We start from the raw sequence: 106,342 nt of genomic DNA, 5'->3' as shown, positions 1-106,342 counted from the left end.
CCCTGGAGACTGGACTACATCCTCCATGCATAAAGTAAGCAAGAAGTGCTATTCAGCACTCCCATTTGCTGGCTGTTTACTGGAGCTGAGCTGCCCCAGTGAGTTGTCAGAGGGCTAACAGACTCTACAGTGATCCAGATCTATGGGTGGGTGTTTATAGCCCTTCCCCACCTTTTGGATAGACCCAATGATAAAATCCAGTCCATTACTGATTCTGGAATCCAACGAAGACCGGTGGAACTTTTGATGAAAGGACAAGTGTGGGGGGGGATTGTGGATTAAATTAACAGATGTGCAATAAAAAGCCATCTCCAGGAAGCTTTCATTCATTCATTGTCATATCTATTGAGCATTACTGTGTGCAGAGCACTGTACTAAGTGCTTGGAAAGTATAATTCAGCAATAAGGAGAGACAATCCCTGGAGATGCCATACATTCAGCCACTTCGTACAGTTATGCATTATGTTTTCACTTCTAGCTAAACACAACTGTGGAATTAGGGACTGTTCTTCCAAAAGTGTTGGTCTCTGTATACGATATGATGCAGTATCAAAAGAAACTATTTTGTGTGGGCATGAGTGGTTGGACACAGTGTGAGTGCTTAATGCAATTTTATCCTAAATGCAAGGTTTCTTAAGAACATGGTCCCCATGTAATAGGATAATTTTCTGTATTAATTTATTTGTTATTCAAATAATAGCAGCGTGGCCTAGTGGAAAGAATACAGGCCTGGAAGTCAGAGGACCTGGGTTCTAATCCCAGCTCAGCCACTTGCCTGTCTGGTGACCTCCTGCAGGTCACTTAACTTCTCTTTGCCTCAGTTACCTAATCTGCAGAAAGAGAATTAAATCCTCCTCCCTCCAATTTAGACTGTGAGCACCATGTGGAACAGGGACTGTGCCCAACCTGATTATCTTGCATCTACTCCAGTGTTTAATACAGTATCTGGCACATGGTAAATGCTTGACAAGTACCAAAAAAATAAATAATCAATAGCATTTAATTGAGCACCTGTTGTATGCAGAGCATGAAACCTTTGAGGGAGTCCAAAATAGTTTGAAGACACTGATTCCTGCCCTCAAGAAGTTTACCATCTAGTGAGGGGAGACAAACACAAAATAATCTGCAAGTAGGGAAGAAATAAAAAAATGAACATGTAGAGGAGTATATGTTCAGTAATATAGCAAGCCTGATGCCATATATAGCAACGCTATCCTTAGTTGTTCATACATAAGTAGCTGAGTGTGTAGTATGTAGTTGGCACAGAAAGGCTGAGATCGTAGTCTAAGCGATATGACCAGGGGAGAAGAAAAGTTAAAGGGGGGAGAGGGGTGTCGCAATCAATCAATCGAGAGCACTGAACTAAGCACTTGGGTGAGTATAATACAACAGAGTTGGTAGACATGTTCCCTTCCCACAATAAGGTCAAAGGGGGAGACATTAATATGAATATTAATATAAGTAAATTTTGGATATGTACATAAGTGCTGTGGGGCTGAGGGAGGGGTAAATGAAAGGAGCAAATCAGGGTGACGCAGAAGGGAGTGGGAGAAGCAGAAATGAGGGCTTTGTCAGAGAAGGCCTCTTGGAGGAGATGTGCCTTCAATAAGGCTTTGAAGGGGGAGAGTAATTGCCTGTCGGATGTGAAGAGGGAGAGTGTTCCAAGCCAGGGGCAGGATGTGGGCAAGAGGTCAATGGCGAGATAGTTGAGATTGAGGTATGGGTAAGTAGGATGGCATTAGAGAAGCAAAGTGTGCAGCGAGGAGAGCAGCGAGGTAGGACAGGGCAAGGTGGTTGAGTGCTTTAAAACCAATGGTATTCAGTTTCTGTTTGATGTGGAGGTGGATGGGCAATCACTGGAGCGTCTTGAGGAGAAGGGAAACGTGGACTGGATTTTTGTAGAAAAATGATCCGGGCAGCAGAGTGAAGTATGGACTGAAATGGGAAGAGATAGCAGGCAGGGAGGTCAACGAGGAGGCTGATGCAGGAGGACATGTGATTTTCAAAGGGCTCTGAGTATAGAGAGAACAGTGGTGTGACAGATTTAGTTAGGGAGATAGTTCCAGGCAGGGAGAAGGGTTTGAGCAAGGGATCAGAGTCAGGAGAGATGAAAATGAAGCGCAGCGAATGGTTGACTTGAGAGTACAAGCTGGGGTATAGTGGAAAAAAGAGTGGATAAGAGAGAAAGACCTGATGAAGTGCCTTAAAGTCAGAAGTTGCTGTTTCACGCAGAGAAAAATGGCAAAACATTGGAGGTTTTGAGGAGGGATCAATGATCTTGGCATTAGAGTGACGTAAGGACTGGGGCTCTTTCTCACTTTATCTTGCAGACTCCTTCTATCCTTCCACCCTCTGACTCTGGGAGTACATCAAGGCTCAGTTCTGGCTCTCCTTCTATTATCATCTACACCCACTCCTCGAAGAACTCACTTGCTCCCATGGCTTTGACTACCCTCCCTAGGCAGATGATTCCCAAAGCATGATTCCCTGACCTCTCTCTTTTTCTGCACTCTCACAGTTCCTTCTGCCTTCTGTACATCTCTACTTTGATGTCTCACAGACACCTCCAATATAACATATCCAAAACAGAACTCCTCATCTTCCCACCCAAATCCAGTCCTTCCCCAATGTCTCTCTCGTCACTGTAGCTAACACCCCCCCCCCCCCATCTCAGAAGCCCATAACCTTGGCATTCTCAATTCACTGCATCCAGCCCACATAATAATAATAATAATAATGATGGTATTTGTTAAGTGCTTACTAAGTGCCATGATTCAATCATATTCAATTCTACGTGCCATGATTCACTCATATTCAATCTCACCAAATCCTGTGAGTTCTATCTTCACAGCATGACCCAAATCCGCACTTTCCTCTCCATCCAAACTGCCGATGTAATCACTTATCATATCACACCTTGATTATTGCCTCATCCTCCTTGCAGACCTCCCAGCCTCCTCTCTCTCCCTACTCCAGTCCATACCTCACTCTGCTACCCAGATCATTTTTCTAAAAAATCACTCAGTCCATGTATCTCCACTCCTCAAGTGCCTGCAGGGGCTGTCCATCCACCCCCCCATCAAACAGAAACTCCTTGCCATTGACTTTAAAGCACTTCTTACTCCCTTCTATCTTACCTTGCTGTTTTCCAACTACAACCCAGCCCTCTCACTTCCCTCCTCTAGTGCTAACCTCAATCTCATCTTTCTTGCCTCCAAACCCTTACTCGCATCCTCATCTGGCTTGGAACTCCTTCCTCCACCATATATGATAGACCACCACTCTCCCCAACTCCAAAGCCTAATTAAAATCACATCTCCTCCAAGACGCCTTCCCCCACTAAGTCCTCATTTCCCCCTTCTGCAACATCTGTGCACTTGGATTTGTACCTTTAAGCACTGGATATTCACACCACCTTCAACCCCACAGCTCTTACATACTCATAATTTACATTAATATCTGTCTCCCCTTCTGGACAGTAAGCTCTTTGTGGGCAGGGAATATGTCTACCGACTCTGTTGTAGTGTACTCTCCCAAGAACTTAGCCCAATACTCGGAAAACAGCACTCAATATTGTTGATTGACTGACTGATTGATTGAGGGGGGAGAAACTAGACGCAGGGAGATTAATGAGGAGGTGATTGGAACAATAAAATTCCAGGACCAGATGGTGGACATCTGGATGGAGAAGAAGGGATAATCTTGGAAGTGTTGTGGAGGAAAACCCAGCAAGATATAGAGATACACTGAATACGGGGATTGAAAGAGAGGGGAAGTCAAGGATAAATCTTGTGGGCTTCAGGAATGGGAGGGATGGTAGTGGTGTTAACTGTGAAGGGAAAGTTAGGTGGAGAAGAGGATTGGGAGGAAAGATGAGGGGTTAATAGACATATTGAGCTTAAGCTGCTGGAGGGATTTATTGATTTATTCTCTGTTGCTTATTATTTCTATCTATTCTGTTTCTACCCTCCAGCCCCACAGCACTTGTGTATATAGCTGTAATTTATTTATTTATATTAATGTCTGTCTCCCCATCTAGACTTTAATTCAATTGTATTCATTCATTCAATCATATTTATTGAGCGCTTACTGTGTGCAGAGCACTGTACTAAGCGCTTGGGAAGTACAAGTTGGCAACGGATAGAAGCAACGTGGCTCAGTGGAAAGAGCACGGGCTTTGGAGTCAGAGGTCATGGGTTCAAATCCTGGCTCCACCAATTGTCAGCTGTGTGACTTTGTCACTTAACTTCTCTGGGCCTCAGTTACCTCATCTGTAAAATGGGGATTAAGACTGTGAGCCCCCCGTGGGACAACCTGATCACCTTGTAATCTCCCCAATGCTTAGAACAGTGCTTTGCACATAGCGCTTAATAAATGCCATCATTATTATTATTATATAGAGATGGTTCCTACCCAACAGCAGGCTCACAGTCTAGAAGGGGGAGACAGACAACAAAACAAAACATGTGGACAGGTGTCAAGTCATCAGAACAAATAGAATTAAAGCTAAATGCACATCCTTAACAAAATAAATAGAGTAGCAAATATGTACAAGTAAAATAAATATAGTACTGTGCTGTGCTGTGGGAGGGGAAGGAGGTAGGGCGGGGGAGTGGGGAGGAGGAGAGGAAAAAGGGGGCTCAGTCTGGGAAGGCCTCCTGGAGGAGGTGAGCTCTTAGTAGGGTTTTGGAGGGAGGAAGAGAGCTAGCTTGGCGGATGTGTGGAGGGAGGGCATTCCAGGCCAGGGGGAGGATGTGGGCCGGGGGTCGACGGCGGGACAGGCGAGAACGAGGCATGGTGAGGAGATTAGCGGCGGAGGAGCGGAGGGTGCGGGCTGGGCTGGAGAAGGAGAGAAGGGAGGTAAGGGAGGTGAGGTAGGAGGGGGCAAGTTGATGGCGAGCCTCGAAGCAGAGAGTGAGCACTAACGGTATGCAGAGCACTGTACTAACTACTTAGCACTGTACGAAGTGCTTACTCTGGGCAGGGAATGTATCTGTTACATTATTTTGTAGTACTCACCCAAGCACTCAGTAAGCACTCAAAAATATGATTATTGATTAATTAACTATGGTATATTTGACAATTATCATCTGCTAACTCCCCCATTAGATTATAAATTCCATTTGGCAGGGGTTGCTGCTTTTACTTAGTATAAAGAACACAGACCTGGGCATCAGAAGGACCTGGGCTCTAATCCTAACTCCACCACTTGCTTGCTGTGTGACCTTGGGCAAGTCACTTAGCTTCTCAGTGTCTCTGTTTCCTCTTCTTAAAAATGAGGATGAATTACCTGTTTGCCCTCCCCCTAAACAGTCAGTGCCATGGGAGTCAGGGACTAAATCTGACCTGATATACTTGATGATGACGATGATGATAATGGCATTTGTTAAGCACGTACTATGTGGAAAGCACTGTTCTAAGTGCTGGGGGGGAATACAAGGTGATCAGGTTGTCCCACGTGGGGCTCACAGTCTTAATCCCCATTTTACAGATGAGGTAACTGAGGCTCAGAGAAGTTAAGTGATTTACCCAAGGTCACCCAGCAGACATGTGGCAGAATCAGGATTAGAACCCATGACCTCTGACTCCCAAGCCCGTGCTCTTTCCACTGAGCCACACTGCTTCTCATCTTGTATCTTACCCTGCTTAGTATGGTGCTTGGCACAAATTAGCTGCTTCACAAACACCATTATTATTATTATTATTATTATTATTATTATTATTATTATTATTATTATTCTTACATCTGCCTGTTCTATTTGCATGAGTACAGTGCTTTGCACAAACTAGGAAGCTAGTTCAAGTGGCCTGCACACAGCAGACATTTGGTATAGCATTCCACATTCAGCAGATACTCAGTACATCATCATCATCAATCGTATTTATTGAGTGCTCAATTCAAAGCTCTGTGCATATTAGATACTCAGTAGAGCACTTGGCACAGAGTGGGAATACAGTGCAATCCTCTGCACACAGTAAACACAGAATATTACTCACTTCTCTGTGCCTCAGTTACCTCATCTATAAAATGGGGATTAAGACTGTAAGCCCCATAATCATAATTATGGTACTTGTTAAGTGCTTATTATGTACCAAGCACTGTTCTAAGCACTGAGTTAGATTCAAGTTAGGTTGGACACAATCCCTGTCCCACATAGGGCTCACACTCTTAATCCTGATTTTATCAATGAGGTAACTGAGGCCCAGAGAATTTAAGAGACTTGCCCAAGGTCACCCAGCAGACATGTGGCAAAGCCAGGATTAGAACCCATGACCGTCTGAGTCCCAGGCCCAGCCTCTATCCACTAAGCCATGCTGCTTCTCCAAGGGGAAGGGACTGTGTTCAATCTGATTACCTTGTATCTACCTCAGTGCTTAGAACAGTGCTTGGCACATAGTAAGTGCTTAACAGATACCTCAGTTATTATTATTATTGTTGTTATTATTATTACGGTGCTTGTTTTGTGCTCACTATGTGTCAAGCACCGTTATAGCACTGAGGTAGATACAAGTTAATTAGGTTGGACACAGTCCCTGTCCCACATGGCTTTCACAATTTAAGGAACTATACTCAGTTGCTTGGCTCTGTTCTCTGCACTCAGTGGTCATCCAGTACAGCACTCTGCTCTCAGTAGGCACTTAGTATAGTGCTCGCCATATAGCAAGCACCCAATACAGTGCTCTCTCTACAGTAAATGTCACTGATGGAGATGACCATGAGTCTAGGAAAAATGCGCACAGCTGAATCGTCATGGCTGACCTTGCCCGAGCAGCGGGCGCTAGTTTACCAAATAATAATAATAATAATAATGTTGGTATTTGTTAAGTGCTTACTATGTGCAAGGCACTGTTCTAAGCGCTGGGGTAGATACAAGGTAATCAGGTTGTCCCACGTGGGACTCACAGTCTTCATCCCCATTTTACGGATGAGGGAGCTGAGGCCCAGAGAAGTGACTTGCTCAAAGTCGCACAGCTGACAAGCGGCAGAGCTGGGATTCGAACCCACGACCTCTGACTCCAAAGCCCGGGCTCTTTCCACTGAGCCAGGCTGCTTCCAAAGGCAAGGACCGCTGGCCATCCAGCCTGCGGATTTTCCCAGGGCGGGTTTCCGGGATGCCGATGCGACGCTGAGCACACCCCTGTCCGAGAGCGCAGCCGGCTCATTAGGATTCCGCTGAACACCCGCCGCTGGCAGCAGGAAACATCTTTCCGCGCACTAGGTCTGCACTTCACAGCGTGTCCGGAACAGGGTCAAGGCAGACCTCATCCTTACCCTGACCCGGGCTCTCCTAAGCCCCTCATTTCTCCTTTAATCACTTCCTGTCACAACCAGTGCCATTTCCCTTCTCTTTATGGTCCTCCTCTTTCCAAATAGCAGGGCATTCAGCAGGCAGCCAGTCAACCCACAACCCGCTTAATGGCCGCTAGTCAGAGGAGACTCTTCCATTAGGTGAGTAGCCCCGAGAAGCCGAACAAGTCTACCTCATGAAAGACCTTCCTCATTTGCTTAATGCCTCAGTTGCTTTCCTGGCTGCTTTGTACGGGGACATGTCCCTCAGGGGCCCCCGTGAAGGGAATGTACATACAGGTGCTGGAAACTAAACCGGCCTCTTTCTAGCTGGGATTCGAGGGCCGGGACTTGAGGCCGGAATCCCCTCCTTGAAATTCACGGGCTTTTCATTTCTGGTCTGAGCCACCAATGAAACATTATCAGTCTTCCGTCTGACATCGCATGGCTCTGGGCCAAAGCGTGCAAATCGAGATCAAGATCTTGAAGCAGTGTGGCCTAGTGGAAAGAGCGTGGACTGGGTGTCTAATCCCAGGGAGACCTGGGTTCTAAATCCCAGCTCTGTCACTTGTCTGCTGTGTGACCTTGGACAAGTAACTTGGCTTCTTTGGTCCTCGGTTACCTCATCTGTAAAATGGGGGTTAAGACTGATAAGCCTCATGTGACGCAGGGACTGTGTCCAATCTGATTATTTTGTACCTACCCCAGCGCTTAATACAGCGCCTAGCACATAATATGCATTTAACAGATGCCATAAAAAAAAAATCAAAGGTGCACTTACCCAGCATAGCCCATGCTAATGAAATGTGACTATAAACATGGCTTTTTTTTAATGGTATTTGTTAAGCGCTTACTACGTTCCAGGCACTGGGATAGATACAAGCTCAACAGGTTAGATGAGTCCATACCCTACATAGGGCTCACAGTCTTCATCCCCATATTACAGATGAGGTAAATGAGGCACAGGGAAGTTATTTATACTAAAGTCTGTCTTCCCTCTGGACTGTGAGCTCGTTGTGTGCAGGGAATGTGTCTGTTTATTGTTGTATTGTACCCTTCCAAGCGCTTAATTTTCATACAGTTACGTGCTCAATAAATATGTATGAATTAATGAATAAATGAAAGTTGTCAGTCAATTGTACTCATTGTTAGTCATATTTAATGAGTGCTTACTGTGTGCAGAGCACTGTACTAAGCATGACTTACCCAAGGTCACACAGCAGACAGATGGTGGAGGAAGGATTAGAACCTCCTTTGTGCACTAGGCCACACCGCTTAACTCTGTTTCCTCAGGAAAGTCATCTCCGACCTCACCAGTAAAGCAACATCTTATAACCTCTCAGGAAAGTCGTCTTTGCTCTAGCATATGGAGCCCTTTCCCCCATGCTAGAATGTTGGACAAATTCCAACCCCATTAAATTATTTGCTCCTTGAGGACACAAACTGTGACTTTGTCCTCCATTCAATGTCCTCTGGTGCTTAGTACGGTGCTCTACATGGTAGATAAAGCATTTTGAGCAGAAGCAGCAGGATGTAGTGGATAGAGCACAGGCCTCGGAGTCAGAAGGTCATGGGTTCTAATCCCGACTCTGCAACTTGTCTGCTGTGTGATTTTGGGCAAGATACTTCACTTCTCTGTGTAATAATAATAATAATAATAATAATCATCATAATGGCCCGTCCCTTCTAGACTGTGAGCCGCTAGGTGGGTAGAGACCGTCTCTATATGTTGCCAACTTGTACTTCCCAAGCGCTTAGTAGAGTGCTCTGCACAGAGTAAGAGCTCAATAAATATGATTGATTGAATGAATGAATGAATGAATGATATTTGTTAAGCACTTACTATTTGTTACTATTTGTTACTTACCATTTGTTAAGCACTTACTTACTAGCAAGGCACTGTACTAACCACTGGGGTGGATACAAACAAATCGAGTTGGACACAGTCCCTGTCCCATGGTCTCACAGTCTCAATCCCCACTTTACAGATGAGGTAACTGAGGCACACTGAAGTGATTTGCCCAAGGTCACACAACAGATGGAGCCGGGATTAGAACCTATGACCTTCTGACTCCCGGCCCCGTGCTCCATCCACAATGACGTGTTGCTTCTCTAGTACAGTGACTGGCACATAGTAAGAGCTTAACAAATACCACAATTATTATTATTATTAATATTATTAGTATTGATATTGTTATTATTATTATTATTATTAGATGCTGCGGGGCTCAATGGAAAGAGCCAGGGCTTTGGAGTCAGAGGCCATGGGTTCAAATCCCACGCTGCCAATTGTCAGCTGTGTGACTTTGGGCAAGTCACTTCACTTCTCTGGGCCTCAGTTACCTCATCTGTAAAATGAGGATGAAGACTGTGAGCCCCCCATGGGACACCGTGATCACCTTGTAACCTCCCCAACACTTAGAACAATGCTTGCACATAGTAAGCGCTTAATAAATGTCATTATCATTTTTTTTATTATTATTATTATTAGATGCTCCATACAGTACCCTGAACACAGGAGGGATCCAGTACAGTGCTATACTCCCAGTAGGCCCTCAGTAGAGTGGCTGTCACTGGACCTGCAAATAGTGGTAAGTAGCATTAATTGCCTCTCTCAGGGTCACATCTGGAGAGTTTCCAGCACTCTACCAGTCTCGACTTTGGGAGGGAGAGTCAAGCAGAGGCCCTACTGAGAGCTCACCTCCTCCAGGAGGCCTTCCCAGACTGAGCCCCTTCCTTCCACTCCCCCTCGCCCCCCTCTCCATCCCCCCATCTTACCTCCTTCCCTTCCCCACAGCACCTGTATATATGTATATATGCTTGCACGTATTTATTACTCTATTTATTTATTTATTTTACTTGTACCTATCTATTCTATTTATTTTATTTTTTTGGTATGTTTGGTTTTGTTCTCTGTCTCCCCCTTTTAGACTGTGAGCCCACTGCTGGGTAGGGACTGTCTCTATATGTTGCCAACTTGTACTTCCCAAGCGCTTAGTACAGTGCTCTGCACACAGTAGGCGCTCAATAAATACGATTGATGATGATGATGATGATGAAGCAGAGGCCTGTCCATTCCATTCCTAGCTTGGGCAGTGGCTAGAGAGTGGAAGGCAATCTGCTACATGTCAAAACTCACATGTGCTGGGCAGCAGTGGTACGGGACAGAGTCGAGGGAGGAGACTCCAGTTCACTGTGTGGAAGGAGGCAGTGGTCACCATTTCCGTATTTTGAACAAGAAACCTCTATGGATCCACTACCAGAATGTTTGCAGTTGGAGGTGGGGTTCTGGCAGAGATTTGTCTATGGTGTCGCTATTGGTTGGAGACGACTTGACAGCATAAAACAAGACAAGCATTAATCGAGTGCCACTTTCATTCATTCATTCATTCATTCATTCATTCAATCAAATTTATTGAGCGCTTACTGTGTGCAGAGCACTGTACTAAGCACTTGAAAAGTACAATTCGGCAATAAAGAGAGACAATCCCTGCCCGCACCAGGCCTACAGTCTAGAAGGGGGGTGACAGACATCAAAACAAGTTAACAGGCACCAATATAAATAAATAGAATTATAGATATACACACATCAAAACAACTAAACCAGTAAGCGCTTAGTACAGTGCTCTGCACACAGTAAGCGCTCAATAAATACAATTGATTGAAGTAAACAGTCATCAATATAAATAAATAGAATTATAAATATATGTATATACATATACCCACACAAGTGCAGTGGGATGGGGAGAGAAGGGTAGAGCAAAGGGAGTGAGTCAGGGTGATGCAGATGGGGAGCTGAGGAAAAGGGGGCTTAGTCCGGGAAGGCCTCTTGGAGTAGGTGAGCTTTCAGTAGGACTTTGGAGTGGGGAAGAGTGTTTGGTGGATTTGAGGAGGGAGGGTGTTTCGGGCCAGAGGTAGGACGTGGGCCAGGGGTCGATGGCGGGACAGGCGAGAACGAGGCCCAGTGAGGAGGTTAGTGGCAAAGGAGCGGAGGGTGCGGGCTGGGCTGTAGGAGGAGAGAAGGGAGGTGAGGTAAGAAGGGGCGAGATGACGGAGAGATTTGAAGCCAATAATGAAGTGTGGCTCACTGTACTATTTGCTTGGGAAGTACTAATAACCAAGTGACATCTTTCCTGCCCACCAGGTGCTTATGTGCACATAGCAGGCAACAGGTTCTGAACACTCTACCCAATAAAAATTAAAAAAATGATGATATTTGTTAAGGGCTTACTATGTGCAAAGCACTGTTCTAAACACTTGGGGGGATACAAAAATCTCCAGTGGCTACCAATCAATCTGCACATCAGGCAGAAACTCCTCACCCTGGGCTTCAAGGCTGTCCATCACCTCGCCCCCTCCTACCTCACCTCCCTTCTCTCCTTCTCCAGCCCACCCCGCACCCTCCGCTCCTCCGCCGCTAATCTCCTCACCGTACCTCGTTCTCGCCTGTCCCGCCATCGACCCCCGGCCCACGTCATCCCCGGGCCTGGAATGCCCTCCCTCTGCCCATCTGCCAAGCTAGCTTTCTTCCTCCCTTCAAGGCCCTACTGAGAGCTCACCTCCTCCAAGAGGTCTTCCCAGACTGAGCCCCTTCCTTCCTCTCCCCCTCGTCCCCCCTCCATCCCTCTCATCTTACCTCCTTCCCTTCCCCACAGCACCTGTATATATGTATATACGTATGTACATATTTATTACTCTATTTATTTATTTATTTATTTTACTTGTACATATCTATTCTATTTATTTTATTTTGTTAGTATGTTTAGTTTTGTTCTCTGTCTCCCCCTTTTAGGCTGTGAGCCCACTGTTGGGTAGGGACTGTCTCTATATGTTGCCAACTTGTACTTCCCAAGCGCTTAGTCCAGTGCTCTGCCCACAGTAACCGCTTAATAAATACGATTGATTGATTGATTGATTGATTGATTGATACAAGGTGATTAGGTTGTCGCATGTGGCGCTCACAGTCTTAATCCCCATTTTGCAGATGAGGGAACTGAGGCACAGAGAAGCAAAGTCACACAGCTGAAAAGTGGCAGAGCCGGGAGCAAGTGGCAATACCCAGAACAGTGCTCTACATACAGTGGGAACCTGGAACAGTGTTTGGCACACAGTAAGTTCCCGGTAGAGCACTCTGCACACCGTCCGTGTATAGCAATCAACAATGATAAAAACAATAAAAATAATTTTGGTATTTGTTAAACTCTTACTACGTGCCAGGCACTGGAACTAAGTGCTGGAGTAGCTATAAGGTAATGAGGTTGGACACAGTCCCTGTCCCACACAGGGCTCCCTGTCTTAATCCCCATTTTACAGATGAGGTAACTGAGGCACAGAGAAGTGAAGTGATTTGCCCGAAGTCACACAGCAGGCAAGTGGCAGAGCCAGGATCAGAATCCCAGGCCCCTGCTTTGTCCACTAGGCCATGCTGCTTCTAAATATAGTAACCTTGCTGCAGCGTGGCTCAGTGGAAAGAGCATGGACTTTGGAGTCAGAGGTCATGGGTTCAAATTCTGGGTCCACCACTTGTCTGCTGTGTGACTTTGGGCAAGTCACTCCACTTCTCTGGGCCTCAGTTCCCTCATCTGTAAAAAGGGGATTAAGACTGCGAGCCCCCTGTGGGACAAACTGATCACCTTGTTACCTCCCCACTGCTTAGAATAGTGCTTTGCACATAGTAAGGGCTCAACAAATGTCATTATTAGAGAAGCAGTGGGGCTCAATGGAAAGAGCCTGGGCTTGGGAGTCAGAGGTCATGGGTTCAAATCCCGGCTCTGCCAATTGTCTGCTGTGTGACATTGGGCAAGTCACTTCACTTCTCTGGGCCTCAGTTACCTCATCTGTAAAATGGGGATTCAGACTGTGAGCCCCATGTGGGACAACCTGATCACCTTGTATCCTCCCCAGCGCTTAGAACAGTGCTTTGCACATAGTAAGCGCATAACAAATGCCATTATTATTATTATTATTATTATTATTATTCTCTGGACCTCAGTTCCCTCATCTGTAAAAAGGGGATTAAGGCTGCGAGCCCCCTGTGGGACAAACTGATCACCTTGTAACCTCCCCAGCGCTTAGAACAGTGCTTTGCCCATAGCAAGGGCTTAACAAATGTCATTATTAGAGAAGCAGTAGGACTCAGTGGAAAGAGCCTGGGCTTGGGAGTCAGAGGTCATGGGTTCTAATCCCAATTCTGCCACTTGTCAGCTGTGTGACTTTGGGCAAGTCACTTCACTTCTTTGTGCCTCAGTTCCCTCATCCGTAAAATGGGGATTAAGACTGTGAGCCCCACGTGGGACAACCTGATCACCTTGTATCCCGCCCCCCACCCAGCACTTAGAATAGTGATGAATAACCATTATTATTATTATTATTATTAAGAGGGGAAGTGTAGCAAGGTGATGCAATCATTGTCACTGGACATCTTGAAGCTGAAGAGGTGAATTGGGGCTCCAATTGAGTGGGGGTGGAAGGAGCCCTCAAGCGGCCTGTATCTTGGGGACTTAATGTTACTCTTGCATGCATGCATCTGTGCCTCAATTACCTCATCTGTACAGTGGGAATTAAAGACTGAGCCCCATGTGGCACAGGGACTGTGTCCAACCCGATTTCCTTGTATCTGCCCCAGCACTTGGTACAGTGCCTAGCATCTAGTAAGCACTTAGAAATACCATAAAAAAGTGTAAACACACACACACACACACACACACACACACACACACACACACACACACACACACACACACACACACACACAGAGCCTCATGGGATGGCAGGACCGAAAAAGACTCTTTGTGAGTGATCACACTTACCGACACATTTTCTTTCTAATAGAAATTGATTTGTCATAAAAATGGACTTTTCCTACTTTATATGAGACAATTGCTCCAAGTTTGCCAAACACAGAGCAGACCTAGTTTGAGAGCAGCCTGGTGCCCGCTCTGTTAGCTCTCGACCATTGGACGTATTTATCCCCTACCCCCCGTGGCCCGGACTGACCCGTCAATGCTAATGTGCTGCCCCAAAGGAATATCGTTTACTCTGGGGCCTGGGCGAGATAACATGTTTTCTTTCTCTATCACAGCAAACAAATGCTTCATTCTGCATTAATATGGAAACCCGGTGGGCAGACTTTTATTGGATTAAGGTGGACAAGTAGATGGTGATTTATAGGTGACGATAAAGGTTACTAAAGACAGTTTCTCTTTAGCTGCAGTGAAACAGCTGTATTAATAAAAACCTGAGCAGGGCTATTAAAATTAATTAAAGAAATAGTTATTGAATTGTAGTAAGTGCTCTCTCTCCCTTTCTCTTCCCTCCATGCACACCCCGCACCAACCAAACCCTCCACTCCTGGCCAGAGAAAACATTGTAATGGGGGCAGGTGTCACCTCTTCCAAACCTGCTTCCCTGGGTTGTACGCATGCCATTTACATGTTCATATGTCATTTGTATGTGCAGTTGGGCTTGCACGAACTCAGGGTTATGCAAACTTCTCTCCCTGAAGCATTATTAACCCACTAATGTCTGAGGAGCAAGCTCTTGGGAATTTTGGCAAAAACTTTGGCTTTTTCAACTCAGACCTCAAAGTCATCAGAGAGTGGGGAACCGCAGTGCAACGCTCGAATCAAATGTTGCCGTCTTATCTCTGTGGTGTTGGACTGCCCAATCTTCACAGGAATGGTCCTTCAACCATCTCCCTCTCATGGTTCCTCCCCTGGATCCATCACCTGATGCAGGTGACTCAGAGAGGAGTATTCTGAGTACCTATGGTGTGCAGGAGGCTGTACGAGGGGTCTACTGGACACCCACTGTGGGCAGATCACTCTTTCGGTTGCCATAAAACCGCATCATTAGTGGCGTAACAGAGTCCTGTATGCATCACGGCTCCTCTGAAGAAAAGAAGCTGGCTTCAGCCTCATACCAACGCAAGTAGAGAGTCCTGCAGGGTGGTCTCGTGGTAAGGGTTCTACTTCTGGGTCCACCACTTGCCTGCTGTGTGACCTTGGATAAGTCACTTAACTGTTTCGTACCTCAATTACCTCATCTGTAAAATGGGGAGTCAGTCAACCAGTCAATCTAAAATGGGGATTGCATCCTATTCCTTCCTACTTAGACTGTGAGCCCCATGAGGTAAAGGGATAGTGTCCAACCTAATTATCCTTATCTTAGAGAAGCAGCATGGCTCAGTGGAAAGAGCACAGGCTTTGGAGTCAGAGGTCATGGGTTCGAATCCCGGCTTCGCCACATGTCTGCTGTGTGACCTTGGAAACAGCGTGGCTCAGTGGAAAGAGCACGGGCTTTGGAGTCAGAGGTTATGCGTTCGAATCCTGACTCCGCCACATGTCTGCTGTGTGACCTTGGGCAAGTCACTTAACTTCTCTGAGCCTCAGTTCTCTCATCTGTAAAATGGGGATTAAGACTGTAAGCCCCACGTGGCACAACTTGATCACCTTGTGTCCCCCCCCCAGCACTTAGAACAGTGCTCTGCACATAGTAAGCACTTAACAAATGCCATCATAATTGTTATTATTATTATTATTACTCCAGCACTGAGTACAGTGCCTCACACATAATAAATACTTAACAAGTACTATTTTAAAAAAAGCATGGTTCTGGGAGTCAGAGGACCTGGGTTCTAATTCTAGTTCTACCACTTGCCTGCTGTGTCACCTTGGGCAAGTCATTTAACTTCTCTGGGTGGGCCTCATTTCCTTCATCTGCAAAATATGGATTCAATACTTTCCCTCTTAGACTGTGAGCCCTTGACAGAAACCATGATGAAAGAAAATCTACAATTATGGAAAATGTTGTTCTACTTAAACACTTACACAAGCTCTTCCTCAACTTATAGGATGCTGAGGAAATGTCATAGGATCTCAAAGATGCCTCCATCATCAAGAAGAAAAGTGGAAGATCAGATTATGGCAATTATCAAGATATATTCTCCATTGCTGGTCAGATCCTAGGTGGGATAATCCTGGATTGACTACTGAGGAATGTTATCAATTGAACATTCCTAGAATCATAATGAGGCTTCAGATCCCAGTGTGGAACAGCGGACATAATCTTTACAGCACGTCAGATTCGGGGAAAGTGTCAACAATGGTATCACATCTTCTATTCGCTTTTCATAGAACATACAAAAATATTTGACACCATCAATAGATCTGGTCTCTGGAAATTACTTAGCAAATTTGCTTCCCCTGAAAATTTCATTGAGATTCTGAAACTACTTCATGATGCCATGCCTGGATGGTTCAGAGCTAAGGTAATGATAATTATTATGGTATTTGTTAAGTGCTTCCTATATGCCAGGCACTGTATTAAGTGCTGGGATGGATACAAACAAATCAATCAATCAATCGCATTTATTGAGCGCTTACTGTGTGCAGAGCACTGTACTAAGCGCTTGGGAAGTACAAGATGGCAACATATAGAGACAGTCCCTACCCAACAGTGGGCTGTTGGACACATTTCCTGTCCCATGTGGGGCTCACAGCCTTGACCCCAATTTTGCAGATGAGGTAACTGAGGCACAGAGAAGTGCCTTGCCCAAGGTCACACAGCAGACATGTGGTAGAGCCGGGATTGGAACCCATGACCTTCTGACTCCCAGTACCCTCCTCTATCCACTATGCCTTGCCACTTCTCACGCCATGCTTCTCAAGCAACCAAAGACCTAGTTGCCAGTTTTGGAATACGTTCCCACTCCTCTGTGAAATTCTTCCAATTCCCCAAACTTTTAGCATCATCCTAGGTCCTAGAGATTGCTCTTCAAGATTGCTAAATGAAGACACACATACAGGTAAATGACTGTAACCCATTTTGCCAAATCACCTAGCAGTTATGGGCTAAACATATGTCTTAAGAAAATCGAGACACTATAATCTGCCCTCTCAGGGGAAGCTATAATGGCAACCCAGAGGTAAAAAGCATCACGAAATTCTGTTACCTGGACAGCACAGTGCCCAGTGATGTTATATTGTACTCTCCCATGCGCTTAGTACAGTGCTTTGTACACAGTAAGCGTTCAAAAAATACAATTGAATGAATGAATGCAGTGATAGACAAGGAAATAGAAAATTGAATTTAAAAAGCCGGTGTATTTTTTGGGAAGTTATCTGAGTTGGGTGGCAGTGTGGTATCAGGTTCTAGATCAAACTAAGATCCATGCAGTTGGAGTATTGTCCAACCTTCTCTATAACTATTCACTCATTCATTCATTCATTCGTTCATTTGTATTTATTGAGCACTTTCTGTGTGCAGAGCACTGTACTAAGTGCTTTGGAGAGTACAATACAACAATAAACAGACAATAATGAGCTTACAGTCAAAAGGCAGAGAGACCGATGTGAATACGAATAAATAAAATGACAGATATAGACATAAGTACTGTGGGGCTGGGATGGGGAAAGAGCGAAGAGAGCAAGCCAGGGTGATGCAGAAGGGAATGGGAAATGAGGAAAGGAGGAAATTAGTCTGGGAAGGCCTCTTGGAGGAGATGTGCCTCCAGTAAGGCTTTGAAGGGTGGGGAGAGTAATTAACTGTCGGATTTGAGGATGGAGGGCATTTCAGGCCAGAGGCAGGATGCGGCCAGGGTCAGCAGTGAGATAGGCGAGATGGAGGCACAGTGAGAAGGTTAGCACTAGAGGAGCGAAGCATGTGGGCTGGTTTGTAGGAGGAGAGAAGCGAGGTGAGGAAGTCTGGACTCCCTACAGATGCTAATAATATTAATGATGGTATTTATTAAGTGCTTACTATGTGTTAAGCAATGTTCTAAGCACTGGGGTAAATACAAGCGGCTTATGATTCCTGGAGCAGTTCCATCAGTGTCACTTATGGGTTACACTCAGCACTGAGTGGCAAAACAGGATTACAAACAAAGAAGCCCTAGAGCAAAGTCAGCCTCTTGGCGTTATACGCTCTTTACAGCACAACGGCTCTGGGTAGGACATTCATTCATTCATTCATTCAATCGTATTTATTGAGCACTTACTGTGTGCAGAGCACTGTATTAAGCACTTGGGAAGTACGAGTTGGCAACATACAGAAACGGTCCTTACCCAACAATGGTCTCACAGTCTAGAAGGGGGAGACAAACGACAAAACAAAACAATGTGGACAGGTGTCAAGTCGACAGAACAAATAGAATTAAAGCTAGATGCACATCATTAACAAAATAAATAGAATATTAAATATGTACAAGTAAAATAAATTGAGTAATAAATCTGTACAAACATATATACAGGTGTTGTGGGGAGGGGAAGGAGGTAGGGCGAGGGGGATGGGGAGGAGGAGTGGGAAAAGGGGGCTCAGTCTGGGAAGGCCTCCTGGAGGAGGTGAGCTCTCAGTAGGGCTTGAAGGGAGGAAGAGAGCTAGCTTGGCGGATGTGTGGAGGGAGGGCATTCCAGGCCAGGGGGAGGACGTGGGCCGGGGGTCCATGATGGGACAGGCAAGAATGAGGCACAGTGAGGAGGTTAGTGGCAGAGGAGTGGAGGGTGCGGGCTGGGCTGTAGAAGGAGAGAAGGGAGGTGAGGTAGGAGGGGGCGAGGTGATGGACAGCCCTGAAGCTACTGAGGAGTTTTTGCTTGATGCGTAGGTTGACTGGTAGCCACTGGAGATTTTTGAGGAGGGGAGTAATGTTACTCCCAGAGCGTTTCTGCACAAAGGTGATCCGGGCAGCAGCATGAAGTATAGACTGAAGTGGAATGGATGGCAGCAGTAAACCCAAGCAAAGGCTATATGGTGAGCTGAAAGTTGAGAAATTAAAAGCAAGGAAGATATGCGGAAGTCCTTTTAAGAATTCGGTAAAAGAAAGCTTCAGACACTACTGCATCCTCGTAGAAAACGGGCAATCGCTGGCTGCAGCTACACCAGCATAGGATACAACAATCAAGAAAGGATAACTAATAATTGTGGAATTTGTTACTATTATTATTATTAATAATAATAATACTTATAATATGAGTACTTATTAGACACTTGTCTTATGCTGTCAAGTCATCTCTGATCCATAGCAACGCCATGGATACATCTCTCCCAGAATGCCACGTTCTCCATCTGCAATCATTTTGGTAGTGTATCCACAGAGTTTTCTTGGTAAAAATATGGAAGTGGTTTACCATCGCCTCTTTCCATGCAGTCAACTTGATTCTCCACACTCAACTCTCTCCCATGCCGCTGCTGCCCAGCACAGCACAGCCTGCAACCTGGGTGTCATCCTCAACTCCTCTCTCTCGTTCACCCCTCACATCCAATCTGTCACCAAAACCTGCCGGTCTCACCTCCGCAACATCGCCAAGATCCACCCTTTCCTCTCCATCCAAACCACTACCCTGCTCATTCAATCTCTCATCCTATCCCGACTGGATTACTGCATCAGCCTCCTCTCTGATCTCCCATCCTCCTGTCTCTCCCCACTTCAGTCTATATTTCACTCTGCTGCCCGGATCATCTTTGTGCAGAAACGCTCTGGGCATGTCACTCCCCTCCTCAAAAATCTCCAGTGGCTACCGATCAATCTGCGCATCAGGCAAAAACTCCTCACCTTCGGCTTCAAGGCTGTCCATCACCTCGCCCCCTCCTATCTCACCTCCCTTCTCTCCTTCTCCAGCCCAGCCCGCACCCTCCGCTCCTCTGCTGCTAATCTCCTCACTGTGCCTTGTTCTTGCCTGTCCCGTCGTCGACCCCCGGCCCACGTCCCCCGCCGGCCTGGAATGCCCTCCCTCTGCACATCTGCCAAACTAGCTCTCTTCCTCCCTTCAAAGCCCTACTAAGAGCTCACCTCCTCCAGGAGGCCTTCCCAGACTGAGCCCCCTCCTTTCTCTCCCCCCCCCTCCCCCTCCCATCCCCTCGCCTTACCTCCTTCCCCTCCCCACAGCACCTGTATATATGTATATATGTTTGTACATATTTATTACTCTATTTATTTTACTTGTACGTATTTATTCTATTTATTTCATTTTGTTAATATGTTTTGTTTTGTTGTCTGTCTCCCCCTTCTAGACTGTGAGCCCGTTTTTGGGTAGGGACCATCTCTATATGTTGCCAACTTGTACTTCCCAAGTGCTTAGTACAGTGCTCTGCACACAGTAAGTGCTCAATAAATACGATTGAATGAATGAATGAATGAATGAACAGGGGAGTCTTGCCTTGCAGATTGCCTTCCACTCACTAGCTACTGGCCAAACTAGGAATGGAATGGATATGCCTCTGCTTGACATACCCAAGCATACTCTGCTGACTCTCCCTCCCATAGTTGAGACACTGTTCTGAGCATTGGGTTGCATACAAGTTCATCAGGTTGGACACAGTCCCTGTCCCACATGGGACACATATTCTTAAACCCTATTTTATAGATGAGGTGACTGAGGCCCAGAAAAGTGAAGTGTGTGTCCAAGGTCACACAGCAGACATGTGGCAGAACTGGGATTAGAACCCAGGTCCTTCTGACTCACAGGTCCGTGCTCTATCCACTAAGCCATGCTGCTTCTCTGTTAGGCAGGTACACTGTGCCAAGCACTGTACTAGAGTTGGGGAAGATACAAATTAATCAGGACAGACCCTGTCCCTGGTCCACATAGGACTCACAGACCAAGGGGTGGCTCTTACATAAGCAGGCAAAAGCAAAGACAGTGCCAGGCCCTTTGAACAACAAACATGTCAGCATGAGACGTGTTTCTCATCCTATTCCAACTGGATTAACTGCATCAGCCTCCTCTCTGATCTCCCATCCTCCTGTCTCTCCCCACTTCAGTCTATACTTCACGCCGCTGCCTGGATCATCTTTGTGCAGAAACATTCTGGGCATGTCACTCCCCTCCTCAAAACTCTCCAGTGGCTGCCTGTCAACCTATGAATCAAGCAAAAACTCCTCATTCTCAGCTTCAAGGTTCTCCATCACCTCGCCACCCGTTACCTCGCCTCCCTTCTCTCCTTCTCCAGTCCAGCCCGCACCCTCCGCTCCTCTGTCGTAACTTCCTCACTGTGCCTTGTTCTCGCCTGTCCTGCCATCGACCCCCGGCCCACATCCTTACCCTGGCCTGGAATGCCCTCCCTCCGCACATCCGCCAAACTAGCTCTCTTCTTCCCTTCAAAGCCCTACTGAGAGCTCACCTCCTCCAAGAGGCCTTCCCAGACTTATCTCCCTTTTCCCTCTCCTCTTCCCCATCCCCCCGCCCTACCTCCTTCCCCTCCCTACAGCACTTGTGTATATATATATATGTACAGATTTATTACTCTATATGTTTTACTTGTACATATTTACTATTCTATTTATTTTGTTAATGTTGTGCATGCAGCGTGGCTCAGTGGAAAGAGCCCGGGCTTTGGAATCAGAGGTCATGGGTTCAACTCCCAGCTCTGTCAATTGTCAGCTGTGTGACTTTGGGCAAATCACTTAACTTCTCTGTGCCTCAGTTCCCTCATCTGTAAAATGGGGATTAAGACTGTGAGCCCCATGTGGGACAACCTGATCACCTTGCATCTCCCCAGCACTTAGAACAGTGCTTTGCACATAGTAAGCGCTTAACAAGTACCATCATTATTATTGTTATTATATAGCTTTAATTCTATTTGTTCTGAAGACTTTGACACCTGTCTACATGTTTTGATTTGTTGTCTGTCTCCCCATTCTACAGTTGTAGAAGCCCGTTGTTGGGTAGGGACTGTCTCTATATGTTGCCGACTTGTACTTCCCAAGCACTTAGTACAGTGCTCTGCACACAGTAAGCACTCAATAAATATGATTGAGTGAATGAATGAATGAAACAGTCTTCATGTGTGCACAGTGCAGCTGGGACTCTGCATCCTGCATACACTTTTTTAGTCACATACACAAAGATAAGTGAATTTTTCCTTCTGTGGTGTCTTCAGGGGTGTACTGTTACGTGTAAATGCGCATGTAGTAGGTGCCTACTGGATGCAGGGCCCTCTATTGAGAGCCTCTGCCCACCTATTTGCTCATTGCACTCTGTGCCCCAGCAGTGGACAGGGACTGTTATGGACAAGACTGAACTCCTTGTCTTCCCTCCCAAACCCTGCCCTCTCTCTGATTTTCCCATCTCTGTTGACGGCACTACCATCCTTCCCGTTTCACAAGCCCGCAACCTTGGTGTCATCCTCGACTCCACTCTCTCGTTCACCCCTCACATCCAATCCGTCACCAAAACCTGCCGGTCTCAGCTCCGCAACATTGCCGAGATCCGCCCTTTCCTCTCCATCCACACCGCTACCCTTCTCGTTCAAGCTCTCATCCTATCCCCTCTGGACTACTGCATCAGCCTTCTCTCTGATCTCCCATCCTCGTGTCTTTCCCCACTTCAATCCATACTTCATGCTGCTGCCCGGATTGTCTTTGTCCAGAAATGCTCTGGGCATGTTACTCCCCTTCTCAAAAATCTCCAGTGGCTACCAATCAATCTGCGCATCAGGCAGAAACTCCTCACCCTGGGCTTCAAGGCTGTCCATCCCCTCGCCCCCTCCTACCTCACCTCCCTTCTCTCCTTCTCCAGCCCAGCCCGCACCCTCCGCTCCTCTGCCGCTAACCTCCTCACTGGGCCTCGTTTTCGCCTGTCCCGCTGTCAACTCCTGGCCGACATCCTTCCCCTGGCCTGGAATGCTCTCCCTCCATACATCCACCAAGCTAGCTCTCTTCCTCCCTTCAAAGCCCTACTGAGAGGTCACCTCCTCCAGGAGGCCTTCCCAGACTGAGCCCCTTCCTTCCTCTTCCCCTCGTTCCCCTCTCCATCCCCCGATCTTACCTCCTTCCCTTCCCCACAGCACCTGTGTATATGTATATATGTTTGTACATATTTATTACTCTATTTATTTATTTATTTTACTTGTACATATCTATTCTATTTATTTTATTTTGTTAGTATGTTTGGTTCTGTTCTCTGTCTCCCCCTTTTAGACTGTGAGCCAACTGTTGGGTAGGGACTGTCTCTATATGTAGCCAACTTGTACTTCCCAAGCGCTTAGTACAGTGCTCTGCACACAGTAAGTGCTCAATAAATATGATTGATGATGATGATGATGATGATGACAAGAATGTGTGAATGGGCTACACAAACCTCCAGCACAATATTCAATTCCCCTATGCAGGAATTTGGTCTTGAAGTTTTAAGACAGGCTCATCTGTCATTCCTGATGGAAGACTATCTTGATGTACAGAGGGCTGTACTGAACACCTGCTTTGTGCTGAGGACTGTACTAAGCACCTACCTACTGTGTGCAGAGCACTGGACTGAGCACCTACAAGGTGCAGTGCACTGTATCTGTCACTTGGGAAAGTACAATAAAGGGAAAAGAAACTATCCCTACTTTTGAGAAATTGAGTTTACAATCTATTGAGGGAAACAGTTAGAACCTTACTGTACACAGACACCGGGAACAAGAATACAAATCTGTATACAGTGTAACGGCAAAAACAAAAGTATGGCAAAAATGAAAACAAAACCCGCAACAAATATAGACGTGAATGAATTACATGAATATACCAATACATACATAAATGCAAAAGAGGGCTAATGCCATAACCTGACCAGGGAAGAAGTGGCATAGACTTGTAAGCTTGTGATGGGCAGGGATTGTGTCTATTATTATATTGTACGCTCCCAAGCATTTAGTACAGTGCTCTGCACACAGTAGGTGCTCAATAAATACAATTGAATGAATAAAGGAAGAAGGCTTTTGAAGATGTGGAGTGATTTGAAGGAGGAGAGAGATCCCTGCTGGGAGAAAGGCATATGTATTAGAAAGGAGTTGGGAGAGTTAAGAGTGAGGTAGATCTAGGAGGTTAGAGTGTAGCCAAAACTGAGAGCAATCAATCAATCAATCAATCAATCAATCAATCGTATTTATTGAGCACTTACTGTGTGCAGAGCACTGTACTAAGGGCTTGGGAAGTACAAGTCGGCAACACATAGAGACAGTCCCTACCCAACAGCGGGCTCACAGTCTAGAAGGGGGAGAGCAGAAAGACAGACAGTTGGAGGTGAACCTCGAAGCCAGTAGGCAGGAGTTTTGTTTAATTTACAGGGAAATGGAGAGAGGTGGAGGTTTTTGAGAGGATTCTTAGATGTTTTAAATGGTATTTTAGGATGATCTGGCAGCAGATTTTAAGATAGACTGACACTATCCCTTTCTCCTATTTTTCTGGGTGTTCCTTCTCAATCTCTTTAGCAGGTTCCTCATCTCCCTCCCACTCCCTAACTGTGGGAATCCCTCAGGGCTCAGTTCTGGGTTCCCTTCTAGTTTCCATCTACACTCACTCCCTTGGAGAACTCAGTCGCTTCCCTGGCTTCAACTACCACCTCTTTGCAGATGATTCCCAAATCTGTCTCTCCAGCCCTGATCTCTCTCCTTCTCTGCAGTCGCACACTTCCTCCTGCCTTCAGCACATGTCTACGTGGTTGTCCTGCCACCATGTGTGACAGTGTCAAAGGTAGCTGTGAGTTCAGGGAAGATTAGGATGAAGTAGAAGCCATTGGATATGGCAAGAAGGAGATCACTGGTGACGTTTGAGAGAGAGGTTTCTGTGGAGTGAAGGGGATGGAAGCCAGATTGGAGTAAATCAAGGAGAGAATTGGAGGAGAGGAATTTGAGACAGTGGATGTAGACAACTTGCTCAAGGAGTTTGGAAAGGAATGGAAGGAGGGAGATGGGGCGTTAACTGGAGGGAGCTGTAGGCTAGGGGAGACATGTGGATGTATAGTTCACTCTGCTCCACATATTATTTTTCTAAAAAATCATTTTGTGCATGTATCTTCACCCCGCAAAGTCTCCAGTGGTTGCCCATCCATCTCCCCAAAAAACAGAAGCCCCTTACCAAAGAATTTAAGGCACTCAATCAGCTCCCCACCTCCCCCTTGGCCTCTTTCCTCTCCCACTACAACCCAGCCCACACCCTTTACTCTTCTAATGCCAACCTACTTACTGTACCTTGACCTCATCTCTCTCACCCTTGACCCCTTACTCCCATCCTCACTATGGCCTGGAACTCCCTCCCACTTCATATCTGACAGACCACCACTCTCACCATCTTCAAAACTCTACTAAAATCACCTCTCCTCCAAGAACCTTTCCCTGATTAAGCTCCCATTTCTCCACCCTGTTTACCTTCCCTTTAGCCTTGTCTACGCATTTGGGTTTGTAGCCCTTACTCACTTGATAGTCACCCCACCCTTAGCACCATGGCACTTATATGCTCCTTCTACTCTACTGATTCCCCTATCTGCAATTTATTTTAATGTCTGCTCCATCTCTAGACCTTAAGCTCCTTGAGGACAGTAATCATGTCTACAAACTCTTTGTTCTGTTCTCTTCCAAGTTCATAGTTTGGTGCTCTGTACAGAGTAAGCACAGTAAATATTGTTGACTGATTGACTGAACAGAGGGGAGGCAGGAAACGAGGAGACCAGCATGACAGTGGATGCAGTCATCTTGGGGAATCTAGCCTCTTACTCCACTAAAAATTGTCATTTGAACTTTGGGCAGATTGTACTTGTGAGGGTGAGGGAACTGCAATGTCACAGGGTGTGGAAGAAGGGCATTTTCAACACTAGGCAATAATAATAATGGTAATTGTGGTATTTGTTAAGCGCTTATTATGTGCCAGGCACTGTATTAAGTGCTGGGGTGGATGCAAGCAAATCAGGTTGGACACAGTCCTTGTTGCACGTGGGGCTCCCAGTCTCAATCCCCATTTTACAGATGAGGTAATAATAATAATAATGGCATTTATTAAGCGCTTAGTATGTGAAAAGCACTGTTCTAAGCACTGGGGTGGTTACAAGGTGATCAGGTTGTCCCACGTAGGGCTCACAGTCTTAATCCCCATTTTACAGATGTGGTCACTGAGGCACAGAGAAGTTGAGTGACTTGCCCAAAGTCACATAGTGGACAATTGGCAGAGCTAGGATTTGAACCCATGACCTCTGACTCCAAAGCCCATGCTCTTTCCACTGAGCCATGCTGCTTTCATTCATTCAGTCATTTATTGAGTGCTTACTGTGTGCAGAACACTGTACTAAGCACTTGGAAAATACAATTCAGCAACAGGCAGAGACAATCCCTACCCAACAATGGGCTCAGGTATCTGAAGCACAGAGAAATGAAGTGACTTGCCCAAGGTCACACAGCAGACAAGTGGCAGAGTCAGGATTAGAACCCAAGACCTTCTGACTCCAAGGCCCTTGCTCTACCCAGTACATCACGCAACTCCAATTAATTAGCATTGTTTTGTATATTGTCCTTTGCCTTTAATATTTCTGTAAAAAAATATTCTTACTCCCTAAAAATGTTACCTACAAGTTTACCACAAAAGTTTCTTTAGCCCTTGAGCATTGCTGCCCTAGGCCAAACCTGCCCCTGCCCGTCACATACACTTCTCAGCGTGGCTCAGTGGACAGAGCACTGATTTGCGAGTCAGAGGTCATGGGTTCTAATCCCGGCTCCGCCACTTATCAGCTGTGTGACTTTGGGCAAGTCACTTAACTTCTCTGTGCCTCAGTTATCTAATCTGGAAAATGGGGGTGAAGACTGTGGGCCCCACGTGGGACAACCTGATTACCTTGTATCTCCCCCAGTGCTTAGAACAGTGCTTGACACATAGTAAGCGCTTAACAAATGCCACAATTATTATTATTATTATTATTATTATTATTTTATTATTATTATTATTCTCAGCTCTTTCACCTTCTTTTGGGCTGCTCTCTTTTCTTCCAGGTGGATCGTGTCTTCCACTGACCGTGCCCCGACCAGTGGTGGAGAAAGAGGTCCCTCCCCTGAGCCTGTAAATTGAGAGCAGGAATTCTCAACCCTTAGTACAGTGTGTGCTTAGTACAGTGCTCTGCACACAGTAAGTGCTCAATAAATATGAGGCTCTGAGCCCACGTAGGACAAGGAACTCTGTCCAACCTGATTTGTTTGTATCCTCCCCAGTGCTCAGTACAGTACCTGGCAAATAGTAAGCGCTTATTAGAGCCCAGGCTCGGGAGTCAGAGGTCGTGGCTTCTAATCCCAGTGCCACCACTCGTCAGCTGTGTGATTTTGGGCAAGTCACTTACCTTCTTTGTGCCTCAGTTCCCTCATCTGTAAAAGGGGGATTAATCAATCAATCAATCAATCAATCGTATTTATTGAGCGCTTACTGTGTGCGGAGCACTGTACTAAGCGCTTGGGAAGTACAAGTTGGCAACATATAGAGACGGTCCCTACCCAACAGTGGGCTCACAGCCGCCCCACGCGGGACAACTTTATCACCTTGTATCTCCCCCAGCGCTTAGAACAGTGCTTGGCTTCGTACGCGCTTAACAAATACCATTATTATTATTATTGTCGTGGATAGAGCACGGGCCTAGGAGTCAGCAGGTCATAGGTTCCAATCCCGGCTCTGCCGCTTGTCCGCTGTGTGGCCTTGGGCAAGTCACTTTACTTCTCTGTGCCTCAGTTCCCTCATCTGGAGAATAGGGATCAAGACTGTGAGCCTCACACGGGACCCAATGTGCTTGTCTCCACCCCAGCGCTCAGTACAGTGCTTGGCACCTGGAAAGGGCTTAACAAAGGCCCCAATTATTATTAGTATGGAGAGGGTGAGCATCCCCCCTCTGCCGACACCCTTTTGCTAGTTCGCCCCTCTTCCTCCTGGGGCTCGGCCCCTCCTCTCCGGCTCGCCCCCCGCCTTTGTGTGTCCGGTTAATCATTAATGGGCTGGCCAGACCTGCGGCAGCCGCTGCCCCCTCTCTCCCCTTCCCCATCCATAACCCGGTCCCTCCGGGGCGGGGTGGCCTTGGGAATGGGTGGGTAGGGGGGCGGGGCGGGCCCATTCCCACCAGCTCTCAGCTTCGGAGAGGAGACAGTCCGGGATAGGGAGCCGGGCAGAGACTGGCCCCCTCCAGCCCCCCACCCCCAATTCCCCAGCACCCCAAGACCTGACCGCCCCCTCCCAGCACCCCAGCATCTCTTTCCTTCCCTCCCCCCAGACCAGGACCCCCTCCCACCCCCTCCCCCGGCCCCTTGCAACTGCCACTCCCCTTGCGACCGTCCACTATGCCCTCCCCCTCGCCCCCCTGGGGGGGTGTCCGGCCCCTCCAGCCGGCCGGAGCCCCCCAAGGGCCCCCCAGCCTCTGAGCGCGATGGCAGGGGAGTCCAGCCTCCAGGAGCCTGGTTTGGAGGAGCTGCTGACCAGAGCATCGCCCCCGTACCCCGCGGGGCCGGAGCCGGGCATCCTTCGGGGCAGCGCCGGGCAAAGGGGCGGACAGGACCCGGGCCTGTCCCCCGGGGTCAAAGCTGGTGAGCGCCCACAGGGCCGGGGCCCAGAGGGGGCAAGGGCGGGGGGCATGAATCGAGGGGATCTAAGGAAAGAACCCGGGCTTGAGAGTCAGGGACCCCCGCTCCTCTACTTCTTACTATAATAATAATGATGATGATGGTTTTTGTTAAGCGCTTACTAGGTGTCAAGCACTGTTCTAAGCGCTGGAGGAGATACAAGGTCATCAGGTTGTCCCACAGTCTTCATCCTCATCTTCCAGATGGGGGAACGGAGGCACAGAGAAGTTAAATCGAAGGCACTCAGCTGACAGGCGGCAGAGGCGGGATTAGAACCCACATCCTCTGACTCCTAAACCCGGGCTCTTTCCACCGAGCCACGCTGCGTCTCTACGTGCCCAGGACTTGTCCTGTCCGCTTGTCTGCTGGGTGACCTGGGCAAAGTCACTTCGCTTCTCTGGGCCTCGGTTTCCTCATATAAAAAACGGGGAGCAAGACCGTGAGCCCCACGTGGGACAACTTGATTCCCTTCTATCTATCCCAGAGCTTAGTACAGTGCTTGGCACATAGTAAGCGCTTAACAAATGCCATTATTATTATTATTATTATTATACCTACCCCAGTGTTTAGAACAGTGCTTGGCACATAGTGCTGAACAAATACCATTATTATTATTATTATTATTATTATTGTTCTCTGTTTCTCCATGACTTCATCTGTCAAACGGGGTGGAAGACTGTGAGCCCCACGTGGGACAACCTGATGACCTTGTATCTACCACAGCGCTTAGAACAGTGCGTGGCACATAGCAAGCACTTAACTAATACAATTATTATTGCTATTATTATTCTCTGTGCCTCCGTGACCTCATCTGTCAAACGGGGGGGAAGACTGTGAGCCCCACGGGGGACAGCCTGATGACCTGGTATCTACCCCAGCGCTTAGAACAGTGCTGGGCACATAGTAATAAGGGAAGCAGCGTAGCTCAGTGGAAAGAGCCCGGTCGTGGGGTCTAATCCCTGCTCCGCCACTTGTCAGCTGTGTGACTTGGGGCAAGTCAAGTCACTTCTCTGGGCCTCAGTTCCCTCATCTGTAAAAATGGGGATGAAGACTGTGAGCCCCACGCGGGAGAACCTGATCATCTTGTATCTACCTCAGTGCTTAGAGCAGTGCTTGGCACATAGTAAGCGCTTAACAAATTCCGACATTATTATTATAAGCGTTTAACACTATCATTAATATTATTATTATTGTTATTATGGTCTGGGGAGAGTGGGGGGCTGGAGATCTGCGAGTTCGGGGGTCTGGAGAGGCCAAGCCCGGAGATGCCGGGACAGGACACGTCCCACGCCGATGCTCCCCGGACCCCCACCAGAGTGATCAGGACGGGTCGTCACTTGTCCCCCCAACCCCTCAACCCCACGGGTCGTCACTTGTCCCCCCAACCCCTCAACCCCTTGTCCCCGCGGCCAGAGATGCACCTTCTCAGCCCCGAAGCCCCGTCCTCGGGGGGAGAAGACGATACGGACAGTCGCGACGGGAAAGGCAAGTCACCGGACCCCTTGTCCCAGAGGAGGAGCGTCACCCAGCTGATGAAGGAGAAGAAGAAGCAAACGCAGCTCACCCTGCAATGGTAAGAGCCCCCCTCCCCCGACCCCGCTTCCTCCACTTTTCTGCTGTGTGACTTCGGGCAAGTCACTTCACTTCTCTGGGCCTCAGTTCCCTCGTCTGTAAAGTGGGGATGAAGACTGTGAGCCCTGCATGGGGCAACCTGATTACCTTGAGCCCACTGTTGGGTAGGGACTGTCTCTATATGTTGCCAACTTGTACTTCCCAAGAGCTTAGTACAGTGCTCTGCACAGAGTAAGCGCTCAATAAATACGATTGATGATGATTACCTTGCCTCTCCCCCGGCGCCTAGAACAGTGCTAGGCACATAGTAAACGCTTAACAAATACCATCGTTATTACTATTCTCTGTGCCTCAGTTACCTCATCCGTCAAATGAGGAGTGAGACTGTGAGCCCCACGTGGGACAACCTGATTGTCTTGTATCTTCCCCAGCGCCTAGAACAGTGCTAGGCACATAGTGAACGTTTAGCAAATACCATCGTTACTATTATTCTCTGTGCCTCAGTTACCTCATCCGTCAAATGAGGAGTGAGACTGTGAGCCCCACGTGGGACAACTTGATTGTCTTATATCTCCCCCAGCGCCTAGAACAGTGCTAGGCACATAGTGAACGTTTAGCAAATACCATCGTTATTATTATTTTCTGTGCCTCAGTTACCTCATCCGTCAAATGAGGAGTGAGACTGTGCGCTCCTTGTGAGACAGGGACTGTGTCCAACCCGATTACCTCGTAGATACCCTATTCATTCATTCATTCAATCGTATTGATTGAGCGCTTTACTGTGTGCAGAGCACTGTACTAAGCGCTTGGGAAGTACAAGTCGGCAACATATAGAGACGGTCCCTACCCAACAACGGGCTAACAGTCTAGAAGGGAGAGATACATCACTTGGCACATAGTAAGCACGTAACAAATACCATAATAGTATTAATAATAATAATAATAATAATTGTTGTGTGACATTGGGCAAGCCACTTCAATCGTCTCTGCCTCACATACCACCTCTGTCAAATGGGGATGAAGACTGTGAGCCCCACGTGAGACAACCTGATTACCTTGTCTCTACCGCAGCGCTTAGAACAGTCATCCTATCCCGACTGGATTACTGCATCAGCTTCCTCTCCGATCTCCCATCCTCCTGTCTCTCCCCACTTCAATCTATACTTCACGCTGCTGCCCGGATCATCTTTGTGCAGAAACGCTCTGGGCATGTTACTCCCCTCCTCAAAAATCTCCAGTGGCTACCAATCAACCTACGCATCAGGCAAAAACTCCTCACTCTCGACTTCAAGGCTGTCCATCCCCTCGCACCCTCCTACCTCACCTCCCTTCTTTCCTTCTCCAGCCCAGCCCTCACCCTCCGCTCCTCTGCCGCTAACCTCTTTACTGTGCCTCGTTCTCACCTGTCCCGCCGTCGACCCCCAGCCCACATCCTCCCCCTGGCCTGGAATGCCCTCCCTCTGCCCATCCGCCAAGCTAGCTCTCTCCCTCCCTTCAAAGCCCTACTGAGAGCTCACCTCCTCCAGGAGGCCTTCCCAGACTGAGCCCGCTCCTTCTCCTCTCCCTCCTCCCCTCCTCCTCCCCCCTCCTCCTCCTCGCCCAACCTCCTTCCCCTCCCCACAGCACCTGTATATATGTTTGTACATATTTATTACTCTATTTATTTTACATGTACATATTTACTGTTCTATTTATTTTATTTTGTTAATATGCGTAGTTTTGTTGTCTGTCTCCCCCTTCTAGACTGTGAGCCCGCTATTGGGTAGGGACCGTCTCTGTATGTTACCAACTTGTACTTCCCAAGCACTTAGTACTGTGCTCTGCACACAGTAAGCGCTCAATAAATACGATTGAATGAATGAATGAATGCTTGGCACATAGTAAGCGCTTAACAAATACCACCATCGTTATTATTGTTATTGTTAGTAAAGCCATGTCGGTCCCAGGCGAGCCCAGGTTTGTAGATAGTCCAGTTCAAGGCTCGACTTTCCCTCCGGTCAATTTCTTCTTTGGAGGTGCTGACCTCCCCACCCCATCAAGCGCTTAGTTCAGTGCTCTGCACACAGTAGGCGCTCAATAAATACGACTGAATGACTGGATGAATCCCCGGGGTCTCCGCTCCCGCTTCTGTCCGCAAACCCGGCTGACCCCCTTCGGGGTCGCAGGTTGGACCGCGAGGTCCGTTTTCGGCTGCAGAAACGATTCATTCATTCATTCATTCAATCGTATTTATTGAGCACTTACTGTGTGCAGAACACTGTACTAAGCGCTTGGGAAGTACAAGTCGGCAACATATAGAGACGGCCCCTACCCAACAGCGGGCTCACAGTTTAGAAGGGAGAGACAGACAACAAAACAAAACTTGTGGACAGGTGTCAAGTCGTCAGAACAAATAGAGTTAAAGCTAAATGCACATCATTAACAAAATAAGTAGAATAGTAAATATGTACAGTAAAATAGAGTAATAAATCTGTACAAACATATATGCAGGTGCTGTGGGGAGGGGAAGGAGGTAGGGCGGGGGGGGATGGGGAGGAGGAGAGGAAAAAGGGGGCTCAGTCTGGGAAGGCCTGCTGGAGGAGGTGAACTCTCAGTAGGGCTTGAAGGGAGGAAGAGAGCTAGCTTGGCGGGTGTGTGGAGGGAAGGACGTGGGCCGGGGGTCGACGGCGGGACAGGCGAGAAATGATGTGGGCGGTAGGGTGCGGGGAGCGTTTTGCGCAGGGTGCGGGTCCCGGGAAGGGAAGTGGGTGTCCGGGAAGGGGCCCGCTTTATTTATTCATTCATTCAGTCGTATTTATCATCACCATCATCAATCGTACTTATTGAGCGCTTACTGTGTGCAGAGCACTGTACTAATCGCTTGGGAAGTACAAGTTGGCAACATATAGAGACAGTCCCTACCCAACAGTGGGCTCACAGTCTAAAAGGGGGAGACAGAGAACAAAACCAAACATACTAACAAAATAAAATAAATAGAATAGATATGTACAAGTAAAATAAATAGAGTAACAAATATGTACAAACGTATACATATATACAGGTGCTGTGGGGAAGGGAAGGAGGTAAATGGGGGGGGGATGGAGAGGGGGACGAGGGGGAGAGGAAGGAAGGGAGGGGGAGAGGAAGGAAGGGTAATTATTGAGTAATAATTTATTACTAATTTATTTATTAGTAAAGCACTGTACTAAGCGCTTAAACAGAGGAGCAACCAGGGGAAACGATCGTCCGGGATAATAGCGCCTGGATAGATTATCCCTCAGTAATCCCAGGGACCGGCCTGGGTCACTTTGGGTCCACATCCCACAAATCCTCCGACGAAGAGTGGGAGGAGGGGTCCTCCCACCCCCTAGCCCCCGGAATAGAGCCTATTTTGGGTCCCCAGTAGCCCCGGGCCATAAATTCTGATAAATTCCCTCTCCAGGGGCGGGCGAATCGCAGACTCATTAAAGTAACCCGATTGCTAACGAGCTACCTCGCTAATAAAAAAAAGACCACGGGAAATCCGTTGCCGAATTGTACTTTCCAGGCGCCTAGTCCGGTGCTCTGCGCAGAGTAAGCACTCAATAAATACTATTGAATGAATGAAGTGGGAAGCAGCGTGGCTCAGTGGAAAGAGCCCGAGCTTGGGAGTCAGAGATCGTGGGTTCTAATCCCGCTTTTGCCACTTGTCTGCTGTGTGACCTTAGGCAAGTCACTTCACTTTTCTGTGCCTCAGTTACCTCATCTGTAAAATGGGGATTAAGACTGTGAGCCCCACGTGTGGCAACCTGATTACCGTGTATTTACCCCAGTGCTTAGAACAGTGCTTGGCACATAGTAAGCGCTTAACTATTATTATTATTATTATTATTATTATTATTATTATTGTTATTATCTCCTGTGCCCTGATTACCCGGGCTTGGACGGCCAGCTGGGAGCGGTCCTGCTTCCATCCGCATCTCCCTCCTTCCCCTTTCCTTCCCCTCCAGCAATCCCGACTCATCCTGGCTTGGCTGCTTCTACTGGGTCCAGAGACCCCCTCACCCAGCCCCCAGCCCCGAGAAATGGGGGTACATGGGGGGCGGGGGGAAGGCCTTTTTGTAGGCTCTGCACAATAAAGTCATCAATTGCGGGGAAAGCAATGAATTGTGTGGGCTTGCGATCCGTGTTTCTGGCCGTCCGAGGTTGGGAAGATGTTCCCGTTTAGGGGAGAGGACTGCCTCCGGTCCCTGGAGGACTCAACCTTTCCTTTCTAGTACGTGTTTCCTTCCTAGGAGGTGGACAGCCCGGTAACTGACTCCCACAGGCCCGGATCTGGGCCGGGGGAGTCAGGACGGGGGCTTTCTGGAGTGGGATCCTGGGTTCAGGAGATGCGGACAGGTGTGATTCCTCGACAACTTATTAACGGGGTGTCGAAGCCTCACAACCCCCATTCCTCCCCCACCCCAACACACACATATATACACACTCCAGGAGCTGGGAGCACTTCTGCTCTGTCCATCAGGGAGAGGGGTCGCGTGGCATGTCCACATGTCATTGGGTTTTGTCCACCCGGTTTGGGGGGGTCGCCACAGCTGAGACCCTCATTCTCTGAAGCACAGGAGAGCAGAGGGGTCTTCCCCCAAGGCCAAGCCCCAGCGGTGGAGCCACCTGGCCCTGGCCCTGGAGGGAGGGAGAGGGGGTCTCCCCTAAGCTGCTGGACATACATCAGGGGAAATGTCCGGCTCCTTGTAGGAGCACTGGCAGCCAGGTCAGAGGCTGAGCAGGGAGATTTGACCTGCCAGGGAAAGAGAGAATCATTTTTTTAAAATGGTATTAGTTTATTCTTTCATTCAATCGTATTTATTGAGCACTTACTGTGTGCAGGGCACTGTACTAAGCATTTGGGAAGTACAAGTTGGCAACATAAAGAGATGGTCCTTACCCAACAACGGGCTCACAGTCTAGATGGGGGAGACAGACAATCAATCAATCGTATTTATTGAGCGCTTACTGTGTGCAGAGCACTGTACTAAGCACTTGGGAAGCACAAGTTAGCAAGTGCAAGACAACAAAACAAAACAAAACATGTGGACAGGTGTCAAGTCATCAGAACAAATAGAATTAAAGCTAGATGCGCACCATTAACAAAATAAATAGAATAGTAAATATGTACAAGTAAAGTAAACAGAGTAATAAATCTGTACAAACATATATACAGGTGCTGTGGGGAGGGGAAGGAGGTAGGGCAGGGGGATGGGGAGGAGGAGAGGAAAAAGGGGGCTCAGTCTGGGAAGACCTCCTGGAGGAGGTAGGCTCTCAGTTTGAAGGGAGGAAGAGAGCTAGTTCAGCAGATGTGTGGAGGGAGGGCATTCCAGGCCAGGGGGAGGATGTGGGCCAGGGGTCGACGGCGGGACAGGAGAGAACAAGGTACAGTTAAGCGCCTACTATGTGTCAGGCACTGTACTAAGCCCTGGGATAGATACAAACTCATCAGGTTGGACACAGTCCCTGTCCCACATGGGGTTCACAGTCTTAATCCCCATTTTACAGATGAGGTATGTGGGTAACAGGCACAGAGAAGTTGCCATTTGCCCAAGGTCACACAGCAGACAAGTGGCAAAGCCAGGCTTAGAACCCAGGTCCTTCTGGATCCCAGACCCATGCTTTATCCACTATCCACTAGGCTACACTGCTTCTTGAGAAATTGCAGAAACATTAATTGTTGTTGATCAACAACACTAATCTGCCCAGTTGATCTATGGAAGGTAAAACCTCTCTGCTAACTCTCAACTCCATTCATTCATTCATTCAATGGCATTTATTGAGTGCTTACTGTGTACAGAGCACTGTATTGAGCACTTGGTAGAGTACAATACAGCAGAGTTGATAGACATGTTCCTTGTCTGCAAGGATCTTACAGTCTAAAAAATTAGTTTTTTACTTATTGAGCGTTTATTGAGTGTTTAGCACCAGAGTTGACATTTGAGAGGGTGCAATCAAAGCAGAAGACACATTCCCGGCTCTACCTTGGGCAAGTCACTTCACTTCTCAGTGACTCAGTGACCTCATCTGTAAAATGGGGATTGAGATTGTGAACCCCACATGGGACGGGTCTGTGTCCAACCTGATTTGCTTGTAGCCACCCCAGTGCTTAGTACAGTGCCTGGCACATAGTAAGTGCTTAACAAATACTATGATTATTATTATTACAGTGCTCTGCACATAGTAAGCACTCAGTAAATGTGATTGATGATGATTATTGTTATAGGAACTGATAGGTGGACACGTTATAGGGAGACAACGGGAGCAGGAGGAAAATTTTAGAGAAAGGGTATGGAAGAAAGAATGAATAAATAAATAATCCCGGGACTCAGTGCCTGACTCACAGCTGGGTAGGGCTCAAGGAGAAGGAGGGAGAGAGAGTGGAGAAAATCAATCAATCAATCAATCAATCATATTTATTGAGCACTTACTGTGTACAGAGCACTGTACTAAGCGCTTGGGAAGTACAAGTTGGCAACATATAGAGACAGTCCCTACCCAACAGTGGGCTCACAGTCTAGAAGGGAGAGACAGAGAACAAAACCAAACATATTAATAAAATAAAATAGAGTAGATATGTACAAGCAAAATAAATAAATAGAGTAATAAATATGTACAAACATATATACATATATACAGGTGCTGTGGGGAAGGGAAGGAGGTAAGATGGGGGGATGGAGAGGGGGACGAGGGGGAGAGGAAGGAAGGGGCTCAGTCTGGGAAGGCTTCCTGGAGGAGGTGAGCTCTCAGTAGGGCCTTGAAGGGAGGAAGAGAGCTAGCTTGGCAGATGGGCAGAGGGAGAGCATTCCAGGCCCGGGGGATGATGTGGGCCGGGGGTCGACGGCGGGGCAGGCGAGAAGGAGGCACGGTGAGGAGATTAGCGGCAGAGGAGTGGAGGGTGCAGGCTGGGCTGGAGAAGGAGAGAAGGGAGGTGAGGTAGGAGGGGGCGAGGTGATGGACAGCCTTGAAGCCCAGGGTGAGGAGTTTCTGCCTGATGCGCAGATTGATTGGTAGCCACTGGAGATTTTTGAGGAGATCTGGGATGGATTTCTAATTGTGCTCCCACCCGTCAGGCTGGAGGAGAACTACATCGTGTGTGAAGGCGTTTGCTTACCTCGCTGCATCCTCTACGCCCACTACCTGGATTTCTGCAGGAAGGAGCACCTGGAGCCAGCCTGCGCCGCTACCTTCGGCAAGGTGAGCCCCCTCAGTTCTGCTTCCCCCCGGCCCCAGCCCCTGGGGACCCAACCTGGAGAAGCCACATCAATCTGGCTGACCATGAAAGCCTGTCCTTTGGGGACCACTGAGGTTTAAGCACTTAGTACAGTGCTCTGAACAAAGTAAGCACTCAATAAATACGATTGATTGATTGATTGATGAGGCCTCGGCGGGGCTCCCCTTCACTCTGCCTAGGGCTATAGGTGCTGGCCCTGCCAGGCGGGCCGGCCCTGTTCCTCTGTCCTCCTGGGAATGGGATACATCAGAAAACACATCTTCAGCTCCTTCCCAACCTCATTGGGTGGCAAAGGATGAGGGGAGCTTTAGAAAATAAATCTATTTCTGTTTGAGCCCCATCTATTGTGGGGAGAATAACAGTATCAGTGGCTCAGTGGAAAGAACACGGGCTTTGGAGTCAGAGGTCATGCGTTCAAACCCTGGCCCTGCCAATTGTCCTCTGTGTGACTTTGGGCAAGTCACTTAACTTCTCTATGCCTCAGTTACCTCATCTGTAAAATGGGGACTAAGACTGTGAGCCCCCCGTGGGACAACCTGATCACTTGTAACCTCCCCAGCACTTAGAACAGTGCTTTGCACAGCGCTTAATAAATGCCATCATTATTATCAGCGCTTAATACAGTGCTTTGCACATAGTAAGCACTTAATAAATGTCATTATTATTATTATTATTAATACTAATAGCAGAAGCAGCGTGGCTCAGTGGGAAGAGCACGGACTTGGGAGTCAGAGGTCATGGGTTCTAATCCCGGCTCCACCATAGTAAGCGCTCAATAAATACGATTGATGATGATGATGATATGTCTGCTTTGTGACCTTGGACAAGGCACTTAACTTCTCTGAGCCTCATTTGCCTCATCTGTAAAATGGGGATTAAGACTGAGCCCCACGTGGGACAACGTGATCACCTTGTATCCCCCAGCGCTTAGAACAGTGCTTTGCACATAGTAAGTGCTTAACAAATGCCATTATGATTATTATTACTATTAATAATAATAATAATATTGCTAACACCCTGATATTTTTATTTTCCCAAAGGACTTTTCTCCCCCTCTAGACGGTAAGCTTGTTGTGGGTAGGGAATGTGTCTGTTTCTTGCTCTACTGTACTCTCACAAGTGCTTAGTACAGGTGCTCTGCACAGAGTAAACACTCAATAAATACAATTAAATGAATTAATAATGGTATTTGTTAAACACTTATTATGTATCAAGCACTTTTCTAAGCACTGGGGTAGATTCGAGTTTTATCAGGTTGGACATAGTCCCTGTCCCACATGGGGCTCACAGTCTGTATTGGAGCTCAGGAACTCCAAGGTCCTTTGGGAATTGGCCAGAGAGCTCACCTCCTCCAGGAGGCCTTCCCAGACAGAGACCCCCCTTTTTCCTCTCCTCCTCCTCCTCCTCCTCCCCCTCCTTCTCCCACGTTCTGCCCTATCCCCTTCCCCTCCCCACAGCACTTGTTTATATTTGTACATATTTATTCCTCTATTTTATTTGTACATATTTACTATATTTATTAATGATGCGTATATAGCTTTAATTCTATTTGTTCTGACGATTTTGACACCTGTCTACGTGTTTTGTTTTGTTGTCTGTCTCCCCCTTCTAGACTGTGAGCCCGTTGTTGTATAGGGACTGTCTCTATATGTTGCCAATTTGTACTTCCCAAGCACTTAGTACAGTGCTCTGCACACAGTGAGCGCTCAGTCAATACGATTGAATAAATGAATGACATGTAGAAGATAGCCACTGTGGGGTCTAGTGGAAGATGTTGGGGGTGGAGGAGCGTGGAGGCTGAGCTCTGCAGTTCAAAGGGGCCAGGGCTTGCCTGGGGTCTGCTGTCCTTGGCTGGTTCAAATAGAACAGCGGCGGTTGCCCGGACCGTGTTTGGAGTTTAAAGGTTTCACCAGCTTCAGGCCAGGCTGTGAGCCCTGGGAGCTCGTTGTGGGCAGGGAATTTGTCTGTTTATTGTTGTATCATACTCTCCCAAGCGCTTAGTACAGTGTTCTGCACACAGTAAGTTCTCATTAAATATGATCAAATGAATAACCGAATGAATAAATGAGTCCAGCGCACTATTCCCCAGCCTCCATTACTAGTGCTTCTTGCTGTAATGTCATTTTCACAGGCTAAAATCTCTTCCTACGTTTTGAGTTTGCTGCCCCAGACCTAAAGGAGACAAGTCTGTGTCCTGTCTAAATACTAACACGTGCCCTTCTCTTTAGACGATTCGCCAGAAGTTTCCCCTCCTGACCACGAGGCGTCTTGGGACAAGAGGCCACTCAAAGTAAGAGGACTACACCGACCCCTCGCCCCCACCTTCCCATTGCATGCTTACATTCAGGCTGATGCCATTGCCCATGGGGATGATAGGATGAGAAGGTTTTCGTGTCTGGGGGCTGGGGTGGGAACCTCAGGCTTCAGGCCTGGCTGTCTGGGGGGAACCAGAGGTGAGAATGGAATGGAAATGTGTTCCGTGTTGTTCTAGTTTGTGGGAATTCCTCCAAATCCACTGGTGTTGCTAATGTAGACGAGGAATGGGTCATATGCATTTGATTTCTGTAACTCCCACCATTGACTTGGGGGCCTACTGGGTGCAGAGCTATGAACTGGGTACCTACTGAGTACAGAGCATTAGGCTGAGTGCCTGCAGGGTACAGAGCACTATACTAAGTGTCACTGCCCTGGTCTCCTACTGGGTGCAAAACACTTTCCTAGGAGCCAAATGTATTTAGAGCTCAATATTAGGGACTTACTATGCACAGAGCACTGTGTTGCGTGCCTTCTGGGTGCAGTGTGCTGTATTGGGCACCTGAGAATGCAAAGTACTGAATTAAGAGCTTGGGGAACAGTCAGAAGGAGTAAAAGATACAGTCCCTGCGCTAAAGCCTTTTAGCTCTTTAAAACACTCAGTCATCACCTTGCCCCCTCCTACCTCACCTTGCTACTCTCCTACTACAACCCAGCCCGCATATTCTGTTCCTCTGGTGCTAACCTTCACACTGTACCTCAATCTCACCTCTCTCATCACCGATCTTCTGCCCAAATCAAATCTGACAGACAGTTACTCTCTTCCTCCCTTCAAAGCCTTATTGAAGGTATATCTTTTCCAAGAGAACTTCCCTGACTAAGCCCTCTTTCCCCCTTCTCCCTCTCCCCTCTGCATCACTCTGACTTGCTGTCTTTATTCATCCCCATATCCCAACTCCACAAGCATTTATATACATACCTGTAATGTATTTATTTCCGGTAATATCTTTCTCCCCCTCTATACTGTAAGCTCACTGTGGGCAGGGAATGTGTCTATTTATTGTTATAGTGTACTCTCCTAAGCTCTTATTCATTCATTCATTCAATCATATTTATTGAGTGCTTACTGTGTGCAGAGCACTGTACTAAGCGGTTGGGAAGTACAAGTTTGCAACATATAGAGACGGTCCCTACCCAACAGTGGGCTTACAGTCTAGAAGGGGAGTACAATGCTCTGCTCACAGTAAGCACTCAATAATTGTGATTGACTGACTGACTGACTAAAGGAGCTTACTGTGGGGCGAGAGGTACGCAAATTGAAGGATATATCATGGCTAAAAGAGCGTGAGAGTAGATATAAACAGTCAACACAGGTGGATGGTTAAATCAATGATAAATAAATAAATGGACAAGTACAATAAGAGGCCTGAGATGGCTGAGCGAGTGACATACCCAAGAAGGTGGGAAGATTAATTAGGGAAGACTTCCCGGAGGAGGTTTTTTGCAGGGGGAGAATTTGAATACTGTTATTACTACTATTACTACTACTACGAATGATAACAATAATAATATTAAGTGTTAAGTGTTACTATGTACCAAACCCTATTCTTAATGCTGGGATAGAAAGAAGATAATCAGGTCAGACACAGTCCCTGTCCCACATTGGGCTCCCTGTCTAAATAGGAACAAGAACAGTGTATAGATCTATAATTATATATATTTATAGTGATGCTACTGATGCCTGTTTACTTGTTTTGGTGTCTGTCTCCCCCTTTCTGGACTGTGAGCCCGTTGTAGGCAGGAACTGTATCTGTTGCCTAATTGTATTTCCCAAGTATTTAGTACAGTGCTCTGCACACAGTAAGAGCTCAATAAATATGATCGAATGAATGAATGAACAGATAGTGAATCCCCATTTTACAGATTACAAAACTGAGGCCCAGAGAAGTTAAGTAACTTGCCCAAGGTCACTTGGCAGGCAAGGGACAGAGCTGGGATTGGAGCCTAGGTTCTCTGATTCCCAGGCACTGATTAATGGCCCAGAGGAAGGGGGAAATTTCAGGCAAGGGGAAGGGCGGGAGCAAAGGGTTGTAGGTGAGTGATTCAAGGTTGAACTGTAAATTTAACTTGGAAGGAGTGAAGAGTGTGAGCAGGGTTTGAGAGGGAGCGGGGAGCTGAGAAGAAAGACTGACAGCAGGTGGAGAGCCTTCGAGTCAGTAACCAGGCAGTTCTGTTTCCAAAAGATCTTTTGATACTTGGAATTCTCCCCACCCTCAGCCTCAGCACCTCTATACATTCATTCATTCATACAATCATATTTATTGAGCACTTACTGTGTGCAGAGCACTGTACTAAGTGCTTGGGAAATGCAAGTTGGCAACGTATAGAGACGGTCCCTACCCAACAGTGGGCTCACAGTCTAGATGGGGGAGACAGACAACAAAACAAAAGATGTGGACAGGTGTCAAGTCATCAGAACAAATAGAATTAAAGCTAGATTCATATCATTAACAAAATAAATAGAATAGTAAATATGTACAAGTAAAATAGAGTAATAAATCTGTACAAACATATATACAGGTGCTGTGGGGTGGGGAAGGAGGTAGGGCAGGGGGGATGGAGAGGAGGAGAGGAAAAAGGGGGCTCAGTCTGGGAAGGCCTCTTATAGGAGGTGAGCTCTCAGTAGGATTTTGAGGGGAGAAAGAGAGCTAGCTTGGCGGATGTGTGGAGGGATTGCATTATAAATGATATATTATTAATTATTTATTTCTATTAGTGTCTCTCTCCCTCTCAAAACTGTAAGCTCACTGTGGGTAGGGAATGAGTCTACCAACTCTGTTACATTGTACTCTCCCAAATGCTTAGTACAGTACTCTGCACACAGTAACACTCAATAAATACCATTGTTTGATTGAAAATGTCTTTGGCTTGGGGGGCCCAGAAGGGAGCAAGTAGCGGAGTGTGAGTTGAGTAGGACAGGAGGAACAGACATAGATTTGATCTGGGATGGATGTTCCCAATGCTGCCCTTCCTGACTCCCCAGTTACTTCACCCGCACTTTGGGTGGAATTTTCCTTTCCGCTGCCTCGGTGGCAAGCCCGGAGTTTGACATTTCCCACAGTGGCACCACCCTCAAACACCTCGCGGAGGAGAGGTGGCCGGGACACCCACTACAGAGGCCAATGTCAGTGCCTCAACGGGGAAGGAGGTCCAGGAGAGGGGAGCACCTCATTCCCCCCCACACACCTTTTTTTTGGGTGGCATTGGTTAAGCACTTACTATGTGGCAGACACTGTACTAAGAACTGGGATAGATACAAGTTAATCAGATTGGACACAGTCTCTGTTCCGTAGGGTGCTCAGAGTCTCAATCTCCGTTTCATAGATGAGGTAACAGAGGCCCAGATAAGTTTAAGGGACTTGTCTGCTGTCATACAGCAGTCACGCAGCAGACAAGTGGTGGAACAGGGATTAGAAACCAAGCCTGGGCTCTTTTCACTAGGCCACGCTGCTTCTCAGCAAAACCCAGGCAAGGTTCTTTTTCCAGGTTTTTCCTGATTGGGTTGGGGCAGGGGCAAGGGGAAAGGGGAAGAGGAGAGGATCAGGAGGGAGTGGAAGAAGAGGGAAAGGAAGAGGAGGAAGCAGAGGAGGAAGAGGAGAAAGAGGAGGAAAAGGAGGAACCTGGTGATTGTCAGTTTTCAGGATAGGGTGACTCAGACTTTGTTAGGAGTTTAAATTTCAACAATAATCATAATTAGGGTGGAATTTGTTAAGTGCTTTATAATGTGTGCCAAACGTAGTACTAAGCCAAATTAATTAGGTTGTCTCTCTAGACTGTGAGCTCCTTGTGGGCAAGGAATGTGTCTCCCAACTCTGTTGTATTGTACTCTTCCAAACGCTTAGTACAGTGCTCCACACACAGTAAGCACTCAATAAATGCCGTCGACTGACTGACATAATCTCAGTCCCACATAATAATAATAATAATGATGGCATTTATTAAGCGCTTACTATGTGCAAAGCACTGTTCTAAGCACTGGGGAGGTTCCAAGGTAGTCAGGTTGTCCCACGGGGGGCTCACATTCTTCATCCCCATTTTACAGATGAGGTGACTGAGGCCCAGAGAAGTGAAGTGACTTGCCCAAAGTCACACAGCTGACAATTGGCGGAGCCAGGATTTGAAGCCATGACCTCTGACTCCAAAGCCCGGGCTCTGTCCACTGAGCCACGCTGCTTCACATGAGACTCACAATTGAAATAGAACAGATATTTTATCTCCGTTTCATAACAGATAAGGAAACTGAGGCCCAGGGAAGTGAAGTGACTTATCCAAGGTCACACAACAAGCAAGTGATAGAGCTGGGATTAGAACCCAGGTCTTGTGACTCTTAGGTCCTTACTCTTTCCACTAGGCCATATTGCTTGTGGCTAGAAGGAATGGAAAAGTGGGAAATGGGGAAAGGTTTATTAGGGGAAGATGGGTTAATAGGGGCTTTGGAAGACAGCTTGATCCTCCTGTGAGTAGCTTGTGAGATAGACTGCAACAGGGGGATTGCATAATAATAATGATAATGATAATAATAATAATAATAATAATAATAATAATAAAATGGTGGCATTTGTTAAGCTCTTACTCTGTGCCAGGCATTATTCTAAGCTCTGGGGTAAATACAAGATAAATCAGGCCGGACACAGTCCATGTCTCACAGAGGGCTCACAGTCTTAATCCCCACTTCAGAGATGAGGGAACTGCTGAGGCATAGAGAAGTGAAGTGACTTGTCCAAGGTCATACAGCAGACAAGTGGAGGAGCCAGAATTAGAACGTAGGTCCTTCTGATTCCCAGGCCTGTGCTGTATCCACTAGGCCACTCTGCTCTCCATAGAACATTCAGGATCCCTCAGGAACCCTCACTCTAACCCATCCCTCTAACCCATAAGCGCTTAGTACAGTGCTCTGCACATAGTAAGTGCTCAATAAATACGATTGATGATTGATGATCCCTTTCAAGGGGCTCTCTGACCATTGAGTGTCTCCTCATTTCCCTCAGCTCCTCACTGCTGCCCAGCACCCAGAGTGAGCCCAGAACTTGCTACTTTCAAAGAGGAGAGGTGGTTTAATGTACCCAGATGCAATTCCTGCTATTGATATTTTTGAGTGCTCATTGTTGGCAGAGCACTGTACTAGGTGCCTACTGTGTGCAGAGTTCTGTATTGAGTGCAGACCATTCATTCGTTCATTCATTCAATCGTATTTATTGAGCATTTACTGTGTGCAGAGCACTGTACTAAACGCTTGGGAAGTACAAGTTGGCAACGTATAGAGACGGTCCCTACCCAACAGTGGGCTCACAGTCTAAAGGGGGAGACAGAGAACAAAACAAAACATATTAACAAAATAAAATAAATAGAATAAATATGTACAAATAAAATAGAGTAATAAATACGTACAAACATATATACATATATATACAGGTGCTGTGGGGAGGGGAAGGAGGTGGGGGGGTTGGGGAGGAGGAGGAAGGAGAGAGGAAGGAGGGGGCTCACTGTACTGCAGTGTGGCCTAGTGGATACAGAATGGCTTGGATACAGCCTGGCTTCTAATCCTGGCTCCACCACTTATCTGTTGTGTGACCTTGGGCAAGCGGACTTCACTTCTCTGTGCCTCAGTTCCCTCATCTGAAATATGGGGATTATGACTGTGAACCCCATGCAGGACAGAGATTGCATCCAATCTGATCTCCTTGTAATAATAATTATGGCATTTGTTAAGCTCTTACTATGTGCCAAGCACTGTTCTAAGAGCTGGGGTAGATACAAAGTAATCAGGTTATCCCACGTGGGGCTCACAGTCTTAATCCCTATTTTACAGGTGAGGTAACTCAGGCACAGAGAAGTTAAGTGGTTTGCCCAAAGTCACACAGCAGGCAAGTGGCAGAATAGGGATTAGAGCCCAGTTCCTCTGACTCCCAAGTCTGTGCTCTTTCCACTAAGCCACGCTTGTATTCATGTCAGCACTTAGTACAGTGCCTTGCACATAGTAAGCAATTAACAAATGTCATAATAACAATATTGTAATTATTACTGGGGGCCCACTGTGTGCAGAACATACTGGATGCCTACTATGTGCAGTGCATTGTATTGGGTGCCGAGCACTTTACCAGGGGCCTATTGTGCATAGCAGACACAATATGTCTGCAGTGTGACCTTGGACAGGTCACTTAGCTTCTCTGTGCCTCAGCTACCTTACCTGCAAAATAATAATAATAATAATAATGGCATTTATTAAGTGCTTACTACATGCAAAGCACTGTTCTAAGCACTGGGGAGGTTACAAGGCGATCAGTTTGTCCCACGGGGGGCTCACAGTCTTAATCCCCATTTTGCAGATGAGGTAACTGAGGCACAGAGAAGTTAAGTGACTTGCCCAAAGTCACACAGCTGATAAGTGGCAGAGTGGGATTTGAACCCATGATCTCTGATTCCAAAGCCCGGGCTCTTTCCACTGAGCCACGCTGCTAGTCTGTGAGCCCCATGTAGGACTGTGTCCAACCTGGTGCCTTGGGAAATGCACTGATGCCCTGGGAAATCATCAGGTGGTTCAAGAAAGGGTGTTGAGGTTGACCTCCTGGAGCTTGTGAGTGAACATCCCAGGGACAGCCCCTGCAGCCTCTGGCCTGACAGCAGGGCTGATTCTTCACTTACAATTTCATTTCTCTGAGACTTTGATTGGCCTCGACTCAGCTTCCGGGCCCACTGCGGCAAGCTATTTCCTTATTTATTAGGAATGATTAAGGGTTGAGGGGAGTGGGCGGTTAATAAAACTGATAAGGCAGCTGGCCTTATCATCACATATTATTGCCAGTCCCTGAACAGCTTAATCCTGTCGTTTCGTTATCAGCCGGTGTCTATGTCAGCGTAAACTCAGCGCAGGCTGCTTCTGCCTGGGAAACGCTTGGTACGGGATAGAGATGAAAGTAAGAGTATAGTAGCGCTAATTTCTAAATTTACAGTGGATGGAAAAACACATTGCATGCACAGCTGTCCTTTGTAATTGAGGAAGATACACTGATGTGAAATTTTCCCCTGAGTTCCCGTGTGCCTGAAATAGCCAACGTGGGAGACCCAAAGTTCCAGTCACGCTAACCACAGAGAAGGACCGTCTTTTGTTGCGGATCATGTTTGACGCTTGTGGTGTCTGGTGCTGTTTTCTCTTTTGCCTCCTTGCCTCTTTCAAGCTCCTCCTTGAAAAGAGCCATTTCTTTCATAATAGCAGTATGCTGTGCTGGTCAATCTTTGACAACCAACTCCCAGTTTGCACCTGGGATGAAGCATTGTCTGCTGTTTACCATGTCTTTAAAGTGTTTTCCTCTGCCCTTCTTCCTTTCAGTTTCTCAATTTCAGCTCTCCATAGAGCAGTTGTTTGGGTATCCTGTTGTTGCTTTTCCAATTGATTGGTCAATCAATCTTTTATTGAGTGCCTACTATGAGCAGAGCACTGTGCTAAGTGCTTGGGAGAATATGATAGAACAGAATTAGCCGACACATTCCCGGCCCACGATGAGCTTATGTTCATTTTATTTGCCTCACCCAAGCACAGCAGTGTTGAGGTGAGTATAACTTCAAAGCTTGGAGACTGACTTCATTCCAGAACTTTATTGTTTGTGACATTCTTGATATCGAGTGTAGTCCCTAAATGCTGCTAATGTAACTTCTCATGTTGCGGAATGTAGTGCCTGTGTGGGATCTGGATCTCACTGCCATAGAGAAGATTTGAAACATCAAGGTTCATTAATTAGATCTTTAGTTGGATGGAGTCCGCTATCATGCTGCTATCACAGTCTGACAGTTTCTCAAAGGATGTGCTGATCTTCTTGACTCAGTTTTCTATTCCCTTGCCATCCTTGCATCATTGGTCAGTGTCCTGGGAAGGAAGCAAAATTCTGTGAGAGCATTTATTAATAACAATAATAATTATATTGATAATAATGATAATAATAAAGGTATTTAAGTGGTTAATATGTGCCAGGCAATGTACTAAGCACTGGGGTAGATGCAAGGTAATCAGGTTGGCCACAGTCCCTGTCCCATATGCAATTTACTGTCTAATCCCCATTTTTTAGAAGAGGTAACTGAAGCATGGAGAAGTTAAGTGATTTGCCCAAGTTCACACAGCGGATAAGTGAAATAACTGGGTTAAGAACCCAGGTCCTTCTGATTTCCAGGCCTGTGCTCTACCCACTAGGCCATGCTGTCTCTAATTTTAACTCAGAGTTGCCAATATATATTTTTGGTTATTTGCAACACCTCGCTTTTCTAAAGACATCTCGTCAGCCCATAATGCCTGACTGATTTGGTGGGACGATTTACAGTCATTCGTGTGTCTTCTTGGTCATGCATTTCTAGGATGCACATTTGTACATGGTCAACCGTGTATGACTGTTTCTAGGACTTCAAATGTTGCATAAAGTCACTTGAGTTGGAAAAGTGGCCCAGAGGTGTGGAGGTGTATTCTAGCACCTGCGTCTGGGACTCTTGTTGCATTATAATAATAACTGTGGTGTTTGTTAAGCACTTACTATATTCCAAGCACTGGGGTGGATTCATGAAAATCAGGTTGGACACAGTCCCTGTTCCACATGGGGCTCACAGTCTTAATCCCCGTTTTATAGATAAGGGAACTTAGGCACAGAGAAATGCTCTTTCCATCAGGCCACATTGCTTCTCTGCATCTTCAAGAGAAGATGCCTAGAATAAATTAAATAGGACCCATCCCACTCAGCATTCCTGCTTTACTCCACTGGGAATGGGGAATGGGTCAGATAGGCAACACCCAGCCAAGCATGCCATTGTGAAGAAGTCTCAAAACGTTATGAGTTTGTCAGGGCAGTCATATTTGCTTAGTAATTGTCAGGACCCAGATGTCCTAATCGTATTAAAGCCCGTTACCAGGGTCACATACACACATGCATAAACATACATTATTAGGCATAAATTCATAAATATAGTAAGTGCTATCAAGCCCCCACCACTCTGATTCATTTATGACTCATCTTTAAATAATTACTTTCGCATTTTATAATCCATTTTACTTGAGTGAGCTTCACTATTATAGTGCCCCACACAGGGCCCTATTTCAGTCTGGAGAGCTGCAAGCTAGGAGGACAGGATTGGCATTTACAGAACCATGACAGGAGAGGACAGGATGAAATGGAATTCTTGTCCCCCACATCCCACTCCATGACGATGAAAGGCAATCATTGGAGCTGGAGGGTAACAGATCTAAAAGGAACAGAAAGAAACACATATTCATCTTGCCAGGAGTAAGCAGGGGAATTTGTTCTCCCAGGCAGTTGGGCAACGAGAAAAACCAGTAGGACCCAGAGGGATTTGGCTAGATGATGATGATGATGGTATTTGTTAAGCGCTTACTATGTGTCAAGCACTGTTCTAAGCGCTGGAGTAGATATAAGGTCATCAGGTTGTCCCATGTGGGACCCACAGTCTTAATCCGCATTTGACAGATGAAGTAACTGAGGCACAGAGAAGTTAAGTGGCTTGTCCAAGGTCACACAGTGGACAAGTGTTGGAGCCAGGACTAGAACCCATGAGAGAAGTGGTCCACAGTGGGTCACAGAAGGGAAAGATAGAGACACACAAAACATACAGTTGATGATGAGTTGCTCTGCAGATGCAGCTCAGGGCTATGATCTGACAAGTCCAAATAAAATGGAAGTCAGAGGAAGCAGCGTGACCTAGTGGAAAGAGCACAGGCTTGGGAGTCAAACGACCTGAGTCCCAACACTTTTATGCTGTGTGACCTTGGAAAGTCACTTAACTTCTCTGTGCTTCAGTTGTCTCATCTGTAAAATGGGGATTAAGAATGTGAGCCCTTTGTGGGATAAGGATTTTGTCCAATCTGATTATCTTGTAACTGCCCCAGTGCTTAGTACAGTGCATGGCACATAGTAAGTGCATAATGAACATCACAATTATTATTACCAGGCTGCATAGAGAAAACCCTACACACAACTTAAGGTTTTCATTGGCTATACAAAACTTCGAGCAGTCACTGAATTCTGCTACCTAGGGTATGCACTGTCCTATGATACACAGAGGGATCAGAAGATAAATGACAGAATAAAAAAGGCAAACATCAATAAATCAACTATATTTATTGAGTGCTAACTGTGTGTAGTTGGGAGAGTACACTATGACAGAGTTGGTAGACACATTCCCTGCTAGCATGGCTTTTGGGAGACTGCAAAATGGAGTGGGGTGATGGAACCAAGTTGAAAGGCTGATATGGTGTCCAACCTCTTATATAGCTATGAGACCTGGCAGAAGATACATCCAGTGTCTGAAGTAGTTTCACTAACACCACCTTTTAAGCACTCTCAACATCAAACAACAGAATAAGATTACCAACAGTGTGGAGAAGTAGCATGGCTTAGTGGATAGAGCACAGACTTTGGAGTCAGGAGGGCATTGGGTTCTAATCCCGGCTCCAGCAATTGTCTGTTTTGTGACCTTAGGCAAGTCACTTCACATCTCTTTGCCTCAGTTCCCTCATCTGTAAAATGGGGGTTAAGACTGGGAGCCCTATGTGGGTCAGGGACTGTGCCCAACCCAATATCCTTGTATCTACCCCAGTGCTTAGACTACTCTCTGGTGCTCCTCCTTCTAGACTGTGAGCCCGCTGTTGAGTAGGGACCATCTCTATGTGTTGCCAACTTGTACTTCCCAAGCGCTTAGTACAGTGCTCTGCACACAATAAGTGCTCAATAAATACGACTGAATGAATGAAAGAATGAATGGCACATAGTAAGCACCTAACAAATACCATTATTATTATTATTATCTCTATGCCTCAGTTCCCTCACCTGTAAAATGGGGATAAAAGTGTGTGCCTCATGTGGGACAGGGACTGTTTTCAACCTGATTAACTTGTTTTGACCCCAGTGCTTAAAGCAATGCTTGGCACAAAGTAAGTGCTTAAGAAGAACCACAATAATAACAATAATAATAATAATTATTATACTGGAACGTGGTCAGCTCACCCACAATGAGGCAACGCTCATTCATTCATTCCTTCAGTCATTTATTAAGTGCTTACTGTGTGCAGAACAATGTACTAAGAGCTTGGGAAAGTGCAATACAGCAATAAAGAAGGACAATCCCTGCTCATAACAAGCTTACAGCCTGGAGGGCGGGGGAGGGTATTGGATTGGTTAGAGTCCCTGTCCCACATGGGGCTCACAGTCTTAAACCCCATTTTACTGATGAGGGAATTGAGGCAGCGAGAAATGAAGTGACTTGCCCAAGGCGGCACAGCAGAACCAGGATTAGAACCCATGACATTCTGTCTCCCAGGCCCATGCTCTATCTACTATATGACAGCACAAACTCCACTAGGCAGGACATGTGAGAGTAAAGGGGGCAGGAAGAAGCCCTAACAGCAAATGTACAATGAATTAAAATGAGGCACAAGAAAGTTAGGAAGGCAGAATCATAATGAAGCACAGTCTCAAAATTTGTGATATAGAAAGCAATCAATCATATTTATTGATCTTAATGCGTGCAGAGCACTGTACTAAATGCTTGGGAGAATAAACTCTAACAATATAACAGAGTTGGAAGACACGTTCCCTACCCACAATGACCTTATAGTCTAGAGGGGGAGTGAACTTTTGCCCTGCACACAATAGGTGCTCAATAAATGCTACTGAATTGATTTGGAATTAGATCAGCCACATCCATCACCTTTTATTTATTTTTTTTTTGCAAGGACACGGTATCAACTTAGAGTTTATTTCCTTGAGCTTTTCTGTGAGAGTTAGAATGATTAATTTCCACTGCGCTTTTCTGCTTGGAACCCTGTGGGTCAGCAGTGAATATGTGGCCAGCAGACACTCTCTTACCTTCCAAGTTCCCTCTCCTCGGGAGCTCAGCCTGACAGCCCCAGCTGACCGGATTCAGTGGATTCCACCTTTGAAGATGCCCATAGCCTGCTGGACTGGAAGAGTCCCACAGTGGATTAGAAACATAGTTGGATTCAATCAGTCATTGGTGTTTATTGAGCACTCACTGTGGGCAGAGCACTGTACTAAGGGCTTGGGAGAGTACAGTTTGAAAGAGTTGGAAAACACAATCCCCGCCCTCTGGAGCTTATGATCTAGTGGATTCCAGCTTGCAGTTCCCTTATTGCGTCCTCCAGCCTTTTAAAGGTATCTATCTCCCAAGTGTCCCGGGAGCAAGTGCAGGGGGGCTTAATCCTTAATCAGGGCTTAATCAGAGAAGCAGCGTGGCTCTGCGGAAAGAGCCCGGGCTTTGGAGTCAGAGGACATGGGTTCAAATCCCAGCTCTGCTACTTGTCAGCTGTGTGACTTTGGGCAAGTCACTTAACTTCTCTGTGCCTCAGTTACCTCATCTGTAAAATGGGGTTTAAGACTGTGAGCCCCATGTGGGACAACCTGATCACCTTGTAACCTCCCCAGCGCTTGGAACAGTGCTTTGTACATAGTAAGCGCTTAATAAATGCCATCATCATCATCCTTTCCTCTTTTCCCCTCCCTTCTGTATCACCCTGATTTGCTCCCTTTATTCATTCCCCCTCCCAGCCCCACAGCACTTATGTATATCTTTGTCATTTATTTATTTATATTAATATCTTTCATTTGAGGCAGAGATTGTATCTGTTTACTGTTGCATTGTACTCCCCAAGTGCTTAGTACGGTGCTCTGCATACAGTAAGCTCTCAATAAATACAACTGAATGAATGACCTGAATCCCAGCTCTCCAGGCAACCACTTCCAGCACCCAGAGTATGCGAGATTCCCATCGCATCATCTTTGTGTGTCAGTGGCTTCTGCCAAACCCACCACTGCAGTATCCGCTTCAAGAGCCCAGGCTCTTCCAACACCAAACGCGGTTTCTCACTCCCCTACCTGCTTCTCAGTCCTTAATATTGTCTCAAGTGACCCTAGCATCTCACGCTTGTGTTTCATCTTCACCCTCTAATTTGCTCTAAAACTTTCAGGCACAGAGCTGGGAGGCACTGGGCTGGACGGAGGGGACCACTTCTGTTGAATTCATTCATTTAGTTGTATTTATTGAGAGCTTACTGTTTGCAAAGCACTGTACTAAGTGCTTGGGAGAGTACAGTGTAGCCACAAACAGACACATTCCTGCCCACAATGAGCTCACAGTCTAGAGGGGGAGACAGACGTTAATATAAATAAATAAATTACAATTAATTCAATTAATTATAATTAATTAATTACAATAATAATTCATAATTGTGGTACCTATTAAGCACTTACTCTGTGCCAAGCACTGTTCTAGGCAATGGGGTCTGTCTTGCCTTATGCCATTGAGTCGTTTCTGACCCATAGCAGCACCGCAGACACATCTCTCTCAGAACACTACACTCTCCATCTGCACACTGCAAGAGAAGCAGCATGGCACAGTGGAAAGAACAAGGGCTTTGGAGTCAGAGGTCATGGGTTCAAATCCCAGCTCTGCCAATTGTCAGCTGTGTGACTTCGGGCAAGTCACTTAACCTCTCTGGGCCTCAGTTACCTCATCTGTAAAATGGGGATGAAGACTGTGAGCTCCCCGTGGGATAACCTGATCACCTTGCAACCTCGCCAGCACTTAGAACAGCGCTTTCCACATGGCAAGCGCTTAATAAATGCCATTAAAAATTCTGGTAGTGGATCCATAGAGTTTTCTTGGTGAAAATACAGAAGTGGTTACCATTGCCTCCTTCCGTGCAGTAAATTTGAGTCTCTCCCCTCGACTCTCTGCCATGCCATGGCTGCCCAGCATGGGTGAGTTTTGACTTGTAGCAGATTGCCTTCCACTTGCTAGGTACACATTAATCAGGTTGGACAGAGTCCCTCTTCCACATGGGGCTCACAGTCTGTCTTTGTTTCTCTGTAGACAGGAGCTTGCTTGCTGGCTGGCACCCACAGAGGAAGAATGAGTCACTACGGTTACCTTTTTTTATGGTGTTTGTAAAGTGCTTACTATGTGCCCAACACTGTAGTAAGTGCTGAGGAAGATACAAGATAATCGGGTTGGACACAGTCTATGTCCACACATGGGGCTCACAGTCTTAACCCCCATTTTACAGATGAGGTAGCTGAGGCACTGAGAAGTCAAGTGACTTGCCCAAGGTCACACAATACCCAAGTGGTAGAGTGGGGCTTAGGACCCAGGTCCTTTGACTCCCAAAGAGATGGTGGTGTTGGCAAAATGGAAAGGTCCCTTCTCCACCCCGTCCCTCCACCCTCTCAAAAGAAACAAAAACGAATCAGTTCTAAATTTACAGGCTGAAACACACTTTTTTCAGCAGGGGGAAAAAAATCACCTCAACTTTCAAACTTAGAACCAAATACGAAAGTTTGAAGCGCTGAGCTTGAAATTCTGGTAAGGCCTGAATTCCAACCAGTCAGGAGCAGGAACTCAGTGGTGGCACCCATCAATCTGCATTCATTCGTAGTTGAGGATCATAGCCCTAATTAAGGCCTGAATCCTAATCAATTTCATTTCTTCCCGGGGCACAATGATTCTAGACACCAGCCACTAGCAAGCTTTTAGCCGCTAGCAAATACTGATTTTGAATTTCATTCCTTTTTGCAACAGTATTTCTTGAACACTTACTGTGTGCAGAGCTCTGTACTGGGCATTTAGGAAATGCAGAGTGCTGGTATTGGGTACCTACTGTGCAGCAGAGCATTTGATTGGCACAGGAATGATGGATGAGTCTTGATCCTGAGACTTCAGGACCGAGAACCACCACAGAGGAACTGATTGTAGGGCTAACGGTTTGCACGGTGTCTCTTGCCTGCTGCCCGTGTTCCCGCCAGAGCACAGAGTACAGTGATGGGTAGCAGAGAAGAGTTTGTTGGCCAACTGGATAGAGCATGAGCCTAAGAGTCCGAAAGGCTTGAGTTCTAATCCCACATGTCTGCTGTATGACTTTGGGCAAATCACTTAACTCTTTTGGGCCTCAGTTGCCTCATCTATAAAGTGAGGATTAAGAGTGTGAGCCCCACGTGAGACAGGGACTTTGTCCAACCTGATTAACTTGTATCTACTCCAGTACTCCCCTCTCATGGCCGCACCTGGAGACCTTCTAGTACTCTACCAGTCTCGACTACGGGAGGGAGAGTCAAGCAGAGGCCTGTCCATTCCATTCCATTCCTAGCTTGGGCAGTGGCTAGCAAGCGGCTGGCAATCTGCAACAAGTCAAAACTCACCTGTGCTGGGCAGTAGCAGTGTGGGAGAGAGTCGAGGGTGGAGACTCAAATTGAATGCACGGGAGGAAGCAATGGTAGCCACTTCCGTATTTTTACCAAGAAAACTCTCTGGATACAATACCAGAACGATTGCCGATGGAGGTGGGGCGTTTTTGGAGAGAGGCGTCTGTGGCATCACTACGGACAGGAGATGGCTCGACGGCATGACAAGACAAGACCCTAGTACTTAGAACAGTGCCGGGCACAAAATAATTGTTTAACAAGTACCATTATTATCATTATTATTATTATTAGATGGACAGGGGTGCAGCGCATGGAAAAATATACAGGAAGGGTCTATGTGCAGGACCCATATAGAGCCAAAATAGCCATAACACAGTGTCAATGCTGTACTGTCACAGGAATGCCTGGAAGTCACTGAGGTCTTCGCTATCCATTTGGACCAGCTATTTTTCAGGATTCCTGCTGGGCCTGCCCACTTTTGCAGAATTTTTTGGGTTCCCCTTTGGTCAGTAAACTTCATCACTGATGGCATAGCTGTAAAAGTCAGATATGGGACTATAGTAATAATAATAATGATATTTGTTAAGCCTTACTATATGCCAGGCACTGTACTAAACGCTGGGGTGGATACAAGCAAGTCATGTTGGGCACATTCATTCATTCATTCAATCGTATTTATTGAGCGCTTACTGTGTGCAGAGCACTGTACTAAGCACTTGGGAAGTACAAGTTGGCAACATACAATAGTAATAATAATAATAATGGCATTTATTAAGCGCTTACTATGCGCAAAGCACTGTTCTAAGCGCTGGGGAGGTTACAAAGTGATCAGGTTGTCCCACGGGGGGCTCACAGTCTTCATCCCCATTTTACAGATGAGGGAACTGAGGCCCAGAGAAGTCAAGTGAGTTGCCCAAAGTCACACAGCTGACAATTGGCAGAGCTGGGGTTTGAACCCATGGCCTCTGACTCCAAAGCCCATGCTCTTTCCACTGAGCCACTCTGCTTCTCTAAACAGCATATATACCTATATATAATAATGATGGTATTTGTTAAGTGCTTACTATGTGCAAAGCACTGTTCTAAGCGCTGGGGGGGATACAAGGTGGTCAGCTGGTCCCACGTGGGGCTCAGTTCCTGTCCTGCATGAGACTCACAGTCTTAATCCCTTTTTGACACGTGAGGTAACTGAGGCATAAAGAAGTGAAATGACTTGCCTAAGGCCTCACTGCAGACAAGTGGCAGAGTTAGGATTAGAACTCATGACCTTCTGATTTCCAGGCCCGTGGTCTGTCCAGTATGCCACACTATTTCCCCAAAGCCCCGTTTCCTGGTTCATAAAACAGTATTATTTCCACAGGGCACCTACTATGTGCAGAGTCTGGTACTGTGGCTTACTAAACTCTGTATTAGGTGCTTGTGCCTGGTAAATACTTGTTGGCTACTGCTGGCACTGGGATGTGAGTTTACCCTCCAGCAGAAAAAATCGGTTCATTCTTCCACCTGGTTGTAGTGAGAGGAGTTGGTCCCTCAGATGTGCTTTTCATTTTGAGCAAGTGGGGAAATGATAACTGCATGTTTTTTAAGAGCTTACTATGTGCCAAGCACTGTACTATCCGCTGGGGTAGATGCAAAATAATCAGGTCCTACATAGGGCTCACAGTCTAAGTAGGAGGGAGAACAGGTATTTCTCCCATTGAATCCCCATTTTGCAGATGAGGGATCTGAGGCCCGGAGAAGTGAAGTGACTTGCCCAAGGTCACGCAGTAAACGAGTGGAAGAGCCGGGATTAGAATCCAGGTCCTTTGATTCCCAAGACCGTGATTCATTCATTCATTCAATTGTATTTGTTGAGCACTTACCACGTGCAGAGCACTGTACTAAGCGCTTGGGAAGTACAAGTTGGGAGCATATAGAGACAGTCCCTACCCAACAGTGGGCTCACAGTCTAGAAGGGGGAGACAGACTGCAAGACAAAACATGTAGACAGGTGTCAAAACCATTAGAATAAATAGAATTATAGCTATATGCACAGCATTAATAAAATGGAGTAGTAAATAATAACAATAATAATGATGGTATTTATTACATACTTACTATGTGCAAAGCACTGTTCTAAGTGCTGGGGAGGTTACAAGGTGATCAGATTGTCCCACGGGGGGCTCACAGTTTTAATCCCCATTTTACAGGTGAGGTAACGGAGGCCCAGAGAACTGAAGTGACTTGCCCAAGGTCACACAGCTGACAGTTGGAAGAGCCGGGATTTGTACCCATGACCTCTGACTCCAAAGCCCATGCTCTTTCCACTGAGCCACACTGCTTCTCTGTACAGTACAAATATGTATAAGTAAAATAGAGTAATAAATATGTACAAATATATACAAGTGCTGTGGGGAAGGGAAGGAGGTAGGGTGGGTGATTGGGAGGAGGCGAGGAAAAAGGGGGCTCAGTCTGGGAAGGCCTCCTGGAGGAGGTGAGCTCTCAGTAGGGCTTTGAAGGAAGGAAGAGAGCTAGCTTGGCAGATGTGTGGAGGGAGGGCATTCCAGGCCAGGGGAAGGATATGGGCCGGGGGTCGACTGCGGGACAGGTGAGAATGAGGCCCAGTGAGGAGGTTAGCGGTGGCAGAGGAGCGGAGGGCGCGGGCTGGGCTGGAGAAGGAGAGAAGGGAGGTGAGGTAGGAGGGGGCGAGGGGATGGACAGCCTTGAAGCCCAGGGTGAGGAGTTTTTGATTTATCCACTAGGCCATAAAAAGCGGTCTGGAATTTTATGGGGATGAGGTCTGGTGGGGGCTAATCGACTCTGCACCTACGAAGTGCTGAGCAGGTACTATTACAATTATTATTATTATTATTGTTATTATTAGTCACCCTCGTGCTTTCCCCTCCAGGAAATGGAGCCTTCAGACTGGTGCTGGCGAGAAAAGCCTTGCAAGCTCTGTTTGCTCAATCAGTTTGCCCAGTTTGCCAAGCCGAGCAGTCGGCCCACTGTAAGATTGTTGTCATCAGGGAGTGGGTCTGTTAATTGTTATATTGTACTCTCCCAAGCACTTAGTACAGTGATCTGCACACAGTAAGTGCTCAATAAATGCAACTGACTGATTGACTTCCCCGCCATCAACAAGAACCTAAAGTGAGGAGGCTTTGAGGGCCTCAGCCGGGGGCTCCACACAGGGAAACGACCCGAGTCGGGGCTCTGGGCCTGTTAATGTGATTCTCGGTTGGTTTCTTGGGGTTCCTAGTGCTCCCACGCCCTCCTCGAGTTTTTCTCTCTCTCTCCCTCCCTCTCTCTCTCTCCAGGTATCACTACTACGGGATCGGCATTAGGGAGAGCAGTGCCTACTATCACTCCGTCTACTCTGGGAAAGGCCTGACCAGGTCAGTTTTTCACTCCTTCCCTCTGCTTAAGACCTTCCGTTGCCAAAGAGTGGGGTCCAGGAACCGGGACCCTTGGCTCCTCTCAGCCCCCCCAGCATTCACGTCAGAGCTGAGTCCCCGCATCCAGGGTTGCGGGTGGGAGGCGGGGAGGGGTGAATGAGAGAAGACAAGAAAAGACAAGGGGCAGAGAGATAAAAGCATCCGTTTCAGAAGTTGCAAACATCCCAGGGTGAGATCAGGCCGTTGGCAGAGAAGTCCCTTTTCCACCCCCCGCCGGATCCCAAGTTTTCAGGTCTCAGCCATTCATTCAGTTGTATTTACTGAGCGTGTACTGTGTGCAGAGCACTGTACTAAGCACTTGGGAGAATACAACAATAAACAGACATATTCCTTGACCACAACAGGGGGTTTGAAGCCCTGCCGGGTTCCTGACCTGGTCCTGGCCTCAAGTGGGAGACAGGTCTATCTGACCTGAGGTCCAGAACCGGTCAGAAGTCCACAGTCCCGGTGTCACAGGAGAAGGGTTGGCTGCTATTTCTAGGGCCAGTTTGGGGCTTGTTCCCGCAGCGTGAGTCTGTGCCCGGGGGCTTCGAAACTGAGAGGGTGTAGTCTTCGCCCTGTGCTGGACATGCGCCTGGGACTAAAATGGGAGTTGGCCACCCACGTGCAAGATCCCAGTGCTGCACTGGTCCATTCATTCATTCAATCAATTGTATTTATTCAGAGCTTACTGTGTGCCGAGCACTGTGCTAAACACTTGGGAGAGTAAAATGTAACAATAAACCGACACGTTCCCTGCCCACACTGAGCTTATGGTCTGCAGGGAGGCCAGGCTGGACCGGCCTCGACTCTGCACCGCAGCTGCACCGGCCCCAGCCTGCATGGGCCGAGCTCGCCAGACCGTAGCCCCTTCCCTGAGCTGACCAGAAATTTTGGGTCCCACCAAGCTCCAGGGAGGGGAAGCCCAACAGGGAGGGAGAGAGGCAACAATCTCTCTGGAAGAAAGTTTTCCTTCCCCAGCCCACACCCTCCTCTCCAATGCTGGTGGACTATGCTCCCTGCCCAGGAGGGCATGGAAGGGGAAGGCAGGGGAGTAATGTAGCCAGTAGTCTGGTGAAGAAGCAGGCTATCATCTGGACATCACCATGGACAGTTCCCTGAACTTCTCTCGGCCTCCTTTGGCTTACAATAACAACAATAACGGCATTTGTTAAGCACTTACTATGTGCCGGGCACTGTTCTAAGCACTAGGTTGGATAAAGTCCCTGTCCTACACACAGAGCTCACTGTCTTAATCCCCATTTTACAGGTGAGGTCACTAAGGCACAGAGAAGGGAAGCGTCTTGCCCAAAGTCACACAGCAGACAAGTGACGGAGCCAGTATTAGAACTGTCATCTTCTGATTCCCAAGTTCATGCTCTTGCCACTAGGCCATCTTGTGTCCCATGCTTATGTGAATTGCTATTAATAATTATATTATTGTAATTAATAATAATATACATTAAGCGCTTACTATATGTGCCAAGCACTATATTAAACAGTGGGGTAGAAACAAGGAAATCAGATCCTGTATGGAGCTCATAGTCTTAAGTAAGAGGGAGAACAGGTATTGAAACCCCATTTTGCAGATGAGGGAAGTGAGGCACAGAGAAGTGAAGTGACTTGACCAAGGTGACACAGCAGGTTCATGGCAGAGTTGGGATTAGAATCTAGGTGTTCTGACTCTCGGGCCTATGTTTTTTCAACTAGGCCATATTGATACAACAGCAACACCTATAAACAGCACTGCACACTCTCTGTTTCCAGGGTGCTATAGTGGACCCTTGGGAATGAATAAAAGCCAAAGTTGCAGTCCTTGCTCTTGAAGAGCTTACACTGTAGCTAAGGAGATAGACACAAATGATCAAACAAACAAGATGAGTAAAATAGGTAGAAGGTTATATACAGATATTAAGTTAGCAATGAAATAGGAAAAGAATGAACAGACATAGGCTGAAAAAGGGGAGGGGGGTGAATCAGAGAAGGCTGCCTGGTGGACATGGGCTTTCAAGAGGCTGTGTAGGAGGGGAGGAAGGCGGATGTGATGGGGTTGAGAATTCCAGGCAGAGGAAGGGCAGACTTTCTCAAGTGCTTAGTACAGTGCTCTGCATACAGTAAGTGCTCAATAAATACAACTGAATGAATGACTCAACGGGGCGGTCCCTGCCTTGCTCCCCTCGAAACTAACCGGGACAAATTGCTTTCCCAGGTTCTCCGGGAGTAAGCTGAAGAATGAGGTAAGCAAAACAATTTAATTCTTTGTCTGTGGGCCAGCTCTGGGAAGCGGAGGGGTTTCTGTACCTCCGTGGCCCGACTAGGTGTCTCCCCGCTGGGATTTGGGAGCTCTTGGGGTTCACCGACTTGCATTCCCCCCGGAGCGGGTCATTCATTCGTTGGATCGTATTTACTGAACACTTATTCTGTGCAGAGCACTGTACTAAGCACTTGGGAGATACAATACAGTAATAAAGAGTGACAATCCCTGCCCACAATGAGCTCACAGGATGAACGCGGTGTTTTCCTTATCTGCGAGAGTAGGGGGGAGGTCTCCCCACCCGCTGCCTCAGGAAACCCAGGGGGTCTCCAGCTGGAGGGGCCGGCAGCGCCTCAAAGACCCCAAAACCCGCAGGGGGAAAGTGAATGACCACAGTAATACGATCACTCATCCTATCCCGCTTAGATTACTGCATCTACCTCCTTTCTGATCTCCCAACCTCCTGCCGCTCCCCAATCCAGTCCATATTTCACTCCACTGCCCAGATTATCTTTCTACAGAACGGTTCAGGGCATGTCACCCCCACCTCCTCAAAACTCTCCAGTGTTTGCCTATCCACCTTCGTATCAAACAAAAACTCCTCTCCATTGGCTTCAAAGCTCTCCAACACCTGCTCCCTCCTACCTCACCTCCCTTCTCTCCTTCTACATCCCAGACTGCCCACTTTGCTTCTCTGGTGCTAACCTTCTCACTGTGCCTCCATCACGCCTGTCTCACCACTGACCCCCAGCCCATGTCCTACCTCTGGCCTGGAACGCCCTCCCTTCTCAAATCTGACAGACGATTACTCTCCCCCACTTCAAAGCCTTACTGAAGGCCCATCTCTTCCAAGAGGCCTTCCCAGACTAAGCCCCACTTTTCCTCATCTCCCACTCCCTTCAACGTCACCCTGACTTGCTCCCTTTGCTCTTCCCCCCACTCCCTGCCCCACATCACACATATTTATATATATCTGTAATTTTATTTATTTATATAGATGTCTGTTTATTTGTACTGATGTCTGTCTCCACCCCCTAGACTGTGAACTTGCTGTGGGCAGGGATTATCTCTCTTTATTGCCATATTGTACTTTCCCAAGCACTTAGTATGGTGCTCTGCACACAGTAAGTGCTCAATAAATATGCTTGAATGAATGATTGGGAGGGAGGGGGAGAGAGAGAGAGAGGGGAAAGCTCACCTTGGTTCATTTGGGTATTTCTTTCTGTAGGGGGCAAGGAGGAGGGGGATTTATCTAAACAGTTAGCTGGCCATTAGGGACTGCACGGCTAATTAGGCAGGGAATATTGCTTCATTATCTCTGTGTTACAGAGTCATTAGATGCAGGTGGTCAGGCTGAGTGGCTCTGAAACGAAGCCACGAGGGGGGCAGGTTGGCCATTAGTGCGGTGAGATGGAGTAGACACTGTACCCCTTCCTCCCTCACCCCTAACTGGCTAATCCTTCTTCATTGATTCTTTCATTCTGAGCATAATGGCGATTTCTTGGGGTCCCCCTCAGAGAGCCCCGTTCCTCCATGAGACAGACTCTGTAGCCAAGCCAGACTGGGGGAAAAACTGGGAAAATATTGACCGAAAAGGCACGTGCGTCCATAGGGCAACTCAATGGAAAACACTTTCTTTCGCTGTGTCCCTTATCTCTGTTTGGCGATGCTGCCAGCAAGGCTGTTTAAATACTGTAGTCAGCCAGTGCCCACGCTCTAGGGCTTCAATGTAGCCAGAAACACCACCTGACTCACTCAGGCCCTCGCTGTGGGTGGAGAGGGGGTGAGGGAGAATGGCGACACAGGGCCCAGGCGTGCATGCCCCAAGAGAAGCAGCGAGCCTAGTGGATAGAGCACCAGCCTGGGAGTCAGAAGGACCTGAGTTCTAATTCTGGCTCTGCCACTTGTCTGCTGGATGATTTCAGGCAAGTCACTTCATTTCTCTGGGCCTCAGTTGCCTCATCGATAAAATGGGGATTAAGAGTGTAAGCCTCATGTGGGATGCGGACTGTGTCCAACCTAACATGTATCTACCCCAGTGCTTAATATAGTGCCTGGCATTTAGTAAGTGCTTAACAAATACCAATCAATCAATCAGTCAATCAATCGTATTTATTGCACGCTTACTGTGTGCAGAGCACTGTACTAAGCGCTTGGGAAGTACAAGTTGGCAACATATAGAGACAGTCCCTACCCAACAGTGGGCTCACAGTCTAAAAGGGGGAGACAGAGAACAAAACCAAACATGCTAACAAAATAAAATAAATAGAATAGATATGTACAAGTAAAATAAATAAATAAATAAATAGAATAATACTTATCAAAGTATCTTCCAGAGAGCTGACCAATCATTCATTCATACCATAATTACTATTATTGTTTGAGATGGGTGGACCAGGCCAAACCATGAAACAACCCACTCTGGCCCTGTCCTCTCCCCATCCCTTCCCTCCCCTCCCCTCCTCCTCTCTCCCCCATACACCTCCCTTCCACAGCAGCACAGAGTAGTGGATAAAACACGGGCCTGGGAATAGATGGGGGTTTTAAATCTGGCTCTGCCACTAGTCTGCTGCGTGACGTTGGGCAAGTCACTTCACTTCTCTGTGCCTCAGTTACCTCATCTGCAAAATAGGGATTGAGACTGTCACATAAGGGACAGGGACTTTGTCCAACTCTATTTGCTTGTATCCATCCCAGCGCTTAGTACAGTGCCTGCTGCATGCAGTAAACGCTAAGCAAATACCGCAATTATTTATTATTATTATTACCCCTCTTCACCCCCGTCTTCCTCTCCGAAGTACCTCCCCACCTTTTCCCACTCCCTCCCCCTCCTCCCTTCCTCTCCCTCATTCATTCATTCATTCATTCATTCATTCATTCATTCATTCGTTCATTCATTCAATGAATGAATTAATGAAGAATGAAGAGAAGCAGCGTGGCTCAGTGGAAAGAGCCCGGACTTTGGAGTCAGAGGTCATGGGTTCAAACCCCGGCTCTGCCAATTGTCAGCTGTGTGACTTTGGGCAAGTCACTTAACTTCTCTGTGCCTCAGTTCCCTCATCTGTAAAATGGGGATTAATCAATCAATCAATCAATCAATCAATCAATCGTATTTATTGAGTGCTTACTATGTGCAGAGCACTGTATTAAGCGCTTGGGAAGTACAAATTGGCAACATATAGAGACAGTCCCTACCCAACAGTGGGCTCACAGTCTAAAAGGGGGAGACAGAGAACAAAACCAAACATACTAACAAAATAAAATAAATAGGATAGATATGTACAAGTAAAATAAATAAATAAATAAATAAATAGAGTAATAAATATGTACAAATATATATACATATATACAGGTGCTGTGGGGAAGGGAAGGAGGTAAGATGGGGGGGATGAAGAGGGAGACGAGGGGGAGAGGAAGGAAGGGGCTCAGTCTGGGAAGGTCTCCTGGATGAGGTGAGCTCTCAGCAGGGCCTTGAGCTCTCAGCAGGGCCTTGATTAAGACTGTGAGTTCCCCGTGGGACAACCTGATCACCTTGTAACCTTCCCAGCGCTTAGAACAGTGCTTTGCACATAGTAAGCACTTAATAAATACCATCATTATTATTATTATTATTCAATCGTATTTATTGAGTGCTGACTGTGTGCAGAGCACTGTACTAAGCGCTTGGGAGAGTACAACAACAAATAGACACATCCCTCTCCTCACCTCTCTCCTCCCCCGCCATCCCGGATTCCTCCCTCAGGAATCAGCTGGCATGCGGGCTGCTGGTGGTTTTCTTACTTCCCAGGGTCCCTTGAGATTCCTTAGAGGTTTCTCCCTGCATGCGGTGTGGACCTCTGGTCTAACCGGGGCAAGTCGACTCAGGTCTGAGGGAGATTGAGTCTGGAGGGTCTAAAGGTTTGGTCGGTTTTAAGTTTCGGAAATAAATCTTTAATTATATTTTAGCCCCCTTGGCCTTGGAGAAAGGCAGGTTAGAAAACGGTTCCTAATACCCACAATTTTTAACCAGCCCCGGCCCCCATAATGACCTCAGTTTACTCTGAGAGGAAGAGAGGAGGGATGACGGAGAAATAAATTCTGTAGCTTTCAAGCAAGCACAAAAATAATAATACCAATACCAATAATACCTTTGTTTTGTTGAGTGCTAATTATTTGGCTTCAAATGCCTTCCCAACCATGTTTTCATTGAGAAGAAGCGTGGCTCAGTGGAAAGAGCATGGGCTTTGGAGTCAGAGGTCAGGGGTTCAAATCTCGACTCTACCAATTGTCAGCTGTGTGACTTTGGTGTGTCACTTAACTTCTCTGTGCCTCAGTTACCTCATCTGTAAAATGGTGATTAAGACTGTGAGCCCCATGTGGGACAACCTGATCACCTTGTAACCTCCCCAGCATTTAGAACAGTGCTTTGCACATAGTAAGCACTTTATAAATGCCATCATTATTATTATTGAGAAGCAGTGTGGCTCAGTGGAAAGAGCCCGGGCTTTGGAGTCAGAGGTCATGGGTTCAAATCCCAGCTCCACCAACTGTCAGCTGTGTGACTTTGGGCAAGTCACTTAACTTCTCTGTGCCTCAGTTACCTCATCTGTAAAATGGGGATTAAAACTGTGAGCCCCCCGTGGGACAACCTGATCACCTTGTAACCTCCCCAGTGCTTAGAACAGTGCTTTGCACATAGTAAGAACTTAACAAATACCATCATCATCATTATTATTATTATTATTCTCCTCAAAACAACCGTGGTATGCCGAGATTACTATCTCATTGAGAAAATGAGGAAGCAGGCACAGAGAGGTTAAGTGATTTGGCAGTGGCCACACAGCAGCCCTGTGGCAGAGCTGGGACTTGAACCTAAGTTCCCAGATTCCCAGCCCTGGCTGGGCCAAGCTTCCATTAAACTGATGGGAAGGGCTTTTGAGTTTAGGTCATCACGTAGGGAGGCATCAGAAAATCAATAATAATAAAAATAAATATTATTCATTCATTCATTCAATCGTATTTATTGAGCGCTTACTGTGTGCAGAGCACTGTACTAAGTTCTTGGGAAGTACAAGTCGACAGCAGATAGAGACGGTCCCTACCCAACAACGGGCTCACAGTCTAGAAGGGGGAGGCAGACGACAAAACAAAACATGTGGACAGGTGTCAAGTCGTCAGAACAAATAGAAGTAAAGCTAGATGCACATCATTAACAAAATAAATAGAATAGTGAATATGTACAAGTAAAATAAATAGAGTAATAAATCTGTTCAAACATATATACAGGTGCTGTGGGGAGGGGAAGGAGGTAGGGCGGGGGGGAGAGGAAAAAGGGGGCTCAGTCTGGGAAGGCCTCCTGGAGGAGGTGAGCTCTCAGTAAGGCTTTGAAGGGAGGAAGAGAGCTAGCTTGGCGGATGTGTGGAGGGATTATGGTATTTGTTAAGTGCTTACTAGGTACCAGACACTGTACTAAGTGCTGGGGTGGGTACGAGCAAATTGGGTTGGACACAGTCCCTGTTCCACATGGGTTTCACAGTAAGCAGTATGGAATGGTGGAGAAAACATAAACCTGGGAGTCAGAAGGTTGTGGGTTCTAATCCCATCTCCACCATTTGTCTGCTGCATGACCTTGGACAAGTTACTTCTCTTCTCTGTGTCTCAGTTATCTCATCTGTAAAATGGGGAGTAAGACTGGGAGCCCCATGAGGCTCCTACTCTATCCTAATCCTCCTCTACCTCTCAGCTTCCTTCGACACTGTGGATCACCCCTTTCTCCTCAACACGCTATCCAACCTTGGCTTCACAGACTCCGTCCTCTCCTGGTTCTCCTCTTATCTCTCCGGCAGTTCATTCTCAGTCTCCTTTGCGGACTCCTCCTCCCCCTCCCATGCCCTTACTGTAGGTGTTCTTCAAGGGTCCCCTTCTGTTCTCTATCTACACCCACTCCCTTGGTGACCTCATTCACTCCCATGGCTTCAACTATCATCTCTACGCTGATGACACCAAATCTACATCTCTGCCCCTGCTCTCTCTTCCTCGCTCCAGGTTCGTGTCTCCTTCTGCCTTCAGGACATCTCCATCTGGATGTCTGCCTGCCATCTAAAACTCCATATGTCCAAGACTGAACTCCTTATCTTCTCTCCAAACCTTGCTCTCCCCATGACTTTCCCGTCACTGTAGACAGTACTACCATCCTTCCTGTCTCACAAGCCCGCAACCTTGGTGTCATCTTCGACTCTGGTCTCTCGTTTACCCAACACATCCAATCCGCCACCAAAACCTGCCAGTCTCACCTCCACAACATCGCCAAGATCCACCCTTTCCTCTCCATCCAAACCACAACCTTGCTGGTACAGTCTTTCATCCTATCCCGACTGGATTACTGCATCAGCCTCCTCTCTGATCTCCCATCCTCCTGACTCTCCCCGCTTCAGTCTATACTTCACTCTGCTGCCCGGATTATCTTGGTACAGAAACGCTCTGGGCATGTTACTCCCCTCCTCAAAAATCTCCAGTGGCTGCCTATCAACCTACGAATCAAGCAAAAACTCCTCTTCAAGCTTCAAGGCTGTCCATCACCTCACCCCCTCCCACCTCGCCTCCCTTCTCCCCTTCTCCAGCCCAGCCCGCACCCTCCACTCCTCTGCTGCTAACCTCCTCATAGTGCCTCGATCTTGCCTGTCCCGCCATCGACCCCCGGCCCACATTCTTCCCCTGGCCTGGAATGCCCTCCCTCCACACATCTGCCAAGCTAGCTCTCTTCCTCCCTTGAAAGCCCTATTGAGAGCCCACCTCCTCCCAGACTGAGCCCCCTTTTTCCTCTCCTCCTCGCTATCCCCTCCACCCTACCTCCTTCCCTCCCCACAGCATTTGCATATATTTGTAGAGATTTATTACTCTATTTTACTTGTACATATTTACTATGCTATTTATTTTGTTAATGGTGTGCATATAGCTTTAATTCTATTTGTTCTGACAATTTTGACACCTATCTACATGTTTTGTTTTGTTGTCTGTCTCCCGTTTTGTTTTGTTGTCTGTCTCCCCCTTCTAGACTGTAAGCCCATTGTTGGGTAGGGACCATCTCTATATGTTGCCGACTTGTACTTCCCAAGAGCTTAGAACAGTTCTCTGCACACAGTAAGTGCTCAATAAATACGATTGATGAATGAATGAATGAATGAATGAATGAATGAATGAATGAAGGACGGGGACTGTGTCCAACCCGATTTGCTTGTATCCACTCCAGCACATAGTACAGTGCCTGGCACCTAGTAAGCTCTTAATAAATACCACAATCATTACTGTTATTATTATTATTATTATCATTATTTGTCTTCTGCTTCCACCCGAAAGCAGGGTGGCTTAGTGGATAGGGCCCAGGCTTCAGTGTCAGAAGGACCTGGGTTCCAATCCTAGTTTCACAACTTATCTGCTGTGTGACTTTGGGCATGTGTCACTTCACTTCTCTGTGCCTCAGTTATCTTATCTGTAAAATGGGGAATAAGACTGACAGGGACTATATCCAACCCAATTCCCTTGTATCTACCCTAGTGCTTAGTACAGTGCCTGGCATATAGTAAACACTTAACAAATACTATAACTCTTATTGTCATTACTATAACATTATAATTTGACAGATGAGGAAACTGAGGCCCAGAAGTAACTTGTCCAAGGTCAGATAGCAGACAGGCAGAAGAGCCAGAATTAGAACCCAGTTCCCCTGACTGCCAAGCCAGTGCTCTATCCACTAGGCCATGCTCCTTCTTAACAATCAGTTAAAAGCATTAAAATACATTCAGCAAGTCAATTTCAACTCTGCTGCATCATCCCCACATCAGTCCCTTCCCAGCAAAGATGCTTTCTTGGGAAAAGACAGTCAGCCTGAAAATTCCACTCCCAAACTTCCCAGTTTCTTGTCCAAGAAAGCCCCTTTAGCCTGAGCTCCATAACCCATCCCCCTCTTCCCCAGGTGCCTCTCAAGTATTTGAAGAATGAGCTCATTGCACCTTTAGGGGTCACTCATTTGTCTCATGGAGCTGGGAGATTTAAGCTCTTTCATCTTTCCCCATACATCACTCCTTCACTCTGCCCCAAAATGGTTTCTCTTCTTTAGGTTCATTCATTCAGGAATTCTCAGTCAATCAATTCGTCGACAGCATTTATTCAGCACTTCCTGTGTGCAGAGCATTGTACTAAGTGCTTGGGAAAGTACAATAGAATTAAATAGATATTAATATGTGTGTGTATTGGACTCTCCCAAGCACTTCATAATGTGCTTGGCATACAGTAAGCACTCAAGAAATACGATTGATTGATTGATTGATCGATGCAATCTCTGTCCACAACGAGCTTACGGTATAACATGGCCTAGTGGAAAGAGCACAGGCCAAGACTGTGAGCCCATTGTGGGCAGGGATTGTCTCTCTTTATTGCTACATTGTACTTTCCGAGCGCTTAGTACAGTGCTCAAGCACTCAATAAATACTACTGAATTGAATTAAGTCGGAGGACCTGGATCCTAATCCTGGCTCCACCACTTGCCTGCTGTGTGACTAGGAGCAAGGACTTTAACTTTTCTGTGCCTCAGCTCCCTCATCTGCAAAATGATAGTTCAGTACCTATTTTTCCTACTGAGACTGTGAGCCCCATGTGGCACCTGATTATCGTGTATCTACCCCTGTGCTTAGTACAGTGCTTAGCATGTAGTAAGTGCTTAAGTAATATTATTATTATTATTACTATTATTAGTCGATGGTGCCCTATCCCTCTCTGGTAGCTCTGATGGAATCCTCTGGGGTTTAGCAGGGAGGGACTTCCCTTTGTGGCAGTGAGGACTATTCTATGTTCTGCAGAACCTACTGGTCAGCCAGTACTCCCAACATAGGCCCCTCCTGGCCATTGGTCCCTGATTTGACCCTGAATTTTGCCACTGAGGCCGGTTCTGTATTTCTCAGAGGAGTCAGCCTAAGAGTGGTTACTGTAACCCTATTTAATAGAGAAACTGCGGTACGGAGAGATTAAGTGATTTGCATCCTGGAAATTGTCCCATAAATAATAATTATTATAATGAGATATTTGTTAAGCACTTACTATGTATCAAGCACTGTTCTAAGCACTGGGGTAAAAATAGGCTAATCAGTTTAGACACAGCGTCTGTCCCACATGGGGCTCATAATCATAATCCCCATTTTATAGATGAGTTAACTGAGGCACAGAGAAATTAAGTGACTCACCCAAGGTCACACTACTGTGTGACAGACAAGTGATGGAGCTAGGATTAGAACCCAGGTCCTTCTGAGTCCCAGACCTGCGCTCTATCCACCAGGCTATGCTGCTTCCCTAAGAGACTGGGGACTCTTCCTGGTGCTCCAATCGAAGCTGGCCTAGCCTGAGGAGTTCTGCCCACCCCGTAGAACCCAGGAAAAGCAGATTTCCCCCACCTCCAGCTCCTGTTCTCCTCTTTGGTCATCTCTGAGTCACAGTCTGATCCACTCATCTCTCCTACCTCTCCTCCACCAGGGATTCAGCAAGATAATCAATCAGTCAATCAATATGTGCAGTGTACCGCACCAAGAAAAGGCCAAAGGACACTGATATTTTGACTTGGGGTCCCCAAGCTCCAATCCCAGAGATCCCACCCCACTCTTCTAGGATAATCAATTAATTAATCAGTGATTAGGATTCATAACCATGTCTTATTTCTGTGCCTCCTAGGGTGGTTTCACACGCAAATACTCTCTCAGCTCCAAAACGGGAACCCTCCTTCCAGAATTCCCCAGCACACAGCACCTCGTGGACCAGGGTTGCTTGGCTACAGACAAGGTACGGACCCAAGCCCTGCTTGGAGAGGGGGTGGGTAGTTGAGATAGCCCCCTTCAGTTCTGGACCCACAGGCTTCTGGGGTTTGTACTTTCCAAGTGCTTAGTAAAGCGCTTTGCACATAGTAAGCGCTCAATAAATATGATTGAATGAATGAGTGAATGAATTTAGGCGGGAATGGTTGAATATCTCTAGGCCCGGCCCCATTGGCTGGGTTCTAGAGGAGTAGGCACGTGTCTTTCTAGGCTAAGGGTCTAGGCCAGATTGTAGCTGTGCTGTAGAGTGAGGTGAGAAAAGTTGGACAGATGCAAATCCCTGGGGAGAAAAGGGCAGTGATAGCCCCAGGCCATCAGAGCTTTAAGAAGACTTGCAGCTTCTCTCACTAGCCCCAGGGCTGAGTCTACCCTTCAAGAGCTCCTGTTTGGATCCTTGAAGTCAATTCTCTAGCCCTGCTGGCCCAAATGTGAAGAAGTGTGGCCTAATGATTAGATCACAGGCCTGGGAGTCAGAAGGACCTGGCTTCTAATCGTGGCTCCTCCACTTGTCTGCTGTGTGAGCTTAACTTCTCTGGGCCTCAGTTACCCCATCTTTAAAATGGGGATTAAGGCTGTGAACCTCACAGGGGACATGGACTGTGTCCAACCTGATTAGTTGTTTCCACTCCAGTACTTAGTATAGTGCCAGGCACATAGTAAGTTCTTAGGATTACTGCGCCAGCATCTTTTCTGATCTCCCAACCTTCTGTCTCTTCCCACTTCAGTCTGCTGCCTGGATTATCTTTCTAAGGAAATGTTCTGGGCATGTCACCCCCCTCCTCAAAAATCTCCAGTGGTTGCCTATCAACCTCCATATCAAGCAAAAACTCCTCACTGTCGGCTTCAAAGCTCTCCAACACCTCGCCCCCTCCTACCTCATCTCCCTCCTCTCCTTCTACAGCCCAGCCCACACACTCTGCTTCTCTGGTGCCAACCTTCTCTCTGTGCCTCATTCTCGCCTATCCCACCATCGACTCCTGGCCCACGTCCTACCTCTGGCCCGGAACGCCCTTCCTCCTCAAATCCACCAAACCATCAAACATCCCCCCTTCAAAGCTCTACTGAAGGCTTACCTCCTCCAAGAGGCCTTCCTAGACTAAGTCCCCACTTTTCCTCAGCTCTCCCTCCCCTCCCCATCACCGTGACTCACTCCCTTTGCTCTATCCCCCTCCCCCACAGACTACACTCGTGTATATATGTACATATCTAAAATTATATTTATTTATATTGATGCCTATTTACTTGTCTTAATGTATATATGTATATATCTCTAATTCTATTTATTTATATTGATGCTACTGATGCCTGTTGACTTGTTCTGATGTCTGTCTCCCCCCTTCTAGATTCTAAGCCTGCTGTGGGCCGAGATTGTCCCTCTTTATTGCTGAATTGTACTTTCCAAGCACTTAGTACAGTGCTCTGCCCACAGTAAGCACTCAATAAATATGATTGAATGAATGAACAAATACCAGAAAAATTTTTCATCTAGACTGTAAACTCGATGTGACTACCAATTCTGTAATACTGTTATGTTGTATTCTCCCAAGTGCTGTGCACATAGTAGTGCTCAATAAATGTGATTGATTGGTGTGGTAAAAAGTTCCTGAATCATATTCCTGGAAATCCACCTGCCATTCACAGTGAATGATTCCTTAAGTGTTAGAGCAAATGTTATTGTGGGAGCTTCTTGTGGGCAGGAATTGTGTCACTTCATTATTCTGTCCTTCTCAAGCACCCAGTACCAAGTGACTGCTCAACAACTGCACCTCCTACATAATAATAATAATATTTGTTAAGTGCTTAGTATGTGTCAAGCACTGTTCTGAGTGCTGGAATAGATACAAGGTTATCAGGTTGTCCCATTTGGGGCTCACAGTCTTAATCCCCATTTTACAGATGAGGTAACTTGAGCTCCAGCTGAGCGCAAAAACTGTACAAGTACTTGGAAGAGTGCAACACAAACAAGACACATATTCCCTGTCCACAAACAGCTTACAAACCAAGTACACATTATGAGAGCAGGAGGAAGAACAAGAGAAGCAGCATAGGCTAGTAGATAAAGCACAGACCCGGGAGTCAGAGGCCCTGGGTTCTAATTCCTGTCGAATTGTCTGCTGTGTGACCTTGGTCAAGTCACTTCACTTCTCTGGGCCTTAGGTACCTCATCTGTAAAATAAGCTCCATGTGGGACATGGACTATGTCCACCTTAATTAGCCTGTATCTACTCTAGCTCTTAGTACAGTGCCTGGCACATAATAGCTTAACAAATACCATTAAAAACCCCATAAAACAGTATAAATATAAACAATTTTAAAAATGATAAAGCAAATGAAATAGGTATATTTGCATAAGTGCTGAGGATAGGAATTAGATTTGTAAGAGCTAAGGTTGATTGTAGTTTTGATCTGACTGGGATGGAGTGAATTACTGGAAGAAGACTTCCTGAAAGAGGTGGGATTTTATGAGGTCTTGAAGATAGGGAGAAATGTGGTCTGAGGGGTTTTTTTTTGTTTTTTTTTTTTTGGCAGAGTAGGGGTGGTGTTCTCAGATCAGGGGAACAAAGGATTTATTATGTGTCAAACACTGTTCTAAGCACTGGGTAAATACATGTTAATCAGGTTGAACACAGTCCCTGTCCCTCATGGGGTTCACAGTTTATGTAGGAGGGAGAACAGGTACTGAATCCCCATTTTGCAGTTGAGGAAACTGAGGCACAGAGAAGTCAAATGACTTGCCCAGCATCTCAGAGCAGGAAAATAGAAGAGCTGGGATTAGAACCCAGTCCTCTGACTTCCAGGGCCACACTTTCCACTAGTCCAGTCTGCTGGTAAGATGGAGAGAACTGGTGGAAAGCCTTGATGTGAATATGGGAGTTTTGGCTTGATTTGGAGGGGGTTGAGCAGCCATTGTAGTTTTTTGAGGAATGGAGAGATGTGAGCTGAGCTGTATTTCAAAGATGATGATTTACGCAGCAATGTGAAGTGTGGATTGAAAGGGAAGAGGTTGGAGACAGGGTGACCAGTGGAGAAGATTCCTTGAAAAAGGAGAGAGACAGAGAGAGAAAAAGAGAAAGAATATAATAATTATAATTATGGTATTTGTTACATACTTACTATGTGCCTGGCACAGTACTAAGCACTGGGGTGGATACAAGCAAATTGGGTTGGACACCGTCCCCGGCCCATGTGGGGCTCACAGTCTCAATTCCCATTTTACAGATGAGGTAACTGAGGCCCAGAGAAGTGCAGTGACTTGCCCAAGGGCACACAGCAGACAAGTGGCAGAACTGGACCTTCCGACTCCCAGGCCCCTGCTATAACCACTATGCAACGCTGCTTCTATGAATATAATAATAACAATAATAATAATGGAATTTATTAAGTGCTTACTATGTGCAAAGCACTGTTCTAAGCACTGGGGAGGTTACAACATGATCAGGTTGTCCCTCGGGGGGCTCAGAATCTTCATCCCCATTTTACAGATGAGGTAACTGAGGCCCAGAGAAGTAAAGTGACTTGCCCAAAGCCACACAGCTGACAATTGGCGGAGCTGGGGTTTGAACCCATGACCTCTGACTCCAAAGCCCGGGATCTTTCCACGGAGCCACGCTGCTTCTTATGGCCTCTCCACACATCCTACTGCCTCTGTTATCCAATGTGCCGGACCCTGGGTCGGGGGGCGGGCTCTATTCCAGGACTAATAGAGAGTGAATGTAGCCCCTAGTCTAGAAAGTCCTTATAATTGGAATTGAAATTGCTGACCATTTGTGAATGGTTGGAGGGAACAAATCCAGCACTCAGAATAGGTCTATGTCCACTGAAGTACGAAGAGCAGAGCACAGGCACAGAGCTCCTGGGTTTCAGCTTCCTTTTCTTTGAAACAGGTGGACACTCTCATCATGATGTACAAAACTCACTGCCAGTGTGTGCTTGACAACGCCATCAACGGGAACTTCGATGAGGTACAAAGGGCAGACTCCACACTCTAGGTCACACTGGGCTTCTCGCATCGAGGGCAAGGCTGCTCCCTATCTGTAACTCTCCCCACTCCTTTCTCCCCTGCAGATCCAGCATTTTTTATTACACTTCTGGCAAGGGATGCCCGACCACCTCCTCCCCTTGCTCGAAAACCCAGTCATTGTGGATATTTTCTGTGTCTGTGACTCAATTTTGTACAAGGTGAGTTGGATCCGGCCAGAATGATAAACACCGTGAACTTCCTAAGCTCTGCATTAAGCGATGGGAAAGGATACCCTGCCCTCTCCCAGACTTTCCCATCTCTGTTGACGGCACTACCATCCTTCCCGTCTCACAAGCCCGCAACCTTGGTGTCATCCTCGACTCCGCTCTCTCATTCACCCCTCACATCCAAGCCGTCACCAAAACCTGCCGGTCTCAGCTCCGCAACATTGCCAAGATCCGCCCTTTCCTCTCCATCCATACCGCTACCCTGCTCGTTCAAGCTCTCATCCTATCCCGTCTGGACTACTGCATCAGCCTTCTCTCTGATCTCCCATCCTCGTGTCTCTCTCCACTTCAATCCATACTTCATACAGCTGCCCGGATTATCTTTGTCCAGAAACGCTCTGGGCATATTACTCCCCTCCTCAAAAATCTCCAGTGGCTACCAATCAATCTGCGCATCAGGCAGAAACTCCTCACCCTGGGCTTCAACGCTCTCCATCACCTCGCCCCCTCCTACCTCACCTCCCTTCTCTCCTTCTCCAGCCCAGCCCGCACCCTCCACTCCTCTGCCGCTTATCTCCTCACCGTACCTCGTTCTCGCCCGTCCCGTCACCGACCCTTGGCCCACGTCATCCCCCGGGCCTGGAATGCCCTCCCTCTGCCCATCCGCCAAGCTAGCTCTCTTCCTCCCTTCAAGGCCCTACTGAGAGCTCACCTCCTCCAGGAGGCCTTCCCAGACTGAGCCCCTTCCTTCCTCTCCCCCTCGTCCCCCTCTCCATCCCCCCCATCTTACCTCCTTCCCTTCCCCACAGGACCTGTATATATGTTTATACGTTTGTGCATATTTATTACTCTATTTATTTATTTATTTATTTTACTTGTACATATCTATTCATTTATTTTATTTTGTTGGTATGTTTGGTTTTGTTCTCTGTCTCCCCCTTTTAGACTGTGAGCCCACTGTTGGGTAGGGACTGTCTCTATGTGTTGCCAATTTGTACTTCCCAAGCGCTTAGTACAGTGCTCTGCACATAGTAAGCGCTCAATAAGCACGATTGATGATGATGATGATGATACATAGGTGAGAATTAGACACGGTCCCTGTCCCTCTCGGGGCACACAATCTAAAAATAAAAAGGGGGAGAGGGGACTCGTGACAGATACATAGGATTGAAAACAAAATACTGACAACGTGATGACAAAAACAAAGATCAGTAGAGTAGTGTGGCTAGAGGAGCAGAATGTCAGGCTCCTCTTGGCTTAGAATACACAGTCACAACGTGGCCCCAGTGTTGGCAACAGCAGCAGCCACCAATCACAGTCTTCCCAAGGTTTTACGGAGGCGGCTCCAGGCTGTGGCTGATTTTCTCTGTCCTTCAGGAGTGGTGAGAGGCAGGTTGAGCTGGAGGTTCCTCAGTAAGGTGGTGGAAAGTTGGTGCAGGATCCTCGGGGGGCATGGGAGGGGGGAAGTATCGATACTAAGTAGAGAAGGATGCCAAAGGTCCTGAGAGCCACGACTGGGGGTAGCAGTCACCAAAGGAGTTGCACGGCCACCTGTGAAGAGAGGGGGTCCTGGGCCTGCTTAGCGGCAGTTTAAAAGTTAATAAATAACACATTTATTATTATTATTTTTATCATTTGTTAAGCACTTATTGTGTGTCAACACTGTTCTCAGCACTGGGGTAAATGCAAGCTAATCAGGTTGGACACAGTCCCTGACCCACATGGTATTATATCCCCATTTTACAGATGAGAAATCTGAGGCACAGAGAAGTGAAGTGACTCACTCAGGGTTGCACAGGAGGCAAGTGGAGGAATCAGAATTAGAACCCAGGTCCTATGACTGCACTAGTCTACACTGCTTCTTTAACAAATTCAGTTGAATGCTCGCACACACACATGCTGTCCATGCATGCACATGCATCTACCAATATGTGCACACATTAGAAGACCATGTTGTTGAAAAGAACTTCTCCTGTACCTGAAGAGACACACTCCGTTGTGGGATTGACTGTACTCCTGAATGGCTCCTGCATGACTGACCTCACCCTGAGCAAAATACCCACATGATACGACCCCAGTGGGTATGAGTTCCTTGGGGAGTCAGCCAGACCCAGGTTTCCTGTTGAACTCAAGGGAGCTAACAATGGGTACATATCCCATTGTTGGGTAGGGACCATCTCTATATGTTGCTGACTTGTACTTCCCAAGCTTTAAGTACAGCGCTCTGCACACAGTAAGCGCTCAGTAAATGCAATTGAATGACTATCCCCAAATCCACTGGTTTTCCCTGACCATGGTGGTCAGGAAGAATAAAGCAAACTCTATTTTCTGTGTTCAAGGTTCTTACAGATGTCCTCATTCCTTCTACAATGCAAGAGATGCCTGAGAGGTAAGTAGTATGGGTGGTAGCTATCCAGAGTGAAAGATGTTTTGCAGTGACTCATTGATCATGGGAGCTTTGGCTGCTAGCTTCGGTTCACTCTGGTATACTAGCCGTGCTCACTGGGGCATTCTGTTCAATGTTGCTACACATGGCTGGGGATGGGTCACAACCAACAAAGCAGCAATCTCATCATCTTTAAGGTCCTACTGAAATCATATCTCCTCCAGGAAGCCTTCCTGACTAATCTCTTACCACTCTCCTCCCCTTGAACTCCACTGTCTCACCCTCCACACTTGGTCCCCTCACATTAAACCCTTAGGTACTTCCCACAACACTTATATACATGTCTTTATACTTTGTCACTTCCCTGACCTGAAACTTATTTTAATGTTTGTCTCCCCTTGTTGATTACCAGGTCCTTGAGGGCAGGAATCATGTCTACCAGTTGTATTGTAACTTAATTAGTTTAATGTTATTATGCTATTTGTTAAAGGCTTTCTATGTGGCAAGGACTGTCTTAATCTCTGTCTTAAAATAAAGGAATAATCAGGCTGGACACAGTCCCTGTCCCACATGGGGCTCACAGTCTAAGTAGGATTTAATTCCCATTTTGCAGATGAGGAAGCTGAACACAGAGAAGTTAAGTGATTTGCCCATAGTCACAGAGCAGACACATGGCAGAGCTGGAATTAGAACTCAGAACTCAGGTCCTCTGACTTTCAGGCCCAAGCTCTTTCCACTAAACCATGCTGCTTCTCTACTCGTACTGCTCCATCCATTTACTTATAATGCTCTGCACAAAATAAGTGCTCAATAAATACCATTGTTTGATGGATTGACAGGAATTTTCTGAAGCAAATTATTGACTCTGACCTCCTAGTCCCTTGGGATCTGACTGCTGAGATGGGGAGGAGATGGTTCTTTAAGAGGTTTTGAAGATACGGAGAGCTGTGATCTGGGGGATTTGATGGAAGAGGAAGTTCCAGCTTGGAAAAAGGGCATGTGCAGTGAGTCAAAGATGGGAAAGTCAAGAGCAAGGGACAGCTGTGAGGTTAGTTTGGGAGGAGCAAAGAGCATAAGCTGACAAGAGAGCTGTGAGAGGAAAAGAGCTGGAGAAAAACCTTGAAGCCAGTAGTTTTTTGTTTTTGTTTGTTTTTTGTTTTCCTCCTTCCAAGAGGCAAATCCCTATGCTTTCTAGTTTCCCCCAGATGTCTTTAGATGGGTATTAGCCATCAGCAACCAGCATCATCAGTCTCTGCTGAAACCCCCTGGGGCTGCAGCCCTGGTATGAACTCTGTGATGTGGCTTTCTCTGCAGCTTACTAGCAGACATAAGGAATTTTGCGAAAAATTGGGAGCAGTGGGTCATTTCGTCCTTGGAGAACCTGCCAGACACCCTCAGTTCTAAGAAGCTCCCAATCGCCCGGAGATTTGTGTCTTCACTGAAGCGGCAGACGTCCTTCCTGCACTTGGCACAGGTAAGCGGGGTGTCTGGAACCCTAGGAGGGCACTGGGTGGAGCTGGGCTGGTGGGCTGGATCTGCCAGAGGGACAGGCGAGAACGTGTGTGGGCGGGTGACCCCCAGCAGGGATGCATCGGGCTGGAATGAACCAAAACATTCTGGTCCATTTCGAAGGGAAATGCTCCCCATTACATTGTTAGCCTGATTATCCCCCTCTGCCAGAGATAACAATTCACACTGTTGATGCTGACAGTGAGAGCCAATTTTAATTTCAGTGAATCGCATGCTTTCAACGGGAAACAGTGGCCATATAACGGATTGGCAGTCAAAGGTTAACCACTGACCTATCTAATATCAGGGCCACCCAACCTTCTAATAGCCAAAGACTAGTTCTTTCCCTCACCTAAACCTCACCCTGACCCTAACCCCTAGCACTCTACCCCTAATTCAAATCCAACCAAGTTTTATGGGTTTTTCAGTGACTGAGATTGCTGTCAGGTAGTGGCATTAGTATTTATTAAATGCCTACATTGTGCCAAGCACTGAGAAAAAAGCACAAGTTTGAGAATTAGACACTGTTCCTGATCCCCAAGGGGGTCCCAATCTAGGAATAACCTGATAACAGATATATAAAGAAAGATGAAAAAATTAATAAACAGAATGAAAGATAATGACAATGATAAATACATAATTAAATACAAAAAGAGCAATAGGGTACTGTGACTAGAGGAGGAGAGTTTCAGCCTCATTGTAGCTTAGAGTCCACCATTCACAATAGCTACAGCCACAGGCTCCCCAGTGTTTTGAAAGCTGAGTGGATCTCACTCTGCTGCTTCTTTGACTGGAGCAGGGGTTGATAGGAAATCCTGCAGGTTTGAACCTGGGCAGCTTCTCTCCTCAGAAGCGGAGCTCCAGTTGGGTGGAGAAGGAACCAACAGAGGCTCTCATTGTGGCTAATTCTTCCCAGAATTTTTTGGGATTAGACCTCAAACACTTGGTTTTGAACCAGCAGTCACTCCCCGGACTCCCTGGGAAAGATTTTAAATCCCTAGCTCCTTCCTGACCAGCTAGGAGTTGGGAGAGTTTCCCTGATCCAGTTCTGAGTCTGATAAGATGGCGGTCCATCGTCCAAGTTCAAAAGTTGTGCTGACTCGAACACGAAGGTGGCAAGGCAGAAAGAGGGAGAGGAAACACGGACCGTCTCTGGGAACCACCCCCCGCCCACCTTCTCGAGTTCTGCCTTTCTTTCGGTTCCTAAACAAAGCTCTGCTGGATGAAGGTATGTGCCTTTGGTCCCCCCACAGATTGCCAGACCCGCCCTCTTTGACCAGCATGTCGTGAACTCCATGGTGTCCGACATAGAAAAAGTTGACTTGAATAGCATTGGCTCCCAGGCTCTGCTCACAGCCTCCAGCGGTGCAGATCCTCAATGTGAAGTCTATACCGAAAGTAAGTCCCTTCTCATCTCAGCTTTCCTTTTAATATAGAGCTGTGTTAAGAAAAATAAAACAAATAATAACACCTTGGAAATGAAGACCCTTAGTGACCTCTTATTATCTCCACAATATCCTTTAGAGGAGGGGAGGGGCAGGGATAATAATAGTAATGTAGTATTTATTAAGTGCTCACTATATGCCAAGCACTGTACTAAGTGCTGGGACAGATACAACATAATCAGATCCCACATGGAGCTCACATCTACGTAGGAGGTACTGGATCCCCGTTTTTCAGATGAGGGAACTGGGGCACAGAGAAGTGAGTGGCTTGCCCAAGGTCACAAAGCACATAAGTGGAGGAGACAGAATGGGAACCCAGGCCCGTGCTCTTTCCACCAGGCCAGAATGCTTCTCACTATCCCTATTGTACAGTTGAGGAAACTGAGGCTGGGGGTGGCTAAGTGACTTGTGGGAAATCAAACAGCTGGGATATGGCTGGAACTAGAACCCAGACACACATTTTATTCATTAGACCACACTGCTTCTCTCAAACCTCTGCCTTGTCATCTACGCTGAATCTTCACTGATGTACAGAGCTCATGAAGATGTTTAGGAGGAAAGGATGAGTTTGGGAATGTCTTCCAAGTTTAAAGTGATGGAAGAGTGAAATGTTTGGTGAATTTTGCAGTCTATTAATCAATCAATCAATCAATCATATTTATTGAGCACTTACTGTGTGCAGAGCACTGTACTAAGTGCTTGGGAAGTACAAGTTGGCAACATATGCTATTATATTTGCATAATATGTGCATATATTTGCTATTAATGGCAAAAGAGAGAGTGGTCAGAGTGCCAGCAAGCTGGAAAATCAGTGTTTCATGTAGTTTTTCAGCTTTGAATCTCTGCTCTTTTGACTCCTCTGAATCAGTACTCATTCATTCATTCATTCAATCGTATTTATTGAGTGCTTACTGTGTGCAGAGCACTGTACTAAATATACTAAATGTACTACTGTACTACTGTCATAAATGTATACTGAATGCATCTGAGCAGTTCTGTGTACAGAGCCCTTTAGGAAATGTCTACTGTGGGCAGAGAGCTGTATTATATACTTGGGACCATACAATAAAAGTAAGGACCATACAATAAAAGTAAATAACTCAAACAAAGGCCTTGCCCTCAAGGAATTTATCACTTTTCTACAAATGACTCGGGTATTCAGCCCAATGTCACCTGCAGAAATTACCTGCTGTTGCGTGCCCAGTTTTGAGTTACACTAATTACCTCCAAGTAGAGACTGGAGGGAGAGAAAAGACTTAGTTGACATGGCATTGGCTTTTCCCAGGGTTGGCGGTTGACAAAGGTGCTGCTTCTAGGGAAGCAGCGTGGCCTAGCAGATAGAGCATGGACCCGAGAGTCAAAAACACTTGGTTCTAATCTCAGCTCCTCCGCTTGTCGGCTGCGTGACCTTGGGCAAGTCACTTCACTTCTCCGTGCCTCAGTTACCCCATCTGTAAAATAGGGATTAAGACTGTGAGCCTCATGTGGGACAGGGGCTGTGTCCACCCAAATTTGCTTGTATCCCCCTCCCCCCACAGTGCTTAGTTCAGTGTCTGTCACATAATAGGCACTTAACAAATACCACTATTATTATTACTACCATTATTATTATTATTGTCTAGTCTTTAAACAAGAAATCGAGGAGTGGCCTGGGATGGGGAAGATAAGTTGTGGGAGAAAAGTTGATTGGGACAGTGGGTTGCAAATAAGAAAGTACAATTTCCATGTCAGAAAACTCCTCTTTTTGGACTTTTCAAACGTTCATTCCCTTAGGATGCTTGTATCCCTTCTCCCCTACCCCCTGGGCTGCATTCCAGTGCCATGGGGGGTGGGGAGGGGTGCTCTAGAACTTCTTTAGCAGTGAATAAAAATCCCTGGATTTGTGATGGACAAGATAGCCCTGGATCTGTTCAGTCTGGGCATCCCCCTACAGTGGTCATGCATGTTTCTTTGCTTTACTTGATGTTTGTCTCAGGCACCTGAAGACCCAGGTATGTTGCAATTGTGAGGGAATGCAAGGTGGTGTTGATGCATTTCCTCTTTTGCTGCAAGTGGTTTTTTAATCTCCAAATCATTTTCTCGAGCCAACCCTGTTACACACAGCCTGGTGTTTCTGAGCCCCTTGCATGCTTCTCAAGCCTTCAGGCGTTTGTTACTGAAGTTTTGCTCATTTAGAGTGCCCCTTTTTAAGGGTGTGGACAGGAAGAAAATGGAGTTTTATTCCCCAAATCACACACCACCATCAGGGGGAAAGCACATGAGATTTGCTTTCATAGAAAACTGCAGATGGAAACATCAGGTTCCATAGGTCATCCCATTCATAATAATAATAATAACTGTTGTATTTGTTAAGTGCTTACTAAGTACCAAGCACTGTACTAAGCACTAGGGAAGATACAAGTTAATCAGGTTGGACACAGTTCATGTCCCAGATGGGGCTCATAGTCTTAATCCCCATTTTACAAATGAGGTAACTAAGGCACAGGGAAGATAAGTGACTTGCCCAAAGTCACACAACAAACAAGGACAGAGCTGGGTTTGGAACCTGGGTCCTTCTGACTCCCAGGACTGTGCTGTTAACTTCTTTGTGCCTCAGTTTCCTCAACTGCAAAATGGGGATTCAATACCTGCTCTGTGTCTCACCTGATTAACTCATACCTATTCCAGTGTTTAGAACAGTGCTTAACATAGAGTAATTGCCTAACAAATACCGTTAAAAAAATGAAGTGATTTGCCCAAGATCACAGACAGCAGACAAGTGGCAGTTCTGGGATTAGAATCCAGGTCCTCTGATTCCCAGGCCAGTGCTTTTTCCACTTTTCCTTACAGTTTGTTTCCTTGTTCCAATAGGCCTGCTGTAGTGGTATAGTCTAGCCCCTTGTAAGCTTCTCTAGCCTTCCGGAGTTTGATATTGAATAGTCTTAATGGTTTGGATGCCTCCTTTTTAAGGGTGTGGACAGAGAGAACATGAAATTGTTATTCCCCAAATCCCACACCACCATCAGGAGATTCATTCTCTTAGGAAACTGCAGTTGGAAACACCAGGTTACCGAGGTATTCGAATAGATTTCTTGCCAGTGGTCCATGGTCATTTCCTAGAGGGAAAGTCTGTTCCTCCAGGAAGCTGTGGAATTGGAAACATCAGGTTCCAAAGGTGTTTGGATAGATTCATGGATGAGCTGTCCTTGTTGGGTCATTGGAGGGAAAATCAGGGATGGAGAAAGGAGAAGTTTGGGTGATGGATGGTCCATTCCCTAACCATGAGAGTGGGTATCCAAGCTTCCAGCTTTCCTTGTCAGAAACAGTGTCTTGGACTGGATGGACTGTGGGCTGGATGGACTGTGGGCTGGGGGAAAGTGAGCCATACAGCTCACTCACGTTGGGGCGTTTATCAGGGGTTCATTCATTCATTCCATCGTATTTATTGAGCACTTATTGTGTGCAGAGCACTGTACTAAGTGCTTGGGAGGTACAAGTCAGCAACATATAGCGACGGTCCCTACCCAACAACGGGCTCACAGTCTAGAAAGGGGAGACAGACAACAAAACAAAACATGTAGACAGGTGTTAAAATCGTCAGAACAAATAGAATTAAAGCTATATGCATATCATTAACAAAATAGAATAGTAAATATGTACAAGTAAAATAAATAGAGTAATAAATCTGTACAAATATATGCAAGTGCTGTGGGGAGGGGAAGGAGGCAGGGCAGAGCGGGGGATGGGGAGGAGGAGGAGAGGAGAAAGGAGATTCAGTCTGGGAAGGCCTCCTGGAGAAGGTGAGCTCTCAGTAGGGCTCTGAAGGGAGGAAGAGAGCTAGTTTGGTGGATATGTGGAGGGAGGGCATTCCAGGCCAGGAGAAGGATGTGGGCCAGGGGTTGACGACAGGACAGGCGAGAATGAGGCACAGTGAGGAGGTTAGTGGCAGAGGAGTGGAGGGTGTGGGCTGGGCTGTAGAAGGAGAGAAGAGAAGGGAAGTGAGGTTGGAGAGTTAATGTTATGTTAGACTGGGTCAAACCCAATTTGCTCCAACCACCCCCACCCCCCACAGTGTCTGGCACATAGTAAGCGCTTAACGAATACCACAGTTACTATCATGTCAAAAGATGAGCAGCTGGTCTTTCTCAGCTTTGAGGTTCTCTCCCACCCAGTCAAGGATAAGCCAATTGTCAACACGGATGGGGTGTGGCTTTATCTGAGTCCCGAGCAGCCCCAAACTTTCTGCTTTCCTCTGTCCCTGGCAGATGACTCCATATCAGTTTTCCACGAACTGAAGGATCTGCTGAAGAAGAACGCCACCGTGGAGTCCTTCATCGAGTGGCTGGACACTGTGGTGGAGCAAAAAGTGATCAAGGTATCTACCACCACTCAGCAGAGAGAGCAGAGGCTGAAAGTGGACTTTTCTTTGGGTGGAAGCCTTTTTTCTTTCATTGAACATATTTCCCTGTGGTAAGACTAAACATTGTTCAGGATAACACCCCCCGCCCTCACGGGCATCTGCTGGGGTCTCACAGACCACATTACACACTAAAATCAGTTTTCAAGGGTGGGAAATGGGGATGGAAATGAACAGGACTTCCAACCCACCCACTGGCCACCACCAAGCTGATAGAGGGGTATGAAGGCACTTCTGCTTTCAGCCAGTGGAAAGTCCAGTCCTTTGCCCTAGCCAAGGGATCCTCCTCATACGTGGAACTGTCTGAGTTCATTCAATCACATTTATTGAGCGCTTACTGTGTGCCAAGCACTGTACTAAGCACTTGGAAAATACAATTCAGCAATAAAGAGAGACAATCCCTGCCCACATTGGGCTTACAGTCTAGAAGGGGGGAGACAGGCATCAAAACAAGTAAATAGGCATCAATAGATAGACCGTTAGTGAACCTGGTTGCTAGGTCCCATTATAGGAGAGTCACTGGACTGCCAGCCCCTGGTGAAGAAGGCCTGGACAGGCATTTATTAGCCATTTGGAACTGGGAAATCTCTAACAGTAATAACAATAATTGTGCTATTTGTCAAGCTGTTCTAAGCACTGGGGTAGATACAAGATAATCATAACCTGTTGGAAACAGTTTGGGTTTCTTTTGATTTACCTTGGGGCGTGGCCATGTCAGTGAGCCAGCTGGTAGGGGGCGGGGGGAGGGCTGGTTTTCTTTAAACCAGAGAGGTCAGGGTTAATTACTCCCAGCCCTCCAGGCCCTTCTGTTGTCCTTTTCCCAGGCTGTGGCTTCCCCCTTGACACTCTCTGGTTCTGAGAAGTGTGTCAGGTCTTTGCTGCTTCTAGAGACAGTAGAGAACCATATGGGGCCTGAACATCAGTCAGTCAGTCAGTCAATCGTATTTATTGAGCACTTCCTGTGCGCAGAGCACTGTACAAAGTGTTTGGGGGAGAACAGTATAACAGACACGTTCCCTGCCCATCCACTGAGCAGTGGTCAGGGAGCTGAGGCCAAGGTCTTGACAGAAAAATTCTACCAGATCTGTTCGGGGCCTCCAGGAGAAGCAGGAATGGATCAGCAAGTCACTGTTTATTTTATTTTTTCCTCCAGACCAGCAAGCAGACAGGGAGGTCCCTGAAGAAGAGGGCCCAGGACTTCCTTCTGAAGTGGAGTTTTTTCGGGGCCCGAGTGATGCACACGCTCACCCTGAACAATGCATCCAGTTTTGGTAACACGCCGCCTCCTTCTTCTTCCCTCTCCCAGGGACAGGGGTACAGAGGGCGCTGGCATCTGATTCTGCTGTTTTCACTCTCCATCTTCTGCTTGGGCAGAGGCTCTAACTAGCTTGGCCTTTTTAATGGAAAACACCTCATATTTGGTTTGGGTGATATTGGCTTCTGGGACACAGGCTCACCTGAATACTGGAGAAATGAGGCAGCAGATTGGAGGAGATATGTGCTCTGGGATGGATATTAACTGACACTTCCTGACACCGAGAAACAACACAGTCTAGCAGAAAGATGATGAGCCTGGGAGTCAGAAGGTCATGGGTTCGACTCCTGACTCTGCCACTTGTCTGTTGTGTGACCTGGGTCAAGTCACTTCACGTCTCTGTGCCTCAATTACTTCATCTGTAAAATGGAGATTAAGAGTGTGAGCCTCATGTGGGAAAGGGACTGCGTTCAACCTGATTAGTTTGTATCTACCCCAGCGTTTGGAACAGTGCCTGACACATAGTAAGCACTTAACGAATACCAAAATACGAAACATCCTCCAGAAGGGAAACCAGATCTGTGGTCTTGTGCTTAGTTTTCCCAGAATGAAGCAATTTCATTCATTCAGTCATGTTTATTAAGTACTTACTGTGTGAAAAGCATGGTAGTAAGCACTTGGGAGAGTACAATACAACAATAAGCAGACACATTCCCTGCCCACAACAAGCTTACAGGTCGAACACAGTCCCAATCCCACATGGGGCTCACAGTTTAAGTAGGAAGAGATAAGATCTAATCCCCATTTTACAGATGAGGTAACCGAGGCACAGACAAGTTAAATGGTTTGCCCAAGGTCACACAGCAGACAAGTGGCAGATCCAGGATTAGGAACCAGGTCTCCTGACTCCTGGGCCCATGCTCTTTCTACTAAATACCTTCTTTCTTTCTAAATGCCATTATTATTATTACTACTACTATTATTATTACTACTACTATTACTATTATTACTATTATTACTAGGCCATGGCTGGCCTAGTGGGCAGAACTCTCTATTGGCTGCCTTTGCTATGCTGAGCACGATATCCAATGCCAACTATTTGCAGAGTGTTGTGGATCCTTACTGTGTATGGAGCCATGTACTATCTACTTGGGAGAACATAACATAGAAGATTCAATGGAATGGGAAAGACAGGCTGATAATAATAATAATAATAATGGCATTTATTAAGCGCTTACAATGTGCAAAGCACTGTTCTAAGCACTGGGGAGGTTACAAGGAGATCAGGTTGTCCCACGGGGGGCTCCCAGTCTTAATCCCTATTCTACAGTTGAGGGAACTGAGGCCCAGAGAAGTGACGTGACTTGCCCAAAGTCACACAGCTGGCTATTGGCAGAGCCGGGATTCAAACCCCTGACCCCTGGCTGCAAAGCCGGTGCTCTTTCCACTGAGCCACGCTGAGGCCCTGGAATGAGAAGGGAATTCCAGATACAACTGGTACAACCAAAGTAATCCAGCAGTTAGTCAATGGAGTGCATATATCAATAATACGTAGTTGCTAAATGAAGTCAAATCACTTGCTTGGAGGCTGGTTCTTGGTTTGGTATTTGTCTGCATCTCTGACTGTCTGGTCGATATAGAAAAGCTTCCCTCTGTTCGGCTTTATGAGGATTAAAATAACCTTCCCGGCGTTGTAGTGTCTTAAATATGGTCCAAAAAAATCTACCGTTTTGTCCTCAGACAAGCAAAAACCCTGGCCAGGTATGAGGCTCCCCAGAACCATGACAGCCATTGTCTGGTTAGACAGAGAGAGCGGCCTGACTCTCGCCAGGTTAAACCTTATCTCAGGCCAGTGTGTGCCCCTAGCCCTGGAGTGGAGAACAGGGCTCACTCTCCTCAGGGTTTCCTTTGATGTGGCCCCCCACCCCGGGCCAGAGAGCCAGCAGGACAGCAAACACCCTGAACTGGGTGGGCTGGGTCCAGAAAGATTAGCCCTAGAAGTCAGGGCTTGTTGATTCTGGCAGGTCATTTAAAGTCCAACGATTATTGGCTTATTTCACTTGCTTCTTGTATAGTGGTGAGAGATGGTCACCAAGATAACTGGCTGCCCTCTCCCTCTCTCACCCTCCTCTTCTCACCTCTCTGTCCCCCCATCCAGGATCTTTTCACTTGATCCGCATGCTGTTGGACGAGTACATTCTGCTGGCCATGGAGACGCAGTTCAACAACGACAAAGAGCAGGAGCTCCAGAACCTGCTGGACAAATACATGAAGAATTCGGGTGAGCCAGGGGAAGCCCCTGGTTGACCCCGTGGGATCTTCTACCTTGTACCTGCTTTCGAATGGATGGGCCAGGTGGACTTGGATAATCCATTTCTCTCCTCCCCCGGTTCTGCTTCTCCCCGCTGGGTTGGGCATCGGCTTTGGTCTCCCGCAAGTGGTTGGCCGGCAGGGTTCCCGCCGATTCATTCATTCAGTCGTATTTATTGAACACTTACTATGTGCAGAGCACCGTACGAAGCTCTTGGGAGAGTACAATACAGCCATGAAGCGGGGAAAATGGAAGTGCGATCTGACTGTCCCGCTCCTGGGTGGTCATCTCTTCCCTCCCTTTTCCAGATGCCAGTAAGGCTGCCTTCACCGCCTCCCCGAGTTCCTGCTTCTTGGCCAACCGCAACAAGGCCGGCCTCCTGGCTGCCGACGCTTCGGTCAAGAACGAGTGTCTCGCGGAGACCAACTACGCACCTCTGCCTTCCGGCCAGCATGGTGGCCTGCCCTCTGCGCTTCCTGCCTTCCCGGAAGGGGAGGCTGAGGCGTTGCAGCTCCCAGGTACAGGGGACCCAACGGAGAGCCCCGCATTTCCTTCCAGGAGCCGTCTCCTTCCCTCTCCTCCTCTCCTCTCTGAGTCTGGGCCCCCACGGTGGACTGAAACGGTTCCACCCAAACTGGGGCTCCCCAAACCATACACCAGAAGGGGTTCTAGTGTTTGCTCGGTGTGCTGTGTACTACATATCCACCACGTGCCTCCCTGGGCCTAAAGGGGCAGCCCTTCCCACCCACTCGCAGCCTCGCTAAAAACCAGAACACAAAAATCAGAGTTCCGGGCCTGGACTACATTACCTGCTTCCAGAATTTACTGCCCCAAACCAGCTTCCTCCAGTACTCCCCATCCCTTTCTGATCTGGGGATGGAAGTGTGAGGAGGTTGACAGTGTGGGGCTGTGGGGAAACGGGGGCACTGCTAGAAGTAGCACGAAACAGGTGGAACTCTGCTCTGGTAAAAAAAAAAATGTCCCAGAATCAATTCTAATGTGAAAATCATCTCACCATAGTGGTGGCCCTGTAATAATAATCATAATAATGCTGGTATTTGTTAAGCGCTTACTCTGTGCAAAGCACTTTTCTAAGCACTGGGGGGAATACAAGGTAATCAGGTTGTCCCACGGCGGGCTCACAGTCTTAATCCCCAATTTACAGATGAGGTGACTGAGGCACAGAGAAGTTAAGTGACTTGCCCAAAGTCACACAACTGAAAGTTGGCAGAGTCGGGATTTGAACCCATGACCTCTGACTCCCAAGCCCGTGCTCTTTCCAATGAGCCATGCTGCTTCTCCAGTAGGGGGCAGTGACATAATAATAATAATAATAATAAAATAATAATAATAATAATAATAGTGGTATTTGTTAAGCTTTTAGTCTGTGCCAAGTGCTGTACTAATTGCTGGGGTGGTTATGAGAAAATTGGGTTTGACAGAGTACCTGTCCCACATGGGGCTCACAGTCTCAATCCCCATTTTACAGATGAGCTAACGGAGGCACTGAGAAGTTAAGTGACTTGCCCAGGGTCATCCCCCACACAGGTGGCAGAGCCGGGATTAGAACCCAGCTCTTTCTGAGTCCCAGTACATAGTGCTCTATCCACTACACCACACCCCAACCCATATGGGCCTGGGTCAGCCCCACCTCCAACCCTAGCTTCATCTCATAGCCCAACCACTCTCATTTTAACTCTACCCCTAGACCCTGAATATGCCTTTGGAGCAGTGGGTTGGGTACACTGTGAGTCCCCCGTGGGACAGCCTGATCACCTTGTGACCTCCCCAGTGCTTGAAACTGTTTTGCACATGGTGAGCGCTTAATAAATGCCATTATTATTATTATTATTATCTCCTTCTTACCAATTCCGACAGCCTCTACTCCATCCTAACCCCCTTTGACCTCTCAGCTGCCTTCGACACTGTGGACCACCCCCACTCCTGGCAACATTATCTAACCTCTTTTTCACTGGGACTGTCTCTATATGTTGCCAACTTGTACTTCCCAAGTGCTTAGTACAGTGCTCTGCACACAGTAAGCGCTCAATAAATATGATTGATTGATTGATTGATTGATTTCACTGACACTGTCCTCTCCTGGTTCTCCTCCTTTCTTTCTGACCTCCCGTTCTGAGTCTTTTTCATGAGCTCCTCCTCTGCCTTCCACCCCCTAACTATGGGGGTCCCTGAAGGTTGAGCCCCACATGGGACAGGGACTGCATCCAACCTGATTCACTTGTATCCACCCCAGCACTTATTACAGTGCCTGGCACATAGTAAGCACTTAACAAATACCACAATTGTTATTATTATTATTATTATTATTACTAAGCATAATAATAATAATAAGCATGGAGAAACAGCGTGGCTCCGTGGAAGGAGCACGGGCTTTGGAGTCAGAGGTCATGGGTTCTAATCCCTGCTCCGCCACTTGTCAGCTTAGCTGTGTGACTCTGGGCAAGTCACTTAACTTCTCTGTGCCTCAGTTACCTTATCTGTAAAATGGGGATTAAAACTGTGAGCCCTTTGTGGGACAACCTGATCAACTTGTATCCTCCCCAGCGCTTAGAACAGTGCTTTGCACATAGTAAGCACTTAATAAATGCCATTATTGTTATTATTACAGAACCAAGGTGGGGCTCATCTTGCCCACTGCTGGGAAGATGAGGTCTCCACCCTGGCAATGGTGGCATTCTGTTAGAAATGTTTTTATTCTCGCCCTGGGGTAGGGTACCCCTTCCAGAGGGCTAATAGGTTTCCAGACCAGGTGGAACAAGGCAACTCCTTGTTTCCCACTGTTTCATTTCCATAAGTGTAAATAGCAATCCCGACAGCACAACAAAGCACAAGGAAGGACTGTCTATGTAGGTGAACACAATGTGGTTAGAACGGTGGCCTTTTCACCCCTTCCCTTGTCACACAACCAAAGGTGAACTTCACCACCAAGTACCAAGGATATTGAATGTGTTTGTATTTTCAGCTGCACTTGAGATGGGAAAACCTGCATTTTTTTCCAGTAATAATAGTGTTGGTATTCGTTAAGCGCTTACTATGTGGCAAGCACTGTTCTAAGCGCTGGGGTAGATCTCCCCTTAACAACAGCAGTGATTGATAAATTGTTGAGCGATGATGATGATAATAGTATTTGTTTAGTGCTTACTAGGTGCCAGGCATTGAACTAAACACTTGAGTAGATACAAGATGATCAGGTCAGCCACAGTCCCTGTCTCAGAAGAGGTTCACAGACTAAGGTATGGTAGAGAACAGGTATTGAACCCCCATTTTACAGTTGAGGAAACTGAGGCACTGGGACGTTGAAAAACTTGCCCAGCGTCACACAGCATACTACTGGCAGGGCCTAAATTAGAACCCAAATCCTCTGACTCCCATGTCTATGCTTCTTCTATGAGACCATACTGTCCACCATGTCAGGGCAATGTACTGGACGTCTACTGTTGCAAAGTGTTATATTGGGTACCTACTGTGGCAGAGCCCTGTCCTGAAGGCCTAATATATTAAGACCCTGTACTGAGCGCCTGCTATAACATAGTACCATTCTGGGTGCTTTAGAGAGTGCAATAGAAGTAAACCTACAGCTCTGCTTGCATGTAAACCACCTGTGGCCAGCAATCTGGGTCAGCCCTGGCCAAGGGGAGGGGACCCCATTTTCTCAGCTTCTCGGGCAAGTCACTTAACGTCTCTGTGCCTCAGTTACCTTATCTCTAAAATGGGGATTAAGACTGTGAGCCCCTTTGGGACAACCTGATGACCTTGTATCCACCCCAGCGCTTAGAACAGTGCTAGGCACATTGTAAGCACTTAATAAATACCATCATTATTATTCCAGGGAACCCGGGGCTTCGATCCTACTTAGGCAGACTGCACTTGAGGCTGTGGACACCGACTTTTCCCATGTCTTCCCGCTGCCCCCCCCCAATACCATCTCATTCCTTCCCTGCATCCCATGGAGAGACCTCAAGAGAAGCAGGAAAAGCAGCATGGCCCAGTGGATAGAGCACAAACCTGGGAGTCGGAAGGACCTGGGTTCTAAACCCGGCTCCACCACTTGTCTGCTGTGTGTGGCCTTGGGAAAGTCACTTAACTTCTCTGTGCCTCAGTTTGTGAGCCCTAGGTGGGACAGGGGCTGTGTCCAACCTAATTAACTTGTGTTTACCCCAGCGTTTAGTACAGTGCCTGGCACATAGCAAGTGCTTAACAGATGCTATTTTTTGTTTTAAAGAGCCATGTCCGGGTCAAGCCAGGCTCTAGCTCTGGAGATGGGTTGGAAACACTTGGATGCTTTCCTCTCTTCCCTCCCCCTCCCCATCGACCATGGGCACTAACAGAAGTGCCCAAGTTAACACTAACTTGGAGAAGCAGCGTGGCTCAGTGGAAAGAGCACGGGCTTTGGAGTCCGAGGTCATGGGTTCAAATCCCCGCTCCGCCAACTGTCAGCTGTGTGACTTTGGGCAAGTCACTTCACTTCTCTGGGCCTCAGTTCCCTCATCTGTAAAATGGGGATTAAGACTGTGAGTCCCATGTGGGGCAACCTGATCACCTTGTAACCTCCCCAGCGCTTAGAACAGTGCTTTGCCATAGTAAGTGCTTAATAAATACCATTATTATTATTATTATTATTATTTTTATTAACAGTGCTGGCATTTTGGTCTCTTGCAGGTCTCATGGAGATTCCTCAGGGCACCGTTCCCCTGGGGACCCCCCCGACCTCCCCAGCCATGGCAAGCAGAGGGAGCGTCATCAGCCAGGGGCCCGTGGCAGGGAGGCCACAGAGTGTGGCCCAAGAGCTCCCAGTGCCAGCTCACTGCCCTGCCTACCTGGAGCCCACCTATCAGACTCTCCCACCAGCCAGCCAGGGCTATTTTGGGGCAGGTCCCGGCTTCCCAACCGTGTTCAGGGCCCAGTCCCACCCACCGCCAGCCACTTACCACCAGCCCAGGGCTGAGCCCGGCCGCTTCATGGCCTTGAGTGACCAGCAACTGCCCAGGGAGTATTTCGGAAGCAGCTGCACGGGACCTCCCTACCACGGCCGCTCACCGCCGCACTACGGGCCGCCCGCGAGCGTTCCCGAGCCCCACGGTGTCCCGTACCTGAATTCGGGAACCTTCAACTTCCTGAGCAACGCCATGCCTGGGAACTGCCAGGGATCTACTTACCCGCCCAACACGCCGAATGGTGGTGCGTTCTGACCGAGCCCTCCCCCTCCGGCCTCTCCCCCAAGGCTCTCGCTGCCCCAGGGAACTATTCTTCCAGCTGAAAGGGGCAGCGCCCAAATGAGACCGAGAAAGTGATGTCTTCCCAGGGGAGGGATTGGAAAGAAGTCTGGGCCCCTCTCCCAGACGACTCTGTCTGCATGTGCTCATGGTGCCCTGGTGTGGGTGGGGATAGGGGAGGGGGACGGGCCCTTCTCTCTGCCTGCTGGTTCCCCCTCAGGAAACTCTCCATGCTCTGCTCCTGGCCCAGTGCCACAGTGACCTTTTAAGGGAGCATGCTCAGGCTAAGTGTCTCTGTTTTGGTCGCTCGACCTCTATTGTCCCCTTCTAACCTATCTATACCAATATCAGTCAAGCGGGGGTCCCTCCAGGATAGGCTGCTAGCTTTGGGGCAGAGCTCATGTCCTCCCCAGAGCCTACGTGTTGGGGGCTTTGGGCCCTGCTACGTGGACAACTCTACTGGAAGAAGCTCATTTCCAGCCAAATCTAAAGAGAACAGAAGGCTCATGTACACATATGTGTGCACGTATGTGTGTGTGTGGGGGGGGGGGGGAGGTCTATGTGCATGAATTAATTTGTGCTCTGTGTGTGTATGTATTATATATGTGAGGGCCTATTTGTTTATTATGTATGGGCATCTCTATGTGCATGTAGGCATGTGTGTATTCATCTGAGTGCCTATGTACTTCAGGTAGATATGAGTTCATTCATTCATTCAATCGTATTTATTGAGCGCTTACTGTGTGCAGAGCACTGTACTAAGCGCTTGGGAAGTACAAGTTTGCAACATATAGAGACGGTCCCTACCCAACAGCGGGCTAACAGTCTAGAAGGGGGAGACAGATGACAAAACAAAGCGTATTAACAAAATAAAATAAATAGAATAAATATGTACAAATAAATAGAGTTATAAATACGTACAAACATATATACATATATACAGGTGCTGTGGGGAGGGGAAGGAGGTAAGGTGGGGGGGATGGGGAGGGGGAGGAGGGGGATCCAACCTGCCAAGTTGTTGCCAACTTGTCCTTCCCAAGTGCTTAGTACAGTGCTCTGCACACAGTAAGCATTCAATAAATATGATTGAATGAATGGATGCAAAAGCTGTACTGTGTGTGTATGTGTATTTATGCCGTTGCTGAGCACAGTGCTGGGCACAGGGTAAGCGCTGCGGGGGGGGGGGGGGCGCCGGTCCTTCTCCTTGTTGCTCCACATAGTGTTCTAAGCGCTGGAGTTTATACAATATAAGCAGATTAATCCTTGCCCGCAGAGGATTCACAATCTAAGTGGGAGGGAGAATGGGTAATAAATCTACATTTTCAAATAAGGAAACAGACCCAGAGAAGTTGAGTGACCTGCCCAATATCACACAGCAGGCATGTGGCAGAGCCAGGAAGAGAATCCAGATCCTCTGACCTCCAATCCCATGCTCTCTTTCCACTAGGACACACTGCTTCTCAACTACCATCATCGACAAAGTTATCATCAATAACCTTAACAGTATTTGAACACATGAGTGTGTGGTTGTGTGCAGATGTGCCCACGGAGGACATGTGAGGGATACAGACCCTCTGCCTTGTCCTCAGCATCCTTGCTAGGCTCAGGATCAACCAATCCATGTACCAACCATCGGTTACCCCCAGAGTCCATCCCGCTCCCAAGAGCGGCAATGATGCAGTTCAGTTCATCTGGCTCTGCTTCCCTTTAGCTCCTGTTGGCTCTCCACTGGGGGTAAAAAGTCTTGGAGGTCTGGTCTACCTGGCCAGCCCAAGAAACTCCCCTTCTTCTGCCCCCAGGATACTACGGCACCAACGTGAACTACCCCGAGCCACCCAGGCTGGGCTCGATGGTCGACCAGCATGTTTCTGTCATCAGCAGCGTGAGCAGCCTGCGCTCCCTGCCTCCTTACAGCGACATTCATGACCCGCTCAACATCCTGGATGACGGTGGGAGAAAGCCAACTACCCCTTATTATGCAACCACCTCACCTTGCGGAGGCTGCCGGACTCCAGCAGGAAGTAAGTCATTTGGGGAGAACTCAAACACACTACAACCCTGGGCAGGGAGGGGTGGGGGCAGGGGGTGTCTCACAAAAATCAACAGACTGGGGGTTGGCATGGAGGGTAACGGGGTTTGGAGGGGACAGTGCCTCTCTACTTGTACTGGACTGTATGCAGGAGCACTGAACTGAGCACCTACTCTGATCAGTCAATCAATCAATCCTATTTACTGAGTGCTTACTCTAGGCAGGACACTGAACCAAGTGCTTGGGAGGGTACAGTAGCAATAATAGACAAGATCCCTGCCCTCCAGGAGTTTACAGCCTAGCACTGGAGACAGACACTAAGATAAATCACAGAAAAGGGGAAGCAATAGAATTTAAAAACATGTATATAAGCGTTACAGGGAGCCAGGAGACGAATACCACAGTATTGGAATGGTTGTAGGTAATGGGGATATGGTGGTGAGATGAGAGAGGTAACAGGGAAGACCTCCTCCGATGTGATTTTAGTAGGGCTTTGAAGATGGGAAGAGTGGTGGCCAGTGGGGTATGAAGCAGGAGGGAATACCAGGCAGGAGAGAGGGCGTGAACAAGGGGTCAATGGGTAGAGAGGTGAGATCAAAGCACAGTAACTATGTTGGGGTAATTGGAATGAGGTGTTTGGACAGGACTGTAATGAAGGAAGAACTGAGATAGGTATGAAGGAGAAAAGCTGATTGGGTGCTTAGAGATCCTGGAGAGGAGCTTCTCCTTGAGGCAGAGATGGAGGAGCAAGCATTGTAGGATTTTGAGGAATGGAGAGGCATTTGCAAAATGATATTTGAGAAAAATGGTCAGGGTCACAGATGTGAGGGGAGAAGCTCTATTGAGAGATAGATGATGACTCGCGTTTGGAGCAGTGTGGTAGCATCATCATCAATCGTATTTATTGAGCACTTACTATGTGCAGAGCACTGTACTAAGCACTTGGGAAGTACAAACTGGCAACACATAGAGACAGTCCCTACCCAACAGTGGGCTCACAGTCTAAAAGGGGGAGACAGAGAACAAAACCAAACATACCAACAAAATAAAGTAAATAGAATAGATATGTACAAGTAAAATAAATAAATAAATAGAGTAAGAAATATGTACAAACATATATACATATATACAGGTGCTGTGGGGAAGGGAAGGAGGTAAGATGGGGGGAATGGAGAGGGAGACGAAGGGGAGAGGAAGGAAGGGGCTCAGTCTGGGAAGGCCTCCTGGAGGAGGTGAGCTCGCAGCAGGGCCTTGAAGGGAGGAAGAGAGCTAGCTTGGCGGATGGGCAGAGGGAGGGCATTCCAGGCCCGGGAGAAGACGTGGGCCGGGGGTCGACGGCGGGACGGGCGAGAGCGAGGTACGGTGAGGAGATTAGCGGCAGAGGAGCGGAGGGTGCGGGCTGGGCTGGAGAAGGAGAGAAGGGAGGTGAGGTAGGAGGGGGCAAGGGGATGGACAGCCTTGAAGCCCAGGGTGAGGAGTTTCTGCCTGATGCGCAGATTGATTGGTAGCCACTGGAGATTTTTGAGGAGGGGAGTAATATGCCCAGAGCGTTTCTGGACAAAGATAATCCAGGCAGCAGCATGAAGTATAGATTGAAGTGGAGAGAGACACGAGGATGGGAGATCAGAGAGAAGGCTGATGCAGTAAGAAGGCTGATGCAGTAAGAAGGCTGATGCAGTAAGAAGGCTGATGCAGTAAGGCTGATGCTGATGCAGTAGCAGTTTGGATGGGGAGGAAGGAGTGAATTTCAGAGATATTATGGAGATAGAACTGACACAGTTTGGTGACTGACTGAAAATGCAGATTGAAGGAAAGAGATGAGTTGAGAATAACACTAAGGTTGTGGGGCTTGTAATAATAATAATAATAATAATAATAATAATGGCATTTGTGTAGTGCTTACTATGTGCCAAGCACTGTTCTAAGCACTGGAGGGGGATACAAGGTGATCAGGTTGTCCCACATGGGCTTGCAGTCTTAATCCCCATTTTACAGATGAGGTAACTGAGGCAAAGAGAAGTTTAGTGACTTGCCCAAGGTCACACAGCTGACAATTAGTGGAGCCGGGATTTGAACCCGTGATGCTTGTAAGACGGAAAGTATTGTGAGCTTGTCCTCAACGATGGGAAAATCTGGGGGAGGAGAGAGGAGAGATGAGAAGTTTGTTTTTCGACGTGTTGGAGACAGCAGGACAACCCAGTAGAGATGTCAGAGGGTTGGGTATCAGTAGGACAGACACATGTAAAGAGCATAAGACCTGGCCCCTGGCCTCCAGGAGCATACAGTCTAATGGTGGATATAGTAGTCATAAGCTGTTGGACAGTTAGAGGAGGGTGAGACTAGGGGTCAATAAAAGGCCTAAATGGATGAATAAACCAATAACAAACCAATAACAGCCCTAAGCCCAGGTACTCCAAGGGCACTGACAGGGTGAGCCAGCTGGGGAGAGCAAAGAGACCCAGGCATTTGGGGATGATTTTTCATCCCTTTATGGCAAGTGGTTTGGGTGAGGCAAGAAATGTGAGTTCCATGCTGATAATCACTTCTGTCCTGCAGCTTCCGGCCTGCCTGCTGCCATTCCCCCCTCTTCCTCTTCCTCTTCCTCCTCCTCCTCCTCTTCGCAGTGCATGTATGGACCCTCAGCGCAGTACCCCTCTCAGCCTCCGCTGGACCCCCACAGCCCGGAAGGCCGGGAAATGGTTTCGTCTTTACCACCGATCAATACCGTGTTCATGGGTGCGGCTGCCGGGGGCACCTAGGCCATGTTAAAATGTCTTGGTTCCAGGATATTAAGCCTCATTCTCTCCCAGTCACGTGGGAGAGGACAGACAGCCCCTCCTGAAGGGGATTGGGCGCTACTCCCTGGCCCGATGCTGTTACTGGGAACAACCAGTTCTGGCTGCAGAGCAGTCACAGATGAGGGCAAACCAACCTCGCAGGGGTCGAAACCAGCTTCTTCTCCAGAACCGGTGCCTCCTCCAGCGCCATCTTTTCTGGCACCGTCTCCTTCAGCACCGTCTCCTCCAGGTGTCGTCCCCTCTGGTACCGTCTCCCTTGGTGCCATCTCCTCCTGTGCCATCTCCTCTGGCACTGTCTCCTTTGGCGCTGTTTCTTCCAGCGCCGTCTCCTCCAGCGCCATCTCCTCCAGCGTCATCTCCTCTGCTGCCATCTCCTTTGGCTTCGTCTCCTCCAGCGCCATCTCTTCCAGCGCCGTCTCCTCCAGTGCCACCTCCTCCAATGCCATCCAATGGGTCCAGCGGGTCAGAGAAGAAGCACTGGGATCCTCCTTCCTATTTATTGGAAACGTTTGTGTCCATGTCATTCGCCTGTGTGTGCCATTTCAGTTACAACAAAGGAAAAACAGTCATTTTTAATGCCCTGTACCAGGCTCTTTATTTATTCGGACTGCTGGGTCGCTGTTTACACCTCCTGATTGGTGAGGTCCATGTTCTACCTCCTGTGGAAATGTTTACAAGGCTGAGGTGATTTCCCCCTCCATCCGGACCGACAAAGTTCCCAGGGGTTCGGCTCCCACGGGGTCGTATGCTGATAACGGCTACCTGAAGGTGGCAGCCCAGGAAATGGAATTGAGACTTTAGTGGTTTCTACTTGTTTATAAGACGAAGAAGAAATAAAATGCAGAGTCAAATCACACAAAGCGCCACGGTCGTTTCCTAAGCTCTTGGGGTCTTAGCCGGCCGAGCTGTCTATCCCGGGCTGGGACTGGGTCTGCAGGTGGCAGACATCCCAGGGATGCATTTAGAGTGGTTGGTGACCCTCCAATCAGTACTCAGCAGCTGTCACACAAAGCCACATTCCCGAACCACGGGTTAATCAACGCTTGCAACTCCTGACGAAGACTTAGGGAGCTTGTCTTCCTCTTGGGAATTTCTAAAACTAGTGCAGGGATGGGGAGAGGGTGAAGGGGAGTGAGTGTGGTCGTGTGTGGGTCTAGAGATGGGGTGTGCGTGTATGTGGGGGGTGGATGTATGCGTGAGTGGATGTGAGTCTGTGATGATAAGTATGTGTGCATGTGCGGGCATGCATGGATGGGCATGCGGACATGTGTATTATGCAATTACTGCATTTGGAGATGGTCAGAAATGGGGAAAAATCAGCTGATTGCTTAAAAGCATTACTCACAAATCAGAATTAAATGGAAACCTGATTAGCAAAAAATAGACAGCCTTGCATTTCCCATAGATCCTGGGAGTAAATCCTGACACATGAAGTTGGCCAACGGGGGCACAGAACTAAAGCCACCCGAGAGCGAAGCCCATGTGTTGGTCAGGAGCTTGAAGGTCAACAGATGCAGTCTGCCTGGGGGACCAACAAAGAATGGACTGCTCCTTCTGACGGTATTGGATACAATTGGGGTCAGCTTCAGAATTGAGCACTGCTTGAACAGGGCACTGGCTCGGCCTAGCACAGTACTAAATGCAGAGCATTGTACTGGGTGTCTATTACATACAGGTAACTGTGCTAAGTGCCTTCTGGGTGTAGTACATTGTACTTGGTGTCTACTACATGCAGAACACTGCATTAGGTTCCTACTGCATTTAGGGTACCGTATTAGGTGCCAGTAGTGTGTAGAGCATTGTACTTAGTGTCTACTACATGCAGAACACTGTATTTTTAAAACGGTATTTATCAAGAGCTTACTATGTGCCAGACACTGTACAAAAGCACTGGGGTAGATACAAGCCAGTGAGGTTGGACACAGTCCACAGAGGGCTCACAGTCTTAATACCCATTTTACAGATGAGATATCTGAGACACAGAGAAGATAAGGACACCCAGTAGACAAGTGATAGGGCCGGGATTAGAATCCAGGTTCTCTGACTCCCAGCCCCATGCTCTTTCCACTAGGGCAACCTGCTTTTCCCTGTATTAAGTGCAAACACTGTGCTGAAAACTGAACTTGGGATTCAGTGGATAGTCAAAAGAAGCAAAAGTAATTCCCCACCCTCGAGGAGTTTATAATCTTGTAGGGAGACAGTAAACCTAACTTGAAAAAGATATGTCAGTCATTCAATCAGTCGCATTTATTGAGTGCTTACTGTGTATAGAGCACTGTACTAAGCGGTTGGGAGAGTACAATATAACAGAGTAGGTAGATGCGTTCCCTACCCACAATGAGCATACAGTCTATAGTAAAGGAAGGTGAGCACCAGTGGATAAATAAGCAGATAACATACAAATAGGTGAATCGGTGAAATAGATGAATCGGTGACTGCTGTTGTGGTAGGGTGTCTAGAAAGGTGGGGGCGTTTGCCCTTAGAGACCCTCAGTATGAAGATTCCTGCTGCCTCCCTGCCAAAGATCTCAGCCAGCCAGAGCCAGGAGTTGTAGCAAGGTGAAGGTCTAAACTGATAAAAAGCGAAGAGCAGAACCAGGACTTCTCTGACAATGGTCACTGAAACGGGACTCCTGCTTGTCCTTCTCTTGTTCTACCTTCTTTAAATCTGACCTCATTTAGATTGTCAATCCTTGGGCTGGGCCTATGTCCACTCTGATGTTTGCCAAATGGTTTGCAGTACCCTGGTAGTTGAAGTGTTAAGCAGGAAGAAGTCAGTGTTTGCCAAAGTCACAGTAGGTCATTAAACTGGTGATTAGCGCTATGTCAACTAAACAATTAGTCAATCTGGAAATGAGAAGGATCCATATCAGGTATCAGTCCTGATGCCTGCTCATCAAACACCAGAGATCAGGGCAGGAATGACGCCCAGTGCTCTGCTGAGACACTCCCAAAATCGACTCCCAAATTGGCTTACTCTTTGCAGAACCTAAGCTGGATTCATTAGCACTGCCAAGCACTTCTGGCCTTAACTAGCCTAGCACCAGAACATCTTGTTAACTGGGCCCATTTTAGAGATGAGGAAAACTCATCATGAGAAAGGCAAAAATGATAAATGAGTCCATAACAACATAAGAAATGTCCTCATTCCATCCAGCCCAGGATTCTATCTCCAACAGATGTGCTAGGGCTCTTGGAGAAACAAGTGTTAGTCATCTTGGATGTCCACCCTCATGGTTAGGGATGGATTACCCATCACCCCCAACTTTCCCCTCCCCATTCCTGATTTTCCCTCCAATGACTTAACATAGTTCCCTCATCCACTGTGGACCACCCCCTTCTCCTCAACATGCTATCCAACCTTGGCTTAACAGACTCCGTCCTCTCCTGGTTCTCCTCATCTTTCCGGTCATTCATTCTCAGTCTTTTTTGCAGGCTCCTCCTCCCCCTCCCACCCCCTTACTGTGGGGGTTCCCCAAGGTTCAGTTCTTGGTCCCCTTCTGTTCTCGATCTACACTCCCTCCCTTGGTGACCTCATTCGCTCCCACGGCTTCAGCTATCATCTCTACGCTGATGACACCCAGATCTACATCTCTGCCCCTGCTCTCTCCCCCTCTCTCCACTGCCTTCAGGACATCTCCATTTGGATGTCTGCCCGCCACCTAAAGCTCAACATGTCGAAGACTGAACTCCTTGTCTTCCCTCCCAAACCTTGCCCTCTCCCTGACTTTCCCATCTCTGTTGACGGCACTACCATCCTTCCCGTCTCACAAGCCCGCAACCTTGCTGTCATCCTCGACTCCGCTCTCTCATTCACCCCTCACATCCAAGCCGTCACCAAAACCTGCCGGTTTCAGCTCCACAACATTGCCAAGATCCGCCCTTTCCTCTCCATCCCAACCACTACCCTGCTCGTCAAGCTCTCATCCTATCCCATCTGGACTACTGCATCAGCCTTCTCTCTGATCTCCCATCCTCGTGTCTCTCTCCACTTCAATCCATACTTCATGCCGCTGCCCGGATTATCTTTGTCCAGAAACGCTCTGGGCATATTACTCCCCTCCTCAAAAATCTCCAGTGGCTACCAATCAATCTGCGCATCAGGCAGAAACTCCTCACCCTCGGCTTCAAGGCTGTCCATCACCTCGCCCCCTCCTACCTCACCTCTCTTCTCTCCTTCTACAGCCCACCCCGCCCCCTCCACTACTCTGCCGCTAATCTCCTCACCGTGCCTCGTTCTCGCCTGTCCCGCCGTTGACCCCCAGCCCACGTCATCTCCCCGGCCTGGAATGCCCTCCCTCTGCCCATCTGCCAAGCTAGCTCTCTTCCTCCCTTCAAGGCCCTACTGAGAGCTCACCTCCTCCAGGTGGCCTTCCCAGACTGAGCCCCCTCCTTCCTCTCCCCCTCGTCCTCCCTCCATCCCCCCCTCTTACCTCCTTCCCTTCCCCACAGCACCTGTATAGATGTATATATGTTTGTACATATTTATTACTCTATTTATTTTACTTGTACATATCTATTCTATTTATTTCATTTTGTTAATATGTTTGGTTTTGTTCTCTGTCTCCCCCTTCTAGACTGTGAGCCCACTGTTGGGTAGGGACTGTCTCTATATGTTGCCAACTTGTACTTCCCAAGCGCTTAGTACAGTGCTCTGCACACAGTAAGTGCTCAATAAATATGATTGATTGATTGAATGATCCATGGATCTATCCAAACCTCTTTTGAATTTTATTTTATCTCTAACCTCTCTTCTCTCTCTCTCTCTCTCTCTCTCTCTCCCTCCTTCTCTCCCTCCCTCTCTCCCTCCCTCTCTCTCTCTCTCTCTCTCCCTCTCTCTCCCTCCCTCTCTCTCTCTCTCTCTCTCTCTCTCTCTCTCTCTCTCTCTCTCTCTCTCCCTCTTTATCTATCTATTTCCCACCCATCAGATCACCCAGGCCATCTTGGGTGAGATGCAAAGTCTCGCTTCAGTTGAAGAGCCTAAAACTGAAAACAAGAGTCTCTCAAAGACAGGAATCTGAATTTGGAAGGAAGATTATTTTCTCTCCTCCTCCAAGTATTAGGTGTGCATTATTCACTATTCCTGTATCTTTCCAACTCATCTAGCTTTTGATGCAGTTGAGGTTATTCCTTCAATATTTTCCCACTCTGCTCTGCTCCAGAATAACCCTTAAAGAAAAAATATACTCCTAAAATCTAGGCCTGACCCTGTTGTTTAATCCTCAGAGGGTCCCCAAAACTGGTGCCTGACCTTCTAAGTTTTCCTCGTTTCTTATTGAGGGTGCCTTAGAGACTAACCTGAAAGCCTTACTGAGGCTAGATTTCTTTCTTTGCTGTCCAAGGTTTTGTGGAACCTGGCCTGTCAAAGAAGAGAAATCGATCTGAGAGAATTTGTTCTTCTCAAAGCCGTGGTCAGTTCTGAACTAGGATCTTCTACATGTTCCACTGTAAGTTCCTTGAGGGCAGGGATCATGTCTACCAACTGTATAGTATTGTACTTTCCCAGGTGCTCTGTCTCTGCACTAAGTGCTCAATAAATACCATTGATTGAGTTTTCTGGTTAGCTGTTTTCCAGTGTGTGGTTTCTTTTTTTTTTTATGTACGGAACTTGCCTCATCAGCCATGGGGTTCCAGGTTTGACTTTCTGCATTACATTAAACTTTTCCCAATCTCTAGACATCTCACAAGTCTTCTAGGGTGATTTCTAACAACTCTATGGGTTCCCTACACTACATTTGATACAGAATACACTCAGTTTATACTGGAAACTCCTGGGGGACAGGGACTATCTCTTCCACACTCTCTAAACCCTATAGGGTAACTTACATGGTCCCAGCACACCTCTGGCACTCAATAAATGTCTGTTGATGATGTTGATTCAATCATTGTTAATGAGGCTTATTCAATCAATCAATCAATCAATCGTATTCCTTATCAATTAATGAATTGATAAATATCATGATAAATAATGATATTTAGCTCGTACTTGCTTTGTGCAGAGCACTGAACTAAGCTCTTGGGAGAGTATAATAAGGTAGACAAAATTCCTGCTCTCGAGAAGCTTTCAGTTTTCTGGGGGAGACTGACATTGATACAAATTAATGCATTAATTAGGGTAAAGAAAGCAGCAGAGGAGATGTGCATATAGCTATAATTCTATTTATTCTGATGGTTTTGACACCTGTCTATATGTTTTGTTTTGTTGTCTGTCTTCCCCTTCTAGACTGTGAGCCTGCTGTTGGGTAGGGACCATCTCTATATGCTGCCGACTTGTATTTCCCAAGCGCTTAGTACAGTGCTCTGCACACAGTAAGCACTCAATAAATATGATTGAATGAATGAATGATGCACGGAAGGCTGTTGGGATGAGGGTGGGGGAGTGCTTAAGTGATTAGGGGATGGGACTAAGTGCATGAGTGAGGCTGTAGGGAGGGAAAATAGGGTGGAGGGGGGATGAGAATTTAGTCAATGAAAGGCTTCATGGAGCAGAGATGATTTTCATGGGGCTTTGAGGGTGGGGATGGTTCTGGTCTGTCAGATAAGTAGGAGAAAGGTGTACCAGGCAGGAGGGAGGGGGTGAACAAGGGGTCACCAATGAGAGAGGGGCTAAGTGGGTGGGCTAAGGATAAGTAAGGGAGGAGAAAGCTGACTGAGTGTCTTGAAGTCAACTTGGAGGAGTTTCTACTTAATGCGGAGATGGATGGGCAACTGTCGGGGGTTTTGAGGACTAGGGAGATACACAAAGAGGGTTTTTGGTTTCAGAAAAATTATTCAGATAGAGTGAAATATGGACTGCAGAGGGTAGAGGCTAGGGGCAAGGGTATCAGTAAGGGGGCTGATGCAGTAGTCAAGAAGGTGTATGATGAGTGCCTGAAACCAAATGGGTGTGAGCTCCTTGAGGGCAGGGATTGTCACTCTTTCTAGCTGTTATTGTATTTTCCCAAGCACTTAGTACAGGACTCCACACACAATAAGCGCTTAATAAATGTGATTGGATGAATAAACGAATGAAGTCTGGATAGGGAGAAAGGAGCAAATTCTGAGAAACTGTGAAGGTAGAATTGACAAGATTTAGTAACTAATTAAATAAGCAAGTTGAAGGAGGGAGATGAGTCAAGGATAATGTCTCAGGTTTCAGGCTTGTGAGACAAAGAGAAATGGTGTTGTTCATTCATTCGTTCATTCAATTGTATTTATTGAGCGCTTACTGTGTGCAGAGCACTCTACTAAGCACTTGAAAAGTACAGTTCAGCAACAGAGACAATCCCTGCCCACAACTGGCTCACCGTCTAGAAGCGGGGAGACAGACATGGAGTTGTCTATAGTGATGGAAAAGTTGTGGGGAGGAGAAGATTTTTTAGGGAAGCTGAGAAGGACAGTTTTGGGCACATTAAATTTGAGATGTTGGTGGGGCATCCAGGTAAGTCAGGGGGTGGGAGGCAGAAAAGGAGCGGGTGAAAGAGACAGAGAACAAACAACTAGAGATTTGGAGGAGAACCAGGAGAAGATGGTGTCAGTGAAACCAAGGTTAGATGGTGTTATCAGGAGAAGGGGGCAGTCCATGGTGTCTAGGACATCTTAGAGGTCAAGGAGAATTGGATTGAAATAGAGCCTATTTGTATTGGGCAAGGAGGAGGTCATTGGTGATTTTGGAGAGAGCAGTTTCAGAGGAGTGGAGGAGGTGGAAGCCAGATTACAGGGAGTTGAAGAGGAAAAAAGTGGAGGCAGCAGAGGTAAAAAAACCCATTCAGGGAGTTTGGACAGGATGGTAGGAGGGAGTTGGTATGATAACTGGATGGTGCAGTGGGGTTTTGGGAGAGTTTCTTTTAGGTTAGGAGATACATGGGTATATTTGAAAAAGTAGGGGAAGGAGCCCTTGGAAAGAGAGTCATTGAAGATGCCAGTCAGTGAGGAAAGAAGGATGGACACAAGTGTTTTAATAACGTGTGAAGGGATGGGAGATAAGAGATATAGATTACAAAAGGACACAGCTGGAAAAGACAAGAGAAAAGATAGCGGAGTAGGAAGGGTCTGAAGCCAGGGGGGTGAGGTGGAGATTTTGGGGAACTCAAGGGGGAGCTTGGGAAACTTGTCAATAAAGTGGGTGGAAAGTCAACAGGGGCAGGTGATGGAGGAGGTGAACGCAGTGGAGGGTTTAAGAAAGGAGTATATAGTCAGAAACAGTTGGTGCAGGCAGTAGGCAAGTGGGTCAGGCTCGGGAGTCAGAAGGTCATGGATTCTAATCCCCATTCTGCCACCTGTCTGCTGTGTGACCTTGGGCACCTCACTTCACTTCTCTGGGCTTCAGTTACCTCACCTATAAAATGGGGATTAAGAGTGTGA

The 106,342-nt window shown here is 47.2% G+C and overlaps 1 protein-coding gene across 1 annotated transcript; it reads left to right on the top strand.

Moving 5' to 3' along the window:
- Positions 1-28,425: 28,425 nt before the first annotated feature.
- RFX6 (regulatory factor X6) lies at positions 28,426-97,961 on the top strand. Its single transcript, XM_038762687.1, has 19 exons — positions 28,426-28,582; positions 30,032-30,191; positions 37,267-37,390; positions 39,656-39,717; positions 58,243-58,320; positions 60,569-60,596; positions 70,310-70,417; positions 74,334-74,411; positions 74,515-74,628; positions 76,977-77,026; positions 78,338-78,497; positions 79,786-79,930; positions 84,222-84,331; positions 85,527-85,644; positions 87,787-87,909; positions 88,248-88,457; positions 92,620-93,135; positions 94,973-95,194; positions 97,759-97,961. Exons 1-19 carry the CDS (start codon positions 28,426-28,428, stop codon positions 97,959-97,961), a joined length of 2,766 nt encoding a protein of 921 aa, XP_038618615.1.
- Positions 97,962-106,342: the final 8,381 nt, after the last annotated feature.

The sequence above is a fragment of the Tachyglossus aculeatus genome, chromosome 2 (genome assembly GCF_015852505.1).
Source record: "Tachyglossus aculeatus isolate mTacAcu1 chromosome 2, mTacAcu1.pri, whole genome shotgun sequence".
NCBI lineage: Eukaryota > Metazoa > Chordata > Mammalia > Monotremata > Tachyglossidae > Tachyglossus > Tachyglossus aculeatus.
This window is presented reverse-complemented; position numbering and strand designations above follow the sequence as displayed.

Coding starts and splice junctions, on each gene's coding strand:
- RFX6 (XM_038762687.1), top strand. CDS start 28,426: ATGGCAGGGGAGTCCAGCCTCCAGGAGCCTGGTTTGGAGGAGCTGCTG. Junction 28,583..30,031: donor GTCCCCCGGGGTCAAAGCTG/GTGAGCGCCCAC, acceptor CCCCGCGGCCAG/AGATGCACCTTCTCAGCCCC. Junction 84,332..85,526: donor TGGAGCAAAAAGTGATCAAG/GTATCTACCACC, acceptor TTTTTCCTCCAG/ACCAGCAAGCAGACAGGGAG.